Source organism: Anabrus simplex, chromosome 3 (assembly GCF_040414725.1).
Source record: "Anabrus simplex isolate iqAnaSimp1 chromosome 3, ASM4041472v1, whole genome shotgun sequence".
In the NCBI taxonomy this organism is placed as follows: domain Eukaryota; kingdom Metazoa; phylum Arthropoda; class Insecta; order Orthoptera; family Tettigoniidae; genus Anabrus; species Anabrus simplex.
Genome location: NC_090267.1, coordinates 434,074,696 through 434,196,651, shown reverse-complemented (window position 1 = coordinate 434,196,651; position 121,956 = coordinate 434,074,696). Strand labels below are relative to the sequence as shown.

General features: G+C 39.6%; 1 protein-coding gene across 1 annotated transcript; it reads right to left on the bottom strand.

The window, feature by feature from the left end:
- Window positions 1-42,868: 42,868 nt before the first annotated feature.
- Window positions 42,869-121,644, bottom strand: LOC136867402 (chromosome partition protein Smc). Its single transcript, XM_068227085.1, has 7 exons — window positions 121,320-121,644; window positions 102,660-102,871; window positions 85,954-86,100; window positions 74,492-74,727; window positions 72,609-72,770; window positions 54,538-54,697; window positions 42,869-43,007 (listed from the first exon to the last, which is right to left on the bottom strand). Exons 1-7 carry the CDS (start codon window positions 121,633-121,635, stop codon window positions 42,885-42,887), a joined length of 1,356 nt encoding a protein of 451 aa, XP_068083186.1. The 5' UTR covers window positions 121,636-121,644; the 3' UTR covers window positions 42,869-42,884.
- Between the last annotated feature and the right edge of the window lie 312 nt (window positions 121,645-121,956).

Sequence of the window (121,956 nt, the reverse complement as noted above, 5' to 3'; positions counted from 1 at the left end):
ACTGGTTGCTACGGGCAGGATGATCGTCAGATCAACCGAACACTAAATCCACCAAACAATGTCCTTGCTGGTGTGCATCCAGTGGCCTCGTGCACTGCAGACCAGTACGTTAAGAGGGACAGGGAAAGATGACTATCTCAGTCTATCTGATGTTCGCTGACAACTATTCGCAGGTGATTCTCAATGATCCTAATGAATCATTTCACCATTCCATCCAATTGGGGACGTAGAGGCGTGGTCCTGGTCTTCCGCATACCCAACAAATGGCACAGATTTTGGAAGACCGCTGACTCGGAAGTTCCGTACCTGATCAGAATGCAGCTCCAATGGTACACTGCAACTACTGAGGAACTCGTTCACGAGGGTTTCTGCCACCGTAGTAGCCTCCTGGTTCGGAAGCGCATACGCCTCCGGCCACTTCGTGAAATAGTCAGTGACGACGAGTATATAATGATTTCCCACATTACTGGTAGGGAATGGTCCGGCCACATCATTTGCCACTCTCGAGGGGCGCGCCCAGGTTGTAAGTCTTCAGTCGGCCTTTACGTCTCTGGCTAGGTCCCTTGTTGGCAGCGTATTCGATGCATCTAGTGCAGGAGTCTTCCACGTCCAATCTGCATCCTACCTAGTAGAACCTCTCTCAAATGTTTTTCCAAGGTTTTCTTGATTCCAAGGTGCCCTCCCAAAGCTTCACCATGAACTTCTTTCAGGACTTCCGCTACCATACTATGTGGGACAACCACCTGTTCCTGGAGAGTTTTCCCGTCACTGCTTTCTCAGACGCGGTTTAGCAATCCATCCCTGGTCACCAGCGAGTCCCATTGTGAGCAGTACGACTTAGTTTTGGAGCTGAGGTCACTGACGTGTATCCATCCAGGCCTCGTTATGCGGGCAATCTTCCACTCTGCCAACAGTACGATGTCCTCGTCATCCCTTTGCACGTCAATCTAGGCTTCACGACTCCAGCTTGCTTCAAACTCTATGGTGGTCCTTCAGCAGGGAATGTAGTTTTCACCTTCCTTCTTCAGGACAAGGCCTTCGAGACAGAGCGTCGGCGTTGGAATGTAGGCGACCCTTACGGTGTTCGATCATATAGTTGTACTGTTGCAGTCTCTCCAGCCATCGTGAGAGCTGTCCTTCCGGATTCTTGAAATTTAGAAGCCATCTCAGTGATGCATGTTCAGTTCTGATGAGGAATTATTGGCCATACAGGTACTTATGGAAATGCTGTATAGTTTTCACAATGGCCAGCAACTCTTTCCGGGTGCCGCAGTAACTTCTTTCCACTTTGGAGAGGGCCTTGCTGAAGTATGACACTACCCGTTCTTCGTTGTCCACAACCTGAGACAAGACACCCCGAATACCAAATTTGCTGGCGTCTGTGTTGAGCACAAATGTTACCCCTGCTCTGCGATATACACACATAGGGCGTGCTTCAGGTGGTCAAAAGCTTTTTGGCATTCCTCTGTCCAGGTGAACAGTTGGTCATTCTCCGTAAGACGATACAATGGCTTGGCAATGTTGGCAAATCCCCTGACGATTCGACGGTAGAAGGTGTAGAGGCCCAGGAAGCTTGGAAGTTGAGACTTGTCCTTAGGTACTGGCCACTCCACCACCATCATGGTTTTCTTAGGATCGGTTTGGACTCCTTCCAAGACGATATGGCCGAGGTACTGTACTTCCTTCCCGAAGAGCTGGGATTCTTTGGGCTCAACTTCAGCTGGGCTGCTCTCAATTTTACCAGAATCTCCCTCAAATTCTTCAGGTGCTCATCGAAGATGCTTCCGGGACCGATGACGTCATCCAGGTAAATCAGGCACGTCTTCCAGTGCAGTCTCCATCAGCTTCTCAAACGTTGCCAGGGCGTTGCACAACCCGAATGGCATTACCTTGAACTGCCAGAGACCCTGTCCAACTGAAAATGCAGTCTTCTCTCGGTCCTCAGGATGAATCTCTACTTCAGGGTGTCTACTGATACTGGAATTTTGAACCATATACTGGAAAAATTATAAAATATACTGGAACAAATATTATCATTCTCCAATCTACCCTGAATATTTGCACTCCAAAAGTCCAGTTAACCGAGCTCGATAGCTGCAGTCGCTTAAGTGCGGCCAGTATCCAGTATTCGGGAGATAGTAGGTTCGAACCCCACTGTCGGCAGCCCTGAAAATGGTTTTCCGTGGTTTCCCATTTTCACACCAGGCAAATGCTGGGGCTGTACCTTAATTAAGGCCACGGCCGCTTCCTTCCCACTCCTAGCCCTTTCCTGTCCCATCGTCGCCGTAAGACCTATCTGTGTCGGTGCGACGTAAAACAACTAGCAAAAAAAAAAGTCCAGTTAATAAGAACAGTTGTTTAGGTTGGAATTATAACTTAAAGTGATTTTATTGAAAAGTAATACGTACGTAGTACAGTAGTAACAGTACAGTTTCTAGAATAACTTGTGATTTTTCTAATAACCCAGCGTCGGGACGTGACGCCCTCATCGCCCAGCATCTCTGTTGGTGTTGTAGACAGTCACTAACTTCCCCTTTTCTACTAATACTGTTTTCAGTTTCCGTTCCCTTTTCCTTCATTCTTCTTCTTCTTCTTTTTTTTTTTTTTTTTTTTGCAATACTTCAAATATAATAAGAACAGATGCATTATATTATATGCTATACTTCAAGTAGCCTATATTATGCATATAATATAATTCATCCATTGTTATTTATTTTATTTTATTTATTTATTTATTTATTTACTACCAAGCTTGATAGCTGCAGTTGCTTAAGTGCGACCAATGTCCAGTATTCGGGAGATAGAGAGTTCGAACCCCACTGTCGGCAGTCCTGAAGATGATTTTACGTAGTTCCCCATTTTCACACCAGAAAAATGGGGCTGTACCTTAATTAAAGCCACGGCTACTTTCTTTCCACTCCTAGCCCCTTCCTGTCCCGTCGTCGCCATAAGACCTACTGTATCTTTGTCGGTGCGACGTAAAGCAACTTATAAAAAAAGTACTTGCTTACATTGGTGTTGCACTTATTTTTCAGAGACCGTGAGTAAAATAAGAGGAATGACTGGTTGGACAGAACAATAAATTAAGATTGGAATTGGCTTCAGAGAGTGGAAAGTGATAACTATAAAGGGTATTGTTCTTTGTGTAGGACTAGTTTTGATATTAGCATCATGGGGGTGTCTTCAGTTTGATCTCATACCAAAGGCAAAAGGCACATCAAAAGACTAAACACTTCAAGTTCCAGCAAAAATTTGTTTCATATGATACCTGCCAAGGAAGCAACTACAGGCTCTGTTCCTGTGAATGCTGCTCCATCAACTACAAACTCTGTTCCAGTGAAAGCTGTACTTTGTGAAGTGCTAACTTCAGTTGTTAATGATAAGCATACTTTTGTGCTTAGAAGCACTCTTAACAATTTCATCAAGGATGAAGCTATTACTGCAGAAATATTGTGGGTATTACTCAAGATGTGACCCACCTTCTGCAAGAAATTTTGGCATTTGTAGTGATCTTTTTAAAATCACCTTTCCTGACATCAAAATTGCAAAGAAGTTCAAGTTGCACAAGGATAAACTTGGATAACAAGTTACACATGGACTGGGTCCATACTTCCAAAAAGAATTGACAAACTTGGTTAAAGAGTGTCCTCGCTTTTGTATTTTTTTTAATGCAAATCCACCGTTTCCAGTCATCCGATCTGGTCAGGAATGGAATGAATGAAGCCCCATCTAGCGGCGAGGATGGGAATTGTGCTGGCTGCCAAAGCCTGTCGCACTCCTCTGTGGCAATTATTAATGAATGACAAATGAAATGATACTGGAGAGTGTTGCTGGAATAAATGATGACAGGGAAAATTTGTAATGGTCAATTTTATGTTTTTGGCGTATACGTTCACGAAAATTGATAATATCTGTAGATAGATGAGATAATACAAAATGCAGAAACCCAAGTTATAAGTCTGTGTATGTCTAGAAGCCAAAGCACTGAGCCCAAGGTCACGCGCAAATGAAAACACCAGCCAAGTCTTTCGCAGCACATGCACAGTACTCGCAAGTATAGCAATCAAAATAAATTCCAAGGTGTCAGCAGAATAGCGCAGAGAATGTTTTCTGGACCTTTATCCAGGAGGTATACCATGGTAAGTGCATTAAGGAAAAGGGGGAGGGGAAGCAGGGATAGCAAAACAGCCCAAACAACAAGGTTTAAATCACAAGATGTATTACAAGACCACCAGAAGTAAAGATGTTTACAATCAAGAACACATTTGATAAATATGAAACAAAAATAACAGTAATTACAACGTTTAGGTGCGTGAGCAAGAATTGGAAAGTTTACATGGAACTCCACCAGGGAAAGTAGATTTTGAGATTGTAACAAGAATTCTCAAAATTATGTTGGCAATAGAAAAAGAATTTAAAAGGACGATCAAACTATGAGTATACCTAATTATAACCCTATTAACAAGACATAATATGTACATCTGGGGAAACACATTATGGAATGACTGGAAATAGCATATCTTATGGACAATCCCAAAGGGATCTAACAACAATATTTTTACATTAAAAGAAAAAAAAAGCACCATAATTATACACCATGTGAGAAAAAGTTAACAAAGAGTATAGGCCACTGTTACAATTAAGAACGACGTAAAATGTGAAAATGGAAAAGAAGTCAACGGAACAGAAAAAAATACGCAAGGAGGGGGAAAAGAATGCAGGATTAAAGGAAATGACGAGGGTGGGAGTGGGTAAAAAAAACCAGGCTGCTGTGTCTATTTCCGTATTAATAAAATCACGCACACACAGGGCGTACACAAATTTCCGTGTCAATGGTAGAGTTCGCCGAAGCACAAGTCCTTTTGCACAAGATTCTGACCAAGTCTGAAGAATTTGTTTAACAAGCGACATGAAGTGCCGAGAATGGGCCAAAGTTCAAAAAAGTATGTATGCTAAGGCCTGAAGGGCTAAGGAATGAAGAAAATCGAAAATATTAAGATATCATAAATTACAAGTCTGCTCACCCTGCACAAAGATGGTATGATGTGACGTAGAATAGAATGTTTAAAATCGCCACGGGCCAGTCGTGCAAAAGAGTTCCTGCTCCCACTGCTTTACATGTACAATGATTACCTGACTGCCGATGGAACTTACTTACTTACTTTGCAAGTTTTCATTCCCCACCCTGATGGGGTGGGGCGGGCCACCTAGAGGGTGTCGCCCTCTCTCTGGCCAGGAGAGATGACGGGGTTGGGAAGGAGTGAAAAAAGAGGGAGATGGGGAAAAGGTGGTTTGAATAAGTAAAGGAGACGGGATAAAGGAAGTGTAGGTTCTCTAGCGCTTTATTGACAGATTTACATTGTCTGTGTTTATTGACAAAGTTGCATACATATATACAGAGCTTTATGGATGTTTATGAGAGTTACATGAGCGATTTTACAACCAGGTTGCGTAAGGTGATGTGATGAAGTGACGGGTTTCGTGAGGTGGAGGGAGGATGTGAAGTGCTAGGATGTGATACAGGGATGAGAAGTTTACCAGGGAGGTGAGTAGGAGACTTAGGAGGTTAGATGGAGGAGGGGGTAGTGGGAAGATTGCAGGTGGGAGTGGTGGATAGTTGCTGGGTGAAAATGGTGGAAAACGGAAGTGTGGACTGGGAGGTTGCTGAGGGGGTGCAGGCCGGGGGCGTGTGCGGTGGCGGGGTGATTTATGTTGGTTAGGAGTTGGGGGCGGAGAGCGGGACGGTTCTATCCTGAGATGTCGGCCGTTGAGGTATATCCCTTGGGTGATGAGGCGCTGGACGTCTTCGGGCGTTGGTAGTTGCAGGCGTACTAAATATGTAGGGCCATCATCGTTGTGGATCCTAATGGCTTTCTTCACCGGGATTCCTGCTTTTTGGAGTTCTTGGAGGATAGCTATTGGTGGTAGGTTAGGTTCCACGCCACAGGCAACACAGCTGTATAGGTTGTTCTGGCTGGGCGGTGAAGTTAGCGGTCGTACAGTATCTGGTGCTGGTGGTTGTGTATTGTCTGCTTGAATTGCTATTGCTTCATTTGGCGGCGTTGTTACTTCTTCCTGCGGGCCCTGAGCGTGGGAGGGTGGGGGGTGGTATGCCATTATGGGAGAGGGGTGGGTAGTAGTTGTGGTGGTGGTAGGGGTGTTGGAGGTAAAATGAGAGGAGGTGGAAGTAGTGGTGGTGACGGTGGTGGTGGTGGTGGTGGTCTGGGAGGTGTAAGGAGAGAGCAACTGCTGTGGGTGTGATGTGCCGGTAGTGGCGGTGGCTGTGGCATACTCCTTCATTAGCCGTTCGAGTAATTTCCCTGGGGTATCTTGCACTCGATGCAGTTGTCCTTGGATATATACCCCATTGTCTAGAGCGTTGTAGACGTCCTCTAGCACTAGATAATATAATAGTACTTCTCTTGTGGGTTTGTCGAGATGATAAAGTCGAGTGGCAGCGTAGACGCCTGTGGGGCGAAGTTCCGTAAGGATGTCATCTGCTGGAATTGCTGGGTCAATATCGTGGGCAATGCAAGTATAGTACATTATGGGAGGGGGGCTGACTTCCTCTTGGTGTCTGGCCAATTTTGCTTTTTTGGGTCGGCTGGGCGCGTAATTAGAGGTGTGGCGCCACCCGGCCGAAGAAAAAATGTTTGGGGGTGTTTTTAGGGCTATTCAGTCCACTTTCAGAGTTTGGAGATGTGATCCGATCTCCCTCCACTTGTAGAGATTCTCTGCCGATGGAAAGGCAGCGGCGAGTTAAATAGCGGAGCGAAGCGTAATCTGGAATATACGAGAAACAGGTGACGTAATCAAGAGCCGGCGAGGAAGACGAGACAGCACGCAGTCGCTGGTGAGGCGGTTGAGCAGACGGAGCACAGTTTGTCCAGTAGGAATGTTTACGGCAGCACGACGGCGAAGTATGCAGAAGGTAAGATGAACATAGTAGCAATGATTTAGGAAGCACATAACATACTCCCACCACCCAGAAGAATCCGAAGGATTTGTGACGGAGCTGCGGCGAGACGTAGATGGAGAAGAAATGTGACGAAGGTCCCACGATGTCCCGGAGAGGCGCCATCTCAGGAATACGCAGAAGGATGCAGTTGATAACACCAGATACGGAAACAGAGGGGAAAAAATATAAGCAGCGTGAAGAAAAAAGGAGGGGGGAAGAGGATAAATGGAAAGAGAGAGGGGAAAGGGGTGAGAAGAAGGAACGATCCGGATCGTATACAATGAAAATAGTAAAATTTGTAAGTGGCCTGCAAAATTATTACGATTTGTTTTGTGGATATTAAGACATTTTATAGAATAAAGTGATATGAACAATTAATGTTTCCCCATGTAAAGAAAAGAAAAATCCAGAAGAGAAAAAATAAATTTAGAAGGTGGGGGGGGGATCAGGCATGAGTGAATTGAGCAGTGGGAGCAGGGCAGGGTGAGCAGAGAAGAGAAAAACAGAGCAAAAATAAGCTAATATAACAAAAAGGGGGGCTCATGCCTGGGCGAACTTTATAACAAGGAAACAAAAAGAGAGAAAAAAAGGTGACAGTAGACTGATCAATACCATTTCCCTCCTGCCAGCAAAAAAAATGGAATATAGAACGGTTTTAATTGAGAAAAATGGGCTTTTTTAATGTCAGTAAGGGACTGGGTGGATTTGAGTTGGGCAGTATTCGGAGAGGGAAAGGAAAGGATCCGAAAAGGGCCAAGCCAAGGAGGAGAAAGTTTGGCAAAAAGATTCTGAGATGTGGAACTGACTGGGTGATTCTTAAGTAAGACAAGATCAAAAAGCTTAATTAGGGGTTCTAACCCGAGAATTACAGGCTTTTATATGAAGATCCCTAGCATGAAGTAGGTTTTGAAGAGCACGTTGCAACTGGGGCTGAGTAAGAAGGCGGGGAGGGGGTATCCAACAAGGAGGGTAAGTCCCAACTTAAAGAAAGAGGGGTGTGTAGTTCCCTGCCTAAAGAGAGCTTAGCCGGGGTATAAGAAGTGGAACTGTTGATAGTAGAATTTAATGCTAACACAAAATATGGAAGTTCAGTGTCCCATGATTTATGATCATGGGAATGAAAAAAGGATAAAAAAAGGTTTCAAATTGCAGTGGTAGCGTTCAACGATATTACCTAAAGGATTGTAAAGTGAAGTACAAATCTTTTTAATGCCAGAAAAAAACAAAAATTATAAAAAACCTTAGAAGTGACAATCGATGCATTCTCAGAAACAAGGACCTTCGGAAGACCAGTATCGGAAATTTTTTATTAGATAGCTGATTTACGATAATTTGTGAAGAAATGTTACGCAAAGGGCGGACAATAAGAAATTTAGAAAAGCCATGAAGTAAGGTAAAAATATAGGTGTTAGATTTAGAAGATTTGGCAAGTGGGCCGATGATATCAATGTAAAATATTTCAGCAGGAGAGGCAGCATAAGTACCATACGGAAGATGATTTAGGGGCTTATGTTTCTGACATGTGTCACATGAACGAACCCAAGAAAATACAGAAGTAAGGCGGGCGTAGGTCTTAGCTCTACCAAAGTGCCCTCCAACAGGGGAACTATGAAATTATTGAAATATCATTGAGCGTAAAGCAGAAGGAAGAACAAGACGAGGGGTAGCCTTAGGAGTAGGTTTGAAAATAATTAACTGATTCTGGAAACGGAAAGGACCAGAATAATCAGGGGAGGAAAGATCACGAGCAAGTTGTTGGCAGCACGGGTCAAGTTATATTGTAAGCAAGACTGAAAAGAAAGAGGATAATTTGTAAGAGGAGATATAGAGGTAATGGAATTAATCGGAAGAGAATCTATTTCAGAATTATGTGATTGATGATCTTCAAAAGGACGGGATAGAGCATCAGCAACAGAATTGTTAAAACTAGAAATAAACTTAAGAGAGAACTTGAATCGGGATAACCGGAACAACCAACGACCGGTGCGACCTATTTTAGGTGCATTATGAAGAAGCCACGAAAGAGCTTGATTATCAGCACTGACAATAAATTCACGGTGATCAAGATAATCGGCAAAGTGCTCAATGGAAAGAATGAGGGCAAGGGCTTCTTTTTCATAGGTGGAATATTTACGTTCAACAGGTGATAAGATACGGCTGAAATAGGCAACGCGGAGAGTATGGCCATCAAAAGTTTGTTGCAAAACGGCACCGATAGCTACGTCAGAGGCGTCAGTGGAAAGTTCAAAGGTTACATTAAAATCAGGAATCTGTAATTGCTATTTGCTTTACGTCGCACCGACAGATATGTCTTTAGGCAACGATGGGATGGAAAAGGCCTAGGAATTGGAAGGAAGCGGCCGTTGCCTTAATTAAGGTACAGCCCCGGCATTTGCCTGGTATGAAAATGGGAAACCACGGAAAACCATCTTCAGGGCTGCCGACAGTGGGGCTCGAACCCACTATCTCCCGATTACTGGATACTGGCCGCACTTAAGCGACTGCAGCTATCGAGCTCGATAGGAATCTGTAAAAGAGGAGCGTGAGATAATTTAGATTTCAAGAGATCAAATGCAGTCTGTTGAGGGGAAGACCAATGAAATTTGATGCCTTTCCTCTTAAGAAGATTTAAAGGTTCAGAGATTAATGAAAAATTTGGAATATCCTTGGCATAGAAACCAAGCATCCCAAGAAAGGAACGTAATTGTTTGAGGTTCTTAGGATGAGGTACTTTGTGAATGGCGGAAACTCTATCGGGATCAACCACGATACCTTGGGAATTCAAAATAAGCCGAAGAAATTTAATGGAAGTTTGTGCAATCAAAAAACCTTCGAAGGGTTAACAGTTAAACCAACAGTGCGAAGACGAGTGGGAACTTCACGAACGTGGGATAAATGGGATTGAAGATCAGGGGAATAAATCAAAATGTCATCAATAAAGGGAAACAAATACGTATACTTAATATCAGAAAATAACGAATCAACAAAACGTTGCATTATCTGTGAACCAAGATTTAAACCAAAAGGAACATTTTTAAACTGGTATAAGCCATTGGGAGTGATAAAAGCAGTGTAACGAGAACTGAGTTCATCCAAAGGAATTTGATTGTAAGCAGAATTGAGATCGAAAATGGTAAAATATTTGGAACCGGAAAAATGTTGGAAAGTGGATTGTAATTTAGGCATGGGGTAGGCGTCATATAATATCCTATCATTCAGCTTCCTGTAATCCACAATAAATTTAGCGGAGCCATCGGGCTTATCATCAACAACAAAGGCAGGTGAAGCGTAATTAGAAGACGAAGGAATGATAGTATTATCTGTAAGCATTTTGTCAATTAATTGGTTCAAACCCTTCATCCTAGGAGGGCTAAGAAAATAAGGGGAGGAACGAACTGGAGTTGAATCAGTAAGGTCAATATGTGCAGAGAAATTTTTGACAGTACCCAAAGTTCGGGTGATGACGTCAGAAAATTCAGTAAGCAAAGCTTGGATATGATCGGAATGAACAGAAGCAATATTAGAAGAAGTAGAATGTAAAGAATGGGGGTAATCGAGAGTATCTACCAACAGGACTGAGTTGGAAGAAAAATGAAAAAACCCTAGAATGCAAAGAATCAAGATCAAGACCAGTTTGAGAAAAAAGTCATTACCTAAAATAATAGGAGATGATAAATCTTTTACAACAAGAAAAGTGAAAGGCCAAGAGAAATATTGCATTTTGATATTCAAAGAGATCGTACCAAGAACATGTAAGGGTTGATTCGAAGCAGAAAGACATGGGTAGAGGATGGAAGATAATGCAGTTGGGGAGAAATTGACTTTAAAGCTTCAAAAAACTGGAAACTAATAAGAGAAACTGCAGCTCCTGAATCAAGTAAAGCAACAGAGGGTAAATTGTTTACAGTTACAAGAACGTGGGAGGTGCGAGTAAAAATGAGGCACAATCAGTCGAAAATTCGGAAGTATGTATTGAGTAGTAGGGTTGAGATACCTGACAAACGGAAGGCAGGTTTTCCCCAAGTAAACGTCTACTGTCTAACGACGTGGGTGAAAGGCGTTTCCCGAAGGCTGAGTGTTACAATATTTTGCAATGTGGCCAGGTTCTTTGCAACGAAAACAAACCACAGGGGCACGAACTGAAGGAACGGAAGCGAGAGGCAATGATGGAGGTAACGAAGACGAACGAATTACTGGTGGTGGAACAGAAGAATGATCACCTAAAGAATTAATGACATGTTGATGAGCTAGATTATATGCCTGAAAAAGGGAAACAGGAGGATTAAGTACATTAAATAGCTGAAGGAATGAGGGAGCGGCATAGAATTGTACAATGGAAATTAATTCCGAAGTATTATAAGCAATATTCAGAATATCACCATAGGTGGTGATTGAATCTAAGTAATCATGTGCTGGTTCAGTAGGCAATTGATGACGTCGAATGAACTCGGTACTCAGTTTATATCGAACTTAAAGGGGTAAAAAATAATTATGTATGGCATGCCTTAATTCATACCAATTAGAAAAATTGGACATATTATCTAACCAAAAGGTTGAGAAACCCATAGTCTTAGCGGATAAGAGGCCAATTAATTGCGGAGAAGAAGCGACCTTAATGTTTAAAAAATTTTCGAACCGAAAGAAGCCAGATGGTTAGGCTACGAGGGTCCGTTGCCTGTAATTGAGGAACTTGAAGTAATGATTGATTAATAATCTGTATATTGAGTGAGCTGTCAACTGAAGCATGTTGAGGTACGGGAGGAGCAAAATAGCCAGGTGGAGACGGAGCCATAGGATACTGTTGAAAAGAAGCTTTTACATCTTCGGTTAATAGGTCAGGTGTATAACTGGTAGATGATGGGTAAATGGAAGAGGAAGAAGAACTAGGAAAGGAAATTAAGTCACGAACAGGAGGATTAGGCAAAGATAAATTATGCGGTAATGGGGAAGATAATGGAGTAGAATCTTCTCCTAACGGAAAATTATCTGAAAAATAGAAAAATAGAAAAATAGAAAAAAATACAAAAGAGAGAAGAGGGACAGAATGAGTATACTAAGACAAGTTAAAACGAAAGTATTCTGCTACCATTTTGTTAGGGTCAATTTTATGTTTTTAGCTTATACGTTCACGAAAGTTGATAATATCTGTAGATAGATGAGATAATACAAAATGAAAAAATCCAAGTTATAAGTCTGTGTATGTCTAGAAGCCAAAGCACTGAGCCCAAGGTCACGCGCAAATGAAAACACCAGCCAAGTCTTTCGCAGCACATGCACAGTACTCGCAAGTATAGCAATCAAAATAAATTCCAAGGTGTCAGCAGAATAGCGCAGAGAATGTTTTCTGGACCTTTATCCAGGAGGTATACCATGGTAAGTGCATTAAGGAAAAGGGGGAGGGGAAGCAGGGATAGCAAAACAGCCCAAACAACAAGGTTTAAATCACAAGATGTATTACAAGACCACCAGAAGTAAAGATGTTTACAATCAAGAACACATTTGATAAATATGAAACAAAAATAACAGTAATTACAACGTTTAGGTGCGTGAGCAAGAATTGGAAAGTTTACATGGAACTCCACCAGGGAAAGTAGATTTTGAGATTGTAACAAGAATTCTCAAAATTATGTTGGCAATAGAAAAAGAATTTAAAAGGACGATCAAACTATGAGTATACCTAATTATAACCCTATTAACAAGACATAATATGTACATCTGGGGAAACACATTATGGAATGACTGGGAATAGCATATCTTATGGACAATCCCAAAGGGATCTAACAACAATATTTTTACATTAAAAGAAAAAAAGCACCATAATTATACACCATGTGAGAAAAAGTTAACAAAGAGTATAGGCCACTATTACAATTAAGGACAATGTAAAATTTGTGAAAATAGAAAAGAAGTCAACGGAGCAGAAAAAAATACGCAAGGAGGGGGAAAAGAATGCAGGATTAAAGGAAATGGCGAGGGTGAAAGAGGGTAAAAAACCAGGCTGCTGTGTCTATTTCCGTATTAATAAAATCACGCACACACAGGGCGTACACAAATTTCCGTGTCAATGGTAGAGTTCGCCGAAGCACAAGTCCTTTTGCACAAGATTCTGACCAAGTCTGAAGAATTTGTTTAACAAGCGACATGAAGTGCCGAGAATGGGCCAAAGTTCAAGAAAATATGTATGCTAAGGCCTGAAGGGCTAAGGAATGAAGAAAATCGAAAATATTAAGATATGATAAATTACAAGTCTGCTCATCCTGCACAAAGATGGTATGATGTGACGTAGAATAGACTGTTTAAAATCGCCACGGGCCAGCCGTGCGAAAGAGTTCCTGCTCCCACTGCTTTACATGCACAATGAATACCTGACCGCCGATGGAAAGGCAGCGGCGTGTTAAATAGCGGAGCGAAGCGTAATCTGGAATATACGAGAAACAGGTGACGTAATCAAGAGCCGGCGAGGAAGACGAGACAGCACGCAGTCGCTGGTGAGGCGGTTGAGCAGACGGAGCACAGTTTGTCCAGTAGGAATGTTTACGGCAGCACGACGGCGAAGTATGCAGAAGGTAAAATGAACATAGCAGCCATGATTTAGGGAGCACGCTGCAAATCGGAGTACCCAGAGAAAATCCTGTCCCGCTTACACTTTGTCCAGCACAAATCTTACATGGAGTGACCGGGATTTGAACCACGGAACCCAGCGGTGAGAGGACGGTGCGCTGCCACCTGAGCCATGGAGGCTATCTGCATAAATCTGTTTAAATTCTGTTGCTCAGAAGGGTCAAATGGATATTGCTGTTAGATTTTGGGATGGAAACTTAGTTCAAATACGATGTTACATCCACATTTTATCTTGTGCTAAAGCAATGCTTTGCATATACCGGTATGCTCAATTCTACTTCTCATCAAGATTATGAATGATTTTAAAGTGTACCTATGCTTTACAGTGATAAGAATATCATAAGACTTCTTTTCCTCTACCACAACAACACTATGCCTATTTGTCTATTTCCACATCTCATCAAGAATGTGAATTTTGAATTGTATCTAAGTTCTTGAATGCTACAAAGAATATTTTAAGACTTCTTCTTCTCGTATATTCGTACAGCTAAGTAAACTAATTTCTTACAACAAATGTGTTTTCAGGAATTTCTATAAATAATTTTTCATAGTGTCAAATAGGTTTTGAGACCATCTTTAAAACAACTGTGTTTCAAATACTTTGTTCTACACACGATATGGCTGAGGATGGCCTTTAAATAGGTCGAAACTAGTCCCATTAAATGTTCATTTAATAAACACTATTTAATTTGTATTGAAAGGGTGGAATAACTCACTTATTATTTTATTTGGTTTAATCAAAGTTCAATACGGACCCATAAAATGAAATTGATTTCTCTAGTTGGTTTATGTCGCACTGACACAGATAGGTCTTATGGCGACGATGCGATAGGTGTAGGAAAGAAGTGGCGGTGGCCTTAATTAAGGTACAGCCCCAGCATTTGCGTGTTGTGAAAATGGAAAACCATCTTCAGGGCTGCCGAGAGTGGGGTTCGAACCCACTATCTCCCGGATGCAAGCTCACAGCTGCGTGCCCCTAACCGCACGGCCAATTCGCCCGGTATTTAAAGTTCTAGTCCAAGGTATGAAAACATGTTTGAGTCAAAATATTTATTTTATCCATAACAATGAATATAGAAAAAGTAAGATTTTTATGTTTTGTCCAGCCCCCTTCCTGAGAGCAGCACTTGAAGAATTTTAAAACTCTAATTGAACAATGACTCTTAATATCAATATTAACATCAGAAGACAAAAGTATTGTGGTAAGTTCTGCTATTTAGCTAAATGCCATGATAATAAAAGCGATTACTATTATTCCTCACAGTTAAGGAACGTCAGTTGGACTACGCCATATCTCCGCTGTTTCATTTCACGACGTTATTTTGGCAAATATCAATGAAAGTAGCCTCTAGGATTAATCGTTTTAACAGTATTATTCAATGTAACATACTCCTTTTTTCCCTAAATGAAGATAAATCGGCAGTCAGATACAATATCAGAACGTCAGCTGGAGTACTCCATCTCTCCGCAGTTTCATTTTACAACATTATTTTGGCAAGTATCAACGAAAGTAACCTTTAGGATTAATCATTTTAACAGTATTAACCTATGTAACATTCTCCATAACTCCAAATTACGATAAATCAATGTCAATATCTTTTCCATAAAGAAGTACGTATTTCTACGAAAACAGATAGGCCACCAGCGCCACGTGTCGAGCTGTGTAACTACTCCGATTACAGTGCGTGGACCCGATTGCCAAGGCCGGTAAGGAGCTATAGTTCATAGAAAACAGTATTGCTCTTATGACAGCAGGGTTGCCATATCGAATGGCTCTGCTCAGCACCATCACAGGTAGACGGAGGCACATAAATTTGTGAAATTCAGTATTTAAGTTCAAGATTAAAAGTGGAAGAAACTAAGCTGCAATTTACTTTTATGAACTAAAGGGGACGGGAGTTTATAGGGGATATTTTTGCTTTGTACAGAATGAGAGGTAAACTACGGCACAAAAACCATTCAACATTGGAATGTAAGGCTGACTGGGGGGAGAAAACGAAAAAAATAACATTCTTATGGGCTCAAGGGGGTGAGGAATGCATTTAATTGCATTTAGTGAATTTCCCCAGGCAATGCGGGGTACTACTGTGCTGTCGTATCGCTCACAAAAACAATAGTGAAAATTAAATTTGGTCGTAAAAAAGTGATAAAATTAAAATGCGCTTAAGAAAGAACAGCAAAATAACAAAACCAAACACAAATACAACACGCGCAACAAACAAATACCGTAGATGACTTCACTACTGAAGTGAGCTGCCGGCGGTTCACAGAGCGAGGGACTACACGATGCTTGTACCAGACCAACGCAGAAGGAAAATGAAGGAAGGCAAGGAAGCGATGGCTGTTCCAGCCATTGTGCTTCCTCCCTACGAATATATTTGTGAAAAAGAAAATGCTATGCAGTTATTTTAATAACTCACGAGCAAAAATGCCTTATCCTTTTTATCTCTATTTCATAATACATTACAAAGTACAGTATAATATCCCTTAATCAGGAGGTATTATGGGTGTCTCAGAGGGAGGGGGGCGTTCACTCCTTGTATGTCCATAAGAGCCATACTGTTTTCTTAAGGTGGAATGAGCTATCGCCAGAGCGACGCATCAAGTCGGCCGTGGCAAACTTGAGAGTATATCACAAGCAGTTATTGCGTGGAATGACGTTCTCATATGGACACGTGTTGAGCCGATAAATTTTGCCAAAAGACTGGAGAAGTACTGCATGTTCAGCAATGACCCCCTTAACACCATTAACGAAGCGAAAACAGAATGTAAATATCTTAAACTGTTCACGACTTATTTGAGGTGGACATCTTAGCTGAATAATCCTGTATAATTTATGAATAACTGTAGTTAGGATGTACACCTACCCGGATTCTAGAAGCGTGCATTATTCGAACTTGTGACGAGAAAAGATGTGCATGGCTGCATATGCAACCACCATTACACATGAGTGGAACGTGTAATCTAAAATGCCCGATTTGCTCCAATTCTTTCGACAGAGGTAATGGACAACGCTCTCGAGACAGATTCTTCTGTGCTGCGAGCTGTGCGACATCCCAGTAACTACGAGCGTAAGCTTGATAGTATATCATCAGCAGTTCTCATTTGGAAACGTGTGTGCCGATAAATGTTGGGGAAATACTGCATCTTGAACTATGAGCCCATTTATACCATTAACGAAACTGAAAACAGAATGTCAGTATATTAAACGGTTCAAGAGTTACTTCAGGTGGACATCTTAACTGAATAACCCTTACGTTATAATTTGTTAATAACTGTAGATAGGACGTACACCTACCTGGATACCTCGCAATTGTTGTCGGCAGGGTAGCTTCTTGAGATGCAGACCAAGCCGGAGGTGTTCTGTGACAATTGGTGGTGATAGTGGTGATTGTTTTAAGAGAAAGTACAACTAGGCAACCATCCTCTATACAGCACTAATCAAAGAGAAAAATGGAAGCGATCCGACACTTCGAAAAAATGGAGGTGTCGGCCAAAGGAAGATAAGGGCCACGAAGGGCGCGAATATGAAAAACTCTCTAGGTCTGAAGTGCTCTAATCGTTGTTTACGCTATTATACAAGGCTGGGAAATTCAAGGCCTCGCTGGTCGTGAAACTGGTTCATGCTCGGGCTCGTAAAACGCATCGTTTTGCCGCTAGGTGCGGTCTTTTTAGTCATAAAATTGCGAGGGCGAAGTACTCATTCAAACATTCACGAGCACGCCAAGACGTATTTTTGTACTTTACGAGCTTTCTTGTGCTAGTGCAGGTGATTATAATTTAGTGACTGAAATTAACAACGTATTTACGCTATGCGAACATCGGATAATTTTTTTAAAAAAACATGGCGTACTGTAGTGTTCCTTACTGCAAATCAAATACCTCAAAATGATGTGGTATTTCATTTCACAAATTTCCGAAAGACGAGGAACCTAAAACTAAATTGTGATTGGCAGTTTGTCGTCAAGGAAATAGAATGAGATCTCTGTGGAAACCTAGCGTACCTTCCACTGTTTGAAGTAGGCGTTTTAGGGACTCAGATTAAAGTGTAAGCACAGCAACAAAAATCCTACTTCCGAACGTCATTCCATCCGTATTTCAAGATTTTCTCCGACACAATCACATACATAATGAGCAGATAGGAGGAATACCACAGAAGACGGAAATTAAGAAAATTTAACTTCATGTGGAACCAACCATATCTACAGCCAGTGAAGAGAATGACCCTCCACCTGTAATTATCAGTGAATCACTATACAAAACCACAGGCACACAGTGTTCTATTAAACTTAAACTATACTGCACTAAAGTAGGTTTGAAACTGAAAAAATAGTCAGAAAACATAGGAAAAAAGGAGAACTTGTAATGAAGCAGAAAAATATTATTACCGGTACCACTTTAAAAGAAAGGATGCATCAACTCAAAAATGAAATATATCAACATGGACTTGACAGTACTCTAAATAAAATTACAGGACTAGCTGAACAAGGTGATTTGCGGCGGATTCAAGCTTTTTGTAAACAAAAGTGTAAATTCACAGAGAATACTATAAAAGTTTGTAGCTCATCCAAAGGCTACCGGTCCCTAAGCAGGGGCGAAGCGTCAGGGGAGACATGGTAGACGGCGTCTACCCTTAACGTTTTGTGAACGAGAAATTGTCTAGTAAATTAAATTATCTATATAGAACATTAATTATTTCCAAATACAAGACATTATTGTATTCCCCGCTTTACTTATTTTGGACTCACTTCGCCAATGCTCGAGCTCGCGTCAGTTACGTGAAGCACGTAGACAAAAGTAGACGCTGTCCATTCTGTGTGTTTTCCCTTTGATTTTCAAGGCTTTCAGATAGAGCAACACTAACGCTATCTGTATGTGCTGACTGTGGAACTATTACTTTCCTATAGCGAGATAGCTCCGCCCAGTAGACAGATTTACCAGCGTCTCTTCTTGCTCTCATTGGCTAGTATTTTGGAACTCAGTTATAAAGGTGCTCTTATTGGCTACCATCTCAGGCATGCTTTAAATGTAATTAATTTGAATTTACTTTATTATAAGACACGTCTAAAAATAAAATAATGATATAATAATATTCATTTACGAAATATAGCAAACTTACACCTAATACATGAATGATAGCACTAAAACCCTTCAAGTACATGCATTTTCTTGCCCGCCAATATTAGTTACGGTACGGCATTATAGCGGGAAGGAACAGTAGACAGTTTCAAAGTTACGAATGTGGTGTGAGACGTGAGAGCAAGGTGACTAATAGTGTATGCGTGTGCTAGTGTCTTACAATAAAGTGATGGGCCTAAGTGTTAATTTTTCATTTATAAAGGAATAGTGAATAGTTACTGGTGATAACATATAAAGTGCAATTCTTGTTTTCTCGCGTGGCAGTTTGTATTTATTGATGATAGGCCTATCATGGCTTCTGAATTTACCAGTCCTAACTTCTATTCAGTTGTGTACTTACTTAACAATGGTATTTCCTCCTTGTCGTTAGAACAAAAGATAACGATAAAAACTTTACAAAAACGGCCTGACCTAACATTATCACAACAGGACGGAAATTTTTTTCAAAAATTTCAGAAAAGCTGGTATGATAAATATCAGTGATTGTGTGGAACGGGTAAAGGTTGTGAACAAATGTTATTGTGTTTTTATTGCTTGATGTTTGGCGTTGACGGGGAAGATTCTTGGCGCAGAACGGGTGTAAATACCATAAAAAATTTCGAGAAAAAAGCTAAAAAGCACGCGGCATCTGAGAATCATATAAAGTGCGCCGAGAAATTTCACATGCTGGGACGGTGCCGTATCGATCACGCCGTTTCAGAGGGACAGAGACTACAGGCCATTAAACACAATGAAATGGTTTCAAAAAATAGGAAAATTGTCAGCAGATTAGTAGACGTTGTTTGCCACTTAAGTATTCAGGAATTGCCGTTCAGGGGTCATCGAGAAAGTCAATGTTCCTCTTTATGTTCATTTAATAAAGGGAATTACTTGGCTACTCTTGACTTACTGGCTTCGGAGGAATCTTTCATGAAAGACCATTTAGAATCAGAAAATGTCTTCAAAGGTACTTCTAGTGACATACAAAATGACTTGATTAAAGCTGTTACTGTTGCCGTTCAGGAACGTATTCGAAAAGAGATAGAATTAGCTGAATTTGTTTCTGTCCAAGCTGACGAAACTACAGATGTTTCCATTAAATCACAATTAAGTATTATTGTGAGGTATTGTGTTAATGGTAAAGTCGAAGAGCGGTTTCTAGGCTTTTATGACGTGTCTGCTGATAAGACTGCCAGGGGTTTAGCCGATGTCATAATCTCAGTTCTGAAAGAATGGAACATTGATGATACCAGACTCGTATGTCAGACGTATGACGGAGCTACAGTAATGTCTGGTCATAAAGGAGGTGTCCAGGCAATTGTCAGACAGTCTTATCCTCATGCCATCTTCGTACATTGTTACGCCCATCAGCTCAATTTGGTTCTTCTTCATTCTGCGAAAACTATAAAAGAGGTGAAATTGTTCATATGCAATTTATCTATCTTCCACACATTCTTCTCTCGTTCTTCACGTCGTGCAGAATTGTTGAGAGAGCAAGGTTTTCAGCTTCCTCATCCTTCCCCTACCCGATGGAATTACCATTCTCGGGCTGTTATGGCCGTGAAAAAATATTATCCCGAGTTGAAAAGAACAGTGGATCATATCATAAATTCTGACAACTGGAATCCAGAATCAATCCAGACAGCAATAGGAATAGACAATATATTGAACAATCACAAATTTTTGTTCCTCCTGTGTCTCTTTTCTCGAATTTTTGTCTACACCGACTTCTTGTTTAGCATTCTGCAGTCGAAAACGTCTTCTGATGTAAATGTTTGTATTAAAGAGGTGAAGGTTGCTACTACTAACATCAGATCGCTCAGAAGTGATAAAGTAATTAAAGAAATTGAAGAAGAATGTTCTGCTTTGTGTTCAACTGTCATGAATACTAACCAGGGTCAAAGAAGAGTTGCCTACGAGGTTCTTGATTCAGTGTTGCTTCAGTTAGAAACACGCTGCGGAAATTACGAAAGCCTTCGTTTCGTAGAACTACTTGATGAAACTAAATTTAATATTTATCATTCACAATTTCCCCAACAGCATTTAAACGAACTCGTGGCCATGTACCCTAAGGTTTTCCATGTGGATCAACTTAAGAACGAACTTTTCAACATTTACTCTGATCCTGATAAATATATTCGACCCCAGCAACTATTGGCCTACATTCTTAATAACGAACTCCAGAGTGTGTATACGGAAACAACAAAATTCCTTAACTGGATGCTATGTATTCCGTTAACGTCAGTTTCTAGCGAACGCGCTATGAGTGCCTTGAAAGGAATTAAAACCTATTTATGGAATTCGATGACCAACCAGAGACTGTCCAACTTTGGAACTCTAGCTATAGAGAAGGAACTGCTGTGGCATCTTAGCAAGACGCCTGATTTCAAGACGAGAGTAATAGACATATTTGCTGAAATGAAGGACAGGCGGATTGAACTCATTTACAAGAATATTGTTTAAGGTGAGTTGTACGAAAATCTGTTATTAACCTCTCATTAAATTTACACAACCATGACTTATATTGCTATTTTTAATTCTAAAAGTACGTTGTTATTTGACAGTTCGCCACAGCCAATTTATTTATTTATTTATTTATTTATTATCGTCTTGTTTTCTATGGCGTAGCTCAGGTTATAGATCCTGCTATTATGCCCAACCATAATACACTATTTAATTTATGTTAAATGCTACAACATACTAGAAGTGTGCAACTTATAGACTAACTGGTAAAGCTCATGGCATAGCCCATAGATCCTACGGTTAATATTTACAGGAAGAAAGTACATTATCTTAGATATGTTCTATAAATTATGTTCTGATATATAAGTAATGTTTGCAACAACATTCTTTAGAACAGCTGAGTACTAGGAATGTTTCTAATTTCAGCCTGCAGGGAATTCCACAGGTGGATATTAGCGGGGAAGAATGAATCACTGTAGTGTGGTGAGTAGGAAAACTTAGCAAGAAGTTAGCTAATGACCTTGTTTGGTTATTATTTCTGGATGATAGGTACTGAAGGTCATCTCTCAAGTAAACCGGTATATTGCTCCGTAGAACGCTATGAATAACTGTCACAGAAATAAAAGGAGTGCACGTAGGGTTATACAGTAGGTTGTTATAGGACTTGTCTTAGTTTCAGAGTCATTAATATAATATTGATAATATGATTAAATAGCTTTAAAAATATCTGCCTACCCAGTTATTTAGCTCACGCTTCGCCACTGTCCCTAAGATCTCTAGATACTTTGCACCTACTACACCAAAAACTTTAAAAACTTATATTGGCCATTCCAGAGGAGAGACAGGAATTACTCCCTTGGTACGAGCTCGTCTGGTTACAGAAAAGAAATCCTTACAGCATGATAATGAAAACGAAGGTTCTATAATCATAGATGAGATGGCAATAAAATCAAAGCTGGTCTATGATAGAAATTTGGATAAGCTTCTTGGAATGACTTATGTAGAGGGAGATGCTTTCCGTATTGAAGATAAACTTGCTAATAAATTGCTCTGCATTACGTTCAAAGATGTTTCCACACATTACAGAATTCCTGTGTCATATTATTTTGCACACAGCCTGACAGGAGATCAAGTAGCAAATTAACACGCGAGACCTTTCAGGCTGTTAAAGATTGTGTACTCCAAGTCGTCCGAATTGTGACAGACAATTGTCAAGTGAATGTGGCCATGTTTCACTACTACTGTGTGGAAGGGAGGCAGTCTTTGTACATAAACCTCAGCACCCATTAGATCCCAGCAATCCCATATTTTTCAGTTTTGACCTTGGCCATATTTAAAGAAATGTAAGTTCACAACACGTGAACAGGAATTTTAAAGTAAGTGGTAACCTGGTAACTGCAGAACATGCGAACAAGCTGTATCACCTGAAAAGAAACAAAAAACAAAACAAAAATATTGGTAGTGAAACCTGTGCGGAAATTAACTAGGAAAGTAGTATACCCTACAAATTTGGAAAAGATGAATGTTGCAAGGGTTATAGTAATATTATCGACAGACATAATTGCTGGCCTAAGAATTTTGGAGAAAGTAAGCCCAGACGAAATCGGTACCAGGAACAGCTTAAATGAAACCATACGTTTTCTTGAAATGTTTCAAACATGGCATGATATTCATGATTATTTGCACAACAACAAGAATGGATGATAAGCAACATTCAGAACACGTGGTTTCACCTTAAGTATCATAATTAGCTGTACATTAGCGAATTTTCACAAGCACTTGTCACAAGACCCATGCTGAACATAAGAAGACATTCAAAACTTATGTCCAAGAAAGGCGATCCTAGCGGGAGAACTGAAAACTAAATTCTGTGACCCCACTTCTCATTGTTCATTTCCCAGCCTTGTATAATAGCGTAAGCAACGGCTCTAACACTGTCGGGGTCGGAAGAGAACAAGGGAGGTCGGATAGGATAAGTGAAAGTGAGAAGCCTAGCACAAGTAAGTGCAGGAGTGCCAGGACTCAGCTGAGAGCCCCGTGGTCGCCAACCCACGCTTCCAAGTTAAGAGCCCCTTTTAGTCGCCTCTCACGACAGACAGGGGATACCGTGGGAGTTATTCTACGGCCCCCATCCACAGGGGGTTTCTGTGACGATTCTTCTTCATTGATATGCGTTTTAAGCAGTAGCGGCGATTCGGAATTAGACGTGAGGGGACAAAAAACTGCACAGACAACAAAAGTACCCGGGATTGTGGGATATAGCGTCGGGGGTGTACATAAATCAATACTAAAAAATCTACAACATGGTAAGTTTTTGATGCTCTCTGAGCGAATTTCGACAGAGAGGTAACAGTTTACCAAATTATGTGCGGTGATGAGAGTTTTTTTTGAGACTTTGATTCAATATATACAATACAACTTTCTTTAAAGGAACAATAAATTATACGTGCATAACAATTTAATAGAAGTAAGGTGTGATAATACAATTAAAATAATTCAGTATTTGACTACACACTAAGAAACTAACAGACACTAAAGAGACTGTCAGACTGACGAATGCACACCGCAAGCAGGTGACTCATACCTCAATGTCCATAACTTTGGCCAAAATAAAAATGCTACCCTTCCTCACAGCACATGCAAATGCAAAGTCTTCATTATTTGCTGTGGCACTATACAAATCGGTTAGCCGTGACAAACGACATTTTGTGCGTATTTCTGCGAAAACGTTTGTAATAATTTAAGAAAATAGAGTAAGAGCTGAAAAGACAACAGGGCTTGAATAAATTACTTTTTTAAAAAATCATTCCCAGTTTCAATTGGCTAAAATGAAATTAAAATGTAATGTTTTCTCCACAAAGTGGAGTTTTTAAGTGGCGGATCATCCCAGACGTATTTCTGCTGACGTATTTTACTCCTTTTGAATAAACAACACAGTGGGCTGTGCTATGTGGCATCTCTTTAAAATAACGTACATCAATGGCTTACGATGCCTTTCGGACATCGACTGAAAGTTGTCGCGTACAATTAGACACAATTACACATTGCACCGTCATATACCGAAGTACCTAATTATGACGCGAATACTCTATAGCATCGTAACGAATTATTTCCTTCGTCACCAAAATTTCGGTAAATACAAGCAGTGGTCTTATGATATTCAGTGTGGGGTCTTATAACGATGTACACCTACCTGTTAAAAGAAATGGAGCAAATTCAAGCATTATATATACACGTTCCACTAGTGCGTATTTGTGGTTGCGGCAATTATTCATCCAATATGGTTAATTGAAGAATAAGCTATTAGCTTCCGTAGCAAGGCGCATCTTGTCCCGTCTCGAGTTCGAATAATGCACGTCTCTAGTATCCATGGAGATTCTCTGCCCTCTTTCGTCTGCAGACAGGTTTCACTTTATCTATTCTAGGCCTAGAGGTACTTAGTTCACTACCAGGGGAAATACTCTCACCTTTAATGGTCTCTTGGAAAATGAAAAATTACAGAAATGTAAAAAAAAGGTAAAGAGAGGAGAGAGAGAGAGAGAGAGAGAGAGAGAGAGAGAGAGAGAGAGAGAGAGAGAGCATCAGTGTCTAGGGTGATACAAGAAAACACTGAATTGTAATGAATGTACAATTTACATAACAGCACACCCAACGTGGCATTAAAAAATGAAATCACAATATGTAGGCCTTGCATGTAACAAGCTTTAACAGCTTCATTCTTGCACAACACATCAGATATAAAATTTCATTAATACATTGGTAAGACAAAAATAAATACACTTTTATTCACAAGGACATTTAAAATTTAAAAAATTGCGAACTTGATTAAAGTTCCAAGTATTTTCCAAATATTTTGATGACGATGATGCTTGTTGTTTAAAGGGGTCTAACATATAGGTCATCGGCCTCTCATGATACGAAATGTAATGACAATTTAAAAGTTCAAAATCATCCACTGACCAGAATAAAAAAATGTCACGAAAATGAATGGGTGGATATGAATTTGAAACAATCAGTGGATCCGACCCAGAAACATAGTATTACTACGCGACTGCTTCTAAAGCACAATCCTGAATCGAGGATGCTTGGTGTCTAAAGGGGTCCAAAATCGAAGTCAACGTCCCCTCATAATGGTACTTATCACTAGTAAAGTAGAACCATGGTATTTGTCATGTTGCGGTACTAATCAAAAGTAGCGTAGACTCACGGTGTTCCCACACATTATGGTACTACTCACAAGTATTATACGTCGCACAGGTAACGCAGACCTATTGTGTTTCTAACATAAAGGCGCCACTCATAGGCAATGCAAACCCATGGCGTTCCTCACTTAGGTGTACTAATCACGGGCGCCAGTATTCCTGTGGTGTTCCTCATATAGTGGGTACTAATCAAGGCAATGCAGACCCACGGTATCGTTCATATAGTGGTACTAATCACGGGCAACGCCCAGACCTGTGGTGTTTCTCACAATGGTACTATTCACGGGTATTGGAAAACCACAGTGAACCACTCTCTGCTGCTACTAATCACAAACTTATTGTGTACCTAATATAGTTGTAATACTCGCAAGTAAAGGCTACCCATGGCTTTCCCTGCGTGATGTTCTAATTCAGTCATACCTTGGTCGCCCTTACGAGACACAGGGGATACCGTGAGTGTATTCTTCGTCTGCGCCCCCCACCCTCCAAATATATTAATTTAAATGTCCTTGTGTATAAAACTGTATTTTACTGTAATTTTTCTTCCCAATCTATTAATGTAATTTTATATATGATGTATTGTGTGATTTATTAGAGCTGATGTCACTTATTCTTATATATTCGCTACTTGCATATGTAGGCCTGTCACTGGTTCAGCATAAATGACAAGAGTTACTCCCTTCTGTTGACAGCACTGACAACCTGACTTTGAAAAGATGAGGAAGAAAGAGAGAGTACACGCTTGCAAATCATTCAAGCCCTACACCCTAGCAGAAAGCACACTGAATGATGGGAGAAATACCACCCCAATCTAAGAAACGTATCAAGCTAACTTCGTACTTAACTGTGCTCCCACCGGGCGCGTTGGCCGTGCGCGTAGAGGCGCGCGGCTGTGAGCTTGCATCCGAGAGATAGTAGGTTAATTAAGGCCACGGCCGCTTCCTTCCAACTCCTACGCCTTTCCTATCCCATCGTCGCCATAAGACCTATCTGTGTCGGTGCGACGTAAAGCCCCTAGCAAAAAAAATGTGCTCCACGATGCTGATTATGCAGTTTGGGAGAAAATACATAAACTGGAATGTACGTGGTTACAAGCACATGGCCGATGATGGCCTGTTTTTATATCAGAGTTTGAAGCAAAGCAAGCACTGTGACTGATGGGGCATCAAGCCACTACAGTAACGCTAACCACTACACCAGAAGGCGATCAATTAGTACCTAAACCAGTGTCGATTTAATTTTACAATCACAAATAGACCCGAGTTTTAGAAAATATATGTTGTGAGACTGCCTTAATCCCAAAACAGATTTTCAAAACACTGCCCCACTCATAATACGCTACGTAAGAGGGGCTACCCGTGACGCATCATAACATCTCCCTGCTCATCCTTCCCTTGCGACAGCCCTATGGTATTAGTTGTTTCTAGGGACGGACAGCTTATTCCTGGTGTAGTGACTTCTTAGCAAAGTGACCACAGATTGCATTGCATGCAAGATTATTGTTTCTACATGTTTATCGTTGTCGATGAAGGGAAAAAAGATGGCCTCTACCGGGAAGGTAGTGACCGTAGCCTTAAGGCACATGTTGTGAATATGGGGAACCATGTTTAGGAGTGCTAATGGTGAGCCTCGAATTAGTGATGGGCAGTCTGAGACGAGGTCTCTAGATTTCTCGAGACTAGCACAGGCACTATTTCTCGCGAGAAATTTCGAGAGATCTGAGAGCGTTGTCCCCGCATTGTGCGGCGAGCAGCATGTCGTAGGACTACAGGTAGTCGGAGATTAATGTTGTCTGTGCCGAGTATGCGAATAGCCAACCGCGGGCCTTCTCCATTTCGTAAATACGTGTCAACAAGCGACGAGGGCGTTCATTTCTACCGAGGTCTATTTTTACGCAGTATAACGTAATTATAAAGGATATGCATTCTGGCACTGTATCTACTGGTAGGTACACGAATGAGTGGTTTAAGTACAGAAACTGACGGCTACTGTAGGTACACGTACCTGTATAATAGAGGCGTGCATTATTCGAACTCGAGACGAAGTAAGATGCTCCTTGCTGCATATACAACCACCATTACGCATGAGTGGAATTTGTATTCTAAAATGCTTCAGTTTGCTCCAGTTCTTTGACAGGTAGATGTATCCTACATCGTTATCAGACCCCACATTCAATAACATATGACCACTGCTTGTGTTTACCGATATTTTGGTGACAAAGGAAATAATTCCTTACAATGTTATAGTGTTCGCGTCATAATTAGGTACTTTATATGACGGTGCAATGTGAAATTGTGTCTAGTTGTACGTGACAACGTGAAGACGATGCCCGAAACGCAACCCAAGTCGTCGATGTCACATAGCACAGCCCGCTGTGATCTTGTTCAAAAGAAGTAAAATACGTCGGCAGAAATACTTCTGGGATGATCCGACACTTAGAAACGCATAATATCAATGAAGAGGGATCGTCACAGAACAATTTTGGCCCGGTCTGAATCACAAGAAGCTACCCTGCCGACAACGATTGTGAGGCATCCAGATAGGTTTACATCCTAATAACAGTAACTGACAAATTATACGGGTTATTCAACTAAGAAGTCCACCTGAAATAACTCGTTAACAGTTTAAGTTACTGGCATTCTGTCTTCACTTTCGTTAGTGGTATTAAGGAGCACATAGTTCAACACGCAGTGCTTAGCAAGGATTTTGACAAAATTTACCGTCACACACGTTTCCATACGAGAACTGCTGATGGTAACTATCAAGCTTACACTCGTAGTTACTCGGACGTCGCACAGCTCGCAACACACGAGAATCGGTCTCGAGAAAGTTGCCCATCACCCCTGCTGAAGGAATTGGAGCAACATAAAAGCATTTTAGATTACACGTTCCACTTATGTGTAAGGGGGGTTGCATATGCAGCAAAGTACATCTTCCTCGTCTCAAGTTTGAACATATGCACGCCTCTAGTATCCAAGTAGGTATACATCCTATCTACAGTTATTCACAAGGGGTCATTCAGCTAAGATGTCCAGCCCAAATATGTCGTGAACAGTTTAAGATACTGACATTCCGTTTTCATTTTCGTTAATGGTATTAAGGGGTTCATAGTTGAACATGCAGTGCTTTTCCAGGCTTTTGACAAAATGTATTGGCTCACACGTTTTCATATGAGAGAGTTAATTCACGCAATCACTGCCAATGATGTACTATCAAGTTTACAGTCGTAGTTACTGGTACGTCGCACAGCTTGCACTACAGGAGGATCGGTCTCGAGATCGGCGACGTCAGTCTCGAGCGAGAGCGTTGCCCATCACTACCTCGAATCTACCTTCTCCCAAAAGGAGGAGCACGTAAGATTTTCGAAACTGACATTTAACATCTCTTTGGTTCAGATACTATCTAAAACTATTGGTGCTTTGACTTATGATAACAAGTTTTAGAATTATTAAAGCAGCATGCTTCTATTATGTTTTAATTTTTTATGCTCGCGGCATTAAATGGCTGACGCGGCTCAAGATTTAGTATAGAATATTAGAGATTGCACTAGAATTGTTGGAGGAAGCGTGGTTGTGCTGCGTAGAGTTTTCATGCTTCTCCCCTGGCCTCTTCACACCTGCGTTTTTCCCCTTTAAACAGATTGATAACAGCGGGGATGGTCCAGTGCCAAATTGTACAGTCTTGAGGAAGCATGTCTCAGGTTTATGGATTGAGACCTGCCATTTTTATAGTGTCCTTAGGCTGGTCCTCTTAGCGCCTCATGGGGGGCTCCATGAGCTCCGGTGTCAGAACAAAATTCACCATACAGGATTTGGCGTGGATATCTGGTATTAATCATCCGACGGGCATGGTCAGTCCATCTAAGCTGATGTCCCATGATGGATGATTCTACGCTATTGGCATGCACTCTCTGAAGAACAGCAATGTTGGTGACATGGTCTTCCCTTTTGAGCCTAAGGATGGATCGAAGTTTTCTTTGGTGGAAGCACTCAAACTTTTTCAAGTCACGTCGGTCAAGTTTCACAACCATAGGCCTACAGCAATGTTGTGATGACACATGCGTGGTACACCATGAGTTTCGTCTTCACGGTCAGGTCTTTATTCCTATGATTTATTCAGGCAAATTTTTTCCACCTATTCAATACAGTAAGCTTTTTGCAATGCAGTTTTTACATTACATTATAAAGTTAGGTACTAGTTTCAACCCTACTCGGGGTAATCGTCAGCCGTAAATATTCAATTACACAATTTAGCAAAAATATCCTAAAACAATAGATTCTAGTTAAAATAAGCAATATTACATTATCCAGCTTAAAAGTTAATGGTGAAGAAATACAAAGATAATAAAACAAATATAAACTAATATGCCGTTGTAAAATGGCTACATCTGGAACACGATGATAGTCGTCCAAATGCTGCCTGGGCAGCCCCAATTCTCTTCTCCACATCTTGGTCACAGTTACAGTGCATGGATAGGATACTACCCAAGTACGAAAAGCGGTCTACCTGCTCCAGTTGAGTACGGTACCTAAGATGGAGATGTTGGAATGTGGAAGGGTTGTACCTGGTGAAGGTTGTGCCAGGACCTTGGTCTTTTGAACGTTAATGGTGAGACCAAAATTATCACATGCACTCTTGTAGTAGTTAACTGACTGTTGTAATTCCTTTGGTGTGAGTGTAGGTGATGCAGCATCATCTGTATACAGCATTTTGGTTACCTTTGTGACCTGGGTAAGCCTCCAGGAGTGAAGTCCTGCTAGATTGAAAAGCCCTCCATTGAAACAATACATAACCTCCACACCTGGGTTGTTAGTAGAAGATTCATGTAGCGTGGCAGCCAAATATAATGCAAATAGTGTTGGAGCAAACACACACCCGTTTTAGTCCATGAGTAATAGGAAATTCATCCGAGATCCTATTCTGATGGCAAAACTGTCTGGTCATGTCATCATGGAGGGCAGCCAAAGTGTATCATCACCGCCCACATAACAGGTCTTGAAACAGTGTTGAATGCCTTTTCCAGCTCGTAAAAGACTAAGAGAGGATTCTGTTGTTCTCTGTATTTTCCTGAAGTCCTTGCACACAAAATCAGATCAGTTGTGCCTCTAGAAGTTCAAAATCCATGCTGAATTAACTCCGGAGGGATGTTACCTGGACCAGGTGCTTTTCTGGGTTTCATACGATTGAGAGCTGCACTGAATTATTGGTAAGTTGGCGGAACTGCCATCCATGGTTGTTCGGGCTGTTGAGGCACATCAGGAAGAAAGTCATCAGCAGTGGAAGGTCAATTTAGAAGGGTGGATAAATGCTCCTTACAACGCTCCAAGATTTCATGGCTGTCGGTAAGAGTGGTAGAGTTTTCAGCATTTTTCAGTGTACCTGTTGAAGAGCAAGATGGACCATAAAGCGATTTTATTCCTGCGTAAAATACCCTCGGGTCCCAAGCATTAGGTAGTTTATGAATTTCCTGAGCTTTCTGTTGCCACCATGTATTCTTAATTTCTCTTATCTTTGTCCGACACGTTCTTTTGAGTTCTAAAAAATGTACTTTCTTCATGTTGGAGGATGGATCTTAAAGATGGGATACATAGGCTTCCCCTTTCGAGTTGAGACACAACATTTCTTCATTTTTGTCGTCAAACCAGTCTTGTCTCCTTTGCTTTACAAAACCAATCTTTCCTCGGCTGACTTCATGATTATTTTCTGTGATGTGGCCCATTCTTGCATAATGGTATTTGTGCTAATTGGATTAACTGTTAGCTGCACATTGAACATATTCTGAAATTCTGTGGTAAACGAACCATCCTGAAGTCGAAACGTGTTAAACATGATTTGGAGATGCCTAGGTGGTTTAGAGTGGATGGCGATCCTGAGTTGACAAATAACGAGTTTATGATCAGTCCAACAATCATCAATATTTCTTGCCGTTCTGGTAATAAGTATGTCTTTATCACAATGCCATGTAATGATATAATCAAGAATGTGCCAATGCTTGGATCAAGGATGCATCGACGTGGTTTTGAAGCAGTTAGGCAGTTGAAACCAAGTGTTGGTGACGAGTTCATGTTCTGCACATACACCGAGAAGCAATAGACCATTTGCATTACAACTGCCAACTCCTTCCTTACCCATCACATTTTTCCATAGCCAATTATCTCTCCCATATCTGGCATTGATATCTCCAAGAAGTAAGAGCTTATCTGCAGTTGGTACCTTGGTGATGGTTGTGCCCAGCTGATTGTACAACTCATCCTTTACATCATCAGCACCCAAGGTTGGAGCATAGGCGGATATGAGCATCATAAAAGTACCTCCCGAGAGTGGAATGCGGAGAGTCATAAGTCTTTCGCTGATTGCAGTGGGAGTAAGTTGGTGATCAATAACCAGTTAAGTCTTTGCAGCAAATCCAACATCATAGATGTGATGTTCTTGCCCCTTCTTTCTCTTCCAGAAGATGGTATACCCTGAACCAAACTCATTAATTTTGCCTTCCATGGACAGTCTGGTTTCACTCAAAGCAGCAACATCAATGTTGAGTCTACGGAGCTCATGGGTAGTGATGGGCAGTCTGAGACTAGGTCTCGAGATTTCTCGGGATATCTCGAGACTAGCGCAGACACTATTTATCGCGAGAAATTTCGAAAGCGTTGTCCGCGCATTGTGTCGTAGGCCTACAGGTACTCGGAGCTGAATGTTGTGTGTGCCGAGTATGCGAATAGCCAACCACGGGTCTTCTCCATTTCGTAAATACGTGTCAACAAGCGACTAGGGTGTTCATTTCTAGCGAGGTCTATTTTGACGGAGTATAACATAATTATAAAGTATACGCATTCTGGCATTGTATGCACTGGTAGGTACACGAATGAGTGGTTTAAGTACAGAACCTGACGGCTTCTGTAGGTACACGTACCTGGATACCAGAGGCGTGCATTATTCGAACTCGAGACGAGGTAAGATGCGCCTTGTTGCATATGCAACCACCATTACGAAGGAGTGGAATGTGTAATCTAAACTGCTTCAGTTTGCTCCAATTCTTTTGACAGATAGGTGTACATCGTTATCAGACCCCACATTCAATATCACATTATGACCACTGCTTGTGTTTACCGATATTTTGATGACTAAGGAAATACTTCCTTCAGTGTTATAGAGTATTCGCGTCATATGTAAAGTTAGCATAATTACCCAACAAGAGTACAACAAGCAATTCCATTGAAAGGAAATATTACAAGAAGTACTACTAATTTAACGTTCTAAATCCAGCACCATCATAAACAAATTCAGTATTTCCATTACTTAACACTATGGCGTACAATACTATAGGTTGAACTTCCTACTAGCTTAACACTACAAGTGATATTAAAGTTGAAACGTAACTACCCAACAACTACAACAAGAGTAAAACAAGCAGTTCCATGGAGAGAAGATATTAGAAGAAATACTACTAGTTTAACATACTAAATCCCGCAGAAAATCACAAATTCAGTGACCATCGTTTACAGCTTTTACTTTTCATTTTACACTAGCACTAATCATCATCTTAGGGGCTGCCTGGCCGAGGCGGTAAAGGCGTGCTCGGTTCACGCGGAAGGACGTGGGTTCGAATCCCCGTCAGGAAGCTGTAAAATTTAAGAAACGAGATTTCCACTTCCGGAGGTGCACATGGCCCTGAGGTTCATTCAGCCTACACCAAACATGAGTACCAGGTTAATTCCTGGGGGCAAAGGCGGCCGGGCGTAGAGCTAACCACTCAACCCCATCAAGTGCCGAGGTTACGGATAGTGGAAGCCTTTACCTTCTACCCCTCCAAGGGCCTTCGTGGCCTGTATGGAGATGACTTTGGTTTTTCTTTTACTAATCATTATCTTAAACGATTTGATACTCGAAGAGAATCTATCAGACTGCTGCAGGTAATTTATTCCAATCCCTTACGGTCCTGTTTACGAAGGAAAACTTGCCTACATCACTATGCTGGTTATTATTACACTACTGTAAGTGACCATTGCCACCGGGATATTTCCAATTTGCGATGCATTTGTTAATAATAATTGTACCGGGCGGTACACCTCCACGCCGCTAATTCAAACAATGCGCCAGTTGAAACTCCTCTACTGGAGAAAGCCTGAACTTTAACAACCACATTAATTCTAAGGTTTCTCAGAAGATGTCTCTACTGTAAATGTTAAAGTGTTCTGAACTATGTCTGTTTCGATTTGTATTTGTTTGTTCTGTAGTAAGAAGTGTGAACATTCTCTTCTAGATGGCACTACTTAAGAACTACAATTGTGCACCCTAGTGCGAAGTGAAGGAACCTTTTTTTGAAGAAATTTGGTATTCATAAGTTTGTTCTTTGTTAAATTTCTTTCAGTCATTGTTTGGGTTGGCAGTATAACCCTTCCCTTTCCGCCAGTTTTGAATTTGACCAATGAGTAATTTCTGTAATTAATTTTCCACCAATCCTAGATGTCTTCTTCAGTTTTGATTTGTAATCTTTAGCCGACCAATAAAAATTTATGGGCGGATTGTTATCATTTATGAAAGATCTCGAATGTTCCACGAGGGTATATAAACTGCTGATTTTTTTTGTCTCGGGGCCACTTAAGTAACATCTCTCCTTGTGTGATTAGGTAGCAGGGGGCGGGAAGCGCCTCTTTCTTCGGGCAGCAGTTCATCTATAAGGTAATGGCCATTTTATAACTTCATTTCTTGCTAGCTCAGCAGTTTAACCCGCGGGGCAGGTTCGAAACCTTTCTAATGTAACCTATCTTTAAAATGTAATAGACATTTGGTAAATTTTGGCTTTTTAACTATAAATTGGGATAGAGTGTGCCTAACCCTCTCCAGTTTCCACTCATATTGTTCTGAGGTGACTACGTTTTCATTTCCATTTTTCCTCCCTCCGTAATGTAAATAAGTTTTCTTATCGTGTCACCTCCGTGGTATGGGATTAGCCCTTGCATAAGCGGCCTAGTGCCAAATAGCTTTTAAAAATGTATTAGGAGTGCAAGTTACGCCTCCATTCAACTCAGAATTTTGGGCCATGTAATTGACCGGTTTCTTTACTGAATAGGCCTCAGTAGGTTGGGTATTATTACCCCTGTTCTTGTGTGCCTGGAGGGCAGATTGAAGGTGGAGTTTGGTGTGGCCTTTGAATAGGCTTGAACTTTGAGAGCGGGTTTGCTCTTTCTTAAAAGTGGATTTTCTGTGTGCCTCGAGGTGGCTTTACTGGGTAATTGGGAGCAAGTGTTCCTTGGCATGATTGGGGTTTTCTGCCCCTTTGTTGAACCTTGTATATAGGTAAAGTTGGGCTCATTGCTCAAGGATTGTGAGTCTGGGGCTCGAAGCCCAAATCCAGTAACAAACTGTAATTGTACTTTCTTAATTTGTTGATATGCTACTGGGTGCCTGTTGTACTTGTTATTTCTTGATCTTGAAAAGAAAATATAACCTTTATTAAATTTTAAATTAACTTTAATTTCGTAATTGAGACCTATTCCACCCAGCACTTTCTTTCACCTCTGCTGGTCCACCAAAATCCGTAACAAGTGGTAGCAGAGCGTGGTTGAATGGGTCTCAATTTAGCCCCCTTTGACGGCTAAACATTGTTTTTAATTCGAACTCTAACAATTTTCTCAGTTGCTGGAATTTTTTTATTTTTTCAAAAAAATTTCTGTCATCATGTCCGGCCCTCGCGAGGTTCTCCATCCTTTCTATTTGCGTAAAGAAGAATTAATTTATGAACTATCTCTCAGAAACGTTCAATCTGGAGGCAAGGTTGCGGTCGATTCCAATAAGCTAAAAGATTCCCTTGATTTGCCGATTACCATCCCAACTTTGGGAGAGAAAGAGATTGACGACGCTCTCTCCACGATCAATGATAAGACTACTGAGCTAGCATCTGTAGTTAGTTTTTTTGAAGTGAGTGATCCATCTCCTAATCAACTCAAAAGAGTACAGGCCAGGTTGTACCACTTTTATAACAGGGTATGTTAAATGACCTTCAGGGTAAGGAAGCTAGTGCCCTTGCCGAAAACTTGTCCAAAATGTCTAGTAAAGTTAGTCAGTTGCTATCTGGATCTGCGATTCCCAAAGTCGACCAGCCTATGGTCGTAAATATCGTAAATGTGGAGGATTCCTATAAAGAGGAAGGAAGTAGTACTGAGGCGACTACCCAACGAACATCTGCCCCATTAGAAACCGAGTCCGACCGTCGCACGTCCATTCCACCCTTTGTGTTAAATAGGGCACCTTCGGAATCGGTTTCTCCGCCACTTGGACCCCTTTCTACTATGTCACCTAGTTTCAGCAGTTTACCCCATCCATTAGCTATATTACTCAGAGGGATTTCAAAGTTTTCTGTTAACTCCACAACCTATGCCATTGTTTTCTTAAGGTTTTTAGTTGAGTTCCAAGATCATGCTCTAGTGTTTTCCCTCTCTGCTTCGCAAATTCTCCAAATTATATATCCGTATGCCATAGGTATCCTCTCGGACAAGATTGTTAGGGCAATAGCTGAACAGTCATCGATAGAAGACTTTCATGCACACCTTCTTGCAAATTTCATTCCCGCTCGTGCAAGGTCATCTCTGATTCAGAAGTACTATTATAGAGTGCAGCGGCTTGATGAAAACCTGGCAGACTCCATACAAGACATCAAATTTTACACCAGGGTATTTGCTCTTCATTTTCCTGAAGGCCAGATTGTACAGGCCATTGTGGAAGGCATTTCCCCATCGTACAGGTCATACTTGTGTTTTGCGGCGCGCCCGCAAACCTTTGCCGAGCTAGAAGCATTGACTGGATCAGCCGAAGGGGTTAGGTATGCGGACACAGTGTGTCGCAAAAGAAGCCCCTCCATCCTCTAGTAATTTTCGGCCTCCTCCCCGCCGAACCGTCACTGCCCGTAAATGTTATGCTTGTGGGTCGCCTGATCATCTTCGGGACAAGTGTCCTTTGATTAAAGCTAGTAGGGCAAGGAATGGAGCTGGGTCATCTCAAGGTTGTTTTAAATGTGGCGCGTTTTCCCATATCGCCAAGAATTGCCCAAATTCGAACAGCACCCCCTGCTGCTCAACTTCTGGTGCAACTTCCAACAACAATCAAAAATGACTAGTGGCTTCGGCTGAGTCGACCAACTCTTCATTCAGAGGCTCAGCCCCAAATAAAACTCAGTTTTCGAATTTAGCTTTTGAAGGCCCTAAAGAATGTCTTAGGATTGCGGCGGATACCCCCGCACCTGTTTCGTTTCTTAAGATTGAATTGAATAATGAACCTGTGACAGCTTTATTAGATTCGGGCAGTGTGTGTTCTATTATTTCGGCTGAATGGTACTCCAAATTGAAAACTGTTTGTAAACTTCCTGACTATTGCTCATCTTCAGTTCAATATGTTTCGGCTAATTCTTCTCCATTAGAAATTTTAGGTTTATTATATGCCAAAATTCGGATTTCTAAATTTACTTGGAAAGTTAAACTGTTTGTGGCTAAGCACTTGTCTTGCCCCATTATATTGGGAGCGGATTTCATGTCTTCTACTGGTCTAGTGCTCGACATCCAGAGCAGGTCGTGCACATTCAAATTTGCTTCTAATTGTAAAATCCCTTTGTTAAAGTGTAGTTCTGTATCATGTTCATCTATTTCGCCTACCCAGGATGAGATGTTGTTAGACCTTAGACATCTACCTGAGGAGCAGGCTGACAGTATACGTAAGATGTCAGTCGTTTCCAGAGGTGTTCTCCGATACTCTTGGTGTTACTGACCTTATTGAATACAAGATTGAGGTTACTGATTCGATTCCGGTCCGTTTTCCACCTTATAGGCTGTCTCCTCCTAAAATGAAGGCCTTGAAGGAAATCATAGATCAGATGCTAAAGGATGGTATCATTCAGCCCTCTAAGTCGGCGTATTCTTCGCCTATTTTTCTAGTCCCGAAATCCCAAGGTGGCTTCAGGCCTGTGATTGATTATAGGGCTCTCAATCGGAAGGTGGTGTTACAATCTGTGCCCCTTCCAGAACTTCACTCTTGTTTGTCATGGTTTCGTAAGGCTAAGTTCTTTACCATCTTAGATCTTAACCAGGCTTATAATCAGATACCGTTAGCAGAGGAATCTAAACACCTGACGGCTTTCGCCACTGATTGGAATTTGTATGAATACGACCGCGTGCCTTTCGGGCTCCCCACGGGAGCAACTGTGCTTACGAGGCTGCTAGATAGGGTCTTCTCCAACATCAAGTTTGAGTACTTGTACCACTATCTTGATGATGTCGTCGTATTTTCTGAGACCTTCGAAGAACACCTAGATCATCTGAGAGAAGTTCTCAACCGCCTTCGTAAGGCTGGGTTAACTGTGAAGTTGTCCGAGGTCGCCTTCGCTAAGTCTTCTATGTCATTCCTAGGGCATATTGTGTCACCCGATGGTGTTTCAGTCGATCACTCTAGAACACAGGCCATCCGTGATTTCAAGCCTCCTAAGGACATCAAAGGTATTGCTAGGTTCATTGGCATGGTGAATTTCTTCAGGAAATTTATTCCTAACTTCGCTAACAGAGCGGCGCCCTTGAACCTTCTTCGTAGAAAAGGCGTCAAATTTGAGTGGGGTCCTTCTCAACAAGCCGCTTTTGAAGATCTCAAATTACTGTAGCTCTGTGTAATTCCCCTGTTCTGGCCATGCCCGATTTCTCCAAGAAATTCATCGTCCAAACCGACGCGTCGTCGTCGGCGGTAGCTGCAGTCCTCCTTCAAGAGACTGAACTAGGGAGGCGACCCATCGCCTATGCCTCTAGGACTATCGGCTCAGGAAGCCAAATATTCCATCTATGAGCTCGAAGGTTTGGCAGTCTTATTTGCTTTAGAAAAGTTCCGTCTCTATCTGGAACATGTCAAATTCGACTTGGAGACCGATAACCAAGCCTTGAGTTGGGTCTTAGCTAGGCCGCGTCGTACGGGTCGTATAGCCCGCTGGGCCATCAGGATTGCTGCCTTCCAATTTGATGTTAGGCATGTAAGAGGTACTGAAAATGTGGCTGATGGATTAAGCCGTATGTTTGCCAATGAGGTAGAGACCCCGGAACAGGTTAATAGTTCTTCACCTTCCGAGTCCATACTATCCAAGGTTAATGCTATTCTTACTAATGCTCCCATGTTGTTTAGGGATCTTGAGAAATATCAACGTGAAGATCCGACGCTGGCCCCTATCATGGAAACCCTTTCTTCTGGGGAACATGTCGTCCCTTATGTATTGAGGAATGGTGTTTTATGTTGCCCGTCGAGGCATGATAAAAAAATGAAAGTTGTAGTTCCAGCTGTTCTTGTACCAATGATCTTCAAGTACTATCATGAGACCCCATTAGGGGGGCATTTAGGCATCTTCAAAACCCGGGAAAAGATTCGTGAAATGTTCATCTGGAAGGGTATGGACGGAGAAATCAGTGAATTGGTAAAATCTTGTAAATCATGTTGGCTTAGTAAACCCACCATGTCCACTAAGCAAGGGCTTTTGTCTTCTCATCAAGAGTCGCGCCCCATGGAACGTCTCTACATCGATTACGTAGGACCCTTCCCCCAGTCAAAGGGGAATGCCAACAAGTTCATCCTTGTATGCGTAGATGGTTTTACAAGATTTTCTTGGTTATTTCCGACTAAGCTGGCTACCGCTCAGTCCACCATTACTTCTTTAAATTCCATTTTTGCTTCTTTCGGTCCGTGTCAATATATTGTGTCTCATAATGCTAAAGCTTTCACATCCGATCTCTTTCGTAAATTCTGTTTTGATCTGTCCATATCTCATATGACTACTTCTGCTTATTATCCTCAACCATCTCTAGCGGAACGGGTCAATCGTAATCTGAGGTCGGCCCTTATTGCCTATCATCACGACGATCATTCTAGGTGGGATACGTCCTTGCACTGGTTAGCTTTTGCTTTGAATTCGGCGGTTCATGAATCTCATAAGTTTACTCCAGCTTCTTTGATGTTCAAGTTTATTCCAAACACGCCGCTCTCTAACCTTTGGTCTCTTAGTGATATTCTACCTGAGACAATAGATCCAGATAATATTAAAGATCTTTGGAAGAAGGCTAAAGCCAATCTTAAAGTGTCTCATGAAAAGGTTAGGGAAAGATAATAATCGTGGACGGAGACCCACCCATTTGAAGGTAGGTGACCAGGTGATGGTCAAAAATTTCGTCCCCGCGGGCAAGCTTGCCCCCAGATTTCATGGGCCGTGCATTATTTTAGATTTCCTTACCCCGGTGACGTTGTTACTAAGCAATCCAGCCACCGAGGGGATATTTAGGGTTCACCTGTCGCAGGTGAAGCCTGTGTAACTTCCGCGCTAACTTAGCTGGTTTTTTTTTTTTTTGAAAGAATTCGGAAGGTTATATTCTTTTGGTTTCACTTTTAGGCCTTCTGCCCCTTGAATTAGGTTCCTTGTATTTAAATATTCATTGTACAACCTCCCCCGACCAGTTAAACTGCTATCCTGTCCTCGCCATGGCCATTACCATGCTCCCGTCTCCTGCTCAAACACACCAGTGGCTAATTAAAATGAAATAAAAACCTCCACGCCGCTGGCCCCTCAGCCTCACCACACAGACTGTACCCTACAATCGTTATGGTCCAACAAAATTCTGCCGCCGAGATCTTAATGTTTCAGTGCCCCCGCAGCCGTGCGGCACCGTACCGCTACTGTAGTGGAGCACGGGCCCGATCTACTCCAGTGAGGTCAACCAGTGTACGGCGAGCCGGAGCCCTCCTCCCGGCCAAGGCTGATGTGCGGCGCACCACCTGCAAACTGCCCGCGGTCTGTAAACAATCGTCGCGTGTGCGGCGTGCTTCACCACCACTACCCCTCTCATAGTGCGGGAGAGCGGTATCTCAGGGTACTTGAGGGGTCCGAGCGGCCTCCTCTGGACACAAGCAGCTGCGGCTGGTCTGGCCGTCAAAGTAATAGGCAACTAATGTACTTATCCAGCTACATGGACATTCCATATCCACAATAACTACATTTTTGGATTCAACTGCAACATCTGGTGGACTTAGGTTTTTTTTTCCTTTGAAGAATTAAAAGTTTTCTTTCTGAATTCAACTACTACAAGCATAAAGACATTTCATCAAAAGCTACTACAAAGAATTTTGAAACTGGATCAAACCAATTTAAGAAAACTTCGGATACGGAAAAATGTATGTCCTTTTTGTGAATCCTTCTGCAATTAATTTCTATATCAACATCATAACTTGGACCTTGTTTAAAACAAAATTTGGTGTTCTTCTGTGTCACCCCTTGGAAGGACTTTTGGGGGGGAGGCCTGTACCGGGCGGTACACCTCCACGCCGCGAATTCAAATATTGCGCCAGTTGAAATCCCTCTACAGGAGGAAGCCTGAACTTTAACAATCTGTATTAAATCAAAAGTTTCTCGGAAGATGTCTCTACTGTAAATTTTGAAGTGTTCTGAACTATGTTTCGATTTGTATTTGTTTGCTCTGTAGTAAGAAGTGTGAACATTCTCTTCTAGATGGCACTCACTACTTAAGAACTACAATTGTGCACCCTAGCGTGAAGTGAAGGAACTTTTTTTTGAAGAAATTTGATATTCATAAGTTTGTTCTTTGTTAAATTTCTTTCAGTCATTGTTTGGGTTGGCAGTATAACCCTTCTCTTTCCGCCAGTTTTGAATTTGACCAATGAGTAATTTCTGTAATTAATTTTCCACCAATCCTAGATGTCTTTTTCAGTTTTGACTTGTAATCTTTAGCCGACCAATAAAAATTTATGGGCGGGTTGTTATCATTCATGAAAGGTCTTGAATGTTCCACGAGGGTATATAAACTGCTGATTTTTTGGTCTCGGGGCCACTTCAGTAACATCTTTCGCAGTGTGTGAACGTGTATAGCAGGGGGCGGGAAGCGCCTCTTTCTCCAAGCAGCAGTTCATCTACAAGGTAATGGCCTGTTAACATCTTTATGTCTTGCTAGCTCAGCAGTTTTAACCCGCAGGGGAAGGTTCTAATCCTTTTTAATGTAAACCTTACTGCATTCATGTAAATTAGCCGCAAGTTGGGATAGAGAATGGAATCAGTAGTTCTGATAAGTGTATGCCACAAGCCTGTGTAACATGGTATCTACCATTTTCAGTGTTTTGTAATGGTTGATATTGGTGGTTTCAAAGAGTAAAAAAATACTTTGTATGATATTACTAGCATTGCCTTATGCAAAGTTCAATTAAACAGTAAGACTAATATGAAATTGCTAACTGTCCTAAATGTGTATATATATTTTTTTGTAAATGTTTGCCTTTCCGGTAACTCCAAGGCACTAAAATGTCACCATGTTTTACACCCAAACCACTCATTTTTTGAACAGCAAAAGCAATTTTCAAGGGTTGGTAACTTGAGAATACCTCACGAAATTTGAATGCCCAGAAGTATTCAAAGAAGTGAGATTTCATTCTAGTAGGAGAAAGACCATAATTTGGGAGAGATCTTATTTCCTACTAAGTGAATCAAATATAAACAAGAATTATCTTTTACAATTTTATTGAACTCGTGAAGAAATACACAACAAGCACCTCAGTTTTCTACACAGCCTCCTCAATGTGACATTTTTGTCACCAAATTGCCAACTTTTTGATGCTGTCCCCGAAAAAAAGGAAAAAAAAAATGCATGTGCAGCCAGTTGCGCACCACTCCTCTACTGCTGCATCATCATGAAATCTTTCTTCTCAGTTCTTCTTTCAGTGATTCAAACAAGTGATAGTCACAAGGTAAAAATTAAATTTAAAGGGAGCAAGAAATGTGTCTGGAAAGCATTAGTACATAGAGTTAACATGGATGAAAACTTAACCTGACTAATTAAAAATGCTTAATTGGCATACGAATATTCTGTTCTACACATTTTGTGTACAGAATCATGATATAAGTAACAAAGTATAAGGTATTTTTTTGACAACGTACTTACCATAATGTGAGATACCACTGTATAATCCTTTTAGACTATAACCTAGACTTGAACTGTGAGTGCAAACTTCCCTTATAAAGAAAATACCTGCTTTAATAACATCCACATTATTACAATTCTATAGAAAGAAAACAATGCTAATACTTACCAGCACAGTTGCATGGAATTTTTTTATTTTAGAGTATAAATAAACACACAGAACACCACAGAACCACACGACCATGTCGCTCTGCCACTTCACTCAACATCACTCCCGTGAACGCACTTAACCCTGGCGTGGGAGGAAAAATGCATCTAGCGCTCTCAAGCAGCTCCTATGGGAGTTGTTATATCACTACTCCACAATAAATTTTCATGCATTGTGAGTTCATAACTCAAAAACTAACATTTCCCAATTTACACCACTTTGACTCCCAGTGGCTCGTATGTATCTGGACCATGCCCTATAAACCCAAATGTTTTAGAAATATTACAAAAACCTGAGTTGTGAGGTATGATAATTTGGTATGGAATGACTTGTGGTTAAATAAATATAGGACCAATTTGATAAATAATTTCCAAGAGCATTTATTCAGAAAATACACGTCGAACCTCCTTTTCAGCTTCTTCTTTTAATATCCTCAATTCTTCTCTCTCTTTCTCTGCAATTGCAGCCCATGTCTGGCGGGTTTCAAGAATAAATGCTTTACACTGGAAACAACAGACATTTTGTTGAATAGCATGGTACAGAAACAGATTCTGAAGAAAAGGAACAATATCAACAATAAATACAGGTTTATAGAATGTTTGATCCATTTGTACATAGGTTATTGGAGACTCAAAAAGATAATACCAATATAATGGTCCGTTATTGGACATTATACATTTTCCAGCCAACTCATTCCTGGTGCCAGCGTTTTGCCCCCGTGTGCTAGGTTGGGCTCATCACTTGGTACCTAGCACACCTACCAAGACGCTGGCTAGTGCATACCGCGGAGGCCACTGCGTAGGCTACTTGAAGCCACCGGCAGTGCCAATGCACTTGTCCGGCAGTGCCATCTCTGAAGCTATGCAACCATAAAAAGGTATCTGAACGGGTCAACACAGCCTGGTTTCTGGTCCTGAAAACTTTAAATCCTGGATGACACTGTGGCCCAGGCAGGCCACGAAAAGCAACAGGTGATCAGTTGCCTCTCTCCACTAGGACAGGTCGACCAACTCCAGGCTCCACTCTGCTTCAATCACTCGCTGAAGAACAGTCATTCAGCAACCGCCCGCCCCCTCCCACCACCATAGCAGAACTAGGCCTGCACTATTCTGAGGTGAATATACGACACCACTCCATTCCACCGAGAGCTTCATAGCCATTGAAGTCATATTCGGAATGCTTGAAGATTCAGAACGTAGTTTTTGGTGAAATGTTGGGACCATCACGTGCTCCTGGGCCACGGCCTACAAGCCTGGAAAATATACAGTTTATAACGCCGGCTGTGAAAGCCTCAACTGGAGTACTGACTTGAAGATCCAGTGCAGTGGAACTCCCAGTGGATTGGAGGAAGTGATTTGCCAGAGAAACCTGTCCAGGAAAATATGAATTTTAATCCATAGTAACTCGGCTTGACTTTCTGACTGGTAACTGTAGGAAACATTACCGCTCCATGTGAAGCTTATACGAGTATCACATGTTTTACATCACACTGACAGTCTTATGGTGACGATGGGAGAGGAAAAGGCTAGGTGCTTGAAGGAAGCAACCGTGGCCTTAATTAAGATACAGCCCCAACATTTGCCTGGCGTGAACATGGGAAACCACGGAAAACCATCTTCCGGGCTGCCGACAGTGGGATTCGAAACCACTATCTCCCATACCGGATACTGGCCGCACTCAAGCGACTGCAGCTACCTAACTTGGTAGCTTGCATAAGTATAGGTGGCAGAGTGCATGTAGGATATTATCTTAACCCGTGAGGGGCCGCTTCCAGTTGTCTGTTTATTTTGATCAATCCTTCCGTGAACACTGTTTATTATACTTCCTACCCCTCAATGGACTCGTCCACACTTCTGTCACACCACTACTATCCCTATCCGCTCCTTCAGTGAGTGACAAGCTGTCTATCCAGCCCTTTCGTTCACACGCGACTCCTCGAGTTACCTGTCTCAGTTTTACTCAACCATACGCGACTCATGGCATGGACTTGTCTATAATGAGGAAAGTGCACTGTTATCATTCATTTTTCAGTAGAGGGCGGAGCATTGTCTAGATGTGTGTTAAATTAAATTTAACATCATTTTAAAAGTATTTTCCATAAACAGAACTTTAATTTTTATTTTCAATTTCATCAGCAAAAGGCAATCTCATTATTATAATTATGTTAAAAAGTGTTTGTGTTTAAACAGTATTATCTTATATTAGTGTAACAATAAATAGCGTATTAAGTAAGCATTTGATGTTTTATTGATTTCCAGTCGAAACAACCGTACGCGACTCCTGACGTTACACTCGGCAAGCGACCCCTCGTGGGTCGAACCGTTTTTAAAGAATACACTGATGGAAAATACATATTGTAGAATGTATTAAGGATTGTTATTAAATTCTCTCGCTTACTGTGCGGTTCATTTTCACTATCTTTAAGTTCATCGGTCCATACACTTTTCTAATTAATGAACCATAGAAACAATACCGTATTTACTTGCGTATTAGACCCCCTTTCCCCTCCACTTTTACAATTAAAAAAAATACCGGGGAAGGGGGGCGCGTCCAATATGCGAGAACCTCAAGTTCTGTGCAGTGAATACATGACTTCTAGGCTATAAAGAGGTATAAATTGTACATGTTAACGTTCTATACTATCCTTTAACAATCTTACAAATGTATTTGAGTTATACTGGCTATTTTCACCAGAAGGCAGCATTTCTAAATGTAAAAAGACAAATGATGATCACGATATTTAGAGTTTGTTTTGTTACCACTACTCATATCATGTCATTCGTTTTATCTGATTAATTCCTCTGATGGGGTTGACGTCAGTAAGGGCATGCGGTCGTAAAAACTTGCTACGAAGATTTGTCTCGCTTCATACTTGACACCGTAGAGAAAAGGGATAAGGGTATTGTATTATCATATTATGCAATAATGATACAAAATAACTTAATGACCAGTCATTTGTCTCTGTCAGATGAGCAGTAGGTCTACCACACAGTAAACTTGATCACGGCTTTCATTTGAATTATCGTCTTGCACCACCAACTTCCCTGCTACTGGCGTGTCGTCATCTTCACTGCCATCTCGCCAGCCATGCACTGTAATCGAGAGCATTCCAGGTTCCGTCTTTGAACATTTAAAAATAGTTTTGTTCCCGACTATAGAGTCCAAACAGTGTGAATGGTCTCTGATATTTGCTGTTGGTGTATATGTAGCAGAAGCCACTCTTTCCAAATAAAACCGTGCTATCAAAAGTGTGTCAAACCACCAGCTGATAACTAGCGTACGTTAGAGTTGCACTACCGAATGTAATACCTAGTGACTGGAAGCACTCTTTTGATAACTGCGGTTAATGAAAGCCAGGCCCTTATTTTTAAAGTATCGTACTGTATATTTCATGCTTGTTCTTTACATTTATCACATTAGATTTACCTGAACAGCTGTAAATGAGATAAGAGGGACCGCATTGTTTAGGTTAGGTATGCTATTGCCCGGATAGTGCCAAAAGTTCCACGACGGTGAGAATAAAAATAAACTACAGGAAAGTTTGCTGCATTTATGGATATCTACAGGTGTGGCAGTAATGCTTTTTATTATCATAATGTTTAATTTCATACGTTCGGTGTCTATTTTTTTTATTAACGCACACCTATGTTTTGTTAGGCGTTTCCAAAAATCGTTAATAAAAGTGGGGACATAAAATCATTATTATTTGTTAGGTATGTTGGCTAATAAAACAATCGTTATGACTGGATAGTTTTTATTACGTTCTAAACTTACTTCTCTCCAAAACATACCTATACTGGTCCGATTTACGAGATATTAAACTATTACTTTGTTAATGATCTTGCCTGCTGTATAAATAGCAACAACCGTGAATATTAACTAAAGTAAACTTGTTTCCTCATCCCGAGGTGGTGCAGCTCTTTTTAGACATGCCTGCAGGAGGGGAATTACATGTACCATTTTTACCGCTTATCAACCTTCCTGCCATTTGTAAATCTCTGGCAGTACTGTACCGGGAATCTAACTCGGGCTGCCGTGAACGGCAGCTAATTGTGCTAACCATTACGCTGGCAGACATTCTTAACTACAAAAGCAAAACACAGACATATAGCATGACTGATGCATGCTTGCAATGCGCGGGTCAGGCACAAAACTATTAACCTATTTATGCAACTTAATCAGAGCTGCAGTAGGCCTACGCAATGGAGGCAGACATTTCTTAACTATGAAACACAGATGTACCGCAAGATTTCAATGCATGTTTTCATTGCGTGGGTCGTACGGATGGAACTATTCACAAATCTGTGCGATGTCATCAGAGCTGCAATAGAACTTGTACTCTGTTCGAAGCTGCTTCTCTGATGAATTACGTTGGGGGTCTTGTATGCAAGATTTATTTTTTTCATTTAATTCGTCTCGAAAAGCCAAGGGGGGGTCTAATACACGAGTAAATACGGCAATCATAAAATCGCTTGTTGCGAGTTATCTACTGAAGAGAAACACTTTCCTGTTTAAGCAGCATATCAATTTTTAAGGGCCATCCGGATCTTTGGACGAATGGTCGGCGCCAAGTCCTTCAAGTACAGAGGGGCCTGGTTCAATTACTGGCTGGGTTGGTGATTCTAATAGCGTCTGGCTAATTTCTGATTTGGGGACTGGATGCTTTTGTTTGTCTCAACATACTTGTCTTCATGCACACACACTACACTACACTACCAACCATCACATAAGCACACAAGAGTGAATATACATTCCTCCACGTAGGACTAGCATTCGGAAGGGCAACCAGCAACATAAAACAGTCCACATGTGCAACACAGATCGCACCGACGACCCCATAAGGATGTGGGAAACATTATGGCAGGAGAAAGAGATTCATTTTTAAGGGTCCTAGCCACACAAATTTTCAACTTGCAGTATTTTTTTAATTATACCTACTCCCCTGGTAATCTAGTGATAAATTATATGGACTCAAAACTACTGAACCAATTCTGCTGAAAATGTCACAATTTGTTATTACCGAGAGGGTTTAGGAAGTGGTTTGAACGAAATCCAATACATAGTTTTTTATTATAAGGAGTAATTTTATGTAATTAATATAATTACAAATCCGCACCGAGATTTGGATAGACTTTGATGGACAGATTGTCGCTAGGTGACAGCGACTTACTATGTATCATGACAGTCTGGTAAGAAATGCTGTATATGGGACGATGGGAACAAGCTGCCATGTTTTATGAAGTACCTTTCTTGCTAGGAGGTTCATGACCATGGCTGTATATAGGAGGATGGGAACGTGCTGCCATGTTTTATGAAGTACCTTTACATAACTCTTCCTAAACCAACGGAGCACTTTCAACCAAACTTGGTACACTAATGGCTTAGAATCTGGAGACAAACATTGTGGGGGTAAGAAACCCCTAGCATCCCACGGGATAGGAATGAGAAGGGTATAGCATATAAAAATAATAAAAAATAGTGTCGAATCCATAGTTTTTGGGGTCGCTGAGGTGAATAGTGACAGTCTGGATGCTGTTTAAGTCAAATTTCAGCTCCCATCAGCATAGGGAGCGAGAAGAAAATGTCCAAAAATGACGGGAATTATGAATGAATGTACTGTATTTACGCGAATAATCCCCACATATTCTTTAAAAAAATTTGAGACACGAAATTGGGGTGCGGGTTTCATTTGCGTTAAGGTTGCAAACACGCTCCTGGCTCACCTAGTTTCCGATGCTGAGTGTCCAGTTATGATTTGTGCAACCGTAGATGGAAGAAAACGGTCCCCGTATGTCATATTTAAATGGAAAACAATTCAGACTTTTAATTCTAAACTGACTTAACATTTAAAAAAAAATAGTACTGTATTTTACAGAGTAATTTAAATTGAAAATTTCTTCATGTCATGATAGAATGAGTCTTCTGGAACGTGCAGGGGTAGCTTTCCACACTTTCACTCACTTCAGTGTGTCTATAGTGTGTTTCATAGTTGAAAATAGAGTGAAATCGTAATTCTTTTGTATTCAGCGTTTTAAGGAACGCCACAATATCACATAGCAGGCAGTATGCGGGAAAGCAGAATCCGAAAAAACTGGCGAGGGTTGGCATTTCTGAATTACAAGACAGCTGTTAATTCGAAATCACGTTATTGGAAGTCCGATTTCTGTATTACAAAGACTTTGAATTAACAAGGTTTTACTGTATCGCAAAACTAACATCAGATTTCGCCGGTGTGTCTAATTCAAGTGTTTACATTGCATGAAAATAATTATCTGCCACCGGTCGTGTTACTGTCCAGTAAGGTTTTACGCATTGTATTACTATACAGCACGTATAAACTCTTTCCAAGTCGTAGAAATCTCTTCCTGCAGTTCACTGACGTATTTCACACGTTCACCGCCTTTATGATCGATTCTGCTTGTTACCTACGAGCAAAACTTTCCGGAAAGTCATGCAGTAGCATGGCATATCGAAAGGCAGTGGCAACACAAAGCGAGACAGCTGGAAATTAGCTTATATTGATATCAACATTTCTTCAGCTTGCTTGTCTAATGAATGCCAAGAAAGAAATGAAAAGCTTAAGAAAAGATCAAGAACTCCTAAATGGGGTAGTACGGAAAACATAAGCAATTTTAAATGAATCGGTGTGTTGAAATGGGTACACATTCCAAAATCCTTACTTTTCAGGAGAAAGGAAAAACCGTTTTGTAGCTAAAAGAAAGGTTTGATAAAAAAAGTTTCTATTAGGCATTTATACATCAGATATATGTGTATTCAACTACAAAGTATGGAAATCATATTACGTACGTTTTTCAAGTTATACCATTTTTTATGTCAAGGAATAACTCCCTTTTTATACTCAAATTTGAGGAGGATCTTTGTAGAGGCAGATAATGTATAATAAACTCGTAATTTCAAAATTCTATTAACACGTTGGGTGCTACGTGCCGCCATATGGCGTCACACCATCTCAAATTTGAAGACCACCGTGACGCCATCTCAAATTTGAAGACCACCGTGACGCCATATGGCGGCACACCGTTCTTGAAATCAGAGTTGGCGTGACGCCATATGGCGGCACAGTTGAGTTTCAGGCGATGCACCGTAGATAATCAGCTGTGACATCTATGCGCGTAAAATTGGTACTACGTGAAGGGCGAACTTCAGGGTCTATTCCAGCTATGTATTTTTAGTCTATGCCACCATGTGGCGCCACAGTATTCTTCCGAAGCCACTGACTGGCCAGTGGTCATTGGCACAGGTGAAAGCGCGCCAGGCGGTGTTTATTCCTCGTTTAGTACGTATTATCACTCAGTTTATATAGTTGTGCAAAAATATAAAAAAATGGAAGATATTGGTAATAGTCTTACGAGGGAACACATACATGTGTTACACTCGGATTCGGTTGAAATTTGGTAGGAATATTCGTGGGAGGCAGTAGAATGCTAAGGTGAAAACTGCATGTACCCAGTGCAAGTTTAAATGCCAAAATTGAACAAATCAATAGTCATAAAATTAGAAGTGCCGCGGGAGTATCGGGGTGTGGTGGAGAGGTAGGGAGGAGCGAAGCAGCGGATGTGAACCAACTGGGCTGCGTCGAGCTGCGCTAGCAGCCAGGTAGCGTATGGTTAGCGCGTTCTCCTTAACTTCCCGATCAGATGTGCAAAACATAAATATGAAAATAGCACATGAAACAAGTGTACAAAGGACGATGTTTGAACAACAATGCCAATAAGGTTTGAAAAATTACGAGTAATTCCCTCCATGGCAACTTAGAATTTCCATCGGGCATGCCGAGACGCATATTTTCATTGTTTAGAGTTATCAGAAAACTGTTTACAACAATATGTAATGTAATATAAGTACTTGTTTTGCATTTTACTAGGTTTTCATAAATATTGCGTTAATTTGAATTAGCAAATAAATATCCCGTACTTGAAATTCGTATTGCACATTCCATGTCAAAAAATTCTGTGACACCATATGGTGTCACGCTATATTTTATCTTTCCTAAAAATTGATGTGACACCGTATGGCGTCACACATGACCATGGTATGGTGAGAAAAAATTTACTTAGTACATCATATAAATACATCCCAAGATTATATAAACAGACTACAACGCGTACAATTGCTTTGGCACCAGCGGAATGCAATTCAAAAACATGCCTGGCACCAGTGGAATAGTGTGCTACAATCGACTCGGCACTCAACGTGTTAAGCAGCGACACATCATTAAACAAAAAATTTGCCCAACCATCAGTTCTTTTATAGTTATTCATTGTCATTCTGTCTCTTTAAAAGTGTTTTACTTTACTAAAATGTCTAGCCTCCATAACCCCTAAATGGTGTGTCTTCTATGTTTAAAATATCGTTAAGATCAACATTATCGTCCATTCCTTCAATGGTGAATGGATAAGTTGAATATTTCACCACGATTATATTACTGCAGACAGTAAATACCACGAAAATAAACTGCTCACTTGTTTCTTTTTTCGATACTCGCTGCTATACAATGCTTAAACAAGGGTCCTGGTCTGTATAAGCAATTCAATGAATAACTATAACAGATGTATACACAGGAGGTTTATACACGGTTTATTAGTAACGAATTTCACATAAACGGTTTATAAACCTTGTACAAAAGTTATACACCGTTTATTAGTAAGATGTAAGTAATTTAGGAGAGGATTCTAGTGATGCAAGAGACAACAAATCTTCCCATCTACAGGGAATAGAGCCTATTGCAAGTTCAGATTAATGAAATACCTGTCACGTAAGTAGGCCTACTTGCTCATTTTTGTAGAAAATATATTTCATAGCAGTCTTAATGTATTTTTATCTCCTCAGGAAAAGCAGTTATATCCGTAAATTTACATGTTCATATTAGCTTAAAGACCATGTGGACCTCGCGGAATGATACAAAATGTTTATACCTACATTACTCTTTTGATGGAAGGAATTTTAGTACACTTCATTTTTTTTTTTTTTTACGAGCCTTCCTAAAATGAGGCTGCGGGCATTATTTGGATAAATACGGTATATTCCAGCGTAGCTCTCAACAAAACTAGGTACAAATATAACTTAATATCTGGAAAAATATACTGTGCGGGCAAGAACGAAGAAGAAGGCGATGCCCCATCGCTCCGCTTTCGCCGACTGATGCCGCTCCCGGGGCGAGCCTCGTATTTATGGAGGTTGGAGGCTCGCGTGTACTGAAGCCAGCACTTCCCGGGTGGAAGCATCCGCCAGGTTGTCAGCGGAGGCGATGGGACACCACGAGAGGGTGACCCCCCCCTTCTGTGCCATAAGCTTTACAAAGGCAATGTACAAGCATAATACATAGTTATGGGCATGGAGTACAGCTCCGCGCCCGGACTAGAGGGTGTACTGGGCGACGGAGCTGTCGGTGTACACATTGATGTGGGTGATGAGCAGGTGCGGCATGTCCTGGAACAGGTGAAGGGAGTCCAAGATGGCTGCACAGGTCTCCGCCATATTGATCTTTGCCACTTGATGGAACACCAGAGCCACCACTGTGATGGACCAGGGTGTTGCGCCTGTGTAGATGTCGATGATGCGATGGCCAGGATGCATACTGCGAGGTGTGGCAACGAACTCCGGAGTGAGCAACCGTCGGACCCAGAAGAATTTGCCTGCAAGAATGTGTGTACTCAGAAAACTGGGCCAGCACATGATCCAGGCTAGCCACGAGAAGTACCCAGCTGTCTGCTGGAGCTGATATGCGGACAGAGTAGGGAGCATGCACACAAGGGAGAGGGCATGTCGCTGTGTTGTGTGATGCATGGTTACTTCTTGGGCTTGGATGTCGATAGTGACTCCTACATAAGACCTGGTTCATCAGGGCGGAGGGCTTGGTGGGCCAGAAGACAGTCTGCGCATCCCGTGGGCGAAGCAGGTAAGCGCCACGGGACATCAGTCTGGTAACGTGTTTACCACAGGTCATCGAGGATCTTCACCAACATGGAATCATCGAGCGGGGTGAGTGTACATCGGCCTTCCCCTGTTCCTCGTCCCCAAGGAATCCGAGGCAGCGCGGATCATTTACGACCTCAGCGCTTGGACCCCCCACATCGATTGACCCCACTTCTCGCTCTGTGGCCCAGCGCAGGCTGTCACCTCCATTCCTCCGCACCATCTAGAGTGCAAGCTGGATCTCCGGTCTGGCTTCTTCCAGATTCCCCTCGCCCCCGATATCCGCCATCCTTACGGTATCCTATACCGGGGACGGCGGTATCGGTGGACTCGCCTGCCGATGGGGCTAGCCTGGCCCAATCCGTCATGCAATGCTGGGCCACCGCAATGCAAAAACTCCTCACCCGCGAGTTCGGCATCCAGATGATCCCGTATCTAGATGACTGGGTCATTCACAGCCCTGACCTCTCATCTGCCTTGATGCAGCAGATTGAAGTCTATCTTACTCACATTTTGGGTATCGCTATCAACTACGCCAAGTTGGTCCTGCACCCGACACCCATCTGACTTAGCTGAGAGTCACTATCGACATCCAAGCCCAAGAAGTGACCATGCATCATGGGTTGGCCCAGTTTTCTGAGTAAACACGTCCTTGCACGTGAAATCTTCTAGGTCCGACGGTTGTTCATTCCGGAACTCGTCACCACACCTCGCAGGATGCATCCCGGCCATCTCAGCATCGACACCTACACAGATGTGACACCTTGGTCCACTGTGGCAGTGGCTCCGGCGTTCCATCAGGCGGTAAGGATCAACATGGCGGAGACCTTCGCAGCCATCTTGGGCCCCCTTGACCTGCTCCAGGACATGCCGCACCTGCTCAACACCCACATCAACGTGTATACCGACAGCTCCGTCGCCCGGTACACCCTCCAGTCCGGGCGCGAAGCTGTACTCCATGCTTACAGCACATGGGGCGGGGCACCCTCTCGTGGTGTCTCATCGCCTCCGCTGACAACCCGGCGGACACTCCCTCCCAGGAAGTGCTGACTTCAGTACACACAAGCCTCCAACCTCTATAAATGAGGCTCGCTCCGGGAGGGACGTCAGTCGGCAAAAGCGGAGCGATGGAGCATCAGCCCAGGGGGCGAAATGTAAAAATAATTTAAAACAACCGATATTAGCATCGACCATAGTTTTTACGGTTGCTAAGATGAAATGTAACACAATGGATGCCGTTTAATTCCAAGTTCAGCCTCCATCGGCATGCGAATTGAGAAGGGGTGAACTTGAATGTCCAAAATGACGGATACCTGTGTTGAGTCCACAGTTTTCGGTGTCCCTAGCCTGACTGGTAACAGTCAGAGTGGCAGCTGGAATTGTGTACATCATATCTATTGCACGAGGCATAAATACATGCAGTTATAACTGACTTTATTTGTTAGAAATGATCAGTTACTTCCCTGACAATCTGGGCTACCACAACGAAATATTTTACCGCAAAATTATAATCTGAAACAAACTTTAAACAGATAACAATAACTAAATTTACAAAGGAGTCCGCAACATTAGACATCACAGTAAAGATAGCTGCAAAAAAGATATCTTCAAACAGTTAATACAAATCCTAAAATTAAATATTCAAAGAAAGTGCTCGAGCAGAACTACAGCTAGTAGCCTACAATAATCTGAAGAAATTGGCTATCTAGCACTGGAAGAATTACTGAAATTCGCTGAGATTACCTTCAGTATTCAAATTCGCAAACTTCTCTTTATAATATTAGTACAGATAATTTTCTTTTTAAATACAAGAGGACCGAACGACAACATTACTACGAGGCCGTGCTTGGATCACATTTATACAGACGATGGCAGACAAGGAACACACAAGAAAAACTCTACGAGACTGTCTTAAGTAGGAACTTGCACATGAAAGAAATAATATGGCACTGTGATTTTGCTATGGTCAGGTTTTTTTGAAAGACATGTCACCCATCAAAACCCTGCAGAAGCTTTTAAGTAGTTCAAATTATTTTCACCACCACTGCATGAAAACTGGAATAAAGCATATTTCTAAATGTACATGTATATACATACTCTCTCATTTATGAAGTTGTATTCCTTCCCTATAGCTTGCAGTTCTTCATTGTGCTGGGTGCTTACACCAAAATACTCTTCACGTAGTTTCTCATTAGGGACCAACTCCTTAACCCTAGACCGCAAGTCAACAAATGATTTTGAGATCTCTTCTTCCTTCCTGAAAAAGATGGAGATTTAAAAGCAAATCATATTTAAGTTTCTGGATTATAGTACATAAGAAATGTTAATGCTGTGAACAAAAATTAAGACACACATAATAACAAGCAATTCAATTTGCAAAGCTCTAAATAGGTGATAGCACTAACTATATCAAGGTCTCCAACAATATTCTAGATAAGCACTTTTATTGCAAAGAATGACATGTGACAATACTCTCAAAAGTCACAGGAAATATAAACTTGTAAAAGGCTAGAGAAGGCACAGGTACTTTTATCCTCCTTTTTCGCATAGCATCTGAGATCTATTACAGAACTATTTAAAATTGTTTTACTTGAGTCCGCCTTGTCAACACACCTTATGATAGAAAACTATTTATTTTACCATACATGTTTCGGGAAATCATCCATTCCAATCATCAGTGTTGTCATTTCATAGGCGGACTCAAGTACAACTATTTTACATAGTTCTGTAATAGATTCAGACAAGTCAATATGGATTAAACAAACATATTAACCTATTATGGTTAAGTTTATCAACATTAGTATCCGAGAGTTTTTCAATTTTCTTGTAGTGTTACATTTCTAAAATTATCCTGAAATTTTGGTCTTATGATCTTTCTTAAAATTTTCCTTTCTTTTAGCTTGAGTTTCTCCATCTGGCCTTTGCAATTAATGTTTAGTGTTTCTGCTGCGTATAGTGCTTTTGGTTTAATCACTGTTTTATAAAGTTTAATCTTGGACTCCCATAAAAGGGATTTCCTGTTGTATGTATCTTATTAGTTGGAAAGCCACTTCAAGTTTATTTTTCCTGGATTCCATTCCTTTGCATTCCACAGCAACTAATCCGTTCTCCAAGATATTTGAATTCTTTTACTATTTCGATCTTTGGTTCTTGGACTATGAGGTATTTATGTGGGTGTTTGTCACGATTCCATTTTTAATTTTTTTTTTTTTTTTCAAAGGAGATGTGAATACCTATTTTAGCTTCTTGTTTCTCTAGTTCAAGGATTTGCTGCCTTGCTTCCTCAATTATTTCAGCAAACAAGGCCATATCATCTGCAAAAGCAATACAGTTGATTTTAAGGGTCTTCTTTTTGCAACCCAGTCTAATTCCACTCTTTATATTTCTGATCCATTCTCGAACTACTTTCTCAAGTACACAGTTGAACAACAACGGTGAGAGCCCATCCCCGTCGTACTCCCGTTCTTATTTCAAAGGAATCTGATAGTTCCCCACGATTTTAACTTTTGAAAACTTATTTGTGATAGTCGCTTTTATTATATTAGTTGTTTTCTTATCAAAACCCATTTCCTCCAGTACTGATAGAAAGGATTCTCTATCAATCAAATCATATGCCTTTCTGAAATCAATTAAGGAGATTACTTCATTGCCCTTGATTTTTGGTATGCCATAATGTTTTTTTGATGTTTAGTATTTGTTCAGAGCATGACCTACCATTTCTAAAACATGCTTAGTATTCCCCAGGTTCTGGGTCCAATTGCTGCTCTACCCTGTTTAAAAGGACTTTAGAAAGAATCTTGTATGTTACATCCAGCAATGATATTCCTCTATAATTGTTTGGGTCTGTTTTCAAGCCGTTGTTGTGAATAAGGCGGATGATAGCTGTTTCCCACTATGGGTATCTCTCTTCAAATTTTATCGAAAACACATTGAAGGGATGTAATTGCGTTTTTGTCAGCTTTTTTCCACAATTCAGCCACTATATGGTTTCCTCCAGACGCTTCGTTGTTTCTTAGTTCTGAAAAGATCCTTTGTAATTCTTCAGTTGTCAGCGGTTTCTGAATCTGGCTTTTCAAAGTTTTTTGAGATTTATTCCAATTTTTTTGAGGATTGGTTCACAATAATTCATCAATAGTTTCTCTAAGTATTTTCCTAGTAACTTGCAATTTTCTGTGTTATTGTGAGCAATGGCCACATTTACACCCCAAAATTGGAGGATGGGTGCTTTGTATTTCGATAACTTTTGCTTGAAAGTTCTGTAGAAGCTTCTCATATTGTTTTTGGTAAACTCTTCAATTTGGAGGAAAGTTTTGTTTTCATTTGCCCTCTTAACCCTTTTTATATTTTCTACCAGTTTCTTAAGTGTAATGAAATTTAGTCTGCTTTCTTCTGTTTTCTGCGATTGCCAATTTTGCCAGTCTTTATTTCTAGTTTCAATGTGTGCATCGCATTCCAGCGAGCACCAGGCATGCTTTCTAATTTTTATTGAGGTGCTACACATAGAGCCCTGCGCGGGTATACAAAATAACATCAGCACCGTGGATACTGTAACTATTTAACTACAGTATATTACACCCAAGGTACTGAAACTGATAGATCTATTGATATAACACAACAGGCTTGACACCTCACACCAGAACCCGTAGCGTCACAGGTTTATGAGGGACTTTCTCACGCGACAACAATACTGACCTATTGACCTTTGTTCCTATCTTCAATTAATTACGGGTAGGAGCCAGTTAGGCTTAGGTCACATTTACAGCTTTTTGGTCTCGAGGCTCTTTATATATCACCATTCTCTCATACCACCGTCAAGGGTCGCCTAACCACAAGAAAAATAAAGAATATACGAGTGAAAATCAATAAACATCATTATTTAGAAATTATCCGCAGTACCATACAGTTTGCATCAGCCAAGACACTAACTTCGCGGATATCCGCATCTGTGCAGGGCTCTAGCTATATGTTCAGCTTTAGTAAGCAGGTTTTCCTTATTCTCCCAACTTTGGGTCTGAATTATTTCCGTTGCTTCTGTGAAGTCATCTGAACTTAGTATTATTCCCATGCTGTACTTCCAGCCCTTAATTTACTTTGTATTTCCTGTTTGGGACGACTCTGAACTTAATTTTAGAGAGGTAATAGTCCGAATCCGAATTGGCACCCCTGAGTACTTTAACATTCATTAAGTTATTTCTCTGTGAAAGGTTTTCTTGATTGCCACGTATAGTTGGAATTCCCCTAGATAGGGGTTTGGGGACACTCAGGTCTTGTTTGCATGATAATTTTTTGAAAACTGTAGATTTAAGAATTAAATTGTGTACCTTGCAAAGTTCTATTGGCCTGATGCCATTTCTATTCGTTCTATTGCAGGCAGGATAATCTAACTTCACTTCACTAAACACACAAAATATTATTTTAAAAAGTTATTGCAGTCACAGGGTGTTCATGTTTATGCAAAAACATTGTGTTTGAGGCTATTATTAAATGTCTAACAAATTTCTACTTCCTATCTAAATCAATTTAAATGTCAAAGTACCTTTCCATGTTGACATTCTATCTTGTTGAAGTTTTCATCTTCACTAAATTATTTTGAGTTTATATTTGTATTACATTCGTGCTTTAGCTCTGTTTTTAACATACTAATCTCCTGTTTGTCTTGGGAGCGTTTGGTTCTCAAACTTTCACTTGCATGAAAACCAACGGTTAGTTGTTACGTGTACTGACTTTCTTATGATGTCACTCTTTCATCATTTGACTTATTTAGCTTTTTTCTAGTTATTTTTTGCTATTTTGATATGTATACTTTTTATAGCCAATTCTGTTAATGTTGTACTTTACACTTGTATATCTCTGGTCTAATATCTGTAATCTGCTTGTACTTGTAGTAAACTAACATAGCTGGTGGTGATGATATCGTGAAGAGGCTAAAAAATGATAACAATGACTATTTTTCATCAGGAGACGACAGCGGAAAGGAAAAAGCATCATTCCAGGCTCTGCAAAGTGTGCAAAGCTCATAAATTAAGGTCGGAAGTCAGGTGGCTATGTAGAAGACATGGCGTGCCACTTCATCTGATTCAAAAAATATCACACAATGATTCACTGATGAGTGAAAAACAGTTACTGAACATTATGCAACTACATGTGACAAACAGCTTTCTAAAAGTGTAAGACTTTTTTAATAATTCTCATTAAACCAAATAATTGCATAATTCTCAACAATAAATGGAGTTTTCTGTCCCTGCAAGTGGAACAATTGTTCAGGTTCCAATGGGTTGAATTCGTGATAGTACATAGTTCTTGCATGATGCTCTATGTATCATAAAGAAGTTTGCAGAAAGCCACTGTTAATCCATGCTATGTAAATGGAGACACTGGCTACGCTGGACTTGGAAGTAGTAAATGTAAAATATTCCTCCTGTGTGGAAAGGGTTATTAAATGGTATAAACAGCAAGTTAAAATAAAAGTAATGAAAAATGGACACAAAAACATAGAAAATATAGCAAAAATTCCAATGATTTATCATGGCCATATTTGAAGGGTTCAGGTGTAAAACAGGGTATCTGACCTGGTTTGAAAGGAGCGGTTAGTCTTTTGGTATCTCAACAGATGGTAGCTGTATACAGACTCATTTTTTCTGGTAACTCTACACCAGTTCATGTAAAACATGGTATGCGAGGCAAAATTGGTGCTAGCAGTAAGTTGAAGTTTGACTGGGAAAATGAAGTGTGCAATACTGCAACGCTTGAACAGCTTCTAGTGAGTGATTAAAACTATATTATTTCTGATAAAGGACCCAGCCTATCAGAGGAAAATGGAAATGAACACAACACTGTTAATATCCAAACTGAGGTAAGAAGATTTTATAACCTCACTTTTCTAGTTTGCAAGCAGATGGTGGTATCTACTGCAGTTACCATGTTGTACATGCATAGAAGTATCTACTGTAGATAGTATGTTATTCTTGCACAGTGTGACCATATTACACTCCACAAAAGGATAGATTGCATAAAATTTTGTGCAGATTTGAAATTAAGGTTTTTATTATGAAAAAAAAAATAATTGTAAATTTGTTGCTTATATATGTTTCATTTATTTTTCTGTGATGATCCTCTCAGCTATGACAAGGACACTAGAGGAGAAAGATGTGAGAATAAGAAACAGGTCTGAATCAGGAACAAAAAAGTTGAGAAGACAGCAACAAAGGTCCACCTCACCTGCAGAAACGAGGAAAGAGGCAAGAGACGAAAAGTTGGCAACCGGGTCCTGGCTGTAACTGCAAGAAAGCATGCTTTCAGATATTCAGTGAAGATGACAGAAGGGACATTTTTCAGAACTTTTTTTTACATATGGGAATTTATGATTTTCAGAATGATTGCATACAAGTACTTTCTTTTTTGGAATTTGCTTTACGTCGCACCAACACAGATATGTCTTATGGCGATAATGGGACAGGAAAGGCCTAGGAATGGGAAGGAAGCGGCCATGGCCATAATTAAGGTACAGCCCCAGCATTTGCCTGGTGTGAAAATGGGATACCACGGACAACCATCTTCTGGGCTGCCGACAGTGGGGTTTGAACCCACTATCTCCTGGATGCGAGCTCACAGCTGCGCGCCCCTAACCGCACGGCCAACTCACCCGGTCATACAAGTACTTTTTTTTTTTTTTTTTTTTTTTGCTAATTGCTTTACGTCGCACCGACACAGATAGGTCTTATGGCGACGATGGGACAGGGAAGGGCTAGGAGTTAGAAGGAAGCGGCCGTGGCCTTAATTAAGGTACAGCCCCAGCATTTGCCTGGTGTGAAAATGGGAAACCACGGAAAACCATTTTCAGGGCTGCCGACAGTGGGGTTCGAACCTACTATCTCCCGAATACTGGACACTGGCCGCACTTAAGCGACTGCAGCTATCGAGCTCGGTCATACAAGTACTAGACACCAAGAGAAGTCTGTACGAAATCCCTGTGAACACGTATTTTCACCTACAGAATGGGAACATGTTTTAGCCAAGTGTCAGAAAAATTATCCAATGATTGTGCACCGAAAGACCGTAGAAGAGTTCTTAATGATTTCGCACATGCAGGTGAAATTTCAACCAGACTCCATCAACATCTTCCGGAGACAAGTAGTCAGAAATACCGGTACTGTGAATCTGTAGCTTTTAACTTCAGATCCAGGAATAATGCACGTATCAGAATCACGTTGTGCGGAAATGGGACCTATATAATTAAAACGACGAGGTCGACAAGTGCAGTTCCTCAAAAGCTTCAGGTGTACTCTTCCAGTTCTATGCTAGAGACTCCATCACATAGATGACACTAACAAATACATAAAATAAAACAAGCAAATAGTAGTTCTGATAAGTGTATGCCACAAGCCTGTGTAACATGGTATCTACCATTTTCAGTGTATGGTACTGGTTGATATTGGAGGTTTCAAAGAGTAAAAAAATACTTTATGTATGATATTACTAGCGTTGCCTTATGCAAAGTTCAATTAAACAGTAAGACTAATATTAAATTGCTAACTGTCCTAAATGTGTAGTTATATTTTTGTAAATGTTTGCCTTTCCGGTAACTCCAAAGCACTAAAATGTCACCATGTTTTACACCCAAACCACTCATTTTTTGAACAGCAAAAGCAATTTTCAAGGGTTGGTAACTTGAGAATACCTCACGAAGTTTGAATGCCCAGAAGTATTCAAAGAAGTGAGATTTCATTCTAGTAGGAGAAAGACCATAATTTGGGAGAGATCTTGTTTCCTACTAAGTGAATCAAATACAAACAAGAATTATTTTTTACAATTTTATTGAACTCATGAAGAAATACACAACAAGCACCTCATTTTTCTACACTGCCTCCTCAATGTGACATTTTTGTCACCGAATTGCCAACTTTTTGATGCTGTCCCCGAAAAAAAAAAAAAAAAAAAAAATGTGTGTGCAACCAGTTGCGCACCACTCCTCTACTGCTGCATCATCATGAAATCACTTTCTTCTCAGTTCTTCTTTCAGTGATTCAAACAAGTGATAGTCACAAGGTAAAAATTAAATGGTATAAGGCTTTTAGTGCCGGGAGTGTCCGAGGACATGTTCGGCTCGCTAGGTGCAAGCCTTTTGATCTGACGCCCGTAGCCAACCTGCACGTCTTTATGAAGATGAAATGATGAAGACGACGCATACATCCAGCACCCGTGCCCGGGAAATTAACCAATGAGGGTTGAAATTCCCGACCCTGCCAGGAATCAAACCCGGGACCCCTGTGACGAAAGGCCAGCATGCTAACTATTTAGCCATGGAGCCGGACAGTCACAGGGTGACAAATCTGGACTGTAAGGAGGGTGTTCCAGAGGTGTCCAATGGATTTCCTCCAGTTTTTCCCATGTTCCAACAGCAGAGTGTGGCCTTGCATTGTCACGCAGGTTGCCGGCAACGTTTCTTGCGATATGCAGCTTTTATCTCGACCAAAAGATGGCAGTAATAGGATGCATACACAGTCCTTCGTTCATGCAAGAAATTCACAAGCAAAATGCCCACACAGCCCCAAAGAACAGTTGCAAGCACCTTTCTAGCATAAAAGCGTGTTTTGACCTAAACTGGCCCAGCTGCACCTCATTCCCACCAGTCCACGCTTGCTTGTTTTGATACCGGGGTGTATTAATGGACTTCAATACGGAACAAAAATTAAATTTATTAGCTTATAATTATAATTAGTCACAATGCAATGCGAAATACCATATCCTTCCTACACATAGTGATTCAGATGCCTCTGAGAAACATCCTTGTAGAATTCTTTCTATCATGGGTGGCATGACGGGGAACCCACAAGACAGACAATTTTCAAAGGTCGAATTAATCACTGATGATGGCTAGAACACTTCAAAATCTTATTCCTACGAGCAAAGCAATGTCAGAAATTTGTATGCGCCATTCTTCTTCAATTAGGTCATATACAGCACGAATGTTGTCTGCAGTGATGCTTGTAAAAGGTCTTAGGTGGGGCTCATTTTCCACTTTTTCCCATACTGCCAAAAATTGTTGTGCCATTGATACACCTGGGTTTTTGAAAGGGTTGCATCCCGAAATGTGCATGGAGCCTTTTCAAAATTTCCAAAGCTTGGGTGCCTTCTTTAGACAGAAACTTGATGATGTGCTGCGCAACCGACGAACCTCTTGTTCGCTCATGGCATACTGAAGTGAGCAGACACTCTTTTGCATGTGACTCATTAAGGCACCTACTCAAAATATCCCCACCAACATCCTCTCAAAGGTCCACCCATTTTCGTTCACTATCAGAGCTGCTAATTTTAAATTCCATTTTATATTTGATGCACCTAGTAGTACTGTGCCGAAAATGTAAAACAACTAACGAATTCTTAAGGAAACTCCATCATTCATGCTGACAATATGAAAAGAAAAAAACTTCATAAATACATTTGACAATGAAATCTGAAATTATGCGATCTGCCTCCACTCTGATGTAGGCACTGAAAACAAGCAGCATGTTGCAGTTAATCTATAACCATTAGGTTCTTTCACTATAACGAAATATGTTGCAGTGGTTCTAAAGTCTACATTTTTTGCGCTTTTCTCGTAATTTTTTAATGATTATGCATGTGCCATCCACATGATTGTAACACAACAGGCAGGAAAACGAACATGTTAGAAGTCGCGAATGTAAATATTTTCAAATTATTTTAACCATTATGGTTTGTTTTTGGTCCGTATTATATCTATCAACACTGAAAGCTCATTGGTAAAGTTCTATGTCCACATTGTCAATACTACTAAAAAGCTAATCTATATTAATAGAATATCATGCATTTCAAGAATATCAGTTATAATAATCTATATATTGTACTTTATAGCTTGACAGGGCATGTATTGGAGTGGGTACAGAGAGTGAGAGAATTTGTTTTAAATGAAGTTCTGCATTTTTAAAACTTTCTTTTTTACATAGAGTATGCCCCCATTGGAGCACTTTAATCAGTCATATACATTAAAGTCTAATAGTATTAAATAGTCAGCTTTTCAGTTTCTTCTTCTGCTCCCAAAACTACACCGTCGGACCTGGCCGCCCTTTGGTTGTCAGTAATGGTGTACTTCCTTCGTTCAAATGTTACGAGTTTGAATCGTAGGAGTTTGTTCCTTAGAACCCTCCTCTCTGCCTTCACAATTTGGAGCATTGATACATTTAATTCTTCTACATCATTCATGATCTCTGTGAACCAAGTGTTCTTTGTTTTATTTTTCCAGAAGTAACTAAACTGCTTCACTAGTCAGGTTTCTGGCAGTCTGAATATATGACCCCAAAAAAAAGCCAATTCTTTTCTGCACTGTATCTATTATTGATTTGCTTTCACGATATACCGCTTCATTAGGTAATAATCTCCATTGGCCATGAACTTGGTGTTTCTTATTGATGCTGTCCTATTGATTCTTCTATCTACTTTCTGCAATTTATCGGTTGTTGATTTAGTGTTCAACTCGAAGAATATTTCACTAGCATAACTTGCTTCCGGTTTTACAACTGTAATGTAATGTCAAAATTTAGCATACATGGAGAGAGAATGTTATTAATAAGTTGGCCAGGTGATTAGCTGTGCTGTTTTCAGTTTAGTGTTCTGCTGTCGATCAATGTTTTCTCTTTTGTGTTCCAGGTTATAATTTATTCAAGATATTTGAATTTATTCACAATCCTAATTTGTTTGCTATCGTCGAAGTGAATGGCTGGTGTTTCAATTCTGAAGGTCGGCATCATTTCAGTCTTTTCAAAAGAGATCTGCAGTCCGATTCTTGCAGCAATTTTCTCAAGTTGTTCAATTTGAAATTTAGCTTCTTCTATACTACTTGCTAGTAATGCAAGATCGGCTGTGAATGCTAGGCAATTAAGTTTAATATTTCTGCCTATCTTGCTGTTTGAATTGACATTTCTCTACCCATTCTCGCATGACTTTCTCCAGGGCATAGTTAAACAATAATGGCGAGAGTCCATCTCCCTTTTACAAAGGTAAAAAGTTGAGTGTATCCTAGTAATTCAATGATGTAAATATTGTATATTGTGCTAATTTTGTTTCTACCATGTCTCTCTTCTGTTTTTTCATTTGTTCCTTCATTATGTTTTTTGGCAATATTTAGCTTGTATTATGTAAATTATTTAACCCCCCCTTTTCACAGAAGATGGCTCAAGCGAGCCGAAACAGGTTTGAATTTGACTACTCCATCTAATGATGGAATTATATGAGTACTGAATTAGGAGGATACACTCAACTTTTAAACTTTGTAAAGTGAAAACCGTCAATACAGAATGATTCTAATATCTTGTAATGTCCATCTTTCTGTCGAAGTCCAGTGTGGATTTCAAATGGCTCTGACTTTTGACTTAGTATTCTTAAGAGTGATTCCAGTAAGACTGATGAGTTTTTAGTGTGAACCAAATTCTTTAAAAGACTTTCAGTAGTGATTCACGATGATTACTGTCATAAGCTTTTTTTGAAGTCAACAAAAGTGATGATTAATCTCTTGTTCCGAACTCTATGGTGTTTCATGATCCGCTTAAGACTGATGATTTGATCGGGACAGCTTTGTCCTGGTCGAAATCCTCCCTGGTATTCTCCCAGTTCCTGGTCAAGTTGTTCCTGAATTCTTGTATATACAATTTTAGATAAAAACTTGTAACATCAAGCAGAGATATACCCCGATAATTACTGGAATCCGATCAATCACCTTTTTTTGAGCAGTGGCTGGATTATTGCTGTAGTCCATTCCTGTTTGTTTATCGTATAAAGTCAAGTTCAAATCACCTCAATACAGTGGAAGATGGACTGAGCGTGACGTTTCTCTGTCTTATGGCTGGCAATGTCCCACGTTGCTCTGCTACTCCTCCCGTCCTCACCATTGAACCACATACACTACATAGAGGGCAGCTTTAGATGTTCTTGAAATTAGAGAAGTTCTTGAGGATCTTGAAGGTCTCAGAGTTTGGGACACTGAGCTCACTCAGAAGGATAGCGCGAACACACACGCACGTTTAAGCTCCCTGGACATATTGGACAGATTAGTCTGAGGTGTAATTTTTTAACTAACTTTAATCGTTCCCACGAAAGGATTAAAAAAAGAAAATGCAAAGATGCCGTGTCGAATGTCAATGGAATCTAAAATAAATGCTGCTTTAAGGTACAAATAAACTGGTCCTGACATGAGAAAAGAAAGAAATTAACTTTCATGCACCCGAATGTCAATAGAATCAAACCCACATCCTTCTTAACGTTACACTTGGCACAGTTTATTGGAGTGTTCACACGAAACAAATACTTCACTTATGCTTTTTAATGTTCGAAGGAGATAACTCAACTATTTGTAGAGTTTTACTGTTTTACGATTCTTTGAATGTACAGCAGAACCTCGATAATTCGAAATCGGTTAATTCAAAATCCTGCCGATTTTGAAGAAGCTCTCGTTCCCAGAAACATAAGGTATGGTTTTGCATGTTATTTAAATTGTTTAATTCGAAATACGGATAATACATAATTCGAAGAACAATGTCTGTCCCATTACCTTAATTCAGACTTTTAATTCAAAACTGCCTTTACATTTAAAAAAAAAAGTTTTTTAGAGTAATTTAAATTTGAAATTTATCCTCATCATAATAGAATGCGCCCTCCGGAACGTGCTGGGGTAGATTTCCGTACTTTCACTCACTTCGGTGTGTCCACAGTGTGCTTCATATTTGCTAAGTTCGTGTGTCGGGCACTTTCCGTGCAAGTAGAGGACGTCTAAAATGCATTCAGTAGAGTAATCCAATGAATAAAGGACTTGTTGCACAAGGGAGCCAGATTAATTTGTCCTCTTCTTTGAATCATGTGTTTTTTCTTTCGATGCGTGAGGTTATGTTTTACAGTGATTTATTTTATTATTTGAATAATGTAAATGCATCTTGTTGGATACATTTCGGGAATAATTTTTTCCAAGGCACTTGAAAGGTTTAAACTGTTAATCCAGGTGATTGCGTGCATTAATGCGCCTTAGAACACTTTGTGACACGGCAAGGGTTCGCATGTCTGAATTATGAAAGAAGTACCATAGCGGGAAATCGTACAAGAATAGAGTCACTGTACTGTGTCCTAATTCAGAAGACAGAAGCGACAGACTTTATCCCCTCGTCATAGGAAAGTTCAACAAACCACGATGTTTTAAGGGCATCGGGTACTTTCCGTGCAAGTACAGGACATTTAAAATGAATTCAGTTCAGTCATCCAATGAATAAAGGACTTGCTCAGGGGAGCCAGCATAGATTTCTCCGTCTTTGAATCATGCTTTTATTTTTTCTTTCGTTGCGTGAGGTTATGTTTGTCAGTGAGTTATCCAAGTGAATACTGTATTGTGAATGCACATTGTCGGATACATTTTTTTTTGTTATTTGCTTTACATGTGCGACGCAAATAGGTCTTATGGCGACGATGAGGCAGGAAGGGGCTAGGAGTGGGAAGGAAGCGGCCGTGGCCTTAATTAAGGTACAGCCCCAGCATTTGCCTGGTGTGAAAATGGGAAACCATGGAAAACCATCTTCAGGGCTGCCGACAGTGGGGTTCGAACCCACGATCTCCCAAATACTGGATACTAGCTGCACTTAAGCGACTGCAGCTATCGAGCTCGGTCAGGTTGGATACATTTTGGAATTTTTTTTTTTTCCATGGCATTTCAAAGGTTTAAACTGTGAATTAAAGTTAACTGCATGCAGTACGGTTCTTAGAGTATATATATATATTTTTTTTTTTTTTTTGCTAGTTGTTTTACGTCGCACCGACACAGATAGGTCTTATGGTGACGATGGGACAGGGAAGGGCTAGGAGTGGGAAGGAAGCGGCCGTGGCCTTATTTAAGGTACAGCCTCAGCATTTGCCTGGTGTGAAAATGGGAAACCACGGAAAACCATTTTCAGGGCTGTCGACAGTGGGGTTCGAACCTACTATCTCCCGAATACTGGACACTGGCCACACTTAAGCGACTGCAGCTAGCGAGCTCGGTAGAGTATATTTTTACGCAGCAAGGGTTAGCATTTCTGAATTAAGAGTTGGTGCATAATTCAAAATCACGTAATTCGAAGTCCGATTTTTGAGTCCCAACGACTTTGAATTAACGAGGTTTTACTGTATTTACAAAGGTTACTCAACACTGCTATGACACTATAAATGGCAGATAATTCACTTTGGTACACATGAATTTAGTTCCGTTCACATGCACCGTTACGCAGACATATGAGAAGAAGGTAACGCAATTAGACTATTATAAAGGAAGGATGGCAAAGGAATATAAATACAGAAAGTTGGAAGTCAAGAGAATTGTACGTGAAGAAAAAGAGAAAAGTTGGAAAGAATTTACAACTAAACTGGAAGAAGATAGTAAAGGGAATATGAAAATAATATATGGAATGGTAAAAAGTAAAAGATCAGATAAAGAAGCAATTACAGCTCTGGAAACAGCAGATGGGAATATAGTTCGCAATATGAAAGATATCACGGATACAATGGGGTAGTACTTTGACAAGCTCCTAAATGGCCCTAAAAATATCTCTGTTGAGGATGTAGGACAGAAAACAATAGAGGAAGATATCCCAATTACATGGACAGAAGTAGAGCAAGCTCTCCATAGGATGAGAAGTGGTAAGTCAGCAGGAGCTGATGAAATTACAGCAGACATGATTAAAGCCAGGAATACAGTGGCTGTATAGAGTTCTCAGAACAATATGGAAGGATAACAAAATACCTGAAGATTGGACAAAAGGTGTGATAATTCCTATCTTTAAGAAAGGGAGTAGAAGGAAAAGTGAAAATTACAGAGGCATTACCCTCTTATCACACAGCCTTAAAATTATGGAGAAGATCATTGAAGCCAGAGTAAGGGATATACTAGAGCCTATCTTAGAAGAGGAACAACATGGCTTTAGGACTGGAAGAAGCACAACAGATCTGATATTTGCTTTGAGGATGTTGGCAGAGAAACACTGGGAAAGAGGAAAAGACCTAATTGTGTTTTTGGACCTTGAAAAGGATTATGATAATGTTCCTAGATCAACTATTTGGAAAAGTCTTAGAAAACTTGGTGTACCGGAGTACCTTATTAGGAAGATCCAAATGCTATATACAGTACTAATTGTAAAAGCTGTGTCAGAATTGGAGATGGTCACTCTGAATGCTTCAATACAACCAAAGGAGTACAACAGGGAAGTGCCTTATCACTTCTATTCATAGCAGTTATGGATACCATTTTAAAGGAACTAAAAGGAAAAGGTAATAAAGATCTTTAGGCTCTGGTGATTGCAGACGATGCGGCAATATGGGATGAAACAGAGAAGGTAGTGCAAAATAATCTGAATGCATGGTGTAAGAAGTTTGATGATTATGGTATGAAATTGAACCCATCAAAAACAGTAGCATTAAAAATCAGCAGACATAATACAGAGTGCAACATAAAAATACAGGGCCACCAAGTTGAAGTAGTACACCAATTCAGTTATTTAGGAAGTGTAATGGCTAGTAATAACAGAGCTGAGATAGAAATAAACAGAGTAACCAAAGGCTCTAACTTTTACAGTACCATTAGATACCTACTATGGGATGAGAAAGTCCCACAAAGAACAAAAATGATCCTTTACATGTCATATTTCATTCCCATCTTCACACATTCTCTGGAAACCTGCACACTAACATCAAAGGATTGTAGTAGGATTCAAGCCTGTGAAATGAAATCCAATCTAACCTACGTCTAAATGAATTGATGGAGGAAAGACTTAGGTCATCTAGACTTAAATGGTTTGGGCATGAATAGCACATGGTTACCATGTGCTTATTTGAAAAGAGAAAAACAGGTAGAAGACCAGCTGGAAGACCAAGAAGATGGATGGACCAACTGAGGGAAGACGTGGAGAGAAGAGGATGGAATTGGGAATCGGTCTTAGACAACGAAATGTTTTTGAATAGGCAACTTTGGGAGACGCTCGTTTTCAAACACCCTACCCGGCTCGCTGGAAGGGCAAACCGATGATGATGAATACAGGAAGGAAATGAGTCCCATTCACTCACACTGTCATGATTATGTTCAAACACTAATAATACCGTATTTACTCGTGTGTTAGACCCCCCCCCCCCCCTTCTCTGGCTTTCTGAGACAAAGAAAATGAAAAAAAAATCTTGCATACAAGACCCCCCCCCAACGTAATTCTTCAGGGAACAACAACGATTCCGCTTCGAAGCGGGTACAAGTCTTATTGCAGCTCTGATGACACCGCACATATTTGCGAAGTTTTGTCAGTACGACCTACGCAATGAAAACACGCATCAGTCACGCAGAAGCAGAACGTTCTTCGAATGATGAATTATCCCTATTTCAAATTAAACAATTTAAATAACGTGCAAAACCGTATCTCGTGTTTCAGGGAACGAGAGATTCTTCGAATTAGGTGGCATTTTGAATTAACCGATTTCGAATTATCGAGGTTCTACTGTATTTGGAATCTCCTTTAAAAACAGAGGAATTTTTTCTTTGCAAACCCCACATGAGGGGGTGGGGGTGAAAAGAAGTGAAGAAGGGGGTTAATTTTTAAAATGAGTATAGCTCAAAAACTTAACATGTTGCACACAAAAATTGGTATTTGAAGTCTCCTTTAAAAATAAAGAAACATGTATTTTTTTGTTTTCAACTTGAGAGGACTGTTTCTCACATGTAGAGTTCGAAGTCGCACAGTCATCTTAGCCCCAAAAGGCAATACCACAAACGTGGTTTACAAGTTTCTGGGGTAAATGAAACTCAAATTATTGGTGAGTTTTTATACTTTATGGAATTTAGATAATATCCAAGGAATGATTACTTTGTTAAATTACGAAATCCACATGAGCAAAGCCGCTAGTAGTAGTAGTAGTAGTAGTAGTAATATTACTGGCTTTACATCCCACTAACTACTACTATGGTTTTTGGAGACACTGAGGTGCCGGAATTAAGTCCCACAGGAGTCTCTTTACGTGCCAGAAAATCTGCTTCACAAGCACTTTCAAATATCACTGGATTACGCCAGGATTAAACCTGCCAAGTTGGTGTCAGAAGGCCGGCGCCTCAACCGTCTGAGATATTCAGCCCGGCAATCTCAATTATACTCTTTATCAATGACCAAACATTCCACCAAATAATTTGCGGGACTCGTTTCAAAACCTTCTAACAATATAGTCTAAAAAAAATTAAAATGACAATACAAGAATTGTCGTCTAAATAAAATATTTTAAATTTCATAAAAGCAAAAAATTACATAAAATTAGCATTTCTTCTCAAAATTCTTATGTCTCTAAAAACATTGTGTGCATCTACAATTTTAGATTTTGTATAGCAGCTTCTGTTTTTTCTGCTGAAAATGCCAACAAATAACTAACATCTTTCTAGCCAGGTATGATTGAGCTTTCTGTTACATGATGGGGCTGCTTTTCTTATATATTAAATCATAAATACATGCAGCCGACCCCGACTATTGATTAGATGCCTTCCTCCCAGAAACATGCGAGCAAGTTTTTGTAACTTATTCCTAGTGCCTGTATTGCTTCTTGTATATCGGACAACGCAACGACGACATGAGCTGTTTTTAAATTGTAGATGCACACATTCTTTTAAGAAGGGATAATCATTTTATGTAATTTTTTGTTTTTTAGATCATTTTAAATATTTTATTTAGATGACAATTGTTGTATTTTAATTATAATATATTTAGAGTGTATTGGTAATAGGTTTTGAATCAAGTCTGCAAATTATTTGGTGGAATGTTTGGTCACTGACGAAGAGAATAATTGAGATTCTCGAAACAAGCACATTTTATGAATATAGATTAAATACCTTTTTAGTAGTATTGACAAGGCAGCCATAGATCTTTACCAGTGATTTTTGTTGTTAAATAATGTAAACATTGATGTCTCTTTTGCAGTTTTCTTCAGAATTATTGAGCTTTTATTGCACTTACTGAGTATTGTTAACCTTGAGATTTGAATAAGAGAAAAAAAATAGACATTTACATTATAGTGATCTGATTAATGATATAGACTGATGCCTGCAGATTTCTCCTTGTAACTTGCAACAGAAAACCAGCCTGTATGTTTGGGAATGTTTCAAGAAATACAGTATCTCAAAACAAACATACAAGCTCCATCCCATTATAGCCTACCAGGTAACTGGTCAGATTATAAGGACGTGCGATCACTGCAATGAAACCTCTCAGCTTTTTGGCTTTCTAGACTGGGACACCAATCTGACAGATCCTGAACTGTTCTCACATGGCCAAATAGACCTCAAACCAGCTCTCACATCCAGGTAAAAGTCACTAATATAATATCCTGTTTCAACTGTGACGTGTTTTACAACAATGCACAACCAATGCTTTCATTGTCACATGCAGTTTTTGATGTTAAGGGGAATCAAAACTTCAAGGAATTAATTCATACTGGATGGTAACCACATAATTCTGTATCAATGTTGAGTGTGGCATCACAAATACCAACAACCTTTTAGACATTTCAGCATAAAAAGTAAGCCCATATTCTCGTCCTGTCAGTACACCCCCAATGGAGGAGAGCTGCATGCAGAATTTTAACAAAATTCCAGCCCTCCTGTCAGGAGATTCAGGAGGGTGGGTATCAACACTCAATGAGCGACTATCTTGCCAGATCTTCAATCTTTAGGAGGGAAGTGTAGGATATGAAGAAAGTTGAAGTCAGGGAAAAGCAAGAAACTAAAAGATACAGGTAGTAAAAGACTAAGAACACAGCACAAACATATAAGGAGAAGAGAAGCCCCAACAGTGACCAGCTGTGCTTGGAGCTTGCAACAATGGAATGGGTACAACAGACAAGTTCATCACATGCAACAACCTTTCAAAACTTGTGCCAAAAAAAAAACACCATGTTGGAGCGAGTTCACTGCAAAGAGCAAATGGTTTTCACAATTGCCGAGACGTCACCAGTTTGTCACCACAGAATTCTTTTATATATTAATAAATCCACAGTTTAACAAAGAAAGCCAGGACTGAATCAATTGTATGAATCAGCATAAGAGAGTATAATTTCGTATAGCAACCATCAATATCTGCAGTTGGGTAAGAACTGAAAACTAAACTGTATGGAAAATTACTCACCTTTCAATTTCTTTGATCTTTTCTTCAAAAGGAGCAACTATTTGTGAATTGTAATCCTCTATCGCCTTTTCTAACACATGACTTTTCTTCATCATATTTGCTTTTTTGGTGTGCTTCTGTTCCTGCTTGCTGTTACGAGCAGAATTTGCAAGTTCTTTATCCCTGAAAATTAAAAAAAAAAAAATTCAGTCAATATAATAATGCAGACAGTAGTACACACAGAAAAGGCATCACCAGTTCTTCCACTCTTCATTACATCATCAGAATACAAGATGGGAGGTCAAAAACTAACAGAAATATTAAAGGTTTTGCTTATGAGAGGAGCTTTTTGTAAACAATAATAAAGTACGAGGGTAATCCCAAAAATAATGTCGCCTATTTTTTAAAATAAATACAGAACTGTGTTCATATGGCTGTTGGTCACAATACTGTGAAGAGTGTTTCCCGTGCTCTCATATAAACATGCGCACACCACGCTGAGGCACACAGTCTTGGCAGCCGTTGAGAATGGAGATCCCGGTGGATTCACCGCCAAGTGCTAAATGCGTGCAGTTATTCAGTTTTTGAACGCAAAGGTACTGAACCGATTGAAATCCATCGCCAATTGACAGAAGTGTATTGTGATTACAAGTAACGAAAATCATTGCGAATCCGTATTGAAAGTAATCTTATGATAAATGTTAAGAAATTTATTTCTCTTCCACCTATTCAATACAACTCAATATGTTAAGAGTTAAATCCTCATTAACATAAGAATTTGTACACATTTCGCCCTTTCCTATGAGGCATCATCAGCCGTATCATTACCTTAAACCATATCAGGTACCTGGTTAAAATTGATCTAAAATCTACTACAAATTAATACATTTAAAAACTTCACTTAAAAAAAGCTGTCATTATATGAGTAACTTGATTTAGGTACAAGTGAAAATTGACTATGGTTCAAGGCCATCAATATTGTTAATGTTGAATATGAATGAAAGTTTAAAAATATTGTTACAAAATGATAAAAGTGAGTATAGAACAATACAAATGGTTATATACAAGCTAATAAGGAAATGCAGTCCAACACCGTGCCATTTTTCATAATATTGGACCTTGGCATGTGTGCTTGATATAGTCTTATTCAAAAGTAGCAAATAAGTTCTAATTTTTTAGTTTGTAACTAGCCCAGAAAGAAGTTATATTTATGTCGTAGTTCTACTTTAGCACCTATGTTGAACAATTTCATTTCAGGATGACCCAATAAATGTACACACACAATTCTAATCAAACATGAATGGCCACAGTCACCAATTGTTGTCTATTTACAAGTCTCTCACAGCATGACTCCAGCCGGACAGTCTTCACCTGAAGGAAGCTCTAATCCTATTTGACAGGCCTTTCACTTGTGCTGCTCCAAGTCCAGTCACCACACACATGTTGCAGTCAGCTAGGTTTGAACACAGGGCTACGGGACATACAACACACGATGACTTCATTGGTTCCCATTCCCTCAGTACTGCACTGATAACTGCATGATCTGCTTGGGCCCAAAAATACTGTTATATGGAGGTTACAGATTTTCAATACTAATAATAATTATTAGTTATCTCCGCATCAAGATTTGAAAGACCTTTGAATACCCAGTGCATCTTTCTGATGTGATATTGAACTTTCGTCATGTGAAAAAAGTTTATGTTTTCTACGTCCTCTTGTTATTTGCCAGTGAATTTTTACCTTGCACCTTTTCAACAACAGGCTGAAGATGACCCTGACTAAAGGTCAAAACCAGTCCCAATTGTGATTGACTTATAATGTAACCTTGCATTAATAAGTTTTCCTGTATTGAATAGGTGGAAGCAAAATATATTATTAATTTAATTGTAATAACTGCTACATACCGAAATTCCTTATTGCTTGATCGAACGGCTTCAAGACCTTCAGTGAACCTTTGTAGTAAGGTTTCTACTGTTTCAATTTCCTTTTTTGATTTCTTCAACGCCGACAATTGGGCAGATAAATCCATCATCTCTTTCCGTAAAGATTCCATCTTCCTTTTCAGATCTTCCTTGTTCAACAAAATCCTCTCTGGAGATTGGACGAGTTGGGGTGCAAGAGATTGGTACTGCTGAGCTTCCTGAAATAAATCTGAACACATGTACAGAGAGAACAAAATGAAACATTTATCTGAAACACCCCAGACGATGAAAACTATTGAAATAATAGTAATTTTCACTTTTGTGCTGAAAGGTGGTTGAAATTACCAATAGTGCTATCAACTTATTTTGCAGCTTAAAGGAGAGTATGCAGGCCACAATCTTTTGTGCTATTAATGTCTCGTATGAAAATAAGTCTGCACCTGAAAAACTTCCTTATTAAGAAATCATCAAAGGCATCCATTGTCAAATGAATGATGGTCAAGACGTGTACTTGGAATTCTCTTGACTACTAATTAATTGCATGGCATAGGTACAATAAGCATAGTAAACATGTACAAAATAATTACAAATACTTGCACTGTCACATGACAAATCTAATGCACTGATCCACTACAGGGCTGCAGATGCTATCAACAAAAAATTGGCCAAGTTTCTTCGTCTTGCATTCAGACACAATGAGGTGAATAGCCTGTATGGGAGCACCACAGTCGGAGAAATGGAGTTTTCCCCAGTTTGCCATGGGATTCAGCATGGAGTTCTTTTATTAATGACTATTATATAGGAATGGGGGTTTTAAAAGTAAGCTACATATAAAACAATGTACTTGTTTAAGGTTTCACAAAAAAGATCCTCAAGACACACAAGTAATGTTAATGTGAAGGTTTTGAATCATTTAGGTCATCCAACATTATCTAATAATACATGCGATGCAGATCAGGAAACCATGCCACATGTAACCAAAATATTTTCCGTTTGTTTCTTCCTACAGGGAAATCAATTTTAAAGTTTTTCTTAAAAAATTTCTCTCTAGCTGTGAAATTACATGCTTTTAAAGCATATCAAATTTTAACATACATTATTCCTCAATTCTGGTAATTCAAGTCCAACAGAAGGTGAAAAAAAAAAAATCTGTAAGTATATAATTTTATTTCAGTTTAATGGAAGGTGTTTGGTAATAGGCACCATTTCATCTAATATATGGCACTAAAAGTCAGAAATTTTCAATTAGCCCAACCTGTGCTTTACTCGGTACCAAGGAGTTTCTCCAAGTGGCACGTGGCTTTTGTGAACCACATCACATACGATATTAGGGTAGGATACAGAACTAATCTTTTAACTGTAGAGTTAGAATGTTGCTCTGGTATATCTCAATCTCAGGGAGTTCCTAGGAGTGAGAGTTGAAAATACTCAAGAAAACTGTTGAATCTTCAATCTAGGTCTCTAACAATCCCCACACCATTCTTGCACCACCATTGGTTCCTCGAGTTTTTAACTATAACCACATACCGTATAATCCCAAATACTACCCGCACGTTTTTTCCCAAAATATTGGTTCTAAATCTTGGGTGCGGGTTGTATTCAAGCGGTTCATTCTCTTAAATATTTACTACGTTTACATGGAGTACTGAAATAGATTTGAATACGTTTTCCATACTCAATATACCACATGTGAACAGGCATTCAGGTCTTGTTGTGTTTTAGTTGTGTTCTAGAAAACAAGATTGATTTTTTCTCAATACGGTTACAGTGGCATGTAAACACGAAATGTAAGGTAATGAAATACGGTAAATCAAAGAATATGGGTAAATATGCAGTAAAAATGAGAGCCGCTGCTGCGGATGCTCGATCGTCATTTGTTTCACAAGTGTTGCTGGCATGCTGGGTGTACGAATAGCTGATCTCGTGGGATATCGTAATTTGCGAGAGTCGGGACTGTTGGTTACGGAAGTCTACCTCGCTCACATTCGAGTTCCGTATCTGTATAGATAAGAAATGTGTTTTTCCAGCATTCAATACAAATTTATTTTAATAGATTAAGCTAGTACCGGTTTCGGCTCTTTAACGGCCATCATCAGCTAGTACATGTTTTGTTTTAGCCATTAGACTATACACAAGTTGTTATTGTATTAGGCATCCGGATGTCTAATGGGGGATGGAATAATAGCATATAATTAAGATATCAGTGGTCAGGTTAAAAAGTTATAAATAGAGCATGAGTATGTAAAACACATTAAAAACACACAGGTCACAATATATAACATTTAAAAAGTTTCAACACATTAAAATTGTACGTATAGGTAACACTTGTTAAAATTTTCAATTTATGTTATATGGATTCCATTCTTCTGTCTTCTGTGCAGATCCTTCTAAGTAATGTTGATTTTAGTTGCGTAGGGTAATCTTCGAGGACATTTTGAAACTAGTGTACGTCTTATTGATGTGGGCCTTTGTCATGATGAAATTTCGTTATGTTATATATCCCAACTTGTGATATACTATGGCAAGTTTCAATACAGTAAACAGCAGGTCTCGAGCATGTATTTAGAAGTAGTCGGTGGTAACACTTCTCTCGTCTGTGTTTGTTCTTGTAGTCTGTAAAGATAAAGTGATATAAGTATGCCGGTAGTGTGTGCATGAAGGAATGCCTAGTGTGTGTATAGAAAGAGTACTTACTATAGTTGTTGTGGAAGTCTTGTGCTGATGTGTTTGAAGGCTTGTTGTGTTCTACTGCGAGTGAGTCTGGGGCTCATATTAGCTGTGGAGGGGAATGTAGGTGGAGGGGAAGAAGGAGTGGCCGTTGGAGAAGTAGGGGCGGGGTCAGGCTTGTGATTCGTTAGTTTGTTAGAGCGTGTATTTACTATTTTGAGATAATCATTCTTTAATATCGGAATGGCTTTGTCAAAAATAATGCTGGTTTTTTCATTAATATCATTAATGTTATGATTGGGGTTGGCGTATTGGTCTAAAGAAATGTAGAAATCTTCGGTTATGTTGAGCAGGGGGCTCTTGGAGTTTATATTTAGTATTGTCATGTCGTTATTGATGTTTGTGAAACTATGCTTGGATTCTTCTACATGTTGGCCTATTGATGAGAAATGGTTATGTTTTACTGCATTTATATGTTCATTGTAGCGGATGGTGAAGTTTCTGCCTGTACGTCCTATGTAACTTATGTCACAGTTGTTACATTTGATACGGTAGACACCTGATTGGTTGTATTTATTGTTATTATTGACTGTTTTAGTGTTATGTATAATGTTGGTACTATTGTGTGTAGTTTCGAATACTGTTTTTATGTTGTGCTTCTTGAAAATATTAGTTATAGTATATATGTGGGTGTTGTTGAAGGTAAATAGAGCATAGTCTTTTTTGGGTTTGGCTGTTTTTGCTAATTTAGTTTTAGGTTGTGATTTTATTTTGTGAATGATTTTGTTGACCATTTCTTTGCTGTATCCGTTGTGTTTAGCTATGTCGTGGATTAACTTCAATTCATTATTTTGGTCTTCTGTTGTCATCGGGATGTTAAAAGCTCTATAAATCATACTATAATAGGCTGCTCTTTTATGTGTATTGGGATGAATGGAGTCATTTTTTAATGGTATTTGAGGTGTGTGTGGGTTTCCTGTAGATCTTGTAAGATAAGTGGTTGTCGTGTCTGGTTATTGTTAAGTCTAGGTAATTTAGTGCACGGTTATTTTCGATTTCTTTGGTGAATTTAATTTGGGGATCTAGAGTGTTAAGCTTATCTAGTATAGTTTGTGCGTCAGTGGATCTATTATCTAAAACTACGAAGACATCGTCAACAAATCTGCACCAAAAATGTATATTCTCTATTTCTTTGATTGACGTGTATTCTAGGTTATCTATGTATATTTCTGCTAATATTCCGGAGGCAGGAGACCCCATAGGTAGGCCTTGTTGCTGATAAATGGTATCGTGAAATCTGAAATAGTTATTGTTTATGGCGAATTCAAGTAAGTTTATGAATTCGTTTATTTCTAAGGTGCTCAAGTTGCTATTGTTTTTTAGGTTAGATTCTATTATTTTGATTGTTTGTTTAACAGGAATGTTAGGGTACATATTTATTATGTCAAATGAAGCAAGGGTATGGTGTTGTTCGATCTTTAGCTCTTTGGTTCTGTTGCAAAAATCTATTGAGTTTAGTATTGTTTTGTTTGCTAAAAATGTATAGTGCTTTTTTAAAAATTTTTGGATGAATTGCGATAATTTGTAAGTTGGACTGGCTCTATAGTTTATAATAGGTCTCATAGGTACGTCTTCTTTATGTATTTTTGGGTAGGCTTTCGCGGTCGGTAATTGGGGGTTCATTGTTATGAGTTTAGCAGATTCAGTTTCGGTGAGAAGAAAATGTGTGTTTTTAAGTAAAATTTTTAAATTCCTTTGTATGTTATTGGTTGGATCTCGGCGTTTAATAGAAAAAGTATTGTCTTGGAAACATTTTTTAGTCTTTGTTATGTATTCATTTTTATCCATAATGACCGTAGTGTTGCCTTTGTCGGCCTTCGTTACTAGTAGATTGTTCTGTTTTATTTTATTTTTAAGTTTGTTTAAGTTCGATCTATTGGTGGTATTCATGTTTGGGTTATTATTGTGGACGCTATTGATGTATTGCGGGATCTTTCTACTGATTTCGTGTCTTGCTTCGTCTCGTATGTCATATGGGATCTTTTGTAAAGCAAGTTCTGTTTCGGTAATGGTAGTTATAATATTCTGGTAGGATGATGCATTACCCCAGTTGTGTTTGGGTCCCCTGTTCAATATATCCGTTTCTACGTCGTTAAAAACGGTTTGCGTAAGATTTTTTATAGGCGGATGGAATTTATGTTGGGAATTCTTGTTAGGAAGAGAGGGATCTTTGTTTTGGATTATGGTTAGTGGCTTTGGTTTACTTTGTTGTTGTTTCAGTGTTTCCAGTTTTTTGTTTAGTGTGTTTTGTTTCTTTATGGCTAAGTCTTCTATTTTTTCTCTGGAAATTCGTTGAAAGTAATTCCAATAGCTGTGTGGGAGTTCATGGGATGCTTTCAGGTGTGTTGAGTAAAGTTCATTATTAAGGTGTTGTTTCTTCCGATATAGGAATTTTATTTCTTCTTTTAACCAAATTTCATTAGTCCTGTTTTGTGTTTTGCGTGTCTGAGCGGTTCGTCTGTGTTTATTATTGTATTTCTGGAGAAATTTCGGTGTTAAGTTGTTTGAAAGGCATTCCTTCAAAAAGGCAATGCTTTTGGTTGTGTTCATTAGTTTAATTTTCAAGTTCTGATATTTAAATGCTTTACGTTTTGCCTGGTTGGCTTCCGTATTGTTATTTATAAATTTCAAAATGTCCTCGAAGATTACCCTACGCAACTAAAATCAACATTACTTAGAAGGATCTGCACAGAAGACAGAAGAATGGAATCCATATAACATAAATTGAAAATTTTAACAAGTGTTACCTATACGTACAATTTTAATGTGTTGAAACTTTTTAAATGTTATATATTGTGACCTGTGTGTTTTTAATGTGTTTTACATACTCATGCTCTATTTATAACTTTTTAACCTGACCACTGATATCTTAATTATATGCTATTATTCCATCCCCCATTAGACATCCGGATGCCTAATACAATAACAACTTGTGTATAGTCTAATGGCTAAAACAAAACATGTACTAGCTGATGATGGCCGTTAAAGAGCCGAAACCGGTACTAGCTTAATCTATTAAAATAAATTTGTATTGAATGGTGGAAAAACACATTTCTTATCTATACTTTGAGTCTGTCAATACGGAAAATGAAATTTATAAATAACAATTCCGTATCTGTCCCGTGAAAGTGCTGTCCCGATAGTAAGCGATGGATTCAAAACGGCATCTGCAGCCATTTATTGTGCGTGAGAAACTTAAAAGTTGTAAGCGAAGCTAAATATACAGAAATCGTGCTGTAGGCAGAAAGTGCGATATTGATGAATTGTGCATTCGTGATTGGCGGAAGAAGGAAAAACTTCTAAAAAGTAACAGCGATCGGAGAGCATTCCGCGGGCGGAGTGCAGTGTATCCGGAAATTGAAGAACGGCTCTACAAATTTGTGATAGAAAAACGTGAGTTAGGATATGGTGTGTCTAGTGAAATGTGTCAATTGAAAGCACTAGAGATCTCAAAAGAACTCTAAACACAGGGTTTTACTGCAAGCCGCAGACGGACCCAAAACTTTTATCAGAGAAAGGGATTGTGCATTCGGAGACATACGTCTATTTCACAACGTCTCCCTGGGGAGTATGAAGAAAAATTAACGGCCTTTCAGCGTCACATTATTCATCTGAGGAAACAAAATTATTACTTGCTGTCGCAAATTGGGAATGCTGACCAGACACCTGTCTATTTTGAAATGCCGTTGGAAAATACAGTGGATACGAAGGGTTCTAAAAGTGTAACCATCAGAACAGGTGGTAACGAAAAGCAACGATGCACGGTAATTTTGTGCATATTATTGGTTAGAACCAAACTGCCTCCATATGTGGTTCTGAAAAGAAAAATACTTCTGAAAGGAAACTTGCCATCCGGTGTTACTGTTAGAACACGAGTCTGGCTGGATGGACAGTGTGTTAGTTAAGGACTGGGTGAAGTGTGTTTGGCAACGTCGCCTGGGAGCTTTGTTACAAAAATGAAACATGCTTGTGCTGGACAGTTACCGAGGACATACAACTGACACCGTAAAAGATACGATGAGGAAAGGGAAAACCAATCTTGCGATAATTCTCGGAGGAGTCGCTTCTATTCTACAGCTGTTGGATGTGTGCGTGAAGCCGCCTTTCAAAACTGCAACGAAACAGTTGTACACCGAATGGATGTATGATGGTGATCACGCGTTAACACCAACCGGACGAGTGAAGAGACCTGAAGCGGGACTAATATGCAGCTGGATCAAGACCGCATGGTGCACATTCCCAATGATCTAATGAAAAAAAAACTTTAAGAAATGTGGAATTTCAAATTCAGTGGACGGTAGTGAGAATGACTATTTGTGGAAAGATGCCAGTGACGAAAGTTCCTATGGTGAAACTTCAGATGACGACTGTAAAATGTGAATGATCCGAGTATTGGACCGATTTTACTTACTACTTTTGTGATGTGTTCATGAACTGTAAGCTGTTTGAATTTATAATTGTGGTATATTTGAAGAAAATTAAACAAGTACGTACGTAGAGAAAAAAGAACATCTTGGTGGAATGATAAAGTGAAAGAAACCATAATGAAAATGAAAAACGCCAAAAAAGCTCTTGATGTGGCTAAGTCTGACAAAAAAATCAACTGCGACCGAATAGACAACAAACTGGAAGAGATGGCGAAAGAACATAGATACTGGAAGTTGGAAGTCAAGAGAATTGTACGGGAAGAAAAAGAGAAAAGTTGGGAAGAATTTACAACTAAAGTTGAAGACAGTAAAGGGAATATGAATATGATATAATGGAATAGTAAAAAGTAAAAGATCAGATAAAGAAGCAATTACACCTCTGGAGACAGCAAATGGGAATATAGTTCGCAATATGAAAGATATCAGGAATACAATGGGACAGTATTTTGACACGCTTCTAAATGGCCCTAATGAGATCTCTTAAGGATGTAAGACAGAAAAAAATAGAGGAAGATATCCCAATTACATGGCTCTCCATAAGATGAGAAGTGGTAAATCAGTAGGAGCTGATGAAGTTACAGCCGACATGATTAAAGCTGCTGATCCATTAGGAATAAAGTGTCTGTATAGAGTTCTCAGAACAATATGGAAGGATAACGGAATACTTGAAGATTGGACAAAAGGGGTGATAGTTCCTATCTTTAAGAAAGAACTTAGAAGGAAAAGTGAAAATTACAGAGGCATTACCCTCCTATCACATGGTCTTAAAATCATGGAGATCATTGAAGCCAGAGTAAGGGATATACTAGAGCCTATTGTAGAAGAGGAACAATATGGCTTTAGGGCTGGAAGAAGCACAACAGATCTGATATTTGCTTTGAGGATGCTGGCAGAGAAACACTTGGAAAGAGGAAAAGACCTAATTATTGGGTTTATGGACCTTGAAAAGGCGCATGATAATGTTACTAGATCAACTATTTGGAAGAGACTTAGAAAACCTGGCATACCAGAGTACCTTATAGGAAGATCCAAATGCTATATACTAATTGCAAAAGCTGTGTCAACATTGGAGATAGTCACTCTGAATGGTTCAATACAACCAAAGGAGTACAACAGGGAAGTGCCTTATCACCTCTATTATTCATAGCAGTTATGGATATCATTTTAAAGGAACTAAAAGGAAAAGGTAATATGACCTTCAGGATCTGGTGTTTGCAGATGATGTGGCAATATGGGATGAAACGGAGGAGGGAGTGCAAAATAATCTGAATGCATAGTGTAATTAGTTGATGATTACAGAATGAAATTGAACTCATCAAAAACAGTAGTATTGAAAATCAGCAGACGTAATACAGAATGCAACATAAAACTTGTGCCACACCCACACCTAATTGTCTTCATATTTTATTCTCTGATATCGATGTCATAATTCAGTTAATTGAAATGGTAAATGTTCTCTAACTTGACGTCTACTTCTTTCCGATGAGACAAATGGCACCACATGTAATTATGAATTGCCAAAGCATTTCTTTCAATCTAAAACTTGCTTTGTATGCTCTCTGACTATAAGATAAGAAGAAGGCTTGGGTAAAAAAGATGGAGATGCAAGGCTACGAAATGAGTCTCGTATCTTTTAAATGGTACTACAAAAAGATTTGTGTTTTCCCTACGTGACTCTCTGCTTGGAGTCAACGTACCTGATTACTTAATATGTTTGGATTCTTATCTTTCGAACTCCAGGTATTTGCTTACATTTCCTTTTCGTTTGCTTACCACAGTTATGGTAGGTTAGTGTACTATGTGATCCCTGTTCTGTATTTCGTTTCTCATGTTTATTATGGCGGACTTATTTACGTGCCTTCCCTTTTTCTTTATGTTTACTTGATATATATTAGTTCCTATGTAGGGACAAAAGGTAACACTGATCCTTTTTGATAGGTGTGTGTGCGCGCGATGTAGTTGTTTGTGGATTCTTTTACATTTGAGAACTGTTCATCACATCCTCTTCGACAGTGGCATCTGGCTTGAGACCATGTTGTGTAATATGTTTGAAACGCTAATGCTGTACGATTTATGTTTGCCATTTCATGCGATATGAATATGTTTCATAGCTTGTGCAATGTTTGGTTATTGTGGTGACTGGGTGAGCCTTGCCTACGTAGCGGCCACCCAAATAATCTGATCTGTATTCTCAGATCGGGCTCATAAGCCACTATCGACTGACTTTTATCCTGCAGTTACGATCATTATCGTAACGTGCCTTGATACTACATTTTATTCTACTTTGCACATTTGGTCTGTATGTGTATGTGTGTTGTGTGACTGTTGGATCGGTGTTATTTTTCGGTGCCTTATGAATGTTTGCCTTTAGCTTTACTAATAATAATAATAATAATAATAATAATAATAATAATAATAATAATAATAATAATAATAATAATAATAATATTAAGTGATTATCTTATCGATGTTTCTGGCTTGCTCAGCCATTTTATTTACCTATTTCAGGATCTTATTTTCCATTAATCTTATCTTTGACTCATGTTTATTTTGCTTCGGTAACTATGGCAATTACAAACCCTTATTCTCGTCATTATTCCGTATTGAAAAATAGCTATATTTTGTTTAAATGGCAATGCCATTCTATCCTCCTTATAACCCCCTGATGTTCCTTAATTATTCTTTTCTGCCCGCTTTGCTTCTACTACTTTAATTTCTGAGAGATTCTGACTCTTTGGGAATTGTTGGATGCTTTTTGAGAAGGTTTGACGGGTTGTTGGATTACTTTTATCTGGAGCGGCGACAATACTTCTTTCCTTTTTAAAAGTTGCTAGATTATCTCTAATTGATGCTACATTCTAATGAAAGAAATGTTTTGCAACAAACCTTATGTACCACTGTCTGGTATTAACTGAACCAATTGATATTGCCCTTCCCTATGCCTCTGTTGAATAAGATAAATGCAAGAATTTTATGAGATGGTTATTAAAGAGGCGAAAGACTCGTATGTATTTTAGAATGCTTCAAAGACTATGTATGTGAGTAACTGTTTCCCTTATGTCTCCTCTTTGTTTATTTTGTGCTCATCTTTTATTTGTTCGGGCAACCTTATGATAATAAATCCTATTTATCTTCACCTGCTTCCTCTGCTTTGGGTTCACACCTTTTGTACTTTTAGTCATTAGTGTAAGAGGCCCGGATTCAGTTCCTGGCTGTCTATAGGCAGTTTCGACCGGTCCACGATATTTTGTTAGTATCTGAGGTGAGTAGGTGGATCACCAAGTTGAAGTAGTACAAAAATTCAGATATTTAGGAAGCGTAATGGCTAGTAATAATAGAGCTGAGACAGAAATAACAAACAGAGTAACCAAAGGCTCTAACTTTTACAGTATCGTTAGACACCTACTATGGGATGAGGTCCCACAAAGAACAAAAATGATCCTGTACAAGTCATATTTCATTCCCATTCTTACATATTCTCTGGAAACCTGCACACTAACATCAAAGGATTGTAGTAGGATTCAAGCCTGTAAAATTAAATTTCCAAAAACCATGATGATCACGTGAAAAATGAGATCCGATCTAACCTAGGTCTAAATGAATCCATGGAGGAAAGACTTAGGTCATCTAGACTTTTTTTTTCTATTGGTTTTACGTCGCACCAACACAGATAGGTCTTATGGTGACAATAGGATAAGAAAGGGCTAGGACTGGGAAGGAAGCGGCTGTGGCCTTAATTAAGGTACAGTCCTTATCTGTACCTTAGACCTGGTGTGAAAATGGGAAACCACGGAAAACAATCTTCAGGGCTGCCGACAGTGGGGTTCGAACCCACTATCTCCCTAATACTGGATACTGGCCACACTTAAGCGACTGCAGCTATCGAGCTCGGTCATCTAGACTTAAATGGTTTGGGCATGTTAAATGAATTAATAGCACAAGGTTACCATGTGCTTATTTGGAAAAGAGAATAACAGGTAGAAGACCAGCAGGAAGACCAAGAAGAAGATGGACCAATGGAGGGAAGACGTGGAGAGAAGAGAATGGAATTGGGAATCTGTCATGGACAATAAATTTTTGAATATGCAACTTAGAAAGACTCTCGTTTTCAAACACCCTACCCGGCTCGGTGGAAGGGCAAACCGATGCTGATGAATCTTTATGATTTTTTACTGTATAAAGTTTCAGAACTGTGAAACTTCAAAACACAGAGTTTAATTACATTATATCACCTTTTTCAGTATAGTATTAAATTTTACACAATAAAAGAATACACAAAAGTGCACTTACCACAGAAAGTTCTTTGTCCAACTTTTCGATTTCACGAAGTATACTGGACTCCGTTTCTTTGAAATCCTTGGCATACTTTTGCTCACTCTCCAAAATTGATTGCAGATGAGCACTTTCTTCAGTCATTTTTTTAATACTATCAATTAGCTAAAAGAAAGAAAAGAAAATGGAAATCATTAGGTACAAAAGTCATAATAATGCACAGAAATAAAAAAAACTGAATACTAAGAAATATAGATGTTGATTCCCATAGGAACAAATATTTCAGATTCCGTATGGGATCAACATCTATATCATCTGATGGCCTAGCAGGCATCAATTTTTGGTAATGGGACAAATTCTCTCATAGTGCATTGGCACTGCCGGTGGCTACAATTAGCCTACGCAGTGGCCTCCAGGGTATGCACTAGCCATGCGTCTTGGTAGGTGTGCTAGGTACCAACTGATGAGCCCAGCCTAGCACATGGGGGTGAAACGCTGACAACCAGGAATGAGTTAGCTGGAAAATTTGTAATGTCCAATAACGGACCGTTTATATTGGTATTACTAAGAAATAACCGATGCAACACACATGTACTAGTACAATACGACAACATCAGTTCTGCAGAGTTGCCACCAGCATTTGTATTTACAAATATATATATTACTTTTATAATGCTCATGGTCTGTATTGGATAATAACTTGAGAATCAATACATTTACAATCTAAAAAGATTATTTATTAATGGAATAAATGGGAACATGTTTCAGCTCTCGGAGCCATCATCAGCACAAACACATACATAAGATTAAAATCACAACATAATTGCACTTTCAAAACAAAATATTGGAGATTATTGATAAAAAGTTTAGAAACACCATAAGATGGCCATTTATATATTATTAAGTTCTTTGATGAAAAGTTCATAAAATCACAAGATGGCTATAATTTTCTGATCGTCCGCATAGTGGCCATGGTCTGATACTGTCTTTAGCCGGTTCGAGTCCCGTTGGTCGAAAACTTTCTCGCTTGGAATGTTGGCCGGTAGGGTAGAAGAGGTAGTGGTTCTAGAATTTCTAATCACAAGATTGTGTGCCAAACGTCTGGATTTAGTTCCAAACCTCTCTGCAGTGTTCATATGAAGCGAGGGCATAGAGGCTGTTGATGGCAATTTGTCAGGTGGAGACGTAAAGCCTTGAACGGACCCCTTGGCGCTATTTGACAGAAGTAGGCTATGTTCCGGCACCGGATTTCACCATTTCACTTCCTACTATCATATCACTTCATTCATTTCACCTCATTAACTCCTCTGATGAGGTTGACATCAACAAGGGCATCTGGTCGTAAAAACTCTCTACGAAGATTCATCTAGTTCCATACCCGACCCCGTAGAGAAAAGGGACAAGGGTTGGACATGCACATGACTATTAATTTTCTGATTATATACACTTGTTCCACAGTTTTATATGGAACTCAGACCACTAAAACATGACTTTCCATTAAAAGAATATCAAGGGAATATACTGGGTTTGCCCCATAAAGCAATAATCGCGATCATTTTGTATGCATGTATACAGTCATTTTGTCTGTACTTTTTGAATACTAACCCAATATTTGGAGATATGGAGGATCAGACCAGCCTTCGGGCTGAATACCAAACATACATGAATTTGGTTTTTATACCAGACAGGACAAATTATGGTCTATACAATGGGTTCAGATTAACTTCTGTCTGTCAGTTACAGCATCACAGCAAAATGGATAAGCAGATCTTCATGAAACTTGATATTTAACCTTTTGAATGCAAAACGATATATTGTTGTAGGGTACTTGCGTGTAGAGTGCCAGTAACGATGTATCATTGTTCGAACAGTGCACCTTACTGTATGCTTTTAGTATGATTATGAACGCCAAATGGCAGCATCTTACATGCTTCCAGACAGTGAATAACGTAGTTTCTAATTTCATCACTAAGCGGCAATCTTTCATTTATTTACACACAATGAATTTCTGAACTTCATGTGCTTCTTTGGTCATGTGATGACTGTTCAGTTATGCTAAATGACAACTGGTAGTAAGAATGATTTTTTAAATGACAATTTGTCTGAGTTTATGAAAAACTTAATATAATGCAAGGATTATATTGATTTGGATTAAGATTTCATTGCTCCAACAGATTATTAGGAGGAAGGTTAAGGCCATAATTCGAGTGACAGTAGTGATAATGACCAAAAAGGCAACCACAAGATGATAATTCTGATTCCAATACAGACAGTGATGATGATCTCTATAACGATGATGGTAATAATGCTAATGAATTTCTGGATTTCCGTGAAGGTGTCATCAGCCAAGATTCTAAACATCAACCCTTAATCCAAATCAATATAAGTCTTGCAATCTCTTAGTTATTCACAAACTCAGTCAAACTGTCATCAACAAAATCATTCTTACTACCAGTTGCCATTTTGCATAAATGCCAGTCGTCACATGGCCAGAGAAGCACATGAAATTCAGAAAATCACTGTACATAAATAAACGAAAGAGTGCCGCCTAGTGATGAAATTAGAAACCAAGTTCTTCACTCTATGGAAACATGTAATATGCTGTCATCCGCCATTCATAATCATACTTAATGCATAAACAGTGGAAGTCCGTTCAAGCGAGAATTCATAACAGCGAAAAATTTACTCGTTATAGCGGATTCTCGTTATATCCGATTTTTCGTAAAAGTCAGGGGAAAACTCATACACATTAAAATTGGTATGAAACAGCAATCAGTTTGTTCAAAACTTGCGTTTTCACGGATAATATCCACACCATGGCTTACTCGTTTGTTGTTTTTTGAAACTTGATGTGTTGTTTGAGTTATCAGACCACAGACTGGTTTGATGCAGCTCTCCATGCCACCCTATCATGTGCTAACCTTTTCATTTCTACGTAACTATTGCATCCTACATCTGCTCTAATCTGCTTGTCATATTCATTCCTTGGTCTACCCCTACCGTTCTTACTGCCTACACTTCCTTCAAAAAACCAACTGAACAAGTCCTGGGTGTCTTTAAGATGTGTCCTATCATTCTATCTGTTCTTCTCATCAAATTTAGCCAATCGATCCCTCACCAATTCGATTCAGTATCTCTCATTCGTGATTCGATCTATCCATCTCACCTTCAGCATTCTTCAGTAACACCACATTTCAAAAGCTTCTATTCTCTTTCTTTCTGAGCTAGTTATCATCCATGTTTCACTTTCATACAATGCCACGCTCCAGATGAAAGTCTTCGGAAACATCTTTCTAATTCCTATATCAATGTCTGAAATGAGCTCCTCCTTGCTTGTGCTAATCTGCATTTTATTTTCTCCTTACTTCTACCATCATTAGTTACTTTACTACCCTAGTAACAATATTCGTCTAATTTCTTCAAGACTTCATTTCCTAATGTAATATTTCCTGCATCACCTGAATCATTCGACAATATAGATGATAGATTGAAAATGATTAGAGTTAAGGGTGTCAAGAAGGATTTTGTTCCAATACAAGTTTACATGCCAACAAGCCAGCACAAAGATGAGGAAGTAGAAGAGTACTATGAAAAGATTGAAGAACTTATGGTAAAAGAGAAGAGAAATGTCTGCATTATTGTAATGGGGGATTGTAATGCAGTGGTTGGTGAAGGAAGAAAAGAAGAAGTTAGAAAATTTGGACTGGGTACAAGAACAGGGGTAAAATGTTGGTTAATTTCTGTAAAGAAAACTTGCTTGTGATTCGGAACACTTTGTTCTAACATCACAAGAGACTGTTACAAGTGGACATCAAGGTTGAATGGCGAGAGGTAACAAACTGATTATATCATGATACAGAACAGGTACAGAAACTGTCTAAAGAATGCAAAAGCATACCCCGCAGCAGATACAGATTCAGACAACAAATTGGCGACGGGAGATTTGCACATGTGGTTGAAAAAAGCGAGAAGGTGTAAACCAAGAGAAAATTTTGACCTAGAAATTCTAAAGGTAAAAAGTAAAGACAAAGAGCTTGAAGACATATTTATGTCAAAATGGAATAGAGGTTCTAATGAAAAAAGTGCAAATGAGACATGGAGGAGGATGAGAGAAACCTCACAGATTCTGCAGAAGTAGTAGTTGGGAAATGAACATCCGCAAGAATAACGAAAGAATGGGTCACAAATGCAATGCTGAGCAAGATGGAGGAAAGAAGGAAATGGAAGAATGTAGGATCAGAGGAAGGGAAACAAATTCACAGAAAACTGAACAATGAATTAAGGAAACAGATCAAGCAAGGAAGACATGGATGAAAGAGAGATGCGAGGAAATAGAGAAACTAGAAAAGGAAGGGAAATATGAAATGATGTATAAATTAGCTTCAGAACTGGTATATGAAGCGAGGAAAAACAGGACCAGTATGGAAATAAAAAGAAATGACGGCATATTGGTGCATAAACCTAAAAAAGCAAGGGAAATGTGGAAATAGTATGTAGAGTGCCTATACGAGTATGATCAAAGAACAAATGATATAGAAGATGAGACAAGAGTAATAGAAGATAAAAAAGGATACAAAATTTTGGAAGGGGAGGTAGAAAAACTTTTGAAAGAAATGAAGAATCGCAAAGCAAGTGGGATTGATGGATTACCGATAGAGCTTTTTAAGAGTCTTGGAAATAAAGGAATGAAAGAGCTAACATATCTCTGTAATAAGATATATGAAAGCGGCGAACAGCCAGATTTTCTTTCAGTAGTAATGGTACGGATTGAAAAGAAAAAGAATTCAAAGAAATATGAAGATTTTAGAACCATCAGTCTGATCACACATGCAGCCAAAGTATTACTGAGAGTACTGAACAGAAGACTTCATGGAAGGCTAGACAACTGTATCTCTGAGGAACAGTATGACTTCATGAGAGGTAAAGGAACAAGGGATGCAACTGGACTATTAAGAACATTAGGTGAGAGATACATTGAAAGAGGAAGAGCAATATATGCTGTGTTAATCGACCTGGAAAAATCTTTTGACAGAGTACAGTGGAAAAAGTTAGTGGACATTCTAAGCAGGAAAGGAGTCGACTGGAAGAAGAGAAGGCTGATTAAGAATCTGTATCTACAGCAGAAAATAAGAGTGCAGATAGGGAATGAGATAACATAGGGAACCACAATTGCAAGGGGAGTAAGACAAGGCTGCTGTCTCTCCCCCATACTTTTTAACATGTATTTGGAAGAGATTATCCAGAAATGCGTGAATGGAAAAAAGAGGAGTGAAAGTTGGTGGCAGGAGAACAGAAGGTATTAGTTTTGCTGATGACATGTAACTACTGGCAGAGAGTGAACGAGTTATGATAGCGATGCTATGAGATCTAAATGCTGTCTGAAGAATTTGGAAAGAAAATTAATAAGAAAAAGACAAAATGTATTGCAATAAACCAAGAAAAGTAAAGACAACCATGAAATTAGGACAGGAAATAACAGAATAGGTGGATGCTTACAAATACTTGGCGAATGTAATAACAGAGGACAATGAGGAGCTATGAAATGAGGAGAGGTGAAAACTCTTATTGCGATTGCGAAGGAAGCATTTAATAAGAGTAGACTTTTTTGTGGGGGCATGGACAGAGACTTGAAGCGATTTATGATGTGCTTTGTATGGAGCTGAGACATGGACATTGAGAAAAGAGGATGAAAGAAGACTGGAAGCATTTGAGATGTGGATTTGGAGGAGAATGGAAAGTATACAATGGATAGATATAGTAAAGAATGAAGAAGTCTTGAGAAGAGAGAAAATATATTAAAAGTAATCAAGAAGAGAAAGCACAGTTGGATTGGTCATTGGATGAGGAGAGATTGCTTGCTTGTAGCTGCTATAGAAGGAACAATAAATGGAAAAAGACAAAAGAGAACGGAGAAGATATCAGATGCTGGACAGTATCAGGATAGAATACAAGTATGAGGAAACAAAGAGGGTGGCAAGAGACAGGATTACGTGGAGAGCTGCCATGTGAAGACCTGCCATATGGCAGAACACTGATGATGATGATAATAATAATAATAATCGTACTCCTTCGTCCATATCATTCAGCAACTTCGAGATCTTCTGTAGTCTTGGATAAAATAATATCATCGGCAAATCTCAAGGTTTTGATTTCCTCTCCTTGGATTCCCTTTCCAAATTCTTCTTTGATTTCTCTTACTGCCTATTCTATGTAAACATTGAAAAGGAGGGGGGACAAACTGCAGATCTTCTGTAGTCTTGGATAAAATAATATCATCAGCAAATCTCAAGGTTTTGATTCTCTCTCCTTGGATTCCCTTTCCAAATTATTCTTTGATTTCTTTTACTGCCTGTTCTATGTAAACACTGAAAAGGAGGGGGGACAAGCTGCAGCATTGCCTCACTCCTTTCTGGATTGTTGCTTCTTTTTCAAAGCCCTCTATTCTTATCACTGCAGACTGGTTTTTATACAGATTGTAGATAATTCTTCATTCTCGGTATCTGATCCCAATCACCTCCAGAGTCTTAAATAGCTTGGTGCAATCAACATTACTGAACAGCTTTTCTAGAACAATGAATGCCATGTACGTGGGCTTGTTCTCCTTAATTCGAGCCTTTAAGATCAGACGTAAAGCCAGGATTGCTTCACATTCCTACATTTCTTCTGAAGCCAAATTGATCTTCTCCCAACTCAGCTTCAAAATGTCTTTCCATTCTTCTGTAAATAATACATGTTACAATTTTGCAGGCATGAGATACTAAACTAATAGTGCAGTAGTTTTCACTTTTGTCAGCACCGGCTTTCTTGGGAATAGGTTATAACATTCTGCCAAAAATCGGATGCCACTTCTGTCTCATACATCTCACTAACTGGAATAACCTTGCCATGCTGGTTTCTCCTAAGGCAGTCAGTAATTCAGAGGGAATATAATCAATTCCAGGCGCCTTGTTCCTATTTAGGTCTCTCATAGCTCTGTCAAACTTTGACCTCAAAATCGGGTCCCCTAATTCATCAGCATGAACAGCCTCTTCTTGTTCCAGAACCACATCATTTACATCTTTACCTTGATACACTGTCAGATATGGTCCTTCCATCTTTCTGCTTTGTTTTCTTTCCCTAGAAGAGGGTTTCCATCTGAGCTCTTAATATTCATATACCTAGATTTCCTTTCTCCCAAGGTTTCCTTCAATTTCCTGTATGCAGCATCTACCTTTTCTACAACGATACAACCTTCGACATCCTTGTACTTCTGTAGTCTTGGATAAAATAATATCATCGGCAAATCTCAAGGTTTTGATTTCCTCTCCTTGGATTCCCTTTCCAAATTCTTCTTTGAATTCTTTTACTGCCTGTTCTATGTAAACATTGAAAAGGAGGGGGGGACAAGCTGCCAATGTTCTTTAGCTACCTTGCACTTTCTACCCACTTCATTCTTTAATCGTCTGTATTCTTTTCTGCCCTCCTCATTTCTAGCATTCTTGTATTTTCGTAGTTCATCAATCAGGTCTAGAGAATCTAACGAGTTATTCACTGATTCGTAGTTGATCTTTTCTTCCTCCTTAACATTTCTTCAGCAGCCCTACCAACTTCATTTCTTTGACTATCCACTCTTCCTCTATTGTGTTTCCTTCAGCCTTTACATTTAGTCCTTGTGCAATATGTTCCTAGAAAAAATCCCTCACACTCTTTCCTTTCAACTTGTCTACATCTCCTTGGATTCCTCCATTTCTTCAATTTCTTCAACTTCAGATGGTATTTCATGACCATGAAGTTGTGGTCATAGTCCACGTCTGCTCCTGGGAGAGTTTTGCAAACCAACATCTGGTTTCTGAATCTCTACCTAATCATACTGAAGTCTATTTGATACCTTCCAGTGTCTCCAGGTCTCATCCATGTATACAGCCGTCGTTCGTAGTGTTTGATCCAAGTATTGGCAAGGAATAAATTATGATAATAATAATAATAATAATAATAATAATAATAATAATAATAATAATAATAATAATAATAATAATAATGTTACTTGCTTTACCTCCCACTAACTACTTTTACGGTCTTCGGAGACGCCGAGGTGCCGGAATTTAGTCCCGCAGGAGTTCTTTTACGTGCCAGTAAATCTACCAACACGGGGCTGTCGTATTTGAGCACCTTCAAATACCACTGGACTGAGCCAGGATCGAACCTGCCAAGTTGGGGTTAAGATGCCAGCGCCTTAACCGCTTGCGCCACTCAGCCCGGCAACTAAATTATGATCAGTGCAGAATTCAACCAGCCGACTTCCTCTTTCATTCCTTTGTCCCAATCCAAATTCTCCTACCGCATTACCTTTTCTTCCTTGGCCTACCACTGCATTCCAGTCTCCCATCACAATTAGATTCTTGTCACTTTTTACATATAGTATTAAAACTTCTATCTCTAAATACATTCTTTAGATTTTCTCATCATCCGCTGAACTAGTAGGCATACAGACCTGTACTATTGTGGTGGGCATTGGTTTGGCGTCTATCTCGAAGACAATAATTCTTTCACTATGCTGGTCATAGTAGCTTACCCGCTGCCCTATTTTCTTATTTATTATTAAACCAAATCCTGCATTTCCCTTATTTGATTTTGTGTTGATGAATCTGTAGTCACCTGACCAAAAATCCTGTTCTTCCTGCCAACGTACTGCACTTATACCAACTACATCTTATTTTAGTCTATCCACCTTCCTTTTCAGATTCTCTAACCTACCAGAACGATTCAATCTTCTAACATTCCATGCTCCGACTCTCAGAATGTCTGTACGGTATCCATCTTACAGATGATCCCCCCCCCTCTCGTGTAGTCCCCATCCCGGAGATCCGAATGGGGGACTAGTTTACCTCCGGAATATTTTAACCAGGAGGAAGCCATCATCAGTATATCATTCATACATAGAGAGATGCATGTCCTCGGGAGTTAGTTACGGTTGTAGTTTCCCGTTGCTTTTAGCCATGTAGCAGTATCAACAAAACTAAGCCATGTTGAGTATTATTAAAAAGCCATATCAGTCAATCATCTAGACTGCCACCCTTGCAACTTCTGAAAGGTTGTTACCACCCTTTCAATGAACCAATTCATTAGTCTGGTCTCTCAACAGATACCCATCCGATATGGCTGCACCTGCGGCTCGGCCATCTGCTTCAATGGGACACACAAGCCTCCCTACCGCGGCAAGGTCACATGATACGTGAAAGTGTATGTTTAATTTCAATCTGAAAAAATTGTAGTATCAGCCCAGAGGCCTCTGTGGCAAATGTTTCAGTTTTCTCTGTACAAGCATCATGAAAACATTTCAAGCGCACAAGAAAAATTATAAGCACCTTGCTACGAATTTACAAGGGTATATTCCAAAATTTAACTAGACGCAAGAAAATATAAAATATCCTCTGAAACCAGGATGTTTTGTCATATCTTGAGGTGAATTACATTCTTTCCTAATTTCATTATATAACATTTGCTTCAGCCTTTACTTCTAACGAGTTTGCAACTGCTATTAGCCACATCATTTACGCATTTATTATGAAAACGTGTTATCCTCTTTCATTTTGAATTTCCTTTTAGAGAACAGCAGTCAACGGGCATTACTAATCGACCGCGACATTGCTTTCGAATGTCGACGAGAGAACTCGCAAGTGTACATGGCGAGAAAACGATACTGTTCGATAATCGATCACATTTTATGGCAAACATTTGTTTTCTTATTCAAACAGCGTTACCTAACATAACATGGCCGTACTATATGTATCATGAAAACATATTCCAAACTCCTGTAGAGAAATGATAATATCTCGCTAAAAATTTACATGGGAATAGCCTCTCCGAAATTTAACAAGACACGAGAAAATATAAACTAACCTCTGAAATTGGTGATACGCTCTGCCATATCTTGAGGTGTATTGCATTCTTACTTGCTTTCAGTGTAGAGTATTAAAATGAAGTGATCGTTTACTTTATTGAGTGCCAGTAGAAAAGTGATAACCTTCTCGCAATAAATTTACATGGGAATAGCCTTATCGAAATTTAAGCAGACACGAGAAAATACAATCTAACCTGTGAAATCAGTGATGTGCTCTGCTGTATCTTGAGGTGTATCACTTCTTACTTAATTTCAGTGTAGCGTATTAAAATTAAGCGACTGTTTACTTAGCCATTATTTCTAACGGGTTAACAACTGCTATCGATCACGTTATTTACATATTTATTACGAAAACATGTCGTCCTCTTTCATTTCTGATTTTCTTTATGGAACAGCAGTTGACGGGTATAACTAATCGACTAACATCACCTTCAAATGTCGACTAAGAGCTCACAACAGAAAACTATACTGAAGGTTACTTTTTGTGGCAAATGCTTCAGCACTCTTATTCAAACAGCATCAGCTAACCTAACCTGACCGCGTATATACCAAGAAAACATAACAAGCGCCAGCAGAAAAGTGATAACCTCTCGCTATAAATTCACACGATAATAGCCTTTCCAAAATTTAACCCGACGAGAGAAAATATAAACTAACCTCTGAAATCAATGATGCACTCTGCCATATTTGAGGTGTAAACCATTCTCACGTAACTGCAGTATTTAACATTAAAATTAAGTGATTGTTTACTTCTCCCTTTATTTTTAATTAGTTAACTGCTGTCTGATTCATTTACGCACTTATTATGAAAACACGTTCTCCTTTCATTTTCACTTTTTCTTTACGAAACAGCAGTTGACTGGTATTACTAATAGACTCCGACTTCACTTTCGAATGCCGACTAGAGCGCTTGCTAGTGGACATAGCGAGGAAACTATACCAAAGATGATCAATTGCATACAATATAATGGCTGGGTGCATAAATATCTGTACCAAAAAGAATAGTGCATGCTTTATCACTGGTAATAAGGGATGTGTCGGTGTTGAGGTTCTCGTTGCAACTGAAGGATAATACACAGTTGAATATAGGAATTTTGAAGGGACAGAAGAATCTGACATTAAAACGGGGTTCTCGTTAAATGTCGTACTCGCTATAGTGGACTTCTACTGTAGTAAGGTGCACTGTTCACCTGGTCTGAAACACCCCCTCCCCAGACACACAACCTAGTGCATACTTTTTACTTGCTCTTTACTGTCCACCTGTGGAACTATCGAACAGACATTTTTCAAATTTTCTATGTTTATTCACTTGGACGGGAGCATTGTAGACAATTATCACATTTTAACTGTAAATTGAATTCTGAGTTTATTTATTGCTGCTTTTGAAATTTCACATTACCTTCAACATTTCCTGCAAGTTCAGTTAAAATATTCAAAATTTTAAATTACACGGTACTTTAAACAGGGACTTGCAAAATGCTACTAATCAGCCTGGCATTTTTGGTACTGACACATTCTCAGCATGAGAGCAAGGCACTAAGAGAGCTCAGTATAAGATAATGACAACTGGAATCTTTGCTGTAAGTTATTACAAAATATATTTGTAGAAAATAGGACAGAACGGGGCTTCAAAGCGAGTCTTTTCCAAACAGTGAAAAGTAAGGGAAATATTAGTGGTGATGGTTTCAAATTTCAAGTCCAAAGACTATTAACTCAATGGATAGTTGCTATGGAGAGCCCAGCAACATTTTAAATACTTTGAACACGAACCACTTGGCAAGCAATCCAATATGCACAAATGACGTGGTCAATGGTCAACCCTCCAAAGGGCTATCATTGAGTCAGCTGAGGAAATCATCGGCTACGAGAAAAAGATGCAAGACTGCTTCAAGGACAACAATAAAGAAATTCTGAACCTTATCCGTGCCAAATGGGAAGCCCACCTATCCCTTCTTCAAGATCCATCCAGTGTGAAGAAAGCTGTGTTTCAAAATCTGAAATAGAAATGTCAGAGAGAAATAAGAGAAATGAAGATCAACTGATGGCAGGAGAAGGCTCTAGAACTCCAAAGACTATCTGATGCCAGAGACCTCCAGAACTTCTACGTGGGAATAAAAGAGATCTATGGTCCATCTCGCTCTTCAATTGGAACTCTGAAAACAGTCGATGGGGCTAACATCCTTACCGATGGTGGAGACATCCTGGAGCGCTGGAAGGAACACTTCTCCACTCTTTTAAACCCAAGCTCCACTGCTGCCGATGACTTCCTATGGGATGTGCCACAACTTCCCCCTCAACCAGGGATGACAATGCCACCAACTTATCAGGAATTCTGTGTGGCACTTGATACTGAAACCTAGGAAAGCACCTGGACCAGACAACATCCCTCTGCAACTAATTCACGGTGGAGGCTTACCCCTAAAAACAAGGCTCTTCACCCTCATCATCTCTATTTGGGAAACCGAAAAAGTACCCGGCGATCTTGAAAATGCCAATATCACCACCATTTTCAAGAAAGGTGACCGTAGTATATATGACAACTACCGTGGCATTTCTCTGTTATTCATTATAAGTAAACTTCTCGCAAGGATCCTGGTTAGCCGCCGCCTGCAAGTCCTCTCCGAGAGGACTCTACCAGTCTCAATGTGGTTTCCAAGCCTTCAGAAGTACTGTTGACATGGTCTTTTTGTGCAAGGTAATTGCAAGAGAAATGCAGAGAACAAGAGAAGCCTCTCTATTTTATGTTTTATGACCTGGAAAAGGCCTTCGATTGTGTTCCACGACTCGCTATGTGGACAGCTCTGAGACGCTTTGGCTGTCCTGAGCATTTTGCGGGTGTGGTGCAAACACTTCATGATTGTATGACTGAACAGATTCTCAATCAAAACAACTTCTCCGAACCATTCCCAATCACACAGGGATTGAAGCAGGGTTGAATACTTGCTCCAACTCTGTTTACCTTGTATCTGGTGGCCATGCTGTATGAAACGACAGACAACTCCGGTGTAGAGATTAAATACCGCTTTGATGGTGGCCTCTTCAACTTGGCCAGATCTCACTCGCGAAGACATACCAGTGTTACTAGAGCAACTGAAATGCAGTATGCAGATGATACCACATCACCGGCTCTTACATCTGAGGAATTGCACTACTACACTTCTCTATGGTTGTGAAATGTGGACCTTATACCACTGTGACACCAAACGGCTGGAGCGCTTTCACCAGCAAAAACTACGGTCCATCGTGAACATCAAGTGGGAAAACTACGTCTCTAATGTTGAAGTTCCTGAGAAAGCATGTGCTAAGAATGTAGAAGCATTGGTTGTTAGCTAACGCTCAGATGGGCAGGACATGTGCGCCATATGAATGACACCAGAGTACCACGCCAGAACCTCTATGGTGAACTTGGCTTCGATTCAAGATCATGTGGTGTCCCCCTGAGAAGTTTTCAAAGACCAACTGAAAAAAACCTTAAAGATGGCAGAAATAAACCCACAAACCTGGGAAACACACACCAAGGACCGTTTACTTTGGCGGCAAAGTGTCTGTGCCTCAGTTCAACACTTCGAAAAAGTGCACCGCAGACATGACAATATTAAGCGTCAGGAATGCAAACTTCGCCAAACCCAGCCAAGATCTCCCCCGTCCCTCAGCTGTGCAATGTGTGGACGTATGTTCTACGCAAGAATTGGCCTGTACAGTCACCGGAAGTTTAAACGCAAACTGCTGTGAATTCAAGTGAGCTATCAGCCAGGAAATCTGTACACTCTGAAACGAGTAACTGCCGACGACATCTCTGTATTTTCTGAACATTAACCTGATACTTATATTTTATACTAGAAGGAAGAGCAGCGATAATGAAAAAATACGCAACTGCAAAAGGCTACAGAGAGCCAGGAAACAAGTATGTCATGACAAGCTGCTGACAAGAAGCGGTGTCCACCTACATGCCTCACGCCCGGTTTATTCAACCTCAGTTAACTGCCTGTTAGAATAATTTAACAGTTAACTTAAAAATGGCATTTAATCAAACTCTCAGTTAACTTAACTGCCCAGATTCAAGCAGTTAAATTATCTGTTGGCTCAAAATATGGCTGGTGCATTAGATGTAGAAATTCTCTCTTGTTATATTTGGAATATGATAGGCCTTTTCCAGAAAGAGTTAGAAACGGAAAAGATTTTCATACAGTTGTTTCAGTTGCTAAATCGTACGTTGGCTAACGTCAGTATGTACATTGAATTCACTAAAAAAATTCTGCCAAGCCTCACTTTAAGTTTTTGGGCACTGATCCATTAGTTTGCTTAGTTTCTATAATAGGTATACAGTGTTCTCCCCAGAAATTTTTGCCAGCCAGGTGGCAGGAATGAGCAGCCGGACGGGAAATACTACATAAAAAATTAATACAATCAAACTGCAGTTTATTCCCCTCAGAGCAATAACAATAATATCAGGCAGGTAAAAATTAACTGCAAAATTAAACTATTTCAGTGTTATCATGAAGAAGACAGAAGAGTGTTTTGAACTCTTAGTTCTTTTTCTTTTTTTTTTTGGTTACTTGTTTTACGTCGCACCGACACAGATAGGTCTTATGGCGACGATGGGATAGGGAAGGGCTAGGAGTGGGAAGGAAGCGGCCGTGGCCTTAATTAAGGTACCGTCCCAGCATTTGCCTGGTGTGAAAATGGGAAACCACGGAAAACCATTTTCAGGGCTGCCGACAGTGGGGTTCGAACCTACTATCTCCCGAATACTGGATACTGGCCACTCTTAAGCGACTGCAGCAATCGAGCTCGGTGAACTTCATGTTCTGCTACTCTATCATCATCATCATCATCATCATGTAACACCGGGACTTACCGCTCGGTTGCTGTAGAGTGTCATGCAGAATCTAGTGCACAATACTAATGTGATAGTCAAGCTGAACATTTGAATTCGGATGAAACTGATGCAATTGTGCTGATAGTAATGACATAATTTAAAAAAACCAGTTTTGCAGTATTTACATTTTAATATGGAACACCCTTTGACTCACATATGTATTAATGTTATGAAACAAACACATATCTAGGTTATGTTAGGCGGGTGGTCTGTAAAAACAGCAGGGCAGTGTGCCTATTGCAAAGGTCCTAGGGAGAACACTTGGTATAATTTCCTAACGAAGAGAAATTTGAACCATACATTATCTTCGACTTTTTTTTTTTTTTTTCCCCATATTGGTCTATAGAGCAACAGAAAATTCACGGTCAAGACAAAAAATTCTAATAATGTTGACTTCATGTGCCTTGGTTTACAGCTGCATTCAAACAAAAGGGAATCAAAGCGTCCTCATAAACTGCATGGTTCTGCCACTGCCTTCTCGATTCTCACTGATCATGACTCTTGTGAGAGTCAACACTACGTTAGCTAACAGTTCCCAGAAAATGTTTGGATAAACGCAAGAATCTTAACATGCTGCTAAATTTTTAACGCTATGCTAACAAACAGTGTGTTAGTGTTCATTCAACTGAGATTGAACAAACCGGGCCTCACAGAATCTCAGGAAACATACAAGGATTGGGGCAAAAGTCATGGCAACTATTTTTTACTTGAAGATATGTGAACGGATCACAAACGTATGCGTGTCATGTGGAAGTTCTGCTGGCATAGTGTGTAATGCAGAACAACAGATGGCTCTGTGATAGCTGGTAGTAGCACAGCGAGGGCTGTGAAATCAGTCAGTTGGCGAGTGTCGTGCGAAATGGAAGTAACCTGTGTTGAGCAGTGCCCTTACATCAAAATAGCCATTCTCCGAGGGAGAAATGCGATGGAATGTCACAGTGAACTAGGAATAATGTCCTACCATACCGTACAGTAGCAAGGTGGGTAGGAAAGTTTCAGCAAGGACGTGTGTCCACCAGTGATGAGCAACATTCGGGACGACTTATCAGTGTGCGGACCAACATGGCACGTGCCGACATCGAGCAGCTCCTGGATGTAGACAGATGATGGACGCTACTGGAGTTAGAGAGGGCAAGTGGCATCGAGAAACGCACCGTCCACAGGATATTGCGTAATGAGCAACTGCGCAAAATCGCATCACGGTGGGTATCGCATGCACTGACGGAAGTTCAAAGGTGGGTGCGCTAAGCAATATGCTCCTACCTCCTTGCCCGCAGGCAACAGGACGGCAATAAATTCTTGTCACGAATAATCACCATCGATGAATTTTGGGGCAGGGCATACGAACCAGAACTACTCTGTGGTGGCACGCAGGTGGTTGGAGGAGCACTCCAGTGAAGTTGTGACCATGGATTGGCCCTCCAGATCCCCCGACCTTAATCCAATCTAGCATTTATGGGGTGTTGATGCTAGTGTACACTCTACGAACCCTGCACCAACTACACAAAACCAATTGTGGGTAGCAGTGCAAGAAGTGTGGGTCCAGATCCCTACAAAACAATTCCAACACCTTGTGGAGGCGGTGCTTCGCTGTATTGCTGCTGCTTTGAGGGCTCGCGTAGGAGCAACTCGTTATCAACTTCACATTCAGTGTCTTTCCATGACTTTCGGCCACTCAGTGTATATCTTTAGGGTTTCTGCCATGTACAAGAAGTAAGAAAACTGGAATTCCTACAACTCAATATGCATTTATAATTTGGGACTTCTTATGATTAATACCACATTTGAAAATGGAAGCCTGTTTTGAAACAATAAAACTGATGAAGTTCATTCTAAAAAAGAAATAACATGAAACATTAAGAAGTAAGGAATTACACGCCATGATTATCAAATATTAAGAAATTTTACAGTTATGAGATTTTAAAAACTTAACAAAGGAAAAAACCTAGCTTTAATGATAGTTACCTCAAGGATTCTACTGTCCATCAAATGGCCATTTTCAACTTGTTGAAACATCAATGCCTTAAGTTCATCACGTTTTATAGTCATTTCTTCAAAACTAGAGACTTTATCATTCTGTTCTTTAATTACAGAGTTTTCGAAAATGTCAAGAACTCTCCGAACTGAAAACTGATGGAAGTTGTTCATTGCTCTTATATACAGGATATCCGATGGTTCTATAATCAAAGAAAGTTAAGAATTAGTAATACTGTTAGGTAAATACATATTTAATAATAATATCCAACTATTTTAACAGTTTTCCAAGATGAGGACCTAAAAACTTAGTCTCACAGAAGTTTGTCTCATGCCGTTTACATGCCGTTTAAGTCCACTGACAAGCTGGACGGGAATCAAACCTGACAACTTGGACTCAAAGCCAGTACTCAACTGTCTGAGCCATTGAACTCTGGTAAAGGAAGTGAAAGTACAACCCTATCCACCTATAAAATGCAGTAAAATCTGTTCAGAATGGAAAAAGGATCATCTGGAAGCTAAAAAGTAATGACAATTGAATGCCACATGGCTTGATATTTATGGATGATTTTACCTTTTTATTTATCAGAATGAATTCATGTGACAATGATTTACCTTGTGGTGTAAGGAAATAGCTGGTAAAACTGAAGTAATTCAGCAATTAGACCAAAATATGTAGATATTTCCTGGCCTAAGAGATTCTCTGAAATCTTCAAGATTTATTTGAGGTACTGATTTAAATTACATTAGTTTCCCCTAAAATTCTGTCAGAATGGAAAGCAAAGGTTATGTATAAATGTTCAATTATTCATTGCATACAATTTCAATTTTCTTTTCTGGTTTACCAAGCGCTATGTTAGACCTACATGTTTTCTCAACTTTTGATTCTTTATCTCAGCAATTCCCTCTGTGTTTTTTAAACAGGAATCTCTCTTTTCCATAGCACATTTTGATTAAACGAGTTGTTATATTAGTTTCACATAATAATAATATTATTAATAATAATAATAATAATAATAATAATTCTAGGAATAATGAAAGAACTTTCGCAAAGGCTTGTGGAATTCACAGTATATGACAACAGCAAAATAATTCCACATACAGAAGTCTGATGTAGTGATGGGCAGTCTGAGAAGAGGTCTCAAGATTTCTCGAGACTAGCGTACGCACAATTTCTCTCGAGAAATGTTGAGAAATCTCGAAAGCATTGTCCCCGCATTATGTGGCGAGCAGCATGTCGTAGGCCTACATAATTTTTTAGCTATTTGTTTTACGTCGCACCGACACAGATAGGTCTTATGGCGACGATGGGACGGGAAAGGCCTAGGAATGGGAAGGACACGGCCGTGGCCTTAATTAAGGTACAGCCCCAGCATTTACCTGGTGTGAAAATGGGAAACAACAGAAAACCATCTTCAGGGCTGCTGACAGTGGGATTCAAACCCACTATCTCCCGGATGCAAGCTCACAGCTGTGCGCTCTTAACCACACGGGCAACTCACCCAGTAGGCCTACAGATAGACTGAACTGAATGTTGTTTGTGCCGAGTATGCAAACAGTCAACCACGGGCCTTCTCCATTGCGTAAATATGTGTATGATGATGATGATGATCGTTGTTTAAAGGGGCCTAACATCTAGGTCATCAGCCCCTAATGGTACAAAATGAGATGAAATGAAATGACAAATTAAAAGCCCAAAAACATCCACTGACCACAATTCAAAACGTGAGGACGAAGAATGAATGGATGGATATTAATATAAAACGATCAGTGGAACCGACCCACAGTGCCTCACATGCACAGAAGCTGGCGTAGAACAATAGAATTACTAAGGGACTGCTTCTATAGCACAGTACTGAATCGATGATACTTGTAGTCAAAAGGGGTCCAAAATCCAAGTCAGCAGCCCCTCACAATGGTACTCATTTCTAGGAAAGTAGAACCATGGTATTTGTCATGTTGCGGTACTAATCAAGAGTAGCGTAGACTTGCGGTATTCCACACATTACGGTACTACTCACAGGTAAGGAAATTCGCACATGTATTGCAGACCTATGCTGTTTCGCACATTGCGGCACCATTTACAGGCGACGCACACCTATGGTGTTCATTTAACCACAGGGACTCTCACTATCCCGTGGAGTTCCTCATATAGTGGGTACTAATCATAGGCAAGCCAGAACCACAGATTCCCTCACCCCATGGCGTCGCTCATATATGCTACTAATCACAGGTACTGTAAAAGCTGTCAAGCCCTCGTTTGCTACTAATCACAAACCTATTTGGTACCCAACATAGTGGTACTACGCGCAAGTAAAAGCGACCCATGGTGTTCCCCGCGTGGTGGTACTAATCACAAGTAGTTTCATGGTTCTAATTTGATCATCCCTTGGTCGCCCCTTTTAGTCGCCTCAGATGATAGGGAGAGGATACCGTGGGTGAATTCTTCATCTGTGCCCCGACCCACAGAGGGTTGTGTGTTTGGTCCGCAAGAGGTATTTTATTATTTTCAAACCCGCCGGCAAGCCGGTTAGGACCCTCCTATTCGCCACCTAGGACGCGCCAAGTGGGAATATCACCTCTCCCCCTGCTACGCCAGCATAGTTGGTTCGTGGTAAATACGCGTGAACAAGAGACTAGGGTGTTCATTTCTATCGAGATCTATTTTGATGCAGTATATCATAATTATAAAGGAAACACATTCTGGTATTGTATGCAGCAATAAGTACACGAATTAGTAGACTAAGTTCAGAAACTGACGGCTACTGTAGGTACTCCTAGTTGGATACTAGAGACGTGCATTATACGAATTCGAGACCGGACAAGATGTGCCTTGCTGCATATGCAACCACTATTACGCATGAGTGGAATGTGTAATCTAAAATGGCCGAGTTTGCTCCAATTCTTTTGGCAGGTAGGTGTACATCGTTATCAGACCCCACATTCAATCTAAAATGGCCACTGCTTGTGTTTACCAATATTTTGGTGAAGTAAATAATTCCTTACAATGTTATAGAGTATTCGCACCATAATGCGATACCTGGGTATACGACGGTGCAATATGCAATTGTGTCTAATTGTGGGCGATAACTTTAAGACTGTCCGAAACGCAACGTAAGTTGTGGATGTCTTATTTTGAAGAGATGCCACATCGCACAGCCCGCAGTGTTGTTTGTTCAAAAGTAAAATACGTCAGCAGAAATACTTCTGGGATGATCCGCCACTTGAAAACAGAATTTCAATGAAAGGGAATCGTCTTAGAACACCTCCAGCCCAGTCAATATCACAAGACGCTACCCTGTCGACAACTGCGAAGTATCCAGGTAGGTGCACATCCAATCTACAGTTAATATATTATGACGGTTACTCAGCATAGATGCTCTTCTCAAATAACTCGTGAACCGTTTAAGATACTGACATTCTGTTTTCACTTTCGTTAATGGTATTAAGGAACTCAAAGCTGAACATGCAGTACTTTCCTAGCCTTTGACAATACGTATCGGCACCCACGTTTCCATATGAGAACTGATGCTGATATACTATCAAGTTTACGCTCATAGCTACAGGGACGTCACACATCTCGCACCACAGGGGAATCGGTCGAGGGCATTGCCCATTACTACCTTGACAAAAGAACTGGAGCAAACTCTGGCATTTTAGATTACATGTTTCACTTGTGTATTGGTGGTTGAATATGCAGCAAAGCACATCTTGCCCCATCTCAAATTCTCAAATTATATAGGGTTATTCAGCTAAGTTGTCCACCTCAAATAAGTCATGAACAGTTTACGATACTGACATTCTGTTTTCACTATCGTTAATGTGAAGGGGTTCATAGCTGACATGCAGTACTTTTGCAGGCTTCTGATACGTTTTCATATGAGAACGTTATTTCACACAATAACAGCTTATGATATTCTATCAAGCTTACACTCGTCGTTACTGGGACGTCACACAGATCGCAGCACAGGATAATCAGTCTCAAGATTCTTGCCAGAGTCTCGAGATCCATGCCACCAGTCTCGATCGAGAGCATTGCCCATCATTAGTCTGAAGATATTAAATATTCACAGTATCACGAACGTGAAAACTTCAATCTCTACCCATAAAAGACTACTTTTCCCATCCCACAAAACAAACTGGGCTAGAACGGGTTAACACTTTGAACACTGTACCCAAGCGTCGCTCAAATTCCCCTATTTACTGGTATATATGGTGCCCGAGCACTGCTTGGACTTTGTTTTCTAAATAATAAATCATTACATACTGGAAGTATGTCTTTATCTCCTCTGATAAACATGAATGATAGAGTTACAGTTAATTACATGGCTGCTCAATGGGTCCAGTGACTTGCTAGAGAGATTTTGAATACTTGTTTGAAGAGTAGCAAGCATGCATTCCATGCATTTTTACATTTTTTTTCCCCTTACTGGTTTAATGTTGCACTAACGCATCAAAGGTTTCCCGCGATGCAAGAATAGGAAAAGGCTAGGAGAGCAAAGGTAGCAGCAGTAGCCTCAGTTAAGGTACAGCCCCAGCCTGGTAAGAAAATGGGAAACCATGGAAAAGCATTTTCAGGGCTGCCAACGGTGGGTTTCGAACCCACTATTCCCTGAATGCAAGCCCATAGCAACACTCCCGTAGCCATCTCCCTCAGCACACACGTTTTTTACTCCGCCTGTTTCTACAATGGCATCATGGTGTGTCACACAAAGTTAAATCTTTTAAACTGGGACTGTAGAAAAAAAGGGTTACCTTTACAAATCACATTATTTTCTTTTAGGTAGCATATTCATACCATGGTAACAAAGTTGGAAGTAAATATGAAAAAAAAGCTAATTATATACAAAATTTCAAATAAATGAAAAAAATAATAAGCTTGAAACGGGGTAAATATATTTGCTTCCTTTTATATTCAATTTAAAAAACTTTCTTCAGCTTATCCCAGCTATTTCTGGGGTCACTGGAGCCACTCCGCACCCCGGCTCATTCTGGTTTTGGCTGCCAATTGAAGGCCTTCCTCATGCCACATTTTTGAGAGGAAAATCAGAACACAGGATGAACCTGGATTCAATCTTCAGTCCTATGGGTAGGAAACCAGCAACTAAGCCACTGAGCTAATCCTTTATTTAGGTTTTCTCCTGGAAAAATTGTAAATATTTTTCTTTTTCAGGTAGTTCATACATTTATTATTTCAAGATTAGTTTTGCAGACTGAAGAACCTAACCGTTTAAAAATAATAAACTGAATTCCCAGTACACTTGGTGGTATCCATTTTCAATAGGATCAACAGTTCAGGCAGTCTTTCAAGCGTCTTACATGCACAGTTTTTCAGACTTGCACAGCTTTAAAAAAAAACTTGCTTCCCTGATAAGCTAGCATAATGAGCTTTCTAATGGTAAGTAAACTTGTGTCCTCGTGCGAGGTACTGGAGCTCTTCTCAGGCATGCCCCCAATGGAGGTGAAATGCGTGTACAATTTTGACCACATACCAGTCCTCCTACCATTCTTACATTTCTAGCAGTACCGGGAATCGAACCCAGGCCCTCGGGAACGGCAGCTGATAGCACTAACCGTTACGCTATGGAGGTGGACTGAAAGAATTATTAAAATCTGTCCAGTGCCCTCCATATACAAACAATCTCAAACTCTGTCAATTTATAATTACTATTTACAGCGTGATTCAGCAGCCCCTTCCAATGTAGTTTTATGCAACCCACAACATTCATTCCGTCCTGAAAACATCTGCCCTGCAGGTATGCTCAGACAACACAACCAGATATCTTGGTATTTACCGCCTCGCCATGATAGGATGCCGTAATGTTATACTCGTATAAAACACTGGAAGACATGCATGAACCTTCTAGACCATATGAACCTCACATGCCGGCGAAACACTGAATTGATTTTTTGACCGCAGTAAACCTAATACTTGCTATAAGCTGCCCAGTGTGCCGTACGGCACCGCAGTATGGTTATATGTTATATAGTTAGTAAAGGCGTGGCGGAGCGATCTTGCATGTCAGGCGGGAGCTTTGAATCCGAGGCAAAGATAACAAACTTTTGAAATATTTGTTTAATACGTACCGCACACAATGTAAGTTCAATACACGCTTTCATGCAAATTGTGTATGAATGAATGTGTTCGTGGCCCTAAGAAGGGCCGATTAGTTAGCAGGCCGGACACATACAGACCGGGAATAACAGGAACACAACTCCCCTGACGGTTTTATCGCAGCAAATGCTCGATGTGATGACCGTTTTGGTTTATGCAAATTTGGGCCCAGTGTCCAATAGATTGTCTTGCGCGCTGCAGCATTCCAGGTGTAATTGCTCGGCAGGCATCCGTGGTGAGTTGCCGGAGCTGGTAGGGGCTTCGGCACTTGAGTGTAAAAGACGTTCTTCAAATGTCCCCACAAGAAGAAGTCTAACAGCGTTAAATCCGATGATCTAGTGGGCCAAGAAACAGGGCCTCCTTGTCCTATCCATTTCCCGGCAGTTCCACGTTCAGATTGTTATGAACGGGCAAAGTCGAATGTGGTGCAGCTCCATTCTGTTGCAACCACTTCGTCAAACGATCGTGCAAGGGCACATCCTTCAGGAGCAGTGGGAGTTCCTGATGCAGAAAGTGCAGGTAGCGTGGGCCCATACAATGGCCCTCAAAGAAATAAGGTCCAATCAGGCGATCCCCCAAGATTCTACACCAAACATTCACTCCCCATCATACTTGATAAGCCCCCTGTCGCACCCAGTGAGGATTGTCGACTCCAATAGTGCATGTTGTGGCAATTGACGTTCCCATTATTGTGAAAGCGTGATTCAACCAAGAACAAGATATGCAATACGAATGCTGCATCATGTCCAGCCTGCTTACCGACGGAACTCCACTCGAACTTCAAAATCCCAACCATGGAGCTCTTGGAGTAGCTCAAGATGGTATGGGTGAAATTTATGTTCATGCAGTATTCGCCAGACAGACAGCTGCCTGGTATTCACCTGTCGTGCAATCGCTCTTGTACTGATGTGTGAATTATTATGAGCTGCATCCAGAGTGGCCTCTTCTGTTTCACTCAAAGTAACGGGCCTATCACGGACTGGTGGCTGGTTGGAAATCACGCCTGTCACCTTAGGCGTCTCAACATAGCGGAATGTCATAGTAGCCGGGTGTCGCCCGTCGGGATACCGTTCCTGGTACAGACGTAGTGCCTCGTACACATTTTGTCTTGCTTCCCCATAAATGAGGAGCATGTCAACATATTCCTCTGTGGAAAACATGCCGAATGACAGCAGAGATTACAGTACATTCAGGCCCTAACCAGCGGAGTACGCACAGGGCACAAGATGAATAACAGGTTCATTCTACTGTTCAAATGTAGCAAACGTGGACCTGTGTTTACGTATCAAACATCATTCCGATGCAAAAATATTTGAACAATGCAGGATTCGAACCGCCGCTGGCAGATTCCATCAACTGCTAGGCGAACGCCTAACCACATCTGCTACGCTACACTGCTGGAAACGTGCTGGCAGTACGCCACCCAGTTCAGTGTTTAAGGCATTAATTACTGCACTGTTACCTAGTTTTATGCACGGATTCCTCTCTTCATTACACTGGTCACGAGGCATGACACATTAATACAGTTAAATGGTAAAAGGGTGTTGCTACACGATTTCAAGGCATCATGTTTTGCAAACGGATGATGAAACACTTCGCTAGGGTTCAGATACGCCTGCACGGGAATAGCACACCTATAACCATGTACACGTTAGTTGGGCTGCAGCAAACTATACTGGAAGGGGCTGCTGAATCACACTGTATATTTTGATTCAGTTAGCTTTCTTACCTGATCTTACATAAAACTGAACAGACACCCCATATTATACATGACAGTTATGTATTTTGACTAATTGTCCCGTTGTTTGAAACATTTGTTGTAACCCCAAAGTCTTATTTCTAGATTTAGTTACATAATGGGCAAGTTGGCAACTGTGGATTGTACAGTAGCCAATTACCTGGTGGTGGTGATTACTGTTTTAGGAGGAATTACAACTAGGCAACCATCCTCTATACCTGCCACCGGAAAAAACTTGATTTTTGAGATTTTAGTTGGATTAAGTCCCTGCTTGGAGTACCTTTATTTTTTCTTATATATATAAATGATATGAGTAAAGGAGTAGATGCAGAGGTAAGGCTTTTTGCGGATGATGTTATTCTCTATAGAGTAGTAAATGAGTTACAGGATTGTGAGCGGGTGCAGAATGACCTCGATAATATTGTGAGATGGACAGTAGACAATGGTATGATGATAAACAGTGTTAAAAGTCAGGTTGTGAGTTTCACAAATCGGAAAAGTCCTCTGAGTTTTAATTACTGCGTTGATGGTGTGAGAGTTCCTTTTGGGGATCATTGTAAGTATCTGGGTGTTAATATAAGGAAAGATCTTCATTGGGGTAATCACATAAATGGGATTGTAAATAAAGGATACAGATCTCTGCACATGGTTATGAGGATATTTAGGGGTTGTAACAAGGATGTAAAGGAGAGGGCTTATAAGTCTCTGGTAAGACCCCAACTAGAGTATGGTTCCAGTGTATGGGACCCTCACCAGGAGAACTTGATTCAAGAACTGGAAAAAATCCAAAGAAAAACAGCTCGATTTGTTCTGGGTGATTTCCGACAAAAGAGTAGCGTTACAAAAATGTATCAAAGTTCGGGCTGGGAAGAAGCGAGTGAAAGGAGACGAGCTGCTCGACTGAGTGGTATGTTTACATATAATTTTAAAAAATATTTGTTTAATGTCAACCTAATTAAAAATAGGAAAGAATTTCCACCAATCAATACTTGTTTATTGCTTATATTAAGCTACAGGACCGGTTTCGACCCCATATACAAGGTCATCTTCAGCTGAACCATGAATACATATTTATATGATGAAGCTTTGATTAAATTGCATTGTCAAAGGAATGTCATATGATGATGTGCATTTAGTCACATAAAAATGGGGCATGTCTTAACGTGAATTGGCATATATGTCAGTATATACAATATTGCAACTATATGTCTAAAATATTATGTTGAGGTCCTAAAATTAGTGTATAAAACATATCTTCACTTAAACTAACATATGTATGTACAGGATAAAATACAATATATAAAAAACATTTCGTGCACATGAACATTTGTATCTTGCTTGTTGGTCAACTCATCAACTCTCGTATTTAAGTCCCATTTACAGTTGTACACTCAGCTGCTGTTCTTGGAGTTTAAAAGATATGGTTGTAAAATTGCATGAGTAAAAGATTTAGTTTTCATGTGGGATAAAACACTTTCCAATTTTTAAAAAAAGTTGCCAGATGTACGGATAAAATTCGGCTAAAATATGTTCAGCTCTGCTATGTATGTTGCCTTATGTTAGAATCTAATCTTGTTGTCCTGTGGCGTCCGTAAAATTGGGTTCAAAGTAATGGCTCCTTTCCCATTTATAGCTGTGCAATGGTGTTATGTTTATTATTGTTGGTGTAGCCGAGTTGCGTTTGACATGCGAGCTTGCAATTTTACGGACGCCACAGGACAACAAGATTAGATTCTAACATAAGGCAACATACATAGCAGAGCTGAACATATTTTAGCCGAATTTTATTCATACATCTGGCAACTTTTTTTAAAAATTGGAAAGTGTTTTATCCCACATGAAAACTAAATCTTTTACTCATGCAATTTTACAACCCTATCTTTTAAACTCCAAGAACAGCAGCTGAGTGTACAACTGTAAATGGGACTTAAATGCGAGAGTTGATGAACTGACCAACAAGCAAGATACGAAAGTTCATGTGCACGAAATGTTTTTTATATATTGTATTTTATCCTGTACATATATATATATATAAGTTAGTTTAAGTGAAGATATGTTTTATACATTAATTTTAGGACCTCAACATAATATTTTAGACATACAGTTGCAATATTGTACATACTGACATATATGCCAATTCACGTTAAGACATGCCCCATTTGTATGTGACTAAATGCACATCATCATATGACATTCCTTTGGCAATGCAATTTAATCAAAGCTTCATCATATAAATATGTATTCATGGTTCAGCTGAAGATGACCTTGTATATGGGGTCGAAACCAGTCCTGTAGCTTAATATAAGCAATAAACAAGTATTGATTGGTGGAAATTCTTTCCTATTTTTAATTGTGTAATTCGTCAATACGGAAATGAAGATTACAGATTACGATAATGTCAACCTAGTCAATACTTGACATTAAACAAATATTTTTTAAAATTATATGTAATCACTGTCGTCAATACGGACCAAATATGAGATTAATGACTTGAGTGGTATGTTCCGAGCTGTAAGTGGAGAAATGGCGTGGAATGACATTAGAAGACGAATAAGTTTTTGTGATGTCTTTAAAAGTAGGAAAGATCACAATATGAAGATAAAGTTGGAATACAAGAGGACAAATTGGGGCAAAATTTCATTTATAGGAAGGGAAGTTAGGGATTGGAATAACTTACCAAGGGAGATGTTCCATAAATTTCCAATGTCATGGTAATCATTTAAGTAAAGTCTAGGAAAACAACAGATAGGGAATCTGCCACCTGGGCGACTGCCCTAAATGCAGATCAGTATTGACTGATACTGAAAAATCTGTTGTTTTATAACTTGAATGCACCTCGTATTACAGAATTTTCTGGTAAACAAAGAGTTGATGACAAGAGTTTGATGAGTTTCTGTATGGACAATAAAGTAGCAGAGTGGAACTCTGAAAATAAAGGTGTGAAATTTCGCTCAGCAGAATGTTCCAGCACTTTTCCTCTGCAGAAACATTGGGTCAGTTGCCGAGTCTGGAACTACTGCTCCATGGAACAAGTATTTTCCTCAACGAGTTAAGTGGTGGACAGTTCAAATAAAATTACTTCCACATAGACAACATGTGCAACTGTGCTGAGTTCCTTCCTGATGCTCAAAGGAAACAAGCCTCTACTCAAGAAAAGTCTGTGAAAGGAACATAAATTAGATCGGAAGTGTCCCAGGTTTTTGCTCCAGAAATGTGGCCAGTTTATCTTATAACAAGTCTCGCCAGGAGCAATCCTGCTACGATAAGGTGGTAAACTGCACAGCCAGTGACTTGAAGCCAATTGTTAGGCGGCAGCACACAACCCAACCAACTTGCAGATCGACACCAGTGTGTGGAGGAACCTCTTGTAAAGGAAGGATGGATCCCTAGCTAACTTTTCTAAATCTTCTTAACTGTAAGTATAAGACTTGGACTGAACAGCTTATGGAGAGCACCTTGAGGCTGGAGTTATAGTGGTGGTATGAATTACAGCTTACCCTGATGCAATAAGGTTTCTAGTTTGACAGAATGCTCCCTGTACTGAGCCAGCCTTTAGTGAAGAAACAGCAGGCTGCCTTTAGCGGAAACCTTTATGAAATGGAAAACTGTACATATCGGAAAATTTTCCCGGTCCTGTGAACAATGGTTTTCATGTAAGTTTGCCTGTATTTAGCAGAACCTGTCTGACACAGAAACAGAAGGAAATTTTGTGACTAAATGAAAAAGAAAAAATTGTAAATTTCCTTCCTAATCCTTTTCAGTACTTGCGTATTTCAAATGGATCCAAGATGGCCGAGATACTAATTGCTACAACAAACTCTCGAACAATGTAATTAGGGTAATGTCAGTGCAAAAGACTACACAGCCATTGATCTAGAAGTTGAGACAGAGGCGGCGTTAGGAAACATCGAAGAGTTTGTCACCCATTACCTCCAAGGAGAAGGAACAGAAATTGATGGTGATGAAGAAGATGGTTTACGGAACATGAAGTCCTACGGACATGCCCTATCAACATACAGTCTATTTCGCTAACGAAAAATGATTGCATGAATAGCAGCTCGTCCATCAAAACACGTTTTATGACAGGAAGTCTCCGTAACCAACAGATTAGAGACAGATAGTGGAACATGTCACTCAAACATTCTATTGACAGTACTCAATATCATGCAAATGAGAGAATGTAAGAAAACCATTTACCTGCTTATAACACTGCATTTGATGACTATAACAGAGTTTTAAGAAACGAGTTCAGCTTAAGAGGAAGATTTAGAGATTTTAGCACACAACATAATTTTATAGTTTGAAGGCCCGTCCGTAATTTTTTTTTTTTGCTATTGGCTTTACGTCACACTGACACAGATCGGTCTTACGGCGACGATGGGACAGGAAAGGGCTAGGACTGCGAAGGAAGCGGGCCGTGGCCTTAATTAAGGTACATCCCCAGCATGTGCCTGGTGTGAAAATGGGAAACCATGGAAAACCATTTTCAGGGCTGCCGACAGTAGGGTTCAAACCCACTATCTCCCGAATACTGGATACACTTAAGCGACTGCAACTATTGAGCTCGGTCCGTCCGTGTTTGCCAATGTGAGTAAAAGCTTGTTATCTCTGTTTAAAGCTAAGAAAACCGAGATAAGTTACATTTGTATTCTCCAACAACATTATCTCGGATAACAGGCATTATCTTGATTATAATTTTACCGGAGAAAGGTTGGCTGGTAAAACAGGGAATCTAAATTAATAGCCTTTCAAGACGGCAGCTTGTAGACGGCTGAAATATTTAACTGAGAGAGAAAATCACAGCAATGTGGAATATAACCAACATTATGCAATAAAATGTATTAGGTAGATAAAAAGAACGCGCTACATACTTCGAGAACTACGATGACACTAATTTTGAAACACACTTTAGGTTATCTAAAGCTTCGACACTGTCAATGTATTACATGTGCTAAAATTCATTTTTGGGTCCGTATTGAAAATATTTGTATTAAATAACACTTTTATGTTTTAATATTCGAACCAACAACCATTACCACTGCTTAACTTTCCATTAAAATTTTTTTTTAACAATACGCCATTTGACAACAAAATGGAATGTATTTTCTGATTTTTATCTTCATTGTAATATCTTTTATTATGTCATAATCCTTAAACAACTGCCATGTTTTAGACTCCAATATTATCACTAATATTGTCAAATAACAGCATACTACATTTTATATTGTAATAGTTGTTTAACAATCTCCAATACATTTTATACGACATAGTTTTTAACAGCATTCATAGATTATTTCCAATCAAGTACCTGATCTATTCTAAGGTGGAAAATATGGCTGATGGTGCCCACTACTAATGGGCAAAACATGTACCATCTAATATACTAATTTCATGTCAACAATTTTATTAAGGACAATGTCCTAATTTTTTAAAATTGTATTGTATTGAATAGGTGGAGAATATTAAAACATACAAGTGTTATTTAATACTGTCAATGTAATCCATAATCGTACATACCTGGAATTCCCAATACATAGGTAGACCCAAGATGAATTCTCAATTATATCTTGTACGGTACATGACTGGATGACTTTTTAATGAAGAATTAAGGAATACTGCCTTGTTTTTTTTAGTCATCATCATCACCTTCCTTCCAAGTATTGGGCCATGTGTCCCATTACGGTCTTGCATTTTCCCTCCATCTCTTCATCGGACGTCCTACAGATCTTTTTCCTCTGGGTTGGTATCAAAGAATTTCTTTTGGCAATCGGCCAGGTTATATCCTTTGTATATGACGTTTCCAACTTTCTTGATAACTGTAGATGTAGTCAGTTATCGGTTGTACCTTCAGTTCTTTTAGCACCTCTTCATTCCTTTTGTGGTCCCATTTTGTATACCCTGCTGTACGACGCATGAATGTCATTTCTCATGCTGTAATTCGAGACAAGTCTTGAGATCTTAACGTTCATGCCTCAGATCCATAGCTAAGTGTTGGTTTAGCTAGGGTATTATAAAGGCGCAATCGAGTATGTTTCTGAACAAGTGATGGTTTCATGATGTTTATTATTCCTGCAGTTTTTGTGAATCTATTAATTTTTGCTGGTATATCTAATTCTGATTCGTATGATAAGTTGTACCCGAGATAATTGACCACATTTACGCTTTCCAATGTTGTATTATCTAAACGTATTTTACTAGGAAGCTGTCTCTTCCCTTAAAGGCCATTATTTTTGTCTTTTCTGTTGAAATAATCATATTAAAATCTGAAGGAACATTTTTTAGATTGAAAACTGATCTTTGTAGATCATCTTCCGTCGTAGCCAGCAATGCAACACCATCAGCATATAATATAGCGTCTAGGTGTTCGAGGCAACTATTTATTGATATTGATCCATGGCGCCCTTGTTTCCAAGTTTCCATTATTACATTCATATATATTATGAAAAGTACAGGGGAGTCTGCAGCCTTGTCATTCACCACCATTTATTGATTTCCACTTGGTCTGGTTCTTCTTCAATTTTACAGAAATGAGATTGGATTTATAGATTTCAATTTCAAGCAATTTGTTTTTGTTTACTCTGTCAAAGGCCTTTTGAAAGTCCATAAATGCAATGTGTTTCCAAATTGAATTCTCTACATTTTTCTATTAATATCTTCATAGTGAAATATGCATCAGTGCAGGAGCACCCTTTACAGAAACCTTGTTGTTCATTCCCCAATTTATCTTCATAATGTTGCTGAAACTTATCTTTAATGATACTTGCATATATTTCATAACCTGAGTTAACAATGCTAATTCCTCTGTAATTTTCAGTTTTTTATGTCAGCTTTTTTATGAAGAGGGATAACTATTGCTTTCTGCCAAGTTTTTGGTGGATTGTCTCCATTCCAAATTTGATTTTAAAAGCTGAGGAATCTTTGTCTGAAAGTTTTACTTGAATATTTGAACAGTTCAGCATGTATTGCATCCTCTGCAGGTGCTTACCATTCCTTAGATTCTTCAAAGTTTGGTCTAGCTCTTCTAATGTTATAGATTCCAATGTATTGTCGTTAGATATTGGCTAAGTTAACACTTCATTTTTAGAACTTGTCCAGAGTGTTTGAAAATAATTAAGCCAGTCATCTGGTAGTAGTGTTTCAAGTTTTACCTCTTCCTTAACTTCCCTGTTTAATTTCTTCAGAATTTTATAAGTTTGTGGTCATGGTCTTGCTAAGCCTGTTTCCAATGTAGATACAAAATTTTCCCAACTTTCTCTATGTTTTTGTCTAACTTCTCGTTTAGCTACTGCTCTCTTGTTGTCATGTATAATTGTATTGTATTTTAGTTTATCTTCTATTTCACCAGTTGAAAGAAATTTCTTGTAGGCATCTCTTTTTTCTGATATGACCATTTTTATCTCTTCATCCCATATTCCCTCTCTTCCATTTTCCTGTTATTCTTAAATATTCAAAAGCTGCCTGTTTCAAAGCTAAGCTAATATTTGACCATTCTTCCTCTACATTGGTACTCACTGGTTTTGCATGAATTAGATTATTAAGTCTATTTTGGTACAGCCATTTTATGCTTGGATCTCTTAAAAGACCAATTTTATAAGTTGTTTCTTTTTGTTCCATGCAAGGTGTACTTTTTTTCATCCATCTTGGCTTTATGTGGACTGGTGAAACTACTAAGAAATTATCTGTTTCCATTTCAGGACCTTGATATACTCTTAACATCTAAAATTAATTCTGCTAGCTTTTGGTTGCAGATGACATAATCAATGACAGATCACTGAATCCTAGCTGACCATGTGAACTTATGACTGTCTTTATGTGGAAACATTGTGTACATTATTTTTAACTGATTGAAGAGAATGAAGCAAGTTTCCTTCCGTTGCTATTACAAGTTTCCTCCCCATTTGTTCCTATATTGTTCTGAATTTTGCAATTTCCTACTCTGGAATTAAAATCTCCCAGTAAATCATATCTTGCTTATCAATTTTGTTAATTACTTTTGTAAATTGTTATACAAACTATCATTGTCTTGTAATCGTCCCTCTACTGGGGCATAAACACCTATGACCGTCAGACAGCCTCTGGATAGCTTTAGCCTTATCGAAATAATCCTTTCAATACCAGAAAGTATAGTTATCTATTCTCGATCTTAGTCTTACATGTATCATGATCGTGATTCCCGCTTGGCCTCTAACCTCTTGTTTGACCCCACTATAGAACTGTATGTAAATAACCGTTTCTTTTGAACCTTGTAGTTTACGGTTGGTTTTAGAGATTAAAGCAATCGAGATGTCCTTTTTTGAGAGAATGTCATCTAGTTGATCGTCTTTGTGTGCTATCCCCTGTACATTCCATGTAGCACACTTAAATATATTCTTTTTCTTCCACTTATTATCCTTATTACTAACCTTTTCTTTGCGGTGTTCATCATCTTTCATATCCGTTTCTTTTCCTTTCGCAAGACTTGAAAGCAATCAAATGTCCTTCCGATGGGTTGCTAGCCTGAAGGAAGTAAGACCATTGGGGGGGCTGCCATCTCTCAGCTAATGGACTAGCTGAAATTACAGCATTTCCTCCGTAATTGATGTAACGGTTATACCACTGTGACTCGGTCGACAGAGCCTCGTCTGTGCAAACAGTTTTGTTCATCCCGGGAAGGTGAGGTTGGCATTTGGGCAGGAGAGGTAATGTATTCCACATAAAGTTAATGTTGGATGTTATACCGTTCAATAACAAAAAGGTTAATGTGTCAAGTTCTTCATGGTATAGATAAAAACATAAAATGTATGGAATTTCATAATTTTAAAATATTCACTGTATAAGGAAACAATCTTCAAAGAAGAAAAATGACTTGTTTATAATAACCATAGCAACTGTCACTAATCCTTCACAGCACCATAATTTTCGAATTTTCCAAGAAATTACTATAAAATTCAGGACACCAGCAACTGTATATTTCGAAGATGACTAAGTTTGATAACAACAGCAACAAATCAATATCAATTCAGAAAAACCAGAATTATAATAGTATTAATACAGAGCTCCCCATATATGTAATGATATAGTCATGGCCACAATGTGTAGGCTATAATTTGTTTTCTAATTCTCTAATAATAATTCACTCTTTTGGAAAGTCATATTAGGCTTCTTTCTTTGTTTCTGCACAAAAGTACACATAATTTATGACAAATTATTTGCAAACATTGAATGGAGCCACAAACTTGTTTACATTTTGATAGTGGTGGCAACACGTACTCATTTGTGCATCAGTATGAAAAATGCAAGGTTCAAATTCAGATTGAAACAAAAACTTAAGTTTTGGTAAACCGAGATAAATTCTGTGGTAAATATAGAAGCAAGCGTTATCCGAGATAATGACATTATCCAAGTTTTGGAAATCTACGATAACAGCAAATTGGTGAATTCAGGCCTAAGACAAGAGATCACATCTCAAACCATATTTTAACTATGTTTTTACCTATACACAATCAAGATTCTAGTGAGACCTATTGTACCAGTGTCCATCAATTTTTATGAGGATATTACGGCCTACTGAACTGTAGATTATGTACCTTTAAGATTCAATCCACACAAGATGACCCAAAAGAGGGGTCAAAACACACATAGTTGATAGTGGAGAAACATCTTCATACAGGAAGTAAATAACGTATTGAATAGGACGACTTGATTAAACAATTATACTATACAACGAAAAATTACACGGAATTGTTTGACGTTCTTTGCCGTGCCTGTATTTTAACTGAGAAACGTGTTACCAGGATAGTTTTGTCCAGTATACAATTATATATTAATGGAAGAAGTAAATAACAGTACTGTACAGTATTACTATTGGTATTATTTCTTTAAAACATGTAATGTGTATTAAATAAGTATGTACTGTACTACTGTGTACTGTGGGGAGGTTCTGAGCAAGAACAGATTTGTGTTAGAGCTGATGAACTGGTGTATATAAGTGTGTGATTATAGTTATAATTGTATCTACCACCACACAAAATCATGATTTGCTTTGTTATTTTCACCTTTATGAACCAGAATCCTGTATACAGTGCAAAAAGAATTCCGGCCCCTTTGGTTTCCACTGAGAACAGTTTTTTTTTTTTTTTTTTTTTGCTATTTTGCTTCACGTCGCACCGACACAGATAGGTCTTATGGCGACGATGGGACAGGAAAGGCCTATGAATGGGAAGGACGCGGCCGTGGCCTTAATTAAGGTACAGCCCCAGCATTTACCTGGTGTGAAAATGGGAAACCATGGAAAACCATCTTCAGGGCTGCCGACAACGGGATTCGAACCCACTATCTCCCGGATGCAAGCTCACAGCTGCGCGCTCCAAACCGCATGGCCAACTCGCCCGGTGAGGACAGGTTTTACATCTACAATAGTTTGAAAGTCATGGTTACCAAACACAATTGAAAATGAAAACCTACAACCTGTTTTCCAGTCTTTGACCAGGTCAGGGATGTAATGAATGAAACATTTATATAGGCTATTATTACAATGGGGTCACCACTTTCAAGGTTATTTATTAATGACTGATAAATGCTATGAAATGATAACAGAGTGTTGCTGGAATGAAAGATGACAGGGAAAACCGGAGTACCCGGAGAAAAACCTGTCCCGCCTCTGCTTTGTCCAGCACAAATCTCACATGGAGTGACCGGGATTTGAACCACGGTATCCAGCGGCGAGAGGCCGACCCGCTGCCATCTGAGCCACGGAGGCTCTACCAATCACAATTACAATGCTAAAATAAAAATGAAAAACTGTCATGTTAATACTCACTAGGGTCCAGGAAAGTATCAATACTCATATTCTCCAATAATCCAACTTCTTGTGGAAAGAAGGCTTTCACTAAGTGGAATAGTCTCATAGCAGGAATAATGTGTGCATTTACATCCCCATGTTCCAATCCATATTTTGGATGGACCACTACACCTGATGTATCTACTCCAGAGTCTTCTAGAACAGCATAAAAATATCCAGTCATGAACTGAGCTTTTGGAGTCTTCAAGTCTTTTAGAGCAACTGGGAAATCAGGGAGACTTTTCTTGATTTCTTCCATTAGTTTTTTGAGTTCACTCTCATTGAATGCCTGCATTATACTTCTCACACTGAAAGAAAAGCATAAATACAATGTTAACTAGAGTAAAGCAATTTACAGAATCTCTATTAGAATTTTGCAAATTCAGATGCAAGAATAATTAGATGAATGACTAGGTGTGTGTAACCGTTCACTCTTCAAGGCCTGCCTGGAGTTCATTATTCTGAAAAAAATGCAATAAGTTTAATTCTGACTACTATATTTACTGTAACAATCTTTATTGTGTGCGATGCATTTTGCAGTCAAAAAATGGGCAAAGCTCTAGAGGATACTCCGCAATGTTAGTAACACGATGCAACACTATGTGGTGCACGAAGT

Bases quoted from the DNA above. Each gene is read 5' to 3' on its own strand.
- LOC136867402 (XM_068227085.1), bottom strand. From the start codon at position 121,635: ATGCAGGCATTCAATGAGAGTGAACTCAAAAAACTAATGGAAGAAATC. The intron at 74,728-85,953 runs GTAAGTGCACTT...GATTTATTTCAG, and splicing joins TGGACAAAGAACTTTCTGTG to GAAGCTCAGCAGTACCAATC. The intron at 72,771-74,491 runs GTATGTAGCAGT...TTTAATTTTCAG, and splicing joins TCAAGCAATAAGGAATTTCG to GGATAAAGAACTTGCAAATT.